The 144,179-nt window shown below is 44.5% G+C and overlaps 1 protein-coding gene and 1 long non-coding RNA gene across 2 annotated transcripts; one reads left to right on the top strand and one right to left on the bottom strand.

The window, feature by feature from the left end:
• Positions 1-44,471: 44,471 nt before the first annotated feature.
• Positions 44,472-142,542, top strand: LOC140717311 (N-fatty-acyl-amino acid synthase/hydrolase PM20D1-like). The gene is made up of 12 exons (XM_073030776.1): positions 44,472-45,010; positions 61,924-62,156; positions 71,315-71,401; positions 76,092-76,225; positions 84,545-84,664; positions 92,692-92,767; positions 104,129-104,190; positions 105,971-106,049; positions 125,571-125,642; positions 127,506-127,671; positions 131,348-131,447; positions 140,509-142,542. The coding sequence occupies exons 1-12, from the start codon at positions 44,473-44,475 to the stop codon at positions 140,597-140,599; spliced, it is 1,758 nt and encodes a 585-aa protein (XP_072886877.1). The 5' UTR covers position 44,472; the 3' UTR covers positions 140,600-142,542.
• On the bottom strand, positions 94,213-133,473 carry LOC140717314 (uncharacterized). Its single transcript, XR_012096514.1, has 4 exons — positions 133,144-133,473; positions 131,104-131,228; positions 105,093-105,269; positions 94,213-95,122 (listed from the first exon to the last, which is right to left on the bottom strand). It is a non-coding gene; the product is annotated as an uncharacterized lncRNA (long non-coding RNA).
• Positions 142,543-144,179: the final 1,637 nt, after the last annotated feature.

Here is a 144,179-nt window from a genome sequence, read left to right as displayed (position 1 = left end):
GGAATTACAGAGGCATGAGAGAGGAGCTTGCCCAGGTGGATTGTAGGGGAATACTGGCAGGGATGACGGCAGAGCAGAGGTGGCTGAAGTTTCTGGAAACAGTTCACAAGGCGCAGGATAGATATGTCCCACAGAAGTAGTTCTCAGACAGCAGGGCTAGGCAACCGTGGATGACAAGGGAAGTTAAGGACTGCATAAAGGCTAAGGAAAGGGCATATAAGGTAGCAAAAGTGAGTGAGAAGTTGGATGATTGGGAAGCTTTTAAAATCCAACAAAAGGCAACTAAAAAAAAACTTTAAGTAGGGAAAAGATTAAATATGAGCGCAAACCAGCCAATAATGTAAAGCAGGATGCAAAAAGTTTTTTCAGTTATAGAAAGAATAAAAGGGAGGTGCAAGTCGATATTGGACCACTGGAAAATGCTGCTAGTGTGGTAGTAATGGGGGAACACAGAAATGGCACATGAACTTAATAAGTACTTTGCATTAGTGTTCACGGTGGAAGACACTAGCTGTATGCTAGAGGTCTGTGAGTGTCCGGGAGCAGGAGTGAGTGCCATTGCTATTACAAAGGAAAAAGTGCTAGGCAAACTCAAACGTCCTAAGGTGGATAAGTCACCTGGACCAGATGGACTACATCCCAGAGTCCTGAGAGAGGTTGCTGAAGAGATAATGGATGCAATGGTCATGATCTTTCAAAAATAACCTGATTCTAGCATGGTCCCAGAATACTGGAAAATTGCAAATATCACTCCACTTTAAAAAGGCAGGAAATTATAGGCCAGTTAGTCTAACCTCAGTGATTGGGAAAGTGTTGGGAGTCCTTCATTAAGGACAAGGTTTCGGGGTACTTGGAGTCTAATGATAAAATAAGTCAAAGTCGGCATGGTTTTTGTAAAGAGAAATCTTGTTTGTCAAGTCTGTTAGAATTATACGAGGAAGTGACAAGCAGGGTGGACAGTGGATGTCATTTACTTGGATCTTCAGAAGGCGTTTGATAAGGTGCCTCACATGAGACTGCTGAATAAGATAACGTCCTATGGTATTACAGGAAATACACTGGCATGGATACAGGAACAGCCGACAGGCAGAAAGCAGCAAGTGGGAATAAAGGGGGCATTTTCTGGTTGGCTGCCACTGACTAGTGGTGTTCCTCAGAGGTTAGCATTGGGACCACTACTTTTCACATAGTTTGTTATTTATTTAGATGATGGAATTAAAGGCTTTGTGGCAAAGTTTGCGGACGATATGACAACAGATGGAAGTGTAGGTAATGCTGAGGAAGCAATGCAATTGCAACAGGAATTAGACAAATTGGAAAAAGTGGCAGGCGAGATACAGTGTTGGGAAATGCATGATAATACATTTTGGAAAAAGGAACAATAGTGCAGATTGTCTAAATGGGGAGAAGGTTCAAACATCAGAGGTACAAAGGGACTTGGGAGATCTCATACAAGACTCCTAGAAGGTTAATTCACAGGTTGAGTTTGTGGTAAAGAAGGAAAATGCAATGCTGGCATTTATTTCAAGGGGAATAGAATATAAAAACAAGAAGATAATGCTGAAGCTTTATAAGACACTAGACAGGCTGCACTTGGAGTATTGTCAACAGCTTTGGGCCCCATATCTCAGAAAGAATGTGTTATCGTTGGAGAGAATCCAAAGGAAGTTCATGAGGATGATTCCAGGAATGAAGGGGTTAACATATAAGGAGCGTTTGGCTGCTTTGGGCCTGTAATCACTAGAATTTAGAAGAACGCGTGGGGATTTCATTCAAACTACTGAATGTTGAAAGGATGGGATAAGGTGAATGTGGGGAGGATGTTTCCTCTGGTGAGGGTATCCAGAACTAGAGGGCACAGCCTCAAAGCTGATCTTTTAGAACAGAGGTAAGGAGGAATTTTTTTAGCCAAAGAGTGGTGAATCTGTGGAATGCTCTGCCACAGACTACGGTGGAGGCCAAGTCTGTGGGTATATTTAAGGCGGAAGATAATAGATTCCTGATTGGTCATTGCTTCAAGGAATATGGTGAGACTGCAGGTGTATGGGGTTGAACAGGATCCCAGATCAGCCATGATGAAATTGAAAAGTGAACTCAATGGGCTGAATGGCCAAATTTGTTCCTACATCTTATGGTCTGACCTACCCTCCACATGCTCCTGAAAACACAAGACCCACTCCCCCCACCACCTGCCATACACACAACAGCAGAGCCCCAAAAGAGACCATGTTGTAGAAGCCATCAAAAACAACTGTCCATTTCAACACTTCGATGTCTCAGACAGGCTTTCACCCTCTCACTAGCAAGCGAGAGAGAGATATCACTCCTGCCACAACTGACACCAACAGCTCACTGCTCCGGTGTTGCATTCAAAATTGCCTAACTTTAAAAATTAAATATTGGCTTAAAGATTAAAGATGAACTTTTTACTGGCCAAATGCACATTGAAATGTAGAGTGAAATGCATAGCTTGCATCAAACCAAATCAGCAAGAATTGTGCTGGGCCAGACCACTTCCAGCACCAACACTGCAAGCTCACAGTTTCGTATCTCTAACCCTAACTGCATGCCTTTGGAACAGGGGAGGAAACCACAGCATCTGGCGGAAAGCCACGGGGTCACAGGGAGAATATACAGGAATAAACAGTTGATGTTTTGAGGCTTGACCTTCACCAGGACTCAAAACACTGACTGCTTATTCCTCTCCAAGGATGCTGCCTGATCTGCTGAGTTCCTCCAGCATTTTGTGTTTGTTACTCTGGGGTTCCAGTGTCTGGAGAATCTCTTGTGTTTATGATGGAGGAGCCCAGCTAGTCAGGCAACATCACCGGAGGGGAATGAGCAGTCAGGAATTTATTTGCTCTAATCACAGAATTATTGAATGAAAGTGATAACAATCTGGCCCACCCACGTTCCTCAATGTTCGAAGAAATCCATTTGAGTCACGCAGTCATTATCATACTGTTGTAGTGAACAAACAAGTTTCTTATTGATTCTAGCCACAATCATAAACATAAGGAAGTCTGCAGATGCTGGGTATCCATAGCAACAGATGAGGCCACCCTCAGGGTGGAGGAGCAGCTACTTATATTCCAGAAAGGCATCCTCAAACCTGATGGCATGAATATCGATTTCTCCTTCCGCTAAACAAATATCCCCGTCCCCTGACTTCCTCTATTCCCCACTCAGACCCTTTACCTCTCCTCATCTGCCTATTACTTACCCCTGGCTCCCTCCTCCTTCTTTGTCCCCTTTGGTCCTCTCTCCTCTCCTATCAAATTCCTCCTTCTCCAATCCTTGACCTTTCCCACCCACCTGGCTTCACCAATCACCATCCAGCTTGCCTCCTTCCCCTCCCACCCCCACTCATTTTTATTCTGGCATCTTGCCCCTTCCTTCACCGTCCTGGTGAAGGATCTCACAGCGCTTTTGAAGAAGAAAATAAGAAGTGCCACGCTTTTTTTTTAAAAAACTCAAACGTCTCTTCCTCCGCTTGCAGAGAAAAAAATTACACCGTGCTTCAACAACTCGTGTTGGGTTCATCTTAAAACTGTCGTGTTCTTGTTGCCGCTGTTATGCTTTTGCAACTCAAAAACATAAAATGAATTGAAGGAAAGACAAGGATCCAGGATGTGTGTGCTGAGATTCATTTGGCTTTCGTGAAGTGCACAATCATGAAGCAGTACCGTGATGCTGAATGCCATTCAGGTACTTTGTACATGACCGCATAAATGAACAAAAGGAAACAATATACAGTGCCTATAAAAAGCATTCACCGCCCTCGGAAGTTTTCATGGTTTATTGTTTTACAACTTTGAACCACAGTGGATTTAATTTGGCTTTGTTGACACTGATCAACAGAAAAGGCTCTTTTACAGTATGTCAAAGTGAAAACAAGTTTCTACAAATTGGTCTAAGTTTATTACAATTATTAAACACAAAATAATTGATTGCATAATTACTCACTCCCTTCAAGTCAGTATTTAGCAGATGCACTTTCAGCAGCAATCACAGCCTTGACTCTGTGTGGATAGGTCTCTATCAGCTTTGCACATCTGGACACTGCAGTTTTCCCCACTCTTCTTTAAAAAACTGCTCAAGCTCTGTTAGATTGCATGGGGATCATGAGTGAACAGCCCTTTGCAAATCCAGCCACAAATTCTCAATTGGATTGAGGTCTGGACTCTGACTTGGCCACTCCAGGACATTAGCTTTGTTGTTTTTAACCCATTCCTGTGTAGCTTTGGCTTCAGGCTTAGGGTCATTGTCTTGCCAGAAAACAAACTTTTTCTAAAGTCGCAGTTCTCTTGCAGACTGCATCAGGTTTCCTCCAGGATTCCCCTGTATTTTGCTGTATTCATTTTACCCTCTACCTTCATGCCTTCCAAGGCCTGCAGTGAAGCATCCCCACAGCATGACGCAGCCACCACCATGCTTCACAGGTAGGATGATGCGTTTTTGATGGCGTATGCAAAACATAGTATTTAGTCTGACGGTCAAAAAGCTCAATTTTGGTTTCATCAGACCACAGATCCTTCTTCCAGCCGACTTCAGAGTCTCCCACATGCCTTCTGGCAAACTCTAGCCAAGACTTCATGATAGTTTTTTTCAACAGTGACTTTCTCTTTGCCACATTCCCATAAAGCTGTGACTGGTGAAGCACCCGGGCAACAGTTGCTGTATGAGCAGTCTCTCCCATCTCCACCACTGAAGCTTGTAACTCCTCCAGAGTTGTCAAAGGTCTCTTGGTGGCCTCCCTCACTAGTCCCCTTCTTGCACAGTCACTGAGGATGACCTGCTCTAGGCAGATTTACAGCGGTGCCATATTCTTTCCATTTCTTGATGATTGACCTAACTGTACTCCAAGGGATATTCATGACTTGAAAATTTTCTTGTACCAGCAGTTGGACCTTCCAGATACAGGTGTATTTTTACTACAATCAATTTAAACGCCTTGACTGCACATGGTGATCTCCACTTAACTAATTCTCTGACTTCTAAACCCAATAGTCAGTACCAGTGATGATTTGGTGTGTCATATTAAAGGAGGGGGAAGAATTATGCAATCAATTATTTTGTGTTTTATATTTGTAATTAATTTAGATCACTTTGTAGAGAGTTGTTTTCATTTTGACACAAAATAACCTTTTTCTGTTGATCAGCGTCAAAAAAAGCTAAATTAAATCCACTGTGATTCAGTGTTGTAAAACTATAAAACATGAAAACTCCCAAGGGGAGTGAATACTTTTTATAGACACTGTTCTTACAATATTACTCAAATATTACTAATAGTAAACACACAGCATTCATGAGTTCAATGTCCATTCAGAGACCTGATTGTGAAGGTGAAGAAGCTGTTTCTGAAAAGCCGAGTGTCTGTCTTCAGGCTGCTGTACCTCCTTCCTGATGGGAGAAATGAAAAGAGGCCATGTCCTGGGTAATGAGCGTCCTTAATGATAGATGCCGCCTTTTTGAAGGATCACCTTTTGAAGTTCCCCTAGATGCTCATGAGGCCAGAAGTGCCCATGATGGAAATGGCTGAGTTTAGAATATTCTGCAGCCTTTTGCGATGTTGTGCAGTGGCCCCTCCACTTCAGGCAGTGATATAGCCGGTTAGAATGCTCTCTATGGTACGTCTGTAGAAATTTACGAGTGTCTTTGGTAACATACCATTTCTCCTCAACCTCCTAATGAAATAGAGCTACCGTCGTATCATTTTGTAATTGCATCAATATGTTGGGCCGGCGTTAGAGATGTTGGCACCAAGGGACTTGAAGCTGCTCACCCTTTCCACCTGTAATCCCTCGATGAGAATGGGAGTGTGTTTCATTGACTTACCCTTCCTGAAGTCCACAATCAGTTCCTGGGTTTTACCGACACTGAGTACAAGGCAGTTGCTGCAACACCACTCGACCAGCAGATCTATTTGTTCTCGATCCCCAATTCCTGATGGAAAAGCTATCCCTATTGATTGTATACACACATGTAATATCACCCCTCAAACTCCCACACACTATTTAGTCTATTCAGCCTCTCTCAATTCCCAGTCCCTCAAGCACCAGCAACATCCTTGCAAATCTCCTCAGCCCCAGTTCTGTTCAATGATAGAATAGGCTCAGGGAGAAACAGCCTTCTCCTCCTCCTGTTTCTATCCTTCTAGAGCCGCTTCACAGAAATGGCTGATTATATCAAGTGTTGAGGTTGACAGCGTGAACAGCTACAATTCCTTGGTGTGAGCATCACCACGAGCCCGTGATGGTCCACCCACATTGATGACCCAGCCAATAGGTCTCGTTGACATCACTACTTCCTCAGGAAGCTATAGAATGTCCCCGATGACTCTTAACAACCTTTATTATTGCAGCATAGAAAGCCTTCTGCCTGGATGGATAATGGCTTGTTATGGCAATTGCTCTGCACGTGACCGTAAGGAACAGCAGAGAGCTATGGACACATCTCAGCACATCACAGGAATGAACCTTCACTCCATGGACTCTGTCTACACTTCCCACTGCGTCAGTAAAGCAGCATCATAATCAAAGACCCCACCCACCCTGGACATCGTCCCTTCCTCCCTCTCCCTTCGAGCAGAAGAATCGAAAGCCTGAAACCACCAGCCTCATGGACAGCTTCTATATTGAAAGGACCTCTCTTATGTTAAGATGAACTTTTGACCTCATCATGACCCTTGTATCTTATCTCTACGTTCCCAACAGCAGCCCCAGATTTTTACCACTCACCCACACACTAGGGGCAAATTAAATTCAAAAGCCTGAAAGCACATACAACCAGGTTCAACAACAGCATCGAGCTTACTGTTATCAGATTCTTGTACAGAACGTCTGTATGATAAGAAGGACTCTTGACCTCACTGTAATCTTGCACTTTATCAACAACACACACAAAATGCTGGTAGAACACAGCAGGCTAGGCAGCATCTATAGGGAGAAGCGCTGTCGACGTTTCGGGCTGAGACCCTTCATCAGGACTAACGGAAAGGAAAGATAGTAAGAAATTTGAAAGTAGAGGGGGGAGGGGGAAATGTGAAATGATAGGAGAAGACCGGAGGGGGTGGGATGAAGCTAAGAGCTGGAAAGGTGATTGGCGAAAGTGATACAGAGCTGGAGAAGGGAAAGGATCATGGGACGGGAGGCCTCGGGAGAAAGAAAGGAGGGGGGGGGGGGGGAAGCACCAGAGGGAGATGGAGAACAGGCAAACAACTCTCCATCTCCCTCTGGTGCTCCCCCCCTGTGGTGAACTACATATACCTGTCTGGACATGCCCCCCCCACTGACTGCTCCTGTGGCTCCTCCCACTGACAGTGGCTCCTCCCACGAACCCCGGTATAAAGGCGATTGGAGACACCGCCCCGGCCTCAGTCTCCAGGATGCAGTGTGGTGGTCAATTGCTGCTTGTTCTTTCTTCCAGCCAATAAAAGCCTATATCTCGCCTCACGTCTCAGAGAGTTATTGATGGTGCATCAATTTTATTGGCTGGAAGTTTTAAAACATGGAAAGCATTTTACGTCTGGAAAAATTAGAAGCAGCTCCCAAACTCCAGAAGCAGCTCTTGCCTTTGAATTCTGGCTTGCATGCTTCCAATCATACTTGTAAGTGATTCCAGTGACTGAGCCTGCCACAATGTACAAAATCCTCCTATCCAGAGTAAGTCCGAAAGTATTCTCCCTTATCAGGGACCTGCCGACCTACCAAGGGGCACTGGACACCCTCAAAAGACAGTACCTGCGGCCGGTGAACACCCTCTACGCAAGACATCACTTAGCGACGCCGCGGCAGCGACCCGACAAGTCGAGCGCTGAGTTTCTCCGAGCCCTACAGACACTCATGCAAACTTGCGACTGCAAGGGACTGACAGCGGAACAACATTCGGAGCTGCTGGTAAGAGACGCCTTCGTTACGGGGATCAGGTCAGTGTACGTGCGCCAGCGGCTGCTGGAAAATGCCGATCTTACCTTACGCTCAGCGATCGAGACGGCCGACATGCTGGAGGCTGCTCTGCACAACACTGACGCTGTCCAGCTGCGCGATCCCCCACCGGAATTCACCACCGCCGCTGCCAGTCGCGAGTCCACAAACTCCCCGAAACCGACCACAGCAGCTGCCAGTCGCAAGTCCGCGCATTGTTACTTCTGCAGACTCAAAAAACACCCCTGAAAACGCTGCCTGGCCCGAGAAGTGACCTGTTCCAGCTGCGGAAAGAAGGGCCATTTCGCCAAGGTCTGTAAGTCTGAACCATGAGTGGGGTCAGGCAGCGCTGTGTGTGAGGCCACCATCTTGGTCGCCGCCATCTTGCCTGCCCGCCTCGTGCGAGACATGGGGCAGCCATCTTTGTCGGCGCCACCTTGCCCCGCCCCCGCCCCACCTGTGCTTACCGGGCACCAAGACAGCAGTTCAACTCTGGCCTCTGTAACCCTCGACCAAAGCGCCCCACACCAGCTTGCAAGGTCAATGATGGACATCCTGGTGGAGGGGCACAGGACTAGCTGCCTGTTTGACACGGGCAGCACTGAGAGTTTTATTGACCCGGACACAGTGCAACACTGTGGACTCGTGACACGGCCGGTAAGCCAGAGGGTCACCTTGGCTTCTGGGTCACATTCCACAGACATCCGGGTGGGTTGTGTAGTGACATTGGTGGTGCAGGGCACAGAATATCGGGACTTTGCGCTACTGGTCATGCCTCAACTGTACACACCTGTGCTATTGGGGCTGGACTTCCAGAGCCACCTCAAAAGTGTGACTATGGCATATGACGGGCCCCTCCCACCACTCACTGTCAGGAATCCTCAGTTTTGTGGGACTTCGCCATATACCCCGCTACTGACCAAACACACACACCGACCCACACATCCCACCCAGCACCATGCCGACAGCTGCGCTACTGACACCACTTGCAGCCTCTCCACCCTCAAGATCCCTCCCCCACTGCTGTTCGCCAACCTGACCCCCGACTGTAAACCTGTGGCAACTAAAAGCAGGAGGTACAGCGCAAGGGACAGGGCCTTCATTCAGTCAGAGGTGCAGCAGCTGCTCAGGGAGGGGATCATTGAGCCAAGCACAAGTCCTTGGAGGGCCCAGGTGGTTGTTGTTCGGTCCGGGCAGAAAAATAGGATGGTTGTGGACTATAGCCAGACCATCAATAGGTTCACGCAGCTTGACGCGTACCCCCTACCCCGCATCATGGATATGGTCAACCAGATAGCTCAGTACAAGGTGTACTCGACAATAGATCTGAAATCCACTTATCACCAGCTCCCCATCCGCCCAGAGGACCACCCCTACACCGCCTTCAAGGCGGGCGGCAGGCTCTATCACTTCCTGCGTGTCCCCTTCGGTGTCACAAATGGTGTCTCTGTCATCCAGAGGGAAATGGACCGGATGGTGGACCAGTGCCAACTGAAGGCCACATTTCCCTATCTGGATAACATCACCATCTGTGGTCACGACTGGCCGGATCACAACGCCAACCTCCAACGATTTTTCCAAGTGGCCAAAGCCCTGAACCTTACTTATAACAGGGACAAGTGTGTGATCAGAACCACCCGACTCGCTATCCTTGGGTATATCGAGGAGAACGGGGTCATTGGCCCTGATCCCGACCGTATGTGCCCCCGTTAGAACTCCCTCTTCCCACCACCCTCAAAGCCCTCAGACGGTGCCTGGGCTTCTTCTCCTATTACGCCCAATGGGTCCCTCATTACGCAGACAAGGCCCGCCCCCTGGTCAAGTCTACCACATTTCCCCTCTCTGCCGAGGCCTGCGCGGCCTTCAGCTGCATTAAAGGGGACATTGCCAAAGCAACAATGCATGCGGTGGACGAGACCATTCCCTTCCAAGTAGAGAGTGACGCCTCCGATTTCACGCTTGCTGCTACCCTCAATCAGGCAGGCAGGCCAGTAGCATTCTTTTCTCGTACCCTTATCCACAGTGATAGAGGGTCCTCCTTTATGAGTGACGAGCTGCGCCAGTACCTGCTGGCTAGGGGCATTGCTACTAGTAGGACCACGAGCTATAATCCCCGGAGTAATGGACAGGTGGAGAGGGAGAATGCCACAGTGTGGAAGGCCACACTTTTAGCCCTTAAGTCAAAAGGGTTGCCGGTCTCTCGATGGCAGGAGGTCCTCCCTGAGGCACTCCACTCTATCCGCTCCCTGTTATGTACATCCACCAATGCCACCCCTCATGAGCGCCTATTTTCTTTTCCCAGGAAGTCTGCCACTGGGACCACCCTACCGGCTTGGCTGACATTCCCAGGGCCAGTGCTGCTCCGGAAACATGTGAGGAGCAATAAATACTCCCCGCTGGTCGAGAGTGTTCACCTACTACATGTGAACCCCCAGTATGCCTACATGGTCTTACCTGATGGGCGGGAGGACACGGTCTCCGTCCGCGACCTGGCGCCCGCAGGAGCAGCAGACCACTACCCTGAACACTCCACAGTAACTATGAACCCTGTACCCGAGGTGACACCGCGCACACCGAGCCCGACACAGACTCCTCACGACACTCCCATACAGGGTGTCTCACACACGCATATACCAGGCGCCTCGCACACGCATGAGGGATCACTGACGCCTAGTGGGCTGACACCTCCAGTTAGGCCGGAACCAGCACAACCACCGTCTCCAGTGCAATCACCACTGGCACCTGTGCAATCACAGCCAGTGCCATGTAGATCGCAGCAACAGATTCGACCACCTGATAGACTTAACCTGTAAATATACTTGTAAGAAACTTCGCCCCATGGGGATTCTCGTTTAAAACAAAGGGGGGCTGAATGTGGTGAACTACATATACCTATCTGGACACACCCCCCCGCTGACTGCTCCTGTGGCTCCTCCCACGGACCCCGGTATAAAGGCGATTGGAGACACCGCCCCTGTCTCAGTCTCCAGGGATGTTGTGTGGTGGTCAATTGCTGCTTGTCCTTTCTTCCAGCCAATAAAAGCCTATATCTCGCCTCGCGTCTCCGAGAGTTATTGATGGTGCATCACACCCCCTCCTTTCTTTCTCCTGAGGCCTCCCATCCCATGATCCTTTCCCTTCTCCAGCTCTGTATCACTTTCGCCAATCACCTTTCCAGCTCTTAGCTTCATCCCACCCCCTCCGGTCTTCTCCTATCATTTCGCATTTCCCCCTCCCCCCACTACTTTCAAATCTCTTACTATCTTTCCTTTCAGTTAGCCCTGACGAAGGGTCTCGGCCCAAAACGTCAACAGCGCTTCCCCCTATAGATGCTGCCTAGCCTGCTGTGTTCTACCAGCATTTTGTGTGTATTGTTGTTTGAATTTCCAGCATCTGCAGATTTCCTCGTGTTTGCTCTTGCACTTTATCACTTGCTCACACTACAATTTTTCAGTGGGTTTTAAACTTCATTCCACATCATTATTATTTTACCGATTGTTTTAGCTCAATGCACTTTGATCTCAATCAATATAGTCAATATAACTTTAGACTATATTGTGTTACATGACAATAATAAACCAATACCAATAGCATTTTCCCTGGGCCATTCCATTAACAAAATACACATGAGCCTGCAAGTTAGAAGACTTGAGTTTCTAACCTCAGTTCTAACCTTGCTCTGCTCCTCAGTAAGACATTAACATCCTAAGCAGACCTGATTATAATTTCAAATGCACATGCCCATCTTCCCTGGTCAAATATACTTGTTTAAAGTTCAAAGTCAATGTTATTATCAAAGTACATAGGTGTCACCATATACACCCCTGAGAGTTATTTTCTTGTAGGCATACTCAGCAAATCTCTAGAATAGTAACTACCTGTATAACAGGATCGATGAAATATCAACTAGAGTGCAGAAAGCAACGAACGGTGCAAATCAGAATCAGAATCAGGTTTATTATCACCGGCATGTAACGTGAAATTTGTTAACTTAGCAGCAGCAGTTCAATGCAATACATAATCTAGCAGAGAAAAATAATAATAATAATTAATTTAAAAAAATAATAAACAAACAAGTAAATCAATTACTTCTATTGAACAGATTATTAAAAATGTGCAAAAACAGAAATACTGTATATTAAAAAAAAGTGAGGTAGTGTCCAAAGGTTCAAAGTCCATTTAGGAATTGGATGGCCGAGGGGAAGAAGCTGTTCCTGAATCGCTGAGTGTGAGTGTGAATATTTCCTGAATACAAATATAGATAACGAGAATTTGAGATAATGAGATAAAGAGACCTTAAAGTGAGATCATTGGTTGTGGGAACATCTCAATGGATGGGGCAAGAGAAGTTGAGTGTAGTTACTCCTGGGAGTAAAATGGTTAACACTTCAGGAGCTTTTGATGGCTCTGGGCCTGTACTCGCTGGAGTTTAGAAGAATAAGGAGGGGTCTTTTTGAAATCTACTGAGAGTTGAAAGGCCTAGAGAGAGTGGAAAATATGTTTCCTATAGTGACTGTGTCTTGGACAAGAGGACGTAACCTCAGAAAAGAGGGATGTCCATTTAGAACAGAGATGAAGAGGAATATTGGGTGCAAGTTGAATAGGGAGTTAACATTGGCATGTGGCAAAGGTAATGTTGCAGTAGTTATGGGGGATTTCAACATGCAGGTGAACTGGGAGAATCAGGTTGGTGCTGGACCACAGGATAGGGAGTTTGTAGAGTGCCTACGGGATGCATTCTTGGAACAGCTTGTACGAGAGCCGACCAGGGACAAGACTATTCTGGATTTAGTGTTATGTAATGAACAGGATTTGATAAGCGATCTCGCAATAAAGGAGCCATTAGGAGGTAGTGATCACAATATGATAAGCTTTTATCTGCAATTTGAGAAGGATAAGGGCAGCTTGGAGGTGTCAGTGTTGCAGATGAACAGGGGAAACTATGGAGCCATGAGGGAGGAGCTGGCCAAAGTTGACTGGACGGATAGCCTAGCAGAAAAGACAGTGGAACAGCAATGGCAGGTATTCTTGGGAATAATGCACAAGGTGCAAAATCAGTTCATCCCCCAGAGGAGGAAGGATTCAAAGGGGGGAAAGGGGCCTCAGTGGTTGACAAAGGAAGTCAGAGACTGCATAGCATTAAAAAAAAGGAAATATGACAGAGCTAAGGTGAGTGGGAGGACAGATGATTGGGAAGTTTTTAAGGAACAACAGAACTTAACTAAAAAGACAATACGGGGAGAAAAAATCAGGTACGAACACAAGCTAGCCAGGAATATAAAGGAAGATAGCAAAAGCTTTTTTAGGTATGTGAAGAGAAAGAAGATAGTTAAGAACAATGTTGGGCCCTTGAAGAATGAATTGGGTGAAATTGTTATGGGAAACAGAGAAATGGCAGAAGAATTTAATGAGTACTTTAGATCTGTTTTCACTGAGGAAGACACAAGCAATCTCCCAGATGTATGGATGAGCCAAGGACATAGGGTAACAGAGGAAATGAAACAGATTGACATTCGGAAGGAAGCGGTGATGAGAAGACTGATGGGACTGAAGGCTGACAAATCCCCAGGTCCAGATGGTCTGCACCCTAGGGTACTAAAGGAGGTGGCTCTGGAAATTGCGGATGCATTGGTAATCATTTTCCAATGTTCCTTAGATTCAGGATCAGTTCCTGAGGATTGGAGAATGGCTAATGTTATCCCACTTTTTAAGAAAGGAGGGAGGGAGAAAACAGAGAACTATCGACCTGTCAGCCTGACATCGGTGGTGGGAAAGATGCTAGAGTCCATTATTAAGGATGAAATAGTGGCATATCTAGATAGCAGTTATAGGATTGGGCCGAGCCAGCATGGATTTACCAAGGGTAAATCATGCTTGACTAATCTGTTGGAGTTTTTTGAGGATGTAACCAGGAAGTTAGACGGGGGAGATCCAGTGGATGTAGTGTACCTCGATTTTCAGAAGGCATTTGATAAGGTCCCACATAGAAGATTGGTGGGTAAAATCAAAGCTCAGGGCATCGGGGGGAAGGCATTGACATGGATAGAAAACTGGTTGGCAGATAGAAAGCAAAGGGTAGCGGTGAATGGGTGTTTCTCGGAATGGCAGTTGGTGACTAGTGGGGTGCCACAGGGCTCGGTATTGGGACCACAGCTGTTTACCATTTACGTTAACGATTTGGATGAAGGCATAGAAAATAACATCAGCAAATTTGCTGATGATACTAAGCTGGGTGGCAATGTGACATGTGATGAGAATGTTAGGAGAATTCAGGGTGACTTGGATAGGCTGGGTGAGTGGGCAGATACTTGGTAGATGGCGTTTAATGTGAATAAGTGTGAGGTTATCCACTTTGGGAGTAAGAACAGGAAGGCAGATTATTATCTGAACGGTGTAGAGTTGGGTAAGGGAGTAATACAAAGAGATCTCGGAGTCCTTGTTCATCAGTCACTGAAGGTGAATGAGCAAGTGCAGCAGGCTGTGAAGAAGGCTAATGGAATGTTGGCCTTTATTACAAAGGGAATTGAGTACAAGAGCAAGGAAATCCTCTTGCATTTGTACAGAGCCCTGGTGAGACCACACCTGGAGTATTGTGTACAGTTTTGGTCTCCAGGGTTAAGGAAGGACATCCTGGCTGTAGAGGAAGTGCAGCGTAGATTCACGAGGTTAATTCCTGGGATGTCTGGACTGTCTTACGCAGAGAGGTTAGAGAGACTGGGCTTGTACATGCTGGAATTAAGGAGATTGAGAGGGGATTTGATTGAAACATATAAGATTATTAAGGGATTGGACAAGATAGAGGCAGGAAATATGTTCCAGATGCTGGGAGAGTCCAGTACCAGAGGGCATGGTTTGAGAATAAGGGGTAGGTCATTTAGGACAGAGTTAAGGAAAAACTTCTTCTCCCAGAGAGTTGTGGGGGTCTGGAATGCACTGCCTCGGAAGGCAGTGGAGGCCAATTCTCTGGATGCTTTCAAGAAGGAGCTAGATAGGTATCTTATGGATAGGGGAATCAAGGGATATGGGGACAAGGCAGGAACCGGGTATTGATAAGGAATTGATCAGGCATGATCTCAAAATGGCGGTGCAGGCTCGAAGGGCCGAATGGTCTACTTCTGCACCTATTGTCTATTGTCTATTGAATTTCTTTAGCCAGAGGATGGTGAATCTTTAGAAATCATTGCCATGAACAACTGTGGAGGCCAAGTCACTGGGTATATTTAAAGCAGAGGTTGATAGGTTATTGATTAATAAGGGTGAATAAGATTATGGGGGAAGGCAAGAGAATGGGGTTGAGAGGGATAATAGATCATCCATGATGGAATGGCGGAGCTGAGTCAATGGGCCATTTGGTCTAATTCTGTCCTATGTCCAATGCTTCTATGGTTTTGTAATCTCCCATCAGTTTAGATGCTTTTAGTGTGATGAAATAGAGAGTGCATCTGCCCTGGCTTAGGATCAAGAAAGTCAGCACATACCAGTGAAACCAGGCTTTAATGTAATTATAAAGCAGGCATGTCATGAACCTCATGAACATTTATGAATGAATGATTTTAACAGCTGGATAGTTTTTCACAAACTTTCTTCCCACTAAAAACAAGAGTGATTCTTATTTTAATTTTAAATTCAATTTTATTGATGCCCTAGTGATCCATGTCCAAATATAAAAGTCATAAAAACTAGCTTTTGCAATAACATCATGATACATTACAGACATGGCAAACATCAGATAATCTAAACTCAAATTTACATTAATTATACATCACTTGCAACAAAGTAAACAAAACAAATATAATGACGTCAGTTCAGAGAGACGGAGAGAGACTGTGCGTGTGTGTGTGTGTGTGTGTGTGTGTGTGTGTGTGTGTGTGTGTGTGTGTGTGTGTGTGTGTGTGTGTGTGTGTGTGTGTGTGTGTGTGTGTGTGAGTGAGAGTGTGTGTGTGTGTGAGAGAGAGAGAAAGAGTAAAGAAATGTAATCCAAGGTAGCTTTGGGGTTTTTCACGTCAGTTCAAGAACCTCCTCATGGGAGTGTGTAAGACACTATTGTTGAACCTTGAGACATGGGTCTTCAGGCTGCTGTGCCTCCTTCCTGATGGCAACAACAAGCAGGGAGCATGCTCTTGCCGGTAAGAGTCCCTAATGATAGATGTCGTCTTCCTGAAACATCAGCTCTTGTAGATGTCCTCAGTGGTGGGGACAGCTGTACCCATGATGGGACTGGCCGAGGCCCCCACGTTCTGTAGCCAGTCACATACCTGCCCTTTGGATTTACAATCCTAGACCATGGTGCAATGCTTTCCATGTGCATCTGTGGAATCTTGTCAGAGTTTCCAATGACATGCTGAATCTCCTTAAACTTATAAGAAAGCAGAGACTCTGGTATTCCCGGTGTGCGTCCATCACTAGCTAAAGTATTCAGACTGAACTGAGGAGAACCACCTATACAGATCGCCTAAGATTACCAACCCTTGACTTACACCCATAAACATACAAGTGAGATCCCATAATATCACTAAACTCAAAAGTCCAACATTCTGTATGTACATGTATTCATTTCTATGTTTCTCCTCTCTCTATTAGTTTCCCCTCTCTCTCCACTTTTAGTATTTTTCTTTTTTATTATGGAACAGTACAGCGGGGAACAGGCCCTTTGTCCACGATGTCTGTGCTGAACATGGTGTCAAATTAAACTCAATATCTTCTGCTTGCACATGATCCATATCCTTCCATTCCATGTCATGCACATTTGTGTGCCTAACGGCCTCTTAAACACCATCATCAGATCTGCTTCTACCATCACCACCGCTGGCAGCCCCTTCCAGGCACCTATCATTCTCTGTGTAACAAAAAACTTGACCCACACATCTCCCTTAAACTTTTGCCTTTTCACTTTAGGTGCATGACCTCTCGTGCTGAATTTGAAATTTCCATTTTGGGAGAAAGATTCTGACTGACCATTGAGCGCATCGACCTGAAACATTGCTGTCAGAAAGTAACATTGGCCACCAGGGACTCACCACCACCCAGGCCATGCTCTCATCTCACTGATACCGTCAGGAAGAAAGTACAGCAGCCTCAGGACTCACACCACTAGGTTCAGGAACAGTTATTACCCCATCAACCATCGGTCTCTCGAGCCAACCCTCACTCTGCTTTATCTGCTCTGTCATTGAATGGACTCACTTTTGAAGACTCTTCATCCCATGCTCTCAATATTTATTTCTTATTATTGTTTCTTTTCTTTGTATTTGCACAGTTTGTCTCTGTTCGAACTCCTCAGTTGGGTGGTCTCTCATTGATTCTGTTATGGTTAGTATTCTATAGATTTATTCAGTATGCCCTCAAGAAAAAGAATCTCAGGGTTGTATATGATGATATATATGTACTTTGATAATAAATTTACTTTGAACTTTGAGCTATGCCTCCCATGATTTATAAACCTCTATCAGGTCTCCACTCAGCTTCCAGAGTTCGGGAGAAAATAACTCAAGTTTGTCCCACTTCTCCGAATAGCTGAACAACAGTATCAGTTTCATGTTTTTGGTGCCTTTCATTACAATACTGTGGAGGTACAGTTACCATAATGAGAGGTTCTTGTGCAAATTCTGACTTGTCGACAAAATCGACTTAAGAACAGCTGTAAAAACTAATCCTATTCATTACCCAGGTGCAGCATCCAATTTACTTGCTCGGTCTGGAGATGCATATAGGCTAGACCAGATAAGGATGCTGGCAGCTTTCCTTCACTGTAGGACGATAATGAAAAGGTGAGATTTACTCACAAAACAGCACTCCCACAGTTGTGCATTTAATATTTCAATAATATTTAAGTAAACATATTTATATAAATATCCTGATTTAGCACTCTTGTTCTTTTAAATAATTCATTACAGGCTTTATATGTATAAATATATACACACATTAAATATGTGAATTGCATACGTCATCATAAACAAGAGAAAATCTGTAGATGCTGGAAATCCAGGCAACACACGTAAGATGCTGGAGGAACTCAGCAGGCCAGGCAGCATCTGTGGGAAAAAGTATGTTTGATGTTTCGGGCCAAGACCCTTTGGCAGGACTGGAGTAGAAAAACAGATGAGGAGTAGGTATAAAAGATGGGATGGGGAGAGAGTATTTTTATTATCATCTCCAGTTTATTATCACAAACATATGTCACGAGTTTTGTTGCTTTACAACAGTACAATACAATATGTAAGAAATTACGGTAAGAAATATATATAAATTAAGTCGTGCACGGAAAACAGGAGAGCAAAAATAGTGAGGTACTATTCATAGGTTCCTGGACCATTCAGAAATCTGTTAGTGGAGAGGAAGGAGCTGGTCCTAAAATGTTGAGTTGTGTGCCTTCAGTCTCCTGTACCTGCCCCTTCAATGAAAAGAGGGCACTTCCTGGCCGATGGGGGTCCTTAATGATGGACGTTGCCTTTCTGAGGTATCGCCTTTTGAAGATGTCCTGGACACTGGGGAGGGTGGTGCCCCTGATGGAGCTGGCTGAGCTTACAACAGTCTGCTGCATTTCTGACCTTGTGTAGTGGCCCCGCCGTACCAGGCGGTGATGCAATGTTAGAATGCCCTCCACGGGACACTTGCAGATATTTGCTAGAGCCCTGAGGGACGTACAAATCTCCTCAAACTCATCATGGAATATGTTCCTGATTTATTTTATCTGACAGAATCAGAATCAGGTTTAATATCACCAGCATATGTCATTAACTTTGTTAATTTTGCGGCAGCAGTACAATGATAACAGACAGAAAAGAAAACTGTGAATTACAGAAAGTGTGTGTGTGTGTGTGTGTGTGTGTGTGTGTGTGTGTGTGTGTGTGTGTGTGTGTGTGTGTGTGTGTGTGTGTGTGTGTGTGTGTGTGTGTGTGTATAATTAAATGGTTAAATTAAATAAGTAGTGCAAAAATAGGAAATAAAATGCGTTCAATGTTGATGCGTTCAATGTTCATTTAGAAATCGGATGGCAGAAGGAAAGAAGCTGTGCCTGAATCACTGAGTGTGTGCCTTCAGACTTCTGTACCCCCTTCCTGATGGCAGAAATGAGAAGAGGGCATGTCTTGGGTTGTGGGGCCCTTAATGATGGACGACCCGTTTCTGCGGCATTGCTCCTTGAAGACGTCATGTTGGAGCAGGCTAATTTTACAACTGTTTGCAGCTTATATCAATCTTGTGCAGTACTCCCCCCGCATCCCTCCCCCACACACAAACCAGCCAGACCAGAAATTAAACCCCATAGCTGTTTGGATGGAGTTTAGCTACTGACTGTAGATCTTCCAGTTTCCTGGACTATGATTTCTGGTAGCTAGTAGTTGCCTTGCGGGAACAATAAATCCCCACAATAAACAAATTACTAATGGGAAAGCCTTGCCCAGCTGCTTAGGAAGATAGAATATTTTTGTTCTGTTTACTCCTTTGTTGTTATAATGCTGCTGGAATGGGAGGGGAGGTAAACATACGCCAGTCAACTGTCATAACTCTGGAGGAACTCAGCAGGCCAGGCAGCATCCATGGAAAAGAATACAGTAAGTGTTTCAGGCCAAGACCCTTGGCCCAAAATGTCGGCTGTACTCCTTTCCATAGATGCCATCTGGCCAGCTGAGCTCCCCCAGCATCGTGCATGTGTTGCTTGGATTTCCAACATCTGCAAGTTTTCTCCTGCTTGTGGCCAGTCTATGTTGGTGGATCAGAAACGGAGAGGGTCAACAGCTTTAAATTCCTGGGCATTATCATATTGGATGACGCGTGATGCTTGTCCCAGTGCACAGATGCAATCACGAGGAATTCACACCAGCATCTTTACTTCCCTAGAAGGAGGTTCAACTTGTCACTGAACACTCCAACACACTTCTAAAGATATACTGTTGAAAATGTCCTGACCGGTTACAAGATGGTCTAGTACAGCATTTTGAAAGCACAGCAATGAAAGAAGCTGCAGAGAATCAGCCCAATACATTGTGGACATATCCCTGCCCATCATCAGTAATATCTCACAAAGGCACCATCTTTCATCAAAGATCCCTTCCCTTCAAGAATTCAAATATTCAAAGTATGTTTATTATCAAAGAATGCACTAATTATATACCTTGAGATTTGTCTGCTTGTAGGCAGCCATAAAGCAAGAAACTTGAATAACCCCACTGGAAACATCTGCTACTCAGAGGAAGAGAAAGAAAGTAAAACATCTGCCATACAAACAATAGAAACAAGCCAACAGGATCCTGAACCAGACGGAGTCCGAGATCCACCCCCAGAGCAACCGGAGTAGGCCCAAGCCAAGCCTCGGTCTCCAGTTTTCTCACCAGTGGGGCAGAAACGGACAGTAGCCGGATCAGTTCACAACCTCGGCGCTGCAGAGTAAGGAACGAACAGCTGCAGGAGAGCGAGCGAAATCAGCCTGACCCTTGCCTCCATACCTGACTCCTGGGCTTCCAGTCTATCTGTGTCGGCGTTTAAATTGCCCAAGCCCCGAGCAGTGCCACGTTCGAGGACCTGGATCCCGGTGCCCCGGTACATCTGGGCTGCCATGCCTGAAGCCGCTCTTGATCTCACCAAACCAGCTGGGCGCTTGGAGCAATCCAGCCTCTTACTCAGGTTAGGTGGACGGGCATCGAAACTCTTCCGCATCGACTCCTCTCCACATCACTCACTCCATCTCCAGTAGTGATACGAACTTGTCTGCGTACCCGGCTGCTCAAACACGTTGCACCTTGCAATGCTGCAACACAGTTCATCCCCCAAGCCAGCCTCAGCTCTGCCTGCCTCCTCGCTGTCTGCAGTGATAGTTCCCCACAATTTGCTTCATGAAAGATGTTATAAGTAATGATTTTAGTCAAATCTTTTGCCTGTGGAACTTGAACTTGAAGGCTGAATACAGGGTTAATAGCAGGATTGTTGGCCATGTGGATGATGCCGAAGGATCTAGGGGTTCGCGTTCATAGATCCCTCAAAGTTGCAGTTAAGAAGTCGAATGGTATGTTGACCTTCATAGATCGAGAACAAGAGCCACAAGGTAATGTTGCAGCCCTATAAATCTCCAGTTAAACCACACTTGGCGTATTGTGCTCAGTTTTGATCGCCTCATTATAGGGAGGTTATGGAAGCTTTAGAGATGGCGCAGAGGGGACTTACCAGGTTGCTGTCTCGAATGGATGAATAGTTGAGTGAGTCAGGGTCTTTCTCTTTGGAGCGACGGAGGATGAGACATGACCTGACTGAGATGTACAGATGATAAGAAGCAAAGAAAGAGTGGATAGCCAGAGAATTTTTTCCCGAGGTGGAAATGGCTAATACAAGGGGCATAATTTTAAGGTGATTGGAGTGAAACGTAGAGGGGGATGTCAGAGGTAGGCTTTCTGAGGAGCGTGAGGAGCGCTGCCCGGAGTGATAGTAGAAGAAGATACTTTTAAAGGACTCTTAGGTATTTGGTGAATGAGAAATGAAGGGAAGAGTTAGATTGATCTTAGAATAGGTTAACCGTTCAGCGCAGCCTGGTGAGCTGAAGTGTCTGTACTGTACAAGTCCATCTGGCAGGGGTCAGCACGCGATGTCCTGCAGCCACTGAAGGGAAAGAACATGATTTATCCTGAAGAACATGAAGCCATGGGAGCAGGAGTCAGACGGTCATATGAGCAGCTGATGTATATCACAAATCCTGGTTATTCAACCACTGACGCCAGGCAGACACTCCCTGAAGAGTATTGATAATGGCAGAGGTCACCCATCTTGTAAAGACACTGCACAGAAGAAGGCAATGGCTAACCATTTCTGTGGAAGAATTTGCCAAGAACAATTCTGGTCATGGGAAGACCGTGATCGCTCATGCCATACAATATAGCACGTAATGTTGTTGATGACACTCAGGACAGATAAACATGTCATTTTTTATTTATTTTTATTTATTTAGAGATACAACACAGGACAGGCCCTTCCGGCCCACCAAGCTGCGTTTCCCAGCAACCACCCGATTTAACCCCTGGCCTAACCACAGGACAATTTACAATGACCAATTGACCTTCTAACTGGTGCATCTCTGGACTGTGAAGAAACCTGTGCAGCCGGAAGAAACCCACACAGCCATGAGGAGAATGTACAATCTCCTTACAGATGGCACCAGAACTGAACTCCAATGCCCCAAGCTCTAATAGTGTTGTACTAACCATGCCCTTTTTGACTAAGAGCTTTTACTGGGGTGGATTTTCATTTGCCATCTGGGTATCTGACCAATTTCATGAGCACAGACCCAGTACAGAGACCCCCTTGATGGATAAACAAATGGGCTATTTCTCTGCTGGATGAGTGATTTGCAAAGCAAGTGTTAACACCCATTCACCAAAATAAAACTCTTAAATTCGCACTTTTAAATTGCTGTTTACAACTGGGATTCTATTGTGACTGGTGACTTTCCTAATGACCAGCATTTTTTTTACTTCAGCTTAACCATATCAGAAAATCTTCTTCTGGCATCATGTCTAGACTTCCTAACCCTTCTCTATAATTACAAGAAGTGTTCCACCCCAGAATTATACCCAGTTTTTAGGGTGTAGTTCGAGCATGTTGGTTAGAAGTACAGTAACAAGACAGTAAGCTAAACATCCTATAACAATTCTGGTCCATTCTTGGTGACTTTATATGTTTACGATGACACATCAGGAGGCCGTCTGATGCCTTATGACCACACTGGCTCCTAGGGGAGCATTCCCAATCGACATATTCAAAGTCTGAAGTGATACAGTTTGTAAGGTCAAACTTGAAAGCTGAGCTCAAGGCCAAGTTTATTCAACCCAAACGACAAAACGTTCTCAGTACCATGGTGTATCCATGTATAGCATGTATCATGCACAGCACATAAGATAAAATATTACTACAGGTAAGTTCATAAAATATAATTCAAAGTGCATGTAGTGTGCAGCGCAGATAAACAGTAAACAGTAGAGTATTGGCAGGTTTCATAACGCTGTGGATAAGCATATAGATCTCGTCCATCACTCCCTCAAAGTTGCCATGCAAGTTGGTAGGGTGGTCAAGAATACAATAGACAATAGACAACAGGTGCAGGAGTAGGCCATTCAGCCCTTCAAGCCGGCACCGCCATTCAATGTGATCATGGCTGATCATCCGCAATCAGTACCCCGTTCCTGCCTTCTCCCCATATCCCTTGACTCCGCTATCTTTAAGAGCTCTATCTAACTCTTTCTTGACAGCATCCAGAGAATTGGCTTCCACTGCCTTCTGAGGCAGAGCATTCCATAGATCCACAACTCTCTGGGTGAAAAAGATTTTCCTCAACTCTGTTCTAAATGGCCTACCCCTTATTGTTAAACTGTGGCCTCTGGTTCTGGACTCCCCCAACATCGGGAACATTTTTCCTGCCTCTAGCGTGTCCAATCCCTTAATAATCTTATATGTTTCAATCAGATCCCCTCGCATCCTTCTAAATTCCAGTGCATACAAGCCCAGTCGCTCCAATCTTTCAACATATGACAGTCCCGCTGTGCTGGGAATTAACCTCATGAACATATGCTGCACTCCCTCAATAGCAAGAATGTCCTTCCTCAAATTTGGAGACCAAAACTGAACACAGTACTCCAGGTGTGGTCTCACCAGGGCCCTGTACAGCTGCAGAAGGACCTCTTTGCTCCTATACTCAACTCCCTTTGTTATGAAGGCCAACATGCCAATTAGCAATATGCACTGGGTGTTGTCCATCATTAGTCAGGGGACTGAGTTCAAGAGCCACAAGGTAATGTTGCAGTTCTATAAAGCCCTGGTTAGATCACACTTTGACTATTGTGTTCAGTTCTGGTCGCCTCTTTATAGGAAGGAAGTAGAAGCTTTACAAAGGGTGCAGAGAAGGTTTACCAGGATGTTGCCTGGACTAGAGAGCATGTCCTAGGAGGATAGGTTGAGAAAGCTAGGGACTTTCTCTTTGGAGTGAAGGGGGATGAGAGGTGACTTGAGAGAGGTGCGCAAGGCAAAGTTGCAGTGGACAGCCAGCACCTTTTTTTGCAAAGCAGCAATAGCTAAAATGAGAGGACATACTTTTAAGATGATTGGAGGGAAGTTTTTTTACACAGAGGTAGGTTTATCTTTCACAAAAGTTTAAGTGCATGGAACTTACTGCCAGGGTGGTGGTAGCAGATACGTTAGGGCTTTTAAGAGATTGTTAGATAGAGACGTAAATGAAAGAAAAATGGTTATATGGGAGAGAGGAGTAAGACTGATTTTGAAGTAGGTTAAAACGTTGGCCTGTACTGTGCTGTTCTAAATTCTGTGGTATACTGCAATGCTGCAATGCAGGTCCATCAACTCTCCTTTGGTGCTTCTGGTACTTACATCATTAACAGGCAAGTTAGCGCAGACGACAGGTCAGTGCCGGCTGTAAAGCACCCCTTTACCCAAACCCTCTCCAGTTTGCCCCCATTCCTAACAATGTCCCCAGATACTACCATTACACAACTGCATTTTGCAACTACACCAGGAGTAACTTAGAGCAGCCAATTAACCCACCTGTGGTGATATCACGTGCAACGATGTGCCAGTTCCCGATTGGAGAGCACTGAGCCTGCACAGGGTTTGCCAGAATGTATCAGCATGTGCCAGGGCTAAGATGTGTTTGTTTATTTCTGTAAATAAAAGTGCTTTAATTCTTCCAGAATATGATTCTTTATTGTTAATCTATGGTAGGTTTAAATATAAGCAACATAACATGGTGTCAGAAGTGCTTTTGGCAGAACAATATGGAAGAATCGAGAATCAAAGATAATCGGAAAAAAAGAAGAAAGTTTGAACGGTAATCAGTGATATGGAAGGTTTACAACCCCCCACAAAAACTGCAGCTGACTGGCAATGTAGCTGTGAATTGGAGGATATTCAAGCAACAATTGAATATCCTCCAATATATTGAACAACAATATATTCATATTCCCATTCTGATATGTCTATCCATGGCCTCCTCTACTGTCAAAATGAATCCAAACTCAGGTTGGAGGAACAACACCTTATATACCGGCTGGGTAGCTTCCAACCTGACGGCATGAACATTGACTTCTCTAACTTCCGTTAATGCCCCTCCTCCCCTTCTTGCCCCATCCCTGACATATTTAGTTGTTTGCCTGTTCTCCATCTCCCTCTGGTGCCCCCCCTTTCTTTCTCCTGAGGCCCCCCGTCCCATGATCCTTTCCCTTCTCTAGCTCTGTATCACTTTCGCCAAACACCTTTCCAGCTCTTAGCTTCATCCCACCCCCTCCGGTCTACTCCTATCATTTCGCATTTCCCCCTCCCCCCACTACTTTCAAATCTCTTACTATCTTTCCTTTCGGTTAGTCCTGATGAAGGATCTCGGCCCGAAACGTCAACAACGCTTCCCCCTATAGATGCTGCCTAGCCTGCTGTGTTCTACCAGCATTTTGTGTGTGTTGTTGGTAGAACGTGTGAGTTTGGATTGCTCACGGACTCTCTCATTAAAGATAGACTGGTTTGTGGCATTCGGGATAATGCTCTGAGAGAAAGGCTTTTGCATGAGCAAGATTTAAATTTTGAAAAAGATTTCCCACTCTGCAAAGCTTCTGAGACCATAATGTCACAAGCTGGAGAGCTTCTTGTCGAAAACTGCATTGTAAATGCAGAAAGAAGAGTTAATATATCAAGAAATATAATAATACATCAACAAAACCGACGGAGAGCAGGACGACATTTGAAAAAAGTCATGTGATCGCTGTGCGCAGGAACATGGTCCAAATCAATGTTTTGCATATGCCAAACTTTGTTACAGCTGTGGTATGATTAATCATTTTTCACGCTGTTGTAGAAGTTGAAAGAAGGAAAATGAAATGAAACAAGTAAATGCAGTGATTGAAGATGAACATGAGGAATTTTATATAGATGCGCTTCATGAAAATGCTGACATGGAGAATATAAAAGCAGTAGCTGCAGTGTCTGTGACGACCAAACAGGAGGCAATTGATGTGAAAAAGCAATGGGAGGATGAGGTTGCTTCAATGCAAGTGATAATGAAAGAGACACTGAGAGAATATGAGATTCAGTTTCATCACCGTCGAGAGCAAGAACGCTCACAGTGGGCTCAGTATAAGCAAGAAGTGAATGCACAAGTAACGGAATTGAGAAGTTTTATTGAAATGATGAAGTCTCATCATAAAAAAGAGATTACACAGTTAATGAATGAATTAGATAAAGAAAAGGATATCCGTATTTCATTACAAATGGAAGTGGAAGGAATTAGGAAAGATACAGTCCAAACAGAAGCAGGGAAGCAGATTGCTGAGGAGGATAGCGTGAACTACTTACCGTAGATTCCGGATTTTAAGCCGCTACTTTTTTCCCACATTTTGAACAGCTTTGAACTTTGCGGCCAATAATCCGAAGCGGCTAATGCATGGTTTTTTTCATGCCGCCTCGTAAACATTTTGCCTCGTAACAGTAGACCAATAAAATTGATGAGTAGTTCACAGAGGTCCAATGAAATTGTACGATAAATCAAGCGCACTTTCACAATTAAATTATTGTAAATCAGTCATTTGTACTCACCCTCATCAACATGGAAAACACTCGAAGCATTGTGCTACCTACCCTACTTAGTTTAAACTATATTTGTTTTCTGTACTACATCGCGGGATGCTATGACGACACACCCGGTTTCGCGGTGTCTTGTGGGAAAATGCCGTTTGCGATGAAACGGAAAGGAGGGGGGGAGCGCATTACGCGAGCGGCTTTGGATCTGAGCGAACTCTGCTTTTAAATGCCGTTTGCGATGAAACGGGACAGAGGGGGGGAGCGCATTACGCGAGCGGCTTTGGATCCGAGCGAACTCTGCTTTTAAGTTAAAGGTATCAATAACTTTTCCTGGTAGGCTGCAGTATATATATTTTTTACCAGTCGTTAGGAGATATTGGAATGTTGTTCAGTAAAGAAGTATACGCAACGTATATTTAAAAGTAGCCGCGTACGGGCACGGTTCGAAAAAAAGCATTTGCAATATGTATTTGTTTTTGTTACCATATGGATTTAATTAAAAGTTAAAAAAATCCTCACGTGTAATATCTTTCTGTGTAAATATCTCATATTACAACGTGGGACACCTGCGGCCGAAAATCCGGTGCGGCCTAAAATCCGGTGCGGCCTTTACAATTAAAAAAATGATTTTATTTCTAAAATTAGAGCCAGCGGCTTAAAATCAGGTGCGCTCTGTAGTCCGGAATCTACAGTAACTGAAATTTCAGATTCTAACCAGGAGACATGTGAGAGTATACCAAAAAGTTTAGTTGAGATAGATGAAGAAAAGCTTAAAGCAGAAAAGAAGAAGAAAAAGAAGCACAAGAAGGGTCATGGCTCAGGTAGCGAAGAGCCAACTTTAGAGTTTTGTATAGATTTGTTTATTAGTTAATGTTGTTATTTGTTTTTCTCTTTAAGGAAAAGAAGTTGTGATTCTTCAGAGATTTTGTTAATGTAATGCAGACGAGACAAAACAAGTGAATAATAACAAGGAAACGCAAGATCAGTGTGTACCACTTAGAAGGTCTACTCGTGTTCGTAAACCCACAGAGAGACTGATAGAGACTTGTTGAATTATGTCTTTGCTTTGATTAATGTTGTTCTTTATTTTTTCTTTTTAAGGAAAGGAAGATGCGGTGATATCACGTGCAATGATGTGCCAGTTCCTGATTGGAGAGCACTGAGCCTGCGCGGGGTTTGCCAGAATGTATCAGCATGTGGCGGGGTTAAGATGTGTTTGTTTATTTCTGTAAATAAAAGTTATTTAATTCCTCCAGAATATGATTCTTTATTGTTAACCCAGGGTATGTTGAAATAGAAGTAACATAACGCCACCGACACCATGCCTTTTTGGGACGTGGGAGCAAACTGGAGAAAGTACAATTCAATGCATGAAATATAATATATAATACTTCCTACACTTAATAAAGTGACCACTGAGTGTATATTGAAATAAAAGCACATTTATTATCAAAGAATGTGTAAATTATACACCTTGAAGTTTATCTGATACAGGTAGCCCATAGCAAGAGAGGGTCTGCTGTAAGGTCTCAGCCCAAAACGTCGACTGTTTACTCTTTTCCATAGATTCTGACTGGCCCGCTAAGTTCCTCCGGCATTTTTGTGTGTGTTGCTTGGACTTCCAGCATCTGCAGATTTTCACTTGTTTAGGAGTGGCATGCAGATGCCTTGGTGCAGATCTGAAGATAAACATCTGAATCCCACTGTAGCAGCTGGTAAATTCAAGAGACCATACTAATCTGGAATGCAGTGATGGAATTGCAAATATGGGGCCCCAATTAACTCAATTCAGAGAAAGAAAGTTGCTCTCCTTTCCCAGCAAGGCCTCTCTGAGGCCTCAGAGCAAAAAAAAAATCCCACTTCCGGAAATAATTACAGATGGCTATTAAATGCCAGCCTTGCTGATAATATCACTGAATAAACAGAAAGGCAAATTAACCAGCAAAACAGAGGAATGAAAAGAAGAATTGTTTTTCCAATAGTTTTATTATCCTGAATTCTCTTCCCAAAAAATTAATCCAATTTAAACATAATGTGGAAAATTGTTTACCACAAGCCCCAGGGTAAGATGTGGGGGAAAGGCACCTAAATGTACCATTACTACAAAATACATTAAGTTGAAGGGCTGGACCTCCTCATATATTTTTTAAATATCTGGAAGAACTAAAATCACAATGCTGAAAGCATCTACTTTTATAAACAAATGCATCCAATCTAAAACTTTTTTTTAACTGCAAATTCTTTTTTTTGATCCAGATGTTTATTCAAACTTGCTCAGGCTCTGTAGATGCCAGGAAAACTGCTATAGAGGGTATTTTAGCATTTTCTATTTACTTTAGGGATGATTTGGAGGATAAAACAGGAATGGTTCTCACAAAATTCCTGCCCTTGATGTTTATCCTGGTTTTTTTTTAAACAGCATCGTAATTGTACTGAAATGGAAAGTGATTCCAAATGGTAAACACAACTCCGGCTTCTTCCAGTCCTGATGAATGGTCTCCGCCCAAAACTTCGACTCTTTATTCCTCTAGATAAATGCTGCCTGACTTGTTCAGTTCCTCCAGCATCTTGTGCCGTTATGAAGGATGATTCCAGATTTAGTGGAGCACCTTCGCACATAGAACCAGTGCTTCACAGTCTCAGTGACCACCGTCCATTCTACTGCTCTCTGTGAAGACGTACATGTCCTCCCTGTGACCGTGTGAGTTTCCACTCAGTGCGCTAGTGTCCTTCCACATCTGAAAATGTTTGAGTTGGTAAATTAATTAACCCTAGAGTGGCTGAACACGGGGAGGACAAGGATGATTGATGTTGATGAGGATTTGAGGAGAATAAAAAGCATGAAATCGATTCTTGATGGCGGATCTGGTGGGACAAAGAGCTGGTATCTGTGCTATATGAATCTATTTTCAGTTCAAATCAAATGCTAAACACCTGAACTATTAATTTCATTCTCTATGGATTATACCTAACCTCCGGTATCTTCTGATTTTAATTTAGGTTTCTGGGGGTGCAGGAGAGGTTTACCAGGATGCTGCCTAAATTGGAGAGCAGGTGATATAAGGATGCGGATTCAGATTTACTTACTTATCACGGGGGTGCTAGTGTGCTAGTGTAGTGGGGTAGTGCTTGCCGCTCTCAGTTCCAGCATCCACAGCTGGCTAGCACTCTTGCGAAAAGGAGAGCTGAATGTGTAAGTCTCTCCCAGCCAGTACGCAGCCTCTCCAACAGCAGCCTCACGCAGTGCCTCCTCACCGGTGACACACGGAAACTGAACTCCTTTCCAGCTCAGGATGAACTGCAGAGGACGGGGAGGAGATCTGGCCCCTGCACACATAGATGAAGGCTACACAGGCACACAGACGAAGGCTACGGGAGTAAACCCAGACAGCAGATCTGGAGTGGAGCCTGTAAGACGGCTGGATGTCATCGAACGTCCTTCCAGCAGCTCCTGCAGCCAAGCTGGTGCCAAACATATTGCTTCACAGGGTTTCCTTTGGACTACACTGGTGAGGCCGTGAGGGGGATCTTGGCATCTGGGCATCTCAGGATCTCCATACCTTCTGCCCAGGCTTGTGATTATCATCATCACCCATTGTCCTTCGAGACAGACAGATACTAGCCAACCAACCAACCTATTTATCATATGTACATTGAAACATACAGCGACATGTGCCATTTGCATTAACAACCTAAGGATGTGCTGAAGGAAGCCCCACAAGTGTTACCACACGGTCTGACACCAACTTACTGTTCTGACTGTGAACAAAGTCTGCAGAAAGACAATGAAGCTGGCAGATACAGAAGTCTATGTTCTGCAAAACAAGCAGGCATCATATCTGGAGACACGCTTGGAAGAAGAGGCTCATAAACCAAAAATGTATCACAGTTTTAAACCCCTAAGATGAATGGTAACTCAACACAGCTTCAGTAGGCGCAATGACATCATTTACCTCAATATTTCAGCATGACAATGCTTCCGTTGAGTTACATAGAATTTGCAAAGCCCCAGATCTTCACAGAGACACTCTAGATTGAATATTAAACCACAACTGTCTCAGAATCAGATAGATAGATAGATAGATAGATAGATAGATAGATAGATAGATACTTTATTCATCCCCATGGGGAAATTCAACTTTTTTTCCAATGTCCCATACACTTGTTGTAGCAAAACTAATTACATACAATACTTAACTCAGTAAAAAAATATGATATGCATCTAAATCACTATCTCAAAAAGCATTAATAATAGCTTTTAAAAAGTTCTTAAGTCCTGGCGGTAGAATTGTAAAGCCTAATGGCATTGGGGAGTATTGACCTCTTCATCCTGTAATCAGGTTTATTATCACCAGCGTGTGTCGTGAAGTTTGTTAACTTAGCAGTAGCAGTTCAATGCAATACATCACATAGAAGAAAATAAATAAATAAAAATATCAATTGCAGTATACGTATATCGAATAGATTAAGAATCATGCAAAAACAGAGTTGCATTCATGCTTATGCAGACATCTTAGGTCGACGGAGTGTTTCCTGGTTTACAACCAACCCCAGTCTGCAGCTCCAGGAAGACCATGCTGCATTTTAAACTCAATCCACAATCCACATTCACATCTGAGGACTGGTTGCTGTTGAAATTAATATCTGCGATACACCCTGACTCCGAAAAGTGCCCAACATTAGCCTGCCCACAGTGTTCAGCAGAATCACAAAGTTTAGCAAAAGGGATTGGACAAATTTGGGTTCTTTTCTCTGAGGTGGTGGAGGCTGATGTAATTATAAATGTATAAAGTTATGAGTCTTATAAACTTATAATTATAAAATTATAAACATATGAGAGCCATAGATGGGGTGGACAGCTGGTATCTTTATCCCTCGGGTCAAGGGTTCTAATACCACTGAGCATGCATTTTCGGTAAGAGGGGATATGTTCAAAGGAGATGCGTGGAGCAAGTTTTTTGTGGTGTGTGCCTGCAATATTCTACCTGTGTGGTGGTGGTGGAGGCAGATATGATGCAGGCTTTCAAAAAGCTCTTAGACAAGCCCCTGAATGTGCAGAGAACGGAGGGCTATGCACCATGTGCAGGCAGAAGGGATAAGCGTAACTGGGCACCATTCATCTCAGCACAACATTGCTGGCAGAGGGCCTGTTCCCGTGCCCTACTGTTCTCGGTTCTTTGTTCCATCTGCAGGTTCTTATTCTACAATCGACTGTAGAATATCAATTAGAATGCAGAAATGTGTAATGATTCTACAAATTTAGGGTGCAAATTGCAAATAGCCGAGGCATAATTTTAAGGTGATAGGAAGAGAGTATGGGGGGAAAGTCAGAGGGAAGTTTTTTACACAAAGAGTGGTGGGTGCATAGCACCACCAACACAAACTAAGGCAGCTCGCAAGTATTGCCACGCATTCCAGCGGCAACATAGCAGGGTGGTGGTAGACACAGATACATTAGGGGCATTTAAGAAGCTCTTAGATAGGTACATATCTGATAGAAAAATGGAGTGCTATTTAGAAGGGAAAGGTTAGATCGATCTTAGAATAGGTTAAAATGCTTGTACTGTGCTGCAGTGTTCTATTTCCTATGTTAATCTTTCATAGTTGTTCCAGGGTTGATATTAAACAGGATGAAGAAGGGGAATGAGTTAGAAAGAAAGGAACAGGGAGGGATTTTAACAGTTTTTGAAGTGAAGCACACCGGCAGATGGAGTTAAAGAATAACCAGTAATATCTCATCACAGCTTGAGATATGATCATACAATGAAAGGACAGAATGGATGCAAAGCTTTATTGCAGCTGCAACATGTCACGCAAAGTGGCGTTAGCAGAGAAATCCACAAGAATGAGAGATACTGCTTTGCGTTGGAGGCTGAGGCAGTTTACCTTAATAAACCTGAGATTCCAAAGCTAATTGTGTGCCAAGTCTTCACAAAATAACACCATTCTAACTCAGCAACCTCTGTCAGCTCTTCTGTCGACACTGATTAACTGGGCTCCAAAGAATCACCCTCGGTCCTCAACTGTACTTTATTTACATGTGCACAGGGAGGACAGCCCAGCCCCTGTCGCCACACCGCCCTGAAGTCTGAACAGAGGAAAAACACTTTTGTATAGAATTGACTAACGGTTACTGATATAGACCAACTGGTAACCTTGTTCATATTTCCTATTTGCAAGATTAATTGCCATTCACTACACAGATTTAAAATTCAGTTGAAACTACAAGATAACAGCTGATTAGAAAAAGAGAAGATTTGCAGCGTGAAGTTAGTAAGGTTATTTTAGTTGGTGTGTGCAACTTGAATCCTTCCATTCCATCCTCATTTTGTCTGTGTATGCTAAATGGCTCCGGTCCACTGCTGTGCAAAGGGAAGCTAAACTCCTCAAAGACCTTCTTTAAAAAGCTTTTCTTGCCTGGGTTGACCACACTCTATCTGTACACTATCCTTGCCTGGATATTGTCTGAATCCTTGCCTTGTCACAACTTCCACACTACAGCTTTCTAAGAGTCACGCTGCAAGGTCCATGCCATTGAGCCAAGTTTATTGTCACATGCACATGTGCAGTCACGATAGTGTAGCAGTTAGCATAATGTTTTACTGGTCCAGATGCGGTGCATAAGGAGTTCGTACAATCTCCCCGCGAGTGTGTGGGTTTCCTCCCAGTGCTCCAGTTTGTGCCCACATTCCAAAGATGTACGGATTAGCATCAGAGAGTTGTGGGCATGCTATGAAGCAAGGTGACGTATGCGGGCTGCCCTCAGTGCATCCTCCGACTGTGTTGGTCATTGGCGTAAATGGCGCATTTCACCGTATGCTTTGATGTTTCAGTGTACAAGTGACAAATAAAGGTAATCTACTTAGGTACAATGAAAAACTCGCAGCAGCATGCAGATTTAGAGAACACACACACTATAAATTAGAGGAGAAAAAATACTGTGCAAAACAAGACATTACTGCAAGAAAGCACACACAGACAAGTCCAGAGGTGGGGTTAGGTTTGTGCAAATCAGTTCAAGAAGCTGATGGCTACAGGAAATTACTGCTCCTGAGCCTCATGATATGGAACATCTGTAATAATAGTGGCACTGAGAAGGAGACATGACTCAGCTGGTGGGGAACCTTGATGATAGATGCTGCTTGCTTCCAGCAGTGCCCCATAAACTTATTCAAAGTTCAAAGTGCAAAGTAAATTTGTTAACAATGTTTCTGTTTGTCACCATATAACAACTTCACATTTAATTTTCTTTCAGGCATTCATAGTAGCACAAAGAAACAGAATAGAATTAATGAAAACCCTCACACAAATACAGAGACTGAGAAACAACCAACGTACGAAGGAGGGCAATAGACAATAGACAATAGGTGCAGAAGTAGACCATTCGGCCCTTCGAGCCTGCACCGCCATTCTGAGATCACGGCTGATCATCTACTATCAATACCCGGTTCCTGCCTTGTCCCCATATCCCTTGATTCCCCTATCCATAAGATACCTATCTAGCTCCTTCTTGAAAGCATCCAGAGAATTGGCCTCCACTACCTTCCGTGGCAGTGCATTCCAGACCCCCACAACTCTCTGGGAGAAGAAATTTTTCCTTAACTCTGTCCTAAATGACCTACCCCTTATTCTCAAACCATGCCCTCTGGTACTGGACTCTCCCAGCATCTGGAACATATTTCCTGCCTCTATCTTGTCCAATCCCTTAATAATCTTATATGTTTCAATCAGATCCCCTCTCAATCTCCTTAATTCCAGCATGTACAAGCCCAGTCTCTCTAACCTCTCTGCGTAAGACAGTCCAGACATCCCAGGAATTAACCTCGTGAATCTACGCTGCACTTCCCCTACAGCCAGGATGTCCTTCCTTAACCCTGGAGACCAAAACTGTACACAATACTTCAGTTGTGGTCTCACCAGGGCTCTGTACAAATGCAAGAGGATTTCCTTGCTCTTGTACTCAATTCCCTTTGTAATAAAGGCCAACATTCCATTAGCCTTCTTCACTGTCTGCTGCACTTGCTCATTCACCTTCAGTGACTGATGAACAAGGACTCCGAGATCTCTTTGTATTACTCCCTTACCCAACTCTACACCGTTCAGATAATAATCTGCCTTCCTGTTCTTACTCCCAAAGTGGATAACCTCACACTTATTCACATTAAACGCCATCTGCCAAGTATCTGCCCACTCACCCAGCCTATCCAAGTCACCCTGAATTCTCCTAACATTCTCATCACATGTCACATTGCCACCCAGCTTAGTATCATCAGCAAATTTGCCTTCATCCAAATCGTTAACATAAATGGTAAACAGCTGTGGTCCCAATACCGAGCCCTATGGCACCCCACTAGTCACCACCTGCCATTCCGAGAAACACCCATTCACCGCTACCCTTTGCTTTCTATCTGCCAACCAGTTTTCTATCCATGTCAATGCCTTCCCCCCGATGCCCTGAGCTTTGATTTTACCCACCAATCTTCTATGTGGGACCTTATCAAATGCCTTCTGAAAATTGAGATACACTACATCCACTGGATCTCCCCCGTCCAACGTCTTGGTTACATCCTCGAAAAACTCCAACAGATTAGTCAAGCATGGTTTACCCTTGGTAAATCCATGCTGGCTCGGCCCAATCCCATCACTGCTATCTAGATATGCCACTATTTCATCCTTAATAATGGACTCTAGCATCTTTCCCACCACCGATGTCAGGCTGACAGGTTGATAGTTCTCTGTTTTCTCCCTCCCTCCTTTCTTAAAAAGTGGGATAACATTAGCCATTCTCCAATCCTCAGGAACTGATCCTGAATCTAAGGAACATTGGAAAATGATTACCAATGCATCCGCAATTTCCAGAGCCACCTCCTTTAGTACCCTAGGGTGCAGACCATCTGGACCTGGGGATTTGTCAGCCTTCAGTCCCATCAGTCTTCTCATCACCGTTTCCTTCCGAATGTCAATCTGTTTCATTTCCTCTGTTACCCTATGTCCTTGGCTCATCCATGCATCTGGGAGATTGCTTGCGTCTTCCTTAGTGAAAACAGATCTAAAGTACTCATTAAATTCTTCTGCCAATTCCCTGTTTCCCATAACAATTTCACCCAATTCATTCTTCAAGGGCCCAACATTGTTCTTAACTATCTTCTTTCTCTTCACATACCTAAAAAAGCTTTTGCTATCTTCCTTTATATTCCTGGCTAGCTTGTGTTCGTACCTGATTTTTTCTCCCCGTATTGTCTTTTTAGTTAAGTTCTGTTGTTCCTTAAAAACTTCCCAATCATCTGTCCTCCCACTCACCTTAGCTCTGTCATATTTCCTTTTTTTTAATGCTATGCAGTCTCTGACTTCCTTTGTCAACCACTGTGGCCCCTTTCCCCCCTTTGAATCCTTCCTTCTCTGGGGGATGAACTGATTTTGCACCTTGTGCATTATTCCCAAGAATACCTGCCATTGCTGTTCCACCGTCTTTTCTGCTAGGCTATCCGTCCAGTCAACTTTGGCCAGCTCCTCCCTCATGGCTCCATAGTTTCCCCTGTTCAACTGCAACACTGACACCTCCAAGCTGCCCTTATCCTTCTCAAATTGCAGATAAAAGCTTATCATATTGTGATCACTACCTCCTAATGGCTCCTTTACTGCAAGATTGCTTATCAAATCCTGTTCATTACACAAGACTAAATCCAGAATAGTCTTGTCCCTGGTTGGCTCTCGTACAAGCTGTTCCAAGAATGCATCCCGTAGGCACTCTACAAACTCCCTATCCTGTGGTCCAGCACCAACCTGATTCTCCCAGTTCACCTGCATGTTGAAATCCCCCATAACTACTGCGACATTACCTTTGCCACATGCCAATGTTAACTCCCTATTCAACTTGCACCCAATATCCATGCTACTGTTTGGTGGCCTGTAGACAACACCCATCCGGGTCCTTTTGCCCTTACTGTTCCTCAGTTCTATCCACACAGACTCTACTTCTCCTGATCCTATGTCCCCCCTTGCAAAGGACTGAATCTCATTCCTCACCAACAGGGCCACCCCACCCCCTCTGCCCACATTTCTGTCCCTACGATAGTACATATACCCTTGTACATTCATTTCCCAGGTCTGATCTCCCTGCAGTCATGTCTCCGTTATCCCAACAACATCATAGTTACCCATTCGCACCTGGGCTTCAAGCTCATCCGCCTTATTCCTGACACTTCGTGCATTCAGATATAGAATTTCTAACCCATTTCTCCTCTCTCTGTTTGAATCGCTGCCTATTGTGCTTAACCCAGCTCCCTGAACTCCCATTGGGCTATACGCCCCTAGAATTTTGTTGTCCTTCCTACATTTACTTATTCTTGCAACACATTTAACCCCATGTTCCGTCAGACCATCACTCTGCACACGAGTCCTCCTTATCACTTGTTCCGCCCCACCTTCCTCTACTACACACTTAATATACCGGAACTGTGTAGTCCCCACCTGTCCTTTCTTCATCCTCTCGCTATCCTCTCTCACATTCTGGATCCCCGCCCCCTGCAAATTTAGTTTAAACCCCCCCAAGAAGCTCTAGCAAACTTCCCTGCAAGAATGTTAGTACCGCTCCAGTTCAGGTGTAAACCGTCCCTTCGGAACAGATCCCACCTTCCCTGGAACAAGGCCCAATTATCCACAAACCTGAAGCCCTCCCTCCTGCACCATCCTCTCAGCCACGTATTAATCTTTATAATCTTTCTGTTCCTTGCCTCACTCGCACGTGGCACAGGTAGCAATCCTGAGATTGTTACCCTGGAGGTCCTGCTCTTCAGCTTCGCACCTAACTCCCTGAACTCCCTACGCAGGACCCCCTCACTCATCCTACCCACGTCATTGGTCCCTACATGGACCACAACATCTGGATTCTTGCCCTCCCTCTCGAGAATAACCTGCACCCGACCTGAGATGTCTTGGACCCCGGCAAACTATGAAAACTATGAAAATACAAAAAGCAATAAATAAATAAATATATACATGCCCACATACATAAACAAATTGACAGGTAAATAAATAGATAGACAGATAATAGTGAAAATATGAGTTGCAGAGTCTTTGAAAGTGAGTCCATGGGTTGTGGAATCAGTTCACATTAATTGTACTCCGATCCCAATTTGTTAACAACAACCAAATTCTATCATTCCTGCCCCATTTCAGAACCAGAATCACGTGTAATATCATTGGCATATGTCGTGATACTTGTGAAATTTGTTGTTATGGAGCAGCAGTACATTGCAATGCATAATAAAAAACTGTAAATTACAGCAAATATGCATATATATATTAAAATGAGATAAAATTAGTAGTGAGATAGTGTTCATGGGTTCAATGTCCATTCAGAAATTGGATGACAGAGGGGAAGAAGCTGTTCCTGAATCATTGAGTGCGCACTTTCAATCTCCGGTACCTCCTTCCTGAAAGAGGATATTTACAGAGACCAATTAACCTACTAACTTGCTGGATACATTCAGGAGGGTCAGACCACATCTGCAGGAAGAGAAACAGTTTTAACTTACAGCTCGAAGCTGAGGGGCTTTTCAGCTGTTTCACTTCCCACAAACGGGACCGGGCTTCGAGGAATTTCCAGCCTTTCCTGCTGCTATTTTAGCTATACGGCGTCTTCGGTTCCGTTCTTTTTCAACTTGCAGACCCGGGTGTTTTTTTGGGAAACTGGAGCACTCAGGGGAAACTCTTGCCGTAACAGGAAGAACAGGCAGAAACCTGGCAAAGGTCATGAATGAACTCAGGGCCCTGGAGACATGAGGCAGTGACACTGCAATGTACATCTCCGCAACAGCCCAGTACAGCTGGGCCGCACCCATTCGGGACTCTCGACCGTCCCTGCGTTTCAGCACTTCTCCAAAGGCTGCGGAAACCCCACTAATCCCTGCCTCAGCTTTCCTGACACTCTCGCCTCTTCTAAGACAACATTTATAGTCCAGCCAAGTACTTCAGAAGTAAATTTTGTCCATCGACATTGCTGTTCAAGGTCTCCATTTAAATTCCAGTTGCTTCTGTACATTATCTGCAAAAGTAAAAAGTAAACACGTGAGATTCATAATTCATAATAGTTTGGATTCATAATTGGCTTGCCCACAGATGACAGATACATATATATACACACATACAAATGCATATAGGGTTTCCAAAGAGGGTTATCACCTCTGGTAAGTGGGTTTATCACGTTTATTCTGGGGTAGCTGCATGAGCGACCTCTGAGTAACCTTTGGTTCCCATCGGACACTCAGCTCTCACTTGCGTCTCCAGGTAGCTACAACACACACAAAGTGCTGGTGGAACACAGCAGGCCAGGCAGCATCTATAGGGAGAAGCGCTGTCGAGGTTTCGGGCCGAGACTCTTCGTCAGGACTAACCGAAAGGAGACAACAGCGGCCACACTCCGGTACAGAGGAGGGCTAAAACAGGTGGGGGTAGCCAGCAGCCCTCATACCCCCGGTGAGGTAGGAACACCCTTGTCCTCGCTTGCAAAAACACCTCCAGCGGGCTGGGTGGATGCGATCCTCCTCCAGGAAGCTGTATTAGTAAAAATATAATAACTGGTCATTAACATGTAGATTTTCACAAACAAGCCCAAAACATTGACTGTACTTTTTTCCATAGGTGCTTTCTGGCCTGCAGAGTTCCTCCAGCATTTTGTATGTGTTTGCACATAGATTTTAATGGTTTCTATCACCTGAAGAATACATTTATGATTGGTACTTGCAGATGAAAATAAGTAATTAGATGGTGCTCAAAGTTTTCAATCAAGCTAACTTTGGTGTAAGATAAAATTGACAATTCTGTGCTGAATGAACTTTCAGAATGGTTTGATGACAGGGATGATTCCATGATCTGGTGATTATTGAGATGACAGCAGCAATAAATATAGTCTTCATTGGATCAGCATAACATAGTCACTGCGTTAAAGCACCAATTAAATGATTCATGGAGATACCTCAGTTTGTGTAGAAGAGTGCATTGCTTAGTCTCTAGTGCAGAAGAGGTTCTCCAGGGTGCTGCCTGGATTAGAGGGTGTCTACTATAAGGAGAGATTAGACAAACTTGTTTTCACTGGAGCAGCAGATCCTGAGGAAAACCCGACAGAAGTTTATAAACTTATAGATAGAGTAGACAGCCAATATCTTTTGCCCAATACCAGACCGCATGCATTGAAAGTGAGAGGGGTGAAGTTTAAAGGAGATGTGCAACCTATCGCCTACTGCCCCACCAGCCTCCACATCCAGCACATAATTCCCCACAACTTCCGCCATCTCCAACAGGATCCCAGCACAAAGTACGTCTTTCCCTCCTCCAAACTTTCTACTTTCCGCAGGGATCGCTCCATGCGCGACTCCCTTATCCATTCATCCCTCGCCACTGATCTCCCTCCTGGCACTTATCTTAGCAAGTGGAAAAAGTGCTACACCTCCTCCCTCACTAGCGTTCAGGGCCTCAAACAGGCGACACCTGACCTGTGAGTCTGTTGGGGTCATCTACTGTATCCGGTGCTCCTGGTGTGGCTTTGTGTGTATTTGTCAGACCTCTTCACCAAACACCTACGCTCCATCTGCCACAAGAAACAGGATCTCCCAGTGGCCGCCCATTTTAATTCCACTTCCCGTCCCCATTCCCACGTCAGTCCGTGGCCTCCTCTACTGTTGCGATGAGGCCACACTCAGATTGGAGGGACGACACCTTATATTCCGTCTGGGTAGCCTCCAACCTGATGGCAAGAACACTGATTTCTCGAACACCTGGTGACCACCTCCCCTCCTCTTTCCTCCCTCTCCCATCAAATTCCCCCTTCTCCAGCCCTGTATCTCTATCACCAATCGACTTCCCAGCTCTTCACTTCACCCCTCCCTCCCCTCCCGGTTTCACATCACCTACTACCCTATACTTCTCCCTCCCCTCCTTCCACCTTCTTACTCTGACTTCTCATCTTTTTTTCCCCGGTGCTGACAAAGGGTCTCAGCCCGAAACACCAAACTGTTCACTCTTTTCCGTTGACGCCTGGCCTGCTGAGTTCCTGCAGTGTCCTGTGCGCGTTGCTCGGGTTTCCAGCATCTGCAGATTTTCTCTTGTGCGAGATGTGTGAAGCATGTGGTGTGGGCAAATATGACAGCAGCATTTAATAGAGGCTTAGCTATGCACATGAATATACAGGGAATGCAGACATATTGGCATTGTGCATGCAGAAGTCCTTAATTAAATAGGCGCGATATTGCCAGCCTCAAGGTTTATTCCTGTGCTGTACTGGTTTCTAATAGTAAATGCTTATTTGTTATTTAATTAAGTTAAATGAGTCTGTTTGTGTGTTACTCCTTTAAGGCTTTTGAAGTTGAATTATTAATAGAGAGGTTTTGTTTGTTTGTGGATTCATTAACTTTTTTCACTGGCGAGCCTGGCGTGGGTTTTGACCAGGTGGCAAAGCCAAGCTGTGAGTTCTGTGCTGTGTCAGTCTTTCCGACACTGAAATCTGCAAGCCAGTCTCCGGTGGCATTGATAATGTTACTGGTGTCGGCTTATTTTTATCACTTGTACAATGATACAGTGTAAAATTTTTCGTGCCTACCATGCATACAGATCAAGTTATTACACAGTGCATTGAAGTAGAACAAGGTAAAGCAGTAACAATGCAGAATGAAGTGTCACAGCTACAGCCAATGCCTTAATCGTCTGTAGACTATAAGGTGCAAGATCAGAATGAAGTAGCCAGTGATTGGAAGATCCGGACTTACTGCCACATTCCAAAGAAGTACAGGTTAGGGTTAATAAGTTGTGGGTATGCTATGTTGGCGTGAGAAGAAGCGTGACGACACTTGCAGGCCGCCCCCAGCACATCGCAAACAATGATGGAAATGATACAGTCCACTGTACATTTCACTCGACCCCCCCACAAGCCACCGCACAGAGCAGCCCTCTTGCTAAGCACTGCATCCACAGCCACTCACCCACTCCACCGCAACACACCGTAGCAGCAGTTTGTCCCAACTACAGGATGCCCTGCAGACTCCCCCCCCCCCAAAATTCCTCAAACTGCCCCTTCCATACCCAAACCCCTACCAGCGAGAGGGACAAATTCACGGGGAAGACCACCAAGACACACCCTACCCTGGCTTGAAAATACCGTTCTTTCATCATCACTGGGTCAAAATCCTTGAAATAGCACTGTGGGTCTAACCAGGCAAAATGCTGGAGAAGCTCAGCAGATCAGGCAGCTGAAAAAAAGAATGAATGACAGAAACATCAGAACACCAAAGCCTCCCCCCACAACAATGTTCATATGTTCCTGTTGCAATGAATAGTGGCCCTCTGTTTAGACATAAACACCGGAGATTCTGCAGATGCTGTTTTTCCCTGAATAATAATCCACATATATACATGCGCACACGCACACACACACACACACACACACACACAAACACACACACACACACACACACACACACACACACACACACACACACACACACACACACACACACACACACACACACACAATGCTGGAGGGACTCAGTAGGTCAGGTAGGATCAATAAACGCTCGAGACTCTTCATCAGGACTCTGTTAATGTTTCACTCAGCAGATGGAACCTTTAGCAGTGCACCTTCCCTCGATGTTGCATGTTTTTTTTTGGAGACAGGATTTGAACCTACAATGCTTGTGATTCCAAGGGTGTGTGTTTCCACAAAGGATGTGCTGACACTAATGCTGTTTGACGTTATAACTCAGTGATGATTGACGATACTGCAAGTTCAATTCTTCCTTAAAAGTAAACAATGGGCCAAGCAGTCTGGACCTAGTCTTCTGTCTGACTTTACTACCCTCTGGTCCCATTACCCTCCTCTTGCCTGTCTGGTCTTAATGAAGAAGTTGGATCAAGTGGTCTCTTAAGACGTACACTCAGTGACTGGGAACAAGTGAGCCCCTTTCCTCAGAATCCCCGACAGACTCTGACAGGCAAAAAGAGCGGGTGGACTGCAAAGAGAAGATGGAGTCACATGCAAACTGTCAATTAAAAGACATTTTAACCATTAGAAAGATGACAGAAAATGATGAAAAATAACAAAATAAAAATGAAAGAATGAAAGTGTTCATAAATAATTAAAAACCATAAAACAGAAGTATTAAGAAACTTATAACAACACATATGTACAAAATGCTGGAGGAACTCAGCAGGTCAGGCAGCAATTAATGAGAGGAATAAACAGTCGATGTTTCAGACCGCGACTCTTCATCAGGTGTCAGTCCAAAATAGGGACTGTTTATTCCTCTCCATAGATCAGACAAAATTGTTGGAGGATCTGTCCTGATGTAGGGTCTTGATCCTACATCAACTGTTTATTCCCCTCCATTGACGCTGCTTGACCTGCAAATGAGTGGGGAACAGTAGAGGTCAGTTCTCCAGAGTATTTGGCAGTTGAAGCCTTATGGTTTGCATGGGTTGGCTGAGATGTGAGACAGACAGCACAGAAACAGGCCCTTCGGCCCATCAAGCCTGTGCTGACCATCAAGCACCTGCACACTAATCCTATGCTGGTCCCATTTCATTCTCCCCTCGATCCTATTAACTCCCCCTAGATCAAGGGTTCCCAACATTTTATTTTAATGCCATGGAACCTTACCATTAACCGAGAGATCCGTGGACTACAGTTTGGAAACCCCTGCCCTGAATTCGACCTCCCACCTATACACTAAGGAACAATTCACAGTGGATAAGTAACCCACCAAACGTCTGAGACTGGAGGCTGGAGGCCTGTCTCCTGTTTGGGGTGGTGGGGGGGGGGGGGGGTAAAGGAGACAAGCTCAGCAACAGGTTCAAAAGGGAATTGGATTGGAATCTGAAGAGATTTGCAGGGCTATGGTGATTGGGGAAAGTGAGGCGCTAGATTGAAATTGCACTGAGCTTCGAACACCATCTGCATTCTCTTGTGGTCTCTTGCCTGGTATGGAGGCTGCCATGCACAGGATCAAAAGAAGCTGCAGTGGGTCGTAGACTGAACCACGTCCATTGTGGGCTCTAACTCCCCACCATGAGGACGTCTTCAAAAACCGGTACTTCATGAAAGCAGCATCCATTATTAAAGACCCTCTCCATCCGGGACATGCCCTCTTCTCATTACAACAATCAGGGAGGGGGTACAGGAGCCTGAAGACCCGCACTGGATGTTTTAGGAACAGCTTTTCCCCCTTCCCCATCAGATTTCTAAATGGTACATAAACCCTGGAAGACAACATCACTATTCCTCTTTCACACAATATCTGTCTATCTATTAGCCATCCATCTGTCTGCCCATCTGTTTATCTATTTGTCTGTCTCTCTGTCTGCTTGTCTGTCTGCTTCTATGTCTGTCTGTCTGTCTATCTGTCTGTCTATCTATCCATCTGTTCATCTGTCTGTCTGTCCATCTTTCTATCTCTCTGTCTGTCTATCTATCTATTTGTCTGTTTGTCTATCTGTCTGCCTGTCCATCTTTCTGTCTGTCTGTCCATCTGTCTGTCTGTCTGTCTGTCTATCTATCTGTCTGACTGCCTATCTATCTATCTGTGTTGATATCAGAATCAGGTTTAATGTCACTGACAAATGTGAATTTTGTTGTTTTGTGGCAACATTAGGGCGAAATAGGTAAAAATGCTAAAAATCACGATAAGAAATGCACAGTATAAAATTAAACTCACTGAGTAGTGCAAAAGGAGTGTAAAGCAGCGAGGCAGTGTTGTAGGGTTCATTGTGCATTCAGAAATCTCGAAAACGTTGTGTGTGAGTCTTCAGCCCCCTAGACCCCCTGTCTGATGGTAGTGATGAAGACAGCAATGACGAAGGGTCTCGGCCCGAAACGTCGATAGTGCTTCTCCCTGCTGTGTTCCACCAGCATTTTGTGTGTGTTGTTGTTGATATAACTCGTGACTCTTTTTTTAATCTATTGCATTGCGCTGCGGTCGCAGACTGACGGACTTGTCGCCGTATGTCAGCGATAACGCGAACAATTCGGACTGCGCCTCTATCGCTTGCGGTGATGGACCTACGCGAGAGCAGACAGTTCATTGGCTGGGAGGCAGCTCAGGGCGTTGTGGAGCGAGAGAGGAGTACGTTATATAAAATGCCAGACGCTCTCCGATCTCGTTTGATTGGAATAGCACCTCACAGTGACCGAGCCGGACAGTGGGGAATGTCCACCGCCGATGCACTCATGCCACGGCCGGGACAGAGAGAAATGAAGTGCGCGAAAACCAGAGTGAAAACCACGGCGCTGATCGCTCTGGTGCTGTTCTCGCTGCTGCTTATCTTCCTCGCCGCCCTATTAATCCGGACCTACACGTTTCGCGCTGAGCAGCAAGCGGCAATCGGTCAAAGTGCAGCCCTCACCGCGAACTTCAGCCTGAACGAGAGAAGGGTGATGCTGGACAACTTCAAGGGAGCTCTGAGGATTGCCACTGTGTCTCGGGGCGTCTCCGACTTCAACACGTCCGCACTGCGAGAGTTCGGCCACTATCTGTCTCAAGGTAACTTCTGTCGCCGGTGCCTCTCTCTCTCTCTCTCTCTCTCTCCCCCTCTCTCTTGGTCCATCTGTCCACTTCATCTTGCATCCGGATTTGTTGATAGGAGATGAGGGATTGTCCCGAAGGTTGTAGATTAATTGCTGACAATTTGTGTGAGTGTGTGTGTGTGTGTGTGTGTGTGTGTGTGTGTGTGTGTGTGAGAGAGAGAGAGAGAGAGAGAGAGAGAGAGAGGGGGGGGCACACATACACATACGCACGCTCAAACACACAAAAGACTGCGGATGCTGGAATCGGTAACAGCAAACAAAACTGTTGGAGGGTCAGTCCTGATGAAGGGTCTTGGCCCAAAACGTCGACCGTTTATTCCTCTCCATAGATGCTGCCTGGCCTGCTGAGTTCCTCCAGCATTTTGTGTTTTGTGTGTGTGTGTGTGTTGATCTGGGTTTCCAGTATCTGCAGAACCTCGCGCATTAAAGGACCACAGGTTCTTCCACTACCGGGCTGGGACCAAGGTGGGTGAGATCGACCCTCAATTATTGTAGTAGTGTACCGCCCCAGGGGGTCACGTGAGTGCCTATAGTGTTACTTGTTTTACTGATCTGATGGAACACCACTAAATGCCTTTACTATTAACCTCTGCCCAAAACATCGACTGCTTTTCATTTCCAATAGACGCTGCCTGGCCTGCTGAGTTCCTCCAGCATTTTGTGTGTGTCTGGATTTCCAGCTTCGGCGGAATTCCTTGTGTTCATGAAAAGGCATTGCACATTTTATTATTGTAAATGTTTTAATTATGAATGAAGTTTATTTTGGTTAAGAAAGGAATGCTCAGTCCACAATTGCCATCCCAGCTCCCTTGTTCACGGCATTTCAACTCCCCCTTCCATTTCCATACTGACCCATCCCTACTGACAGGGTGAAGCTCAACTCCAACTGCAGAGCCAACACCTCATTGTCTATCAATTTCCCTCCCGTATCTCTCTTTCCCTCCTAACTTCTGACTCTCCATTTTTATCCCCTCTCTCTCACCCCTCCCCACTCTCCCCACCTCCACCCCCCCCCCCTCTACCCACCCCCTCTCTCCCCCTTTCTGGTTTTGCCTGCCATACACATCTCTCCTCATGTTTGCCACTATCTTCTTGCTGTATGATCAGAGTCCAGTGCTTATATCCCTGTGTTCCTGCTTATCTCCCTCCAGCAGATGACTCCCCCCACCCCCCCACAACCTCACTCCATCAGCCTCTTATTGTTTGTTTCTCTTTCCTTTATCTGCCTCCATGGAGTATAGGTAGAACATAGAAACTTGGGCATACAGCATCGTACCGGCCCTTTGACGCACAATGTTGTTGACCTTTTAACCTTCTCCAAGATCGACCTAACCCTTCCCTCCTACATAGCCCTCCATTTTTTGATCATCCATGTGCTATGTAAGAGTTGCTTAAGTGTCTTTAATGTATCTGCCTCCACCATCACCCTTGGCAATGCGTTCCCTGCACCCCCCCCCCCCACTCTCTGTGTAAAAGAACTAACTCTGACTCTCTCCCTGTCATTTCCATCAGTCACCTTAAAATCATTTCCCATTGTATTAACCTTTTCTATCCTGGGGAAAAGACTCTGGCTGTCCACTTAACGTCTTATAGACCCCAATCAAGTCACCTCTCCATTCCCCATTCCCATTCTGGCATGTCGACCCATGGCCTCCCATTTTGCCACAATGTGGCCACTCTGATTGTGGAGGAGCAGCGCCTCCTTTTCCGACTAAGTAGCCTCCAACCTGATGGCATGAATGTCAATTTCTCCTTCCTGTAACTTTTTTCCCTACCCCTTCCTTCTACTTCTATTCCCCACTCTGACCCCTTGCCTCTTCTCCTCAACTACCTATCACCCCTGGTGCCCCTCTTTCTTCCTTTTTCCCCCATGTTCCACCCTCCTCTCCTATCAGGTTCCTTCCTCTCCAGCCCTTGACCTTTCCCACCCACCTGGCTTCACCGATCACCTTCCAGCGATCCTCCTTCCACTTCCCCCACCACCCTTCAGTCCTGATGAAAGGTCTATGCCTGAAATGACAACTGCGCTCATTTCCACTGATGCTGCCTGGCCTGCTGAGTTCCTCCAGCATTTTGTGTGTGATCCTTTTTACTCTGGCATTTGCCCCCCTTCTTTCCCAGTCCAGAAAAGGGGGGTCGGTATAAAATGTCCACTGTTCATTAATTTCCATAAATACTACCTGACCTGCTGCATTCCTCCAGCGTTCTGAGCCTGAAGCTCTCAACCTCCTTCACTCCAAAGAGAAAAGCCCTAGCTTGCTCAGCCTATCTTCATGAAACAAGCTCTATAATCCAGGCAGCCTCCTGGTAAATCTCCTCCGTAAATCCACCCATCATCCACCTTCTTCTCTCCCTCAACTCCCCTCCCCTACCGGGTACTTCTGGCACCCCGCCTCAGTCTACCAATCACCTCAGATTCCAGTCTCACCAACCCCCCTTTCCCTCTCCCTCTCCCCCCACAGATGCTGCTCGATCCCAGAGTTCCCACAGCAGATTTTCGCTCCGGATTCCCGCAACAACAGCCTCTTCTGTCTCTATCCTTGGAACTGTTGTGGGGGGATAGGGAGAAGTTAAATATCAAAGTTACTCGTAAGGGGGGAGGGTTAGTGGCAGTGGATGAGAGAGACACAAAGACACTGCAGAAGCTGGAATCAAACAAAGGGCTGTAGAAGTCATCGGACCAGGCAGTATCCGTGAAAGTAGACGGGATTGTCACTGTTTCATGCCGAGACTCTGCACCAGGACTGGGTGGAGTGGGGACGTGTGGTGTGGTGAGACACGGACTTGGAATTGGTAAACATCAACTGTTTGTCCCCTGCATGGAAACTGCCTGACGTGCTGAGTTCTTCCAGCATTTTATGTGTGTATTTCCCAGGATTTCCAGCATCTGCAGAACCTCTCGTGTTTGTACTTGAATCCACTTCCTCCATCAGTGACCTTTGCCCCCGTCTATCTATTTTTTCCCCCTCCGCTCCTGGTCCCATCCAATCACCACACACCTAGTTCAACACAGGGTTCCCTGCTTGCTTCTCTGCCCCTCAGCTTCCCGGTGACGCATGGAAAACCTCATTAATGTCCTTCAGGGAAGGAAATCTATCATCACTGTGCAGTCTGGCTTACACATGATTCCTGACTTGTGACCCCAGGCTTATCTGGTTTAGTTTCTATGTCACGTCAGAGGAGAGTGAAGCACAGTAGGGAAACACTATTATTACATCAGCAACCTGGCTTTAATTCACGGAAAATGCTGGAGGAACTCAGCAGGCCGGGCAGCAGCTATGGAAAAAAATACAGTCGACATTTCTGGCCGAGATGCTTCAGCAGAACTGGATGAAAAAACAACAGAAAAAAAAGATGAGGAGTAGATTTAAAAGGTGGGGAGAGGGGAGAGAGAAACACCAGGTGATAGGTGAAGCCAGGAGGGGGAGGGATGAAGTAAAGAGCTGGGAAGTTTGTTGGTGAAAGAGATACGCAGAAGGGGAATCTGATAGATGAGCATAGAAGGCCATGGAAGAAAGAAAATGGGGAGGAGCACTAGAGAGAGGCGATGGGCAGGCAAGGAGATAAGGTGAGAGAGGGAAAAGGGGATAGGAAAGGTGAAGGAGAGGGCGAGAGGAATCAATGTCCATGCTATTGGAACATCAATTTCTCAAACTTCCAGTAATGGTCCCTCCCATGGACCCCAGGTTGGGAAACCCTGCTCTAAATAAAATTAACTTAAACACATCTCAGATCACTGAGCAATAACGTGCTTGTGATTTACCCTTTCTGTACCCTTTTTCCAGCTTAATGACATGCTCCCTGTTGCTTGGTAACCAGCAATGCACCCGGTACACATTGCTGGGGGTGGGGGGGGGGGGCGTAGTGTCACACTTTACAGTGCCAGCAGTCAGGGTTCAATTCTCACCACGGCCTGTTTAATATCAGAGAATGTATATGGGATACAACCTGAAATTCTTACTCTTCACAGACATCCATGAAGCAGAAGAAAATCTCCAAAAATGAATGATAGAAAAATGGTAGAATCCCAAAGCGCCCCCCCCACCTCCACACACAAGCAGCAGCAAAAGCATCAGATCTCCCCCCTCCCCTTCCCCCACCCGCCCCAGCAGAAAGCATCAGCCTCTGCGCCACCCGCCATTGCAAGGAATGGCAAAGCCCCCAAAGAGACCATGACCTAAAGTTCATCGAAGACCAGTGTTCACCCCAGCAGTTCAACATGCTTCAGGCTCTCTCTGCCACAAACAAGGGAGAGAGAGGAATTGAGGGAAAGCGAGGTATCACTCCAGCCACAGTGAGAGGGAGGCTAACAGCTCACTGTTTTGATGTTCCAGTCTAGAGTGTCGCTTATTTCAACAGCAGCGTTTACTGCTGTCTCGATGTTCCGATCTCCTGCAGTTCTTCCTGCAGTTTCCCCCTGATGTTCCGGTTTCCTCCCATGTTCCAAAGATGTACAGATTTGGTTCGAGAGTTGTGAACATGCTACGTTGGCACCTGAAGCATGCCAACTCCTGCAGGCTGCCCCCAGCGTATCCCTGAACTGTGTTGGTCATTGATGCAAACAGTGTGATCCATTTTGTGGTTCGATGTGACAGTAAGCTAATCTTGAGGCTTCCTGTCAAATAGTTTTGATAGTCTAATCAAGGAATTGTCACATGTCCTTCTCCCGTGATGCAAACAAAATGTCCTGTGCTTACACGAGGAAATCTGCAGATGCTGGAAATTCAAACAACACACACAACATGCTGGTGGAACATAGCAGGCCAGGCAGCATCTATAAGGAGAAGCACTGTCGACGTTTCGGGCCGAGACCCTTCGTCAGGAATAACTGAAAGGAAAGATAGTAAGAGATTTGAAAGTAGTGGGGGGAGGGGGAAATGCAAAATGATAGGAGAAGACCGGAGGGGGTGGGATGAAGCTAAGAGGTGGAAAGGTGATTGGTGAAAGTCCTTGGTCTGAACAAGACTTGGTGCAGTGGGCTGAATGCCACAGTGGGTTGGGAAGTCCCACCCTGTGAGTCAAATATTGGAAATACTTCAGGAAAGAATTGCATGTTGCAGAGGAGGATGGTTGGATCAGTTTCCATGGAATATTAGCACCCTGCGCAAAATAGCTTCTCCTCTATTTATCTTCTGCTCTTAAAAAGTTTGTGACTTTATGCTAGCCAACTGATAGTTAAAGTTTTAATCAACATTTACTAGTGGTATATAAGATTGTGGTCTCGCTTAGAATAAAATAATCAAATGCTTGAACATAAATGTCAGATCTCAGCCAATGAATATCTGTTTGGTTAATTAAATGCATGTGGAATTCGGAATTGGTTTATAATTGTTACAAGCAACATTCCCTCTAATTTGTTATGTCCAGTGGGCACAAAAATCTTGTGCTGTGCAATTTTTTTGCCCAGTGACAACAACATGTGCGCATGAATTTTTAAGTGGAAGTAAACCAAAGCTGTCCTAAGGATAATAAACTACCGAGTCCAGTTTGTTGTTCGTTGTTTAAAAGAAGTAAAATAATGCTTATCAGTGAGTCTTATTTCTCACATAGTATATGACAGCATGTAAAAATATCAGTCTTTTCACGTGTTATTAAAATTGTTTGAAATGGTCAAACAAAACTTATAAAATTACAAAGCTAGTTGACAAAATATCCAGATATGTATGTAACACCCGGGCAAGCCTCAGGCTCGCTCCGCTTGCTTCCGTCTAGGGGGAGCAGCCTTCGGCCCCGCCAAACTGGGTAATCAGCTTGTGTGGATGCCGTGTGATGTCCCCACCTCACCCAAAAACAGACAGGACACCATGTGCAATTAAATGATTACACTTTATAGAGCTTACTAGAACTAAGTGACTAATAACAATACAGTATAGATGAAGGAAAAGAAAATAAAGAAAAGGCGCCAAAACGTAACAAGGTCCAAACCACTTCGTGCACAATCATTGGAGCTCAATTAACAAAGTCTTCTGGCCACCATTTGATTCCCTCAGACCTCCTCGACTCGTAGCTCAGGACCACCCGAAGCAATCGACCGAGCACCCCGGCAAATCTGTCTTAGTCTCCTCTCCTCGCTGAAAATCCTAGCCTCAGACCCCCGCTCGGGGTCTGTTCCGTCGCTCAGCTTACAGAATCGCGTCCTCTCTCTCTCTCACCCCCTCACGCCCACTCCCCAAAAGCCCACCAACACTAGTTTACAGACCCAGAAGAGAGAGAATAACATTAATCCCAATTGGTTAACAAATGAATACAATTCTCGTTATCAGTAATTCTAAACCCAAACAAACTGCGAGAGAAAGCACTTATCACAAAAAAGAAGCATTCCTACTTTTAACAAAACAAAGAAGCCATTTCCCCCACTGGGCCTCCTCTAAGTTTCCCGGACAGAGCACCCCAAATCTCCAGTGCCCTCAATGTCGTCAAGGGTAAATGCTTCCAATACCGGTTGTAAAACAAACTATACAGCAACTTGACCTACGCCCCGGTGTCAAGGATGGCTTTAGCGTGGCTTCCATCCATCCGAAATGACACCCAAGTGTGTGCCAGGGGATTACATTGTGGGGGCTCGTCCGGGATTGAAATTCTGTGGAATTGTGTGTGATCGCCCTCTTTAAATTATGCATGCTGCGGGGATGGAATGCTGGGGTGCCTCTGCTGGTGTGTGATTGCTGGTTATCACTGCATGCATGTTGGGTGGGGTGGCTGTTGGTAGCCCGGAGGTAACTTTTGACAACTTTTTTTGCACAGCTTGAATTCCCTTGTGCGCTAGTAGCAAAAGATGGGTGCATGCGCACACCTCAGAGGGAGCATTGGTCATGCGTAACAATGTACAGTGAAATGCTTATTTTGCGTACCATCCAGAGAGATCACTTCATTGTAACTGCACAGAGGCAGTACAAAGAAAACAATAATGCAGAATAAAAATGTTACATTTACAGAGAAAATGCAGGAATAAGGTGCAAGGCCAGAATGAGGTAGATTATGAGGTCGAGTGCCCATCTTATTTATATATTGAGATACAGCATGGTATCACATCAGCTAGCAATCCCTCGATATAATCCTACCCTAACTATGGAACAATTTACAATTGAGCAATTAACCAACCAACAGGTCTTTAGACTGTGGGAGCAAACTGGAGTACCCGGAGGAAACCCACACAGTCACGGAAGAATGTACAAACTCCTTACAGGCAGTGGTAGGAATTGAACCCAGGTCGCCTGCACTGTAAAGCTGTGTGCTAACCACTACGCTACCATGCCGCCCTAGTCTTATCATACGAGGGAACTGCACAGATGGGTAGAAGCTGGTCTTAAACCCGAAGGTACATTAGGCTCGTACTTCTTCTACCTGATGCAATAGGGAGAAAAGAGAATGTGTGGGATGGGTGAGGTCTTCGATTATATTGTCTGCTGTACGAGGCAGCAGAAAGTGTAGGCCAGGGTTTCCCAACCTGGGTCCATGGATCCCTAGCTTGGTATTGGTTGGGAACCACTGTTGTAGACTGTGCAGATTGTGAGGTCAAGAGTGCATCTTTAACGTATAAGAGGTCAATTCACAAGTCTTATAAAAGTGGGATAGAAGCTCTCCTTGGTTTCAGTCTTTTGCATCTTCTGCTTGTAGGGAGGTTGAGAAGAGGTAATTCCACAGTGGTGGGGCCTTTGATTGTCGTCGTCATCATTCTTTTTCGCAGGGGGCACCTTTTTTGCCATTTCCTTAGCATTTGTCTGTTTCTGCGAAGCCATGTTGCTAGCTCAACAGATGGAAAGCATGCTCGGAGCTGGCCGGATTCGAACCCGGGACCATTCACCTCGAAGTCCGGTGCTGATGCCATTACACCACGGGCCGAGGGGCCTTTGATTATGTTGACTGGTTCACTGAGGCAGTGAGAAGTGTAGACAGAGGCTGGTTTTTGTGATGTACACGTCACTGCAGTTTCTTGTGGGCATGACCAAAGCTGTCGCTATACTAAGTTGTGATACAATCAGAATGAAACATTGTGGTAAGAGTGAGCACCATTGATCAATGAATGACAGGAGTGTCACTAAAGAACAATTTGGTTCAATAATGTCCATCAGACAAGGAGATATTCCACCCTTATCTATCGAGACCCATCAACTGTCAACTGTCAATTGCTATTTCCTTTTCTCTGTTCCTCTGCCTCCTTCTCAACCATTCTCAGTATGAGGCTTTCCTTTCCAGAACATATGAATCAAAATCAGAATCAAGTCTGATATCACCAGTATATGTCATGAAATTCCTTACCTTTACAGCAGCTGTACAATGAAATACATGAAAAATAAATATAGAGAAAAAAATACTGAATTAGAGTAAGTATATATATATATATATTAAATAGTTAAAGATAAATAGTGCAAAAAAATACATAAATAAAAAAAGTAGTGAGATGGTGTTCATGGGTTCGATGTCCATTTAGGAATCCGATGGCAGAGGGGAAGAAGCTGTTCCTGAATCGCTTCAGTGTGTACCTTCAGGCTTCTGTACCTCCTTCCTGATGGTAACAATAAGAAGAGGGCATGTCCTGGGTGATGGGGGTCCTTAATGATAGAGGCCACCTTTCTAAGGCACCACTCCTTGAAGATGTCTTGGATACTGCAGAGGCTAGTACTCAAGATGGAGCTGACTAAGTTTACAACCTTCTCCTTCTACTTCTTCTTTAACATTCTCCTTCTTCAAAGAACAAGGTTTCCCTTCCCTGCTGCCCTGCCCCGCATCTCCTCCATTTCCTGGACATCCGCCCTCGTCCAATCATCCCGCAACCATAACAGGAATAGAGTTCCTTACCTACCACCCCACAAACGTCCGCATCCAGCACATCATTCTTTATAACGTCAGCCTTCTTCAGTGCAATCTGACCACAAAACACATCTTTACCTCCCCCACTGTCTGCTTTCTGGTGGGATCATTCTCTCTGTGACTCCCTTGCCCATTCATCTCTCCCCACTGATCTCCTTTCTGGCAATTATCCCTGCAAGCGGAACAAGTGCTCCACCTGTCCGTTCACCTCCATTAAGGGTCCCAAACAGTGCCTTCAGGTGAGGCAACACTTCATCTGCAAGTTTGTCGGGGTCATCTACTGTATCCAGTGTTCCTGGTGGAGCCTGTGGTGAGATCCACTGTGGATTGGGGTGGAGTGCTTTGTCAGGCACATTCACTCCACCCGCAACAGCCAGGATTTCGCAGAAGCCACCCATTTTAATTCTACTTCCTATTCTCATTTCGACATGTCAGTCCATGACTTCCTCTACTGGAATGATGAGGCCACTCTCAGGTTGGAGGAGTAACGCCTTATATTCTGTCTGGGTAGCCTTCAGGCTGGTGGTATGAACATCAACTTTTCCAACTTACAGTACTAGCTCCCCCTACCCCTTTTTCCCTATTTCCTATCCCCATTCTGGCTCCCCTCGTACACCTTCTCCTCACCTGCCCATCACCTTTCCCTTGTGTCCTTCCTTCCCTTTCTTCCATGATCCATTCTCCTCTCCTATCAGATTGCTTCTTCTTCAGCCCTTTGCCTTTTCCACCTATCACCTTCCAGCTTCTCACTTTATCCCAGCTCCCCCTCACCTGGCTTCACCTATCACCTGCCGGCTTGTACTGCTGCCCTTCCTTCCCCCTTCCTTTCCAGTCCTGATGAAGGATTTCGACCTCAAACGCCAACTGATTATGCTGTCTGACCTGCTGAGTTCTTCCAGCGTTTGGTGTGTGTGTGTGTGTTGCTCTGTTAATCATCAGTGTTAACTCTCAACTGAGTTCTGAATTAGGCCAAGAAGTCATACATTTCAAAGGGAACCGATGATTGTCCTCTCAGCAATGTCTGCCTTCCGCAACTGCTGTAATTAATAATCTACTTCACCCTTATGTTTAGCACCTTAACTCTCTCTGTAAATTAAGGGAATGGAACATGTTGGATACTGGAACGTTTTATTTCTGAATAGAACTCACATTTGCAGAGCCAGCTATGTTAACTGAATCTGCATCCCTCCAGCCAGTTTCAAAATGTTGAAGATTTACTCATTGTGTTTTGTAAAGAACTCAGTTCACACAATGAGAAACGTGTGGACGAATGCACACAAGCACACGTGCACATGCCCGGAGTAACACATACGTAAACCCGTCCAAAACATACATGTACATTCAAACACAACCAGGAATTAACACACACATAAACCCAAACCAACACTATACACACACACACACACACACACACACACACACACACACACACACACACACACACACACACACACACACACACACACACACACACACACACACACACACACACACACACACACACAAAACAGAGTGACACATACATACACCTACTCAAACACAAACGTACATGCACATTCAAACTCATCCGTGTACAAACACACACATACACACAAACACAAGCCAACACATATACATAACCCACACACACAGATCCACACAAGTTCACATATGCATACATACAAGTACAAACCAACAAGAATACACACATCTACATACAGTATATGGGCCCTCAAACATGGTAACACACCACCCATACACCACAATGCACACACGCGCACGCACGCTCACAAATTCATTGGCAAAGTTCAATAAGAATTTAAGTAACTATGATGCTCTCTAAGTGCTCTTTTCTGTTTATGTGGCTGGTGTTGTGCTGAAATTGAGCTGGGGGTGAAGGAGAGGAAGTTCCTTTAGAGGAAATTTCCCCGAATCTGACACTTTTAATAATAACTTTACCATTGTACCAGAACTTCGAACCCTAGAGAATTGCCTGCCTGCTGAAATTTCTTGAAATTTGCAAATTCACTTTGTCACCTGGTCAAGTGACTTCCTGTAAGATAACTCCAACAGAATGTTTATCAGAAAAAAGGATGTTTCAAATTTAAAGCAACACACACACAAGCACTGGCGGAACTCAGAAAGTCAGGCCGCATCTATGGAAATGAATAGACGATCGACACTTTGGGCCAAGACCCTTTTTTGAAGACTGGAAAGGAACAGAACAATGCTAGATTAAAACCATAGAGGGGTGGGGGGGGGGGGGAAAGGAGGATAGATGGAAGGTGGATAGGTGAAGCCAGGAGGAATGGGAAAGGTAAAGGGATTGAGAAGAAGAAATCTAGTAGGAGACAAGAGTGGACTGTAGGAGAAAGAGAGGGAGGAGGGGACCCAGGGGGAGGTGATTGGCAGATGAGAAGAGGCAAGAGGCCAGCGTGGCAACAGAAGAGGGGATTATTTTTACCAAAAGGAGAAATTGATATTCATGCCACCAGGTTGGAGGCTGCCTAAGTGGAATATAAAGTCTTGCTCCACCATCCTGAGGGTTGCCTTATCGTGGTTTCAAATTTAACACCTGTTCAACATAAGGCAAGTTACAGTTCCCTATTCCTGGTAGTCACTTTTCTCCCTCTCAATGGTGAACAGCCTCACAATGAACTTTTAGCACTGCTCTTAGCTGGCTGAGACAATGGATCGCTGTGTTCCGCCTGTGATTGAGACGGAACTTGGGAAAATACGCTCGGTGGTCAGTGTATTAGCTGCCTCCTCTGCCCAACAAAGTGTCCACTGAGCAGCCCAAAGACTTCTAGCTTCAATGTTGTGTGTGTTCAGAGATGCTTTATTCGACACCACTGTCGTAATGCGTGGTTATTTGATTTACTATCGCCTTCCTGTCAGTTTGAACCAGTCTGGCCATTCTCCTCTGACCTCTCTCATTAACAAAGCATTTTTTGTTTACAAAATTGCTGCTCACTGGATACTTCTTCATTTTTCTCACAATTCTCTGTAAACCCTAGAGACTGTTGTGCAGGGAAATCCCAGGAGATCAGCAGTCCCTGTGATGCTCAAATCAGTCTGCTGGCCTTGAAAACCATTCTACAGTCAAAGCCACTTACAGCACATTTCTTTCCCACTCTGGTGTTCGGTTTGAATAAGAGCTGAATTCTCTTCACCATGCCGAAGAGTCTCGCCCCGAAACATCAACTGTGCTTTTTCCCCACAGATGCTGCCTGGTCTGCTGAGTTGTTCTAGCATTTTGTGTGTGTCGCTCTTCACCACGACTGCATGTTTTGCTGCACTGAGTTGCTGCCACGTGATCAGCTGATCGGATATTTGCATGAACGAGCAGGTGTACAGGTGTCCCTGATAAAGTAGTCACTGGGTGTATAGTCAACATTGTTAAGCAATACCTTGAGGTGCTTCATGATACAGCACAAAAGACAAATAAAGAAATATTTGAAGAGATGATGAAAAAGCGTGTACAAAGAAACTAATTTCAAGGAGACGCAAGAGACGGCAGATGGAGGAATATAAATCAAACTGCTGGAGGAACTCAGTAGACCGGGAAGCGTCTGTGGAGGCAGAGAGATGGTCGACGTTTCGGCTGAAACCCTGCCTCAGAACTGTTTTAGATTTAAGGACAGGCTGGGAAAGGGGATGTTGAGAATAACGGGGGAGGAGATAAGAGAATAGGGGGGTTCAAGTGTCAGAAATCACAGGCCACAACAGTGAACGTAGTGCAATGTTTTTCTTCCCTTCATATGAAATGAATATTCAGCTTTGCCCCAAAATTCATCCACAGTACAAGATGAACATTCCCATCCTCCTCAGAAAACTTTTTCCGTTGATTTTCATTAACAGTAATCTCTTCTTCGGGTCAGGTATTGTACAGTTGCATTTTAGAGCCTTTGACCTGAAACGCAATTTTCAAAGATGCAGCCGCATCTGTTTGGTGTTTCCACCATTTTACAGAACATAAAATGGGTCCTTCAGCCCATCAGTCTGTGCTGATCTTGATGCCAGTTTGAGGGCAGAACGGTAGCTTTGTAGTGCTAGGGTTCAAATCACCCCGCTGACTATGGGGAGTTGGTACGTTCTTCCTGTGACCTCTTGGTGCTCCAATTTGCTCCCATATTCTAAAGATGTACGAGTTAGGGTCAGTAAGCTGTGAGCATGCTATGTTGGTGCCCAAAGCATGGCAACATTGCGGGCTGCCCCCAGCTCACACTCGGACCATGTTGGTCGTAAGAGAAGCAATACATTACGCTGTATCTTACGATATGCATAAGGCAAATTAAGCTAATCTAATCTTATGTGAAACTAATCTCATCTGCCTGCACATTCTCCGCCTTTGATCTGCCCAATGGAAGTCATCAGATTATGAGAGACATAGACAGACAGCCGGTCTCTTTCTCCCATGACCGACATGTCTAATGTGAGAGCGCACGTATTTAAGGTGAGGAGGGTAAATTCAATGAAGATGGTTTTGGAGCAAGATTTATACTGAGTGGTAGGTGCCTGGAATGTGCTGCTGAGGTGAGTGGTGATGGAAGCAGATATGATAGAGGCTTTCAGGCTTTCAAGAGGCTCTTAGATAGGCCCATGGATGTGCAATGAATGGTGGGATATGGACATTGAGTAGGCAAAAGAGGCAAGTTTAGTTAGACATTTTAGTTGCGTTCAATGCAGTGGGCAGGTAGTGGATGAGTCTAGGTGAGAGGGATGGAGGAGGAGAGAAGCAGCGGATGGCAGGTATTAGGTGAGTCCAGGTAAGAAGGGTGAAGGAGGGGTACAAGTAGTGGTTGTACACCAAAGTTGGGTGGTCTTTCATTGATTCTGTAATGGTTATTAATTTATTGAGTATGCCCACAAGGAAATGACTCTCAGGGTTGTATATGGTGACATATATGTACTTTGATCAATTTACTTTGGTTTTTGAACTTTGAACATTTAATTGTGAGTTCAATTAGTCTGGCACAACCTCAGGGGCTGAAAGACCTGTTCCTGTCTGTAATGTGCTGTGAACCTGATTGTGGTGTTCGAGGTTCCCCAACAGTCAGAATTCAGAGAACAAACTCTCTGTTGGTTATTTTTAGCAGGCTAGGGGTTGTTCCTCTGGGGCAGCCAATAAAACTTCACAATTAGACAGATAAATAATTCTAAAGAAACAAATGGTATCTGTTTCTAATGGAATTGGAATGACTCACTGAATAAAACTGTCGAGCAACATACACAAAATGTTGAAGGAAGTCAAGGCAGCATCTATAGAGGGAAATAGGCAGTCAACATTTCAGGCTGAGACCCTTCATCAGGACTGGAAAGGAAAGGCAGAGGGAGAGGGAGAAGTAGCGGTTAGCAGGTAGTAGGGGAGTCCGGGTGAGGGAGGGGAGGAGCAGCAGTTGGATGGTAATAAATAGGTGAGGAGGGTGAGGAAGAGGAAGAAGAAGAAGAATAAAGCCCTTAACTCCGAATGGAGTCATCAGGACGCCGTCGTGATGGCGTTTTTTTAGCAGGCTTTCTGTTTTTACGAGGCCCGGTTGCTAGCTCGACGTTCAACCCAGCACGGATGGAAAGCGTGCACGGGAGCCGGCTGGATTCGAACTCGGGAGCCCTCGCTCCGAAGTCCAGCGCTGATGCCACTACGTCACCAGCCGGCGAGGAAGGGGAAAGAGAGCTGGAAATACTCAGTGGACCAGACAGCACTGTGGAGAAAGAAGCAGAAATATCGTGGCTCCATCACAAGTTAGCAAATGAAGCTGCAGAGCAGGGGGAGGGGTGGAACAGGAACAGCTATCACCCTACAACTATCAGGCTCCCGGACCAGTGCGATTAACTTCATTCTCCTCAACACTGAACTGATTCCACAATCTACGGACTCACTTACATGGATTCTGCAACTCATGTTTGCAATATTATTTTTTTTTGTATTTGCACAGTTTATATTCTTTCATTCTTTGGTTGTTTGTCAGTCTTTGTATTTTTCTATTGATTCGACTGTACTTCCCTGTCCTACTGTGGATGCCTGCAGGAAAGTGAATCTCAGCATGGTATATGGTGACACCCTCGTACTTTGTTAATAAACTTTGAGAGAATGATAGGGCGGAGGGCAGAAAAGACTGAAAGGCATAGGTGGTGGTGCTGTCAGTTTGTGACGCCTCCTTACATTGCATGCTCTCAAGCCCATCACCCCTACTGAGGACAGGCAGGTCACCAGAGACCTCTGTCCTGGGCTAGTTGTCCCAGGTGTAGACCATCTGCATTTGATATCTGAAAATCTTCATCATCCAAGGATGAGGTCTTAGGAACTTCTGTTGGTGATCCGGTAGCTCTGGGCTTTAATGGGATGGGGTTTGCTAGCCCCGTGCCCAGCCCTGTTCCTCTCATAGCTCCATGGTGGAGTTTTACATCGCAGTAGTAATGTTAAATTTCTTTTTGTTAATCGGGGTTAATGAGGTCAAGGAGGGAACAGAGATTTGGCCATTCGCAGTCGCAGGAAATCTGAAATAAAGAACGTTGTGTGGCAGAATTAGTTTATCCTTCATTGCTCAGATTCAAATTCATTTATTTGTCACAAGTACGTTGAAACATCCGGTAAAGTCTGTCGCTGGCACTACGGTAGAGTAGCGGTTAGCGCGACACTACTACAGAGTGGGACATCGGAGTTCAGAGTTCAATCCCTTGCACTGTCTGCAAGGAGTTTGTGCGTTCTCCCCGTGACCGCGTGGGTTTCCTCCCACAGTCAAAAGATGTACCGGTGAGTAGGTTAATTGGTCATTGTAAATTGTCCTGTGATTAGGTTAGGGTTAAATAGGAGGGTTGCTGGGCAATGCGGAACCACTGTATCTCAAAATAAAAACAAACTTTGCCTTTAGCTAAACCTGAAGCCAAAGACAGATGTGCATCAAAATAAATTACTTTCACTTGAAGAGCTTCAGGGGAAGTTCCCCATCAGAATACTATTGAAATCTGGAAGCGGACTTACCTTGTTAGAGTGGAGCCTTCTGTGTGTTACCTGATCATTTCCATGTGCAAGCATTTCCATTGATTATGTTACTGTCTTGCATTATGTCTGTATTTTCAGCCAGTAATTTAGCTAACAGAGTCTAATGGTAGGAAGTGGACTTCCCGGTCTTAGAATCATCAGCTCCAACTACTGCAATCGGCTATCTGGTTGAATTAAGCTCTCAAGTTCAGCTCAGAAACATTGGAAACTGTTCACATAACCTGTCCTTAAGTTGCAAATGGTCCATCAAGTCTATGAATGAAATGTAATGTTATTTATCTGGGCTTGGGTCACTCTAATTCTTTGCCATAGTCTCACTCCAGGTCCCTCACCGACCCTCTCTTCTTCCCTCCTTCAATCCCCTCCACCTTCTCATCCCTCCCTGTACCTCAATTCCCTTCTCTCCCTCACTCTTTCACTCTTTCTTCCTGACCCTCAGCAGGTCAGGCAGCATTTATGGAGATATCCATAGATAGTGGAGAGATATCTGTAGATTATGTTAATTTCAGCAACTAACTTCAGCCACCAATCTTCAAATCTGACTGTAGACTGTAGGTTAAATTTAAAATGCAGCTCTGAGCAACGGGTTCCTAAGAGCTGTGAACCACAGTTAATCAGAAGACCAGTTAATGCTGATTTAAATTCATTTGGGTGGCTGTAGTGTGGGTGTGAGGAGGGAGGTGTAAAGGTGGTGGTTAGTTCAAAGAAAGCATTGTGGATGCATTGTAAATATGGAATTGTCCTTTGATCTTTAGCACATAAAGTGCCGTGTAGCGTTGGGTGAAGCGGGCCTCTTCCTCTGAAAGGGGTCGCAATATAATGCCTGCTGTGTCTCATTTTGTCGAATAAAATGACTGCTTCATATCTACCAGCGCTTCTCTGCAATGATTTTGTTCACACGACAACAGATGCTGCCTGACCTACTGAATTCCTCGAGCATTTTGGCCAGTATTTGCTGACTCTCTTGCATTTATGACCTCTAGTTCTACTCTCGCCCGACCGGAGGAGAAAAAGCCTGCATGTATCCAACTGCCTATGCCCCTCATAATTGTGTGTTCCTTTCTGTTTCCTTGCAGTGTTTCCAAACGTGTTTTCCTCACCCTTTGTGCACCATGAGACCGTTGCCAACTATAGTCACCTGTTCACCGTCATTGGCTCCAATGACTCTCTCCAGCCGTACATCCTGATCGCCCACTTGGATGTGGTCCCTGCAGTAGAAGAAGAATGGGAGGTCCCGCCATTCTCTGCGGAGGAGCGCAGTGGCTACTTGTACGCACGGGGCACTTTGGACGACAAGTTATCTGTCATGGTACTGGTTCTCTCAGTTAGTTTTAAACATAGGGCATAGAATAGTGTGTTTTTTTATTATGATATTCTTTATCTTATTGTGTTTCTTTTTGTGCTGGATAGAATCCAGAGTACCAATTATTTTGTTTTCCTTTACACTTGTGTACTGGAAATGACATCAAACAATCTTGAATAGCAATTCCTGCACTGTCACAGTTCAACTCCAACTGTCATCAAGGTGACGATTGTCAGTGGATGGAAAATTCAACCTTCGGTCCCAAGTACAGCAAGTATTAGTTGGACAAAGTTCCCTCTCAACAGCCTTGACACTCCCAGGATAGGGAAGGGAACACAGAGTACCACAGCACAGCACAGGCCCTTTGGCTCATGGTGTGCCAACCTTTTAACCTCTAACATTAACCTAATCCTTCTCTTCCACATGGCCCTCCATTTATCAATCATCCATGTTCCTATCTAAGAGTCTCTTAAATGTCCTAATGTATCTGCCTCTAGCACTACCCTTTGCAGAGCATTCCACGCATCCACCACTCCCGGTGTAAAAAAAAACTTACCTTTGATATCCCTCCTATACTTCTCTCCATTCAACTTAAAGCGATACCCTCTCGTATTAACCATTTCCACACTGGGAAAAAGTCTCTCCGGCTGCCCACTTCGTCTATGCCTCTGTTGGATCTCTGTTTAATTTATGATTCTTGGGATTCTACCAGGAGTCAAAAATGGCCAGCAGTCTTAATTCCTAGATTTTTGTTTATTTTAAAGTACAAACAAACATACAAGCACTAAGCAAACTAAATAAAAAGCTGAGAAATGATGCTAAGAAGGGAATTACTGTTAAGGGGTTTAACCTAAAGGAATAAAAGACGGCGCTTCTAAAAAATCACTTTTATTGATAAGATTTTTTTTAAATCCTTAGATAGAGCATAAACTAGCTAATAGACTACATAATTACAACAATTATATCATGTGGATAATGTGCTAATACTTAGCCATGAAAAATGAGAAGGTGATAAACTGTTAGTTTAGCTGCTATACCACTTTCTGCCAGTGAGTGTGAAAAATACATGAGCTTGTTAAAAAATACAAATCTTATTAAAAGTATTATTAAAAAGTAAACAGTAGTTTCCGATACCTCTTATCATCTTGTACATCTCTCTCAAGTTACTTCTTGTCCCTCTTCGCTCCAAAGAGAAAAGCCCCAGTTCGCTCAGCCTACCCTCTTAATCCAAGTAACATCCTATTAAATCTTCTCTGCACATCCTTCCACATCTTTCCTGTAATGAGGCGATCAGAACTGCTTAAATCATGTTGTGAGAAGTATCTATTGCTTTGACAGAACTATTGCATGGGAATTATGATATAAGCACTTAAGCCATTGACCCCACAAACTATTTTGCTACAGACTTTGGAACATATTGGGCAAAAGATTTTCAAAATGATATTTCAATGTCAAAGTCGAGTTTATTGTCTCATGGACAAGTACATGTGTGTACATGTATAATGAAAAACTTACTTGTAGCAGCATCGCAGGCATTGATCATCAGATAAGCACTTTCACAAGAAAACATAGATGAATCATAAATACTTACTTTTCAAGAAATAACACAATTAGAACACAAAAAAAGAGACCAGTCCACTACAGTACAAATGCAGGCTCACGTTGCATGTATTTCTGGGTTCTGGTTACTCTTTAAAGAATGCTTTACCCAGCAACCTGCAGTGGGCTGGCAAAGCGACACTGAGCTGAACAAAACTGAATGCTACTGGACTCCTGGTTTGATGTTTGGTCTCCTGTGCGTTGTCCGCTTGCTTTCTGCCGTTGGCGCAGTTCGTTCTTTGATCTCACTTTGTGTGTTTGATCTCGTCTTTAACGGGTTCCATGGTCTTTGTTTCATGGCTGCCTGTGGGAAAACCAATCTCAGAGTTGTAATCTGTATACATACTTTGATAATAAATATACTTTGAATCTTTGAGATGCAAAAGGCTGGGCCGGCAGACTTTACAGAATATTTCCATTAATCTTCCACAACACTCTTTTACTGTCTACAAATGTCACACGGGATTATGACAAATTTCCCAGTGAGTTTACTGAGATCGTAGGAAGCGGGGTCACTGTGAGTTTAAAGTGAGCACAGGAAGCAGGGTTTAGGTGTGTTGAAAGGAAGTGTAGGAAGTGGGGCTCTCATGAGGTTACAATGTGCACTGGCCCTTCGCCAGGCCTCACCAACAGGCACCAAGACCTTGCCTGGCTGGTGGTGAGAGGGCTCCTCCTTGTCAGATCCTGCTTGCATGCCCAGAAGCATCACTCCCACTACAGGATGACGTAGTAGGGAAGAGACAAAAGGTCACCTTTTTGCCAGTTCTGGGTTTGAGAAGAGGATGTGGAGAAAGATGCAAGGGTCTGTATCATGGTTCATCCTGAACAGGGAACTCTCTGTTTTACAGGCTGTTCCCAGTGGGAGACACACACACACACACACACACACACACACACACACACACACACACACACACACACACACACACACACACACACACACACACACACACACACACACACACACACACACACACACACACACACACACACACACACACACACTCCGGAGCCTGTAGGTCTCTCAGCATAGTGAGATGTCGATAACTGGTTCAGTCCAGGCAGCAGGTTGATGTCCTGAGGGAAACTTGACGAAGCCAATACTAAGGGTCTCAGGGGGACATTGTAACCTCATGAGAGCCCCACTTCCTACACTTCCTTTCAACACACCTAAACCCTGCTTCCTGTGCTCACTTTAAACTCACAGTGACCCCGCTTCCTACGATCTCAGTAAACTCACTGGGAAATTTGTCATAATCCCGTGTGACATTTGTAGACAGTAAAAGAGTGTTGTGGAAGATTAATGGAAATATTCTGTAAAGTCTGCCGGCCCAGCCTTTTGCATCTCAAAGATTCAAAGTATATTTATTATCAAAGTATGTATACAGATTACAACTCTGAGATTGGTTTTCCCACAGGCAGCCATGAAACAAAGACCATGGAACCCGTTAAAGACGAGATCAAACACACAAAGTGAGATCAAAGAACGAACTGCGCCAACGGCAGAAAGCAAGCGGACAACGCACAGAAGACCAAACATCAAACCAGGAGTCCAGTAGCATTCAGTTTTGTTCAGCTCAGTGTCGCTTTGCCAGCCCACTGCAGGTTGCTGGGTAAAGCATTCTTTAAAGAGTAACCAGAACCCAGAAATACATGCAACGTGAGCCTGCATTTGTACTGTAGTGGACTGGTCTCTTTTTTTGTGTTCTAATTGTGTTATTTCTTGAAAAGTAAGTATTTATGATTCATCTATGTTTTCTTGTGAAAGTGCTTAGCTGATGATCAATGACTACAATAAACACCCACTAATCCAATGTCCTCCCCGTGACCGTGTGGGTTTCCTCCGGGTGCTCCGGTTTTCTCCCAGGTTCCAGAGGCATACAGGTTAGGGTTAGTCAGTTGTGGGCATGCAGTGTTGGTACCAAAAGAGTGCGATACCTGCAGGCTGCAACCCGTAGCACTCGTGGACTGTGTTGGTCGTTGATGCAAAGGAGGGATTTCATTGTATGCTTCAATATTTCAGTCTACACGTGACAAATAAATCTGATCTATAATCCTTAATCTGATGTAATATCCCTTTCATTATTTCAGGAGCTTCCCTACCCAACACCTGCCCCTCCATGTGTGGCCGCACAAGGGGCCTACAATTGTATGCCTCCAACATAAAGACATATTATGCTGGGCTCTAAGTGCAAGAGGTCTGGCATATAATGGAAATCCAGAGCATCACACACAAATTGCTGGAGGAGCTCGGCCGGTTCTATGGATGGGAGAATGGTCTGTGCAGAAAACACCGGCTTTTATTTCCCCCCATTGGTGCTGCCTGACCAGCTGAGTTCCTCCAGCATTTTGTAAGTTATGCTAAGTTTTTACCAGAAGACTCTTTCAACCAGGAGCTTTGTTTATACTGTGAAGATGTTGAAAATGATTAAACATTGGTGCGGGAACACTGCAGTTCCAGGCCAAGTCTGAAGTGGAAAAAGTTAGCAAACTGGTGATCAGGCAAAATGTCTCAGACTTCATGCTTGGCGTGAGGAAGGAGAAATATCAGTTGTTTGTAGAGAGATTATTCTGTACAGTAAACCAAACAAATGGAGCTTCATAAATACCAGCCTAAGGCCAGTTGGGTCAGGCTCTTATTGAGCTTGCAGGACATGCTGTCAGCAATTTATCTGCGTGACAGAATCTGCCATCAGTAGTCAGTGGCTTTGCATATAATTGTGCATTGTTCAGTGAATCCAGGAGAGGGAGGAGAATCACCTCCAACTGGATCTTACCAAATATTGAACGGCCTAGATCAGAGCTTCGAGACGAAGAAACTCCAAGCCAATGTGCAACTCCATTTTGCCGATTAAAACTTCCATTTTTCACCGATTAAAGTGACGAGGAAGATTGAAACATCGCGGCGACTGTGGAAGGTGTGAGTGCAAACTGCCCGCCTTCTGTTCCCTGAACCGGAGAAGGAGCCTGTGTAGCCATTCATGGTGCCCGGGCGATAGGCCTTGGCGTGTCTCTCTCTTCCAATGATCTTGGAGGATGTTGCCGAGGTTCTGCTTTTATGGATTTGAACTATGGACTATGGAGTTTTTCAGTCCTATGGTTTTTACATTCTGTAATTTCTCCCATTGCTTTTTGTGTGGGGGTTGGGGATTTGGGGCCGATGTTCCTGTTGCGTTTCATGCCGATGTTTGGGAGGGGAGGGGTCAATGGTCGTGTGGACCTTCTTTTTTTTCTGCAGGGGGGGGTGGGTCTGCTGTTTCTCTCTGAACTGACTTCCGTGGTTTCTCTTTGTTTTGTGGCTGTCTGGAGAAGACGAATCTCAGAGTTGTATACTGCATACACACTTTGATAATAAATGAACCTTTGAATCTGTGAAATTCATTACCGTAGATGGTGGAGGCCGAATCATTGGGTGTACTTAATGCGGAGGTTGATAGGTTGTTGTTTAGTAATGGCATGCATCAGAGGTTATGGATTGAAGGCTGGATGGAATGGTGGAGTAGTCTCAATGGGCTGACAGTCCTAATTCTGCTCCTAAGCCTTATGATCTAATTACACTCCTGTGGCAGAGCATAGTAATACCTGATGAACAACCATTGTGGAGTAGGGCAAAGAAGAGAGGCCGTGTTAGACGAAGTTGAGGTTCAAAGAGCTTTAAACAGAGTAAATGAGCCACAACTTTTTCCAGTAGCCGATTTGTTGGTGGCCAAAATCCAGAGGTAGAAAACAGTTGGCCAAAAATTTAGACACACCAACTTGTTACAATCAGCGGTGCAAAAGCGGTGAAGACGAGTTCAGTAATAAGTTTTAGTTGTCCATGTCATCGGTGGGGCCGCACTTGGAGAACTGTGTCCGCTTCTGGTCACCCTGGTATAGAAAAGACGTGGTCAAACTGGAAAGGGAACATAAGAACATAAGAGATAGGAGCAGGAGTAGGCCAATCGGCCCCTCAAGCCTGCTCCGCCATTCAACAAGATCATGGCTGATCCAATCTTAACTCTAGTTTTCACCGAATCCCACAAGGCAACAGTGCCAACCAGCAGGGCACCATGCCGCCCATTTTATTATATTATTCATCCCGCCCAAACCCATGTGATCACCCGGGGAAAAAAACCGAGTTGCCAATTGAGGAGAAAAAATCTGGAAAATTCCTCTCTGACCCATCCAGGCTATCGAAAACTGGTCCAGGAGATCACATGGCTGATCTAAACCTAGCCTCATGTCCACTTACCTGCTCGCTCACCGTATCCCCTAATGCCATTTTTATCCAGGAAAATCTCTATCTCCGTTTTGAATTTATTGAGTGTAGTAGCTTCCACAGCTCTCTGGGGCAGTAAATTCCACAGCCCCACTACCCTCTGAGTGAAGAAATTTCTCCGCATCTCAGTCCTGGAACGGCATCCCCTTATTTTAAGATTATGCCCCCTAGTCCTAGTTTCACCCATTATTGGGAACATTCTCCCCGCATCCACCCGATCAAGCCCTTTCACAATCTTATATGTTTCAATAAGATCGCCTCTCATTCTTCGGAACTCCAATGAGTAGAGTCCCAATCTACTCAACCTCTCATCATACATCAACCCACCCATCCCCGGAATTAACCTAGTGAACCTTCTCTGCACTGCCTCGAGAGCCAGTATGTCCTTTCTTAAATATGGACACCAGAACTACACGCAGTACTCCAGGTGGGGTCTCACCAATACCCGGTACAACTGCAGTAAGACCTCCCTGTTCTTATACTCCATCCCCCTAGCAATAAAAGCCAGCATTCCATTGGCCTTCTTGACCACCTGCTGCACTTGCATACTAACTTTTTGTGTTTCCTGCACCAGGACCCCCAGATCCCTTTGCACAGAAGCACTTTCCAGTTTCTCTCAATTTAGATAATAACTTGCTCTATTATTTTTCCTGCCAAAGTGCAAGACCTCACACTTGTCAGTATTATATTTCATCTGCCAAATGTCTGCCCAATCACTCAGCCTATCTATGTCCCCCTGCAGGGTTTCAATGTCCTCCGCACTCATTACACTCCCTCCCATCTTTGTGTCATCAGCAAACTTCGATACGTTGCACTTAGTCCCTTTCTCCAAATCATTAATATAGATTGTAAAGAGTTGGGGTCCCAACACCGACCCCTGCGGAACACCACTAGTCACCAACTGCCAGTCTGAGAATAAACCATTTATCCCAACTCTCTGTTTTCTGTTAGAAAGCCAATCCTCCACCCCTGCCAGAATATTATCCCCAATCCCATGATTTTTTACTTTAAGTAATAATCTTTGGTGTGGCACCTTGTCAAATGCCTTTTGGAAGTCCAAATACACCACATCCACTGGTTCCCCTTTATCTACCCTATATGTTATGTCCTCAAAGAACTCCAACAAATTTGTCAAACATGACTTCCCTTTTGTAAAGCCATGCTGACTTTGTCCTATTAAGCTATGTTTATCCAAATGCCCTGTTACTGTTTCCTTAATTATCCATTCCAACATTTTGCCAACCACAGATGTTAGGCTAACTGGCCTATAATTCCCAGCCTTCTGTCTATTGCCCTTTTTAAATAAAGGAGTTACATTAGCATTTTTCCAATCTGCCGGGACCATTGCCGAGTCCAGCGAGTTTTGAAAAATTATCACTAATGCATCCACAATCCCGACCGCCACTTACTTCCCTTAAGACCCTAGGATGCAAGTTATCCGGTCCAGGGGATTTATCCACCTTCAGTCCCATTAATTTATCAAGTACCATTTCCTTGGTGATTTGAATCGTAGTTAGCTTCTCTCCCCCTAGAGCCCCCTGTTTATCCAGTGTTGGGATATTTTGAGTGTCCTCTACTGTAAAAACTGATACAAAATATTTGTTCAGCGTTTCCGCCATCTCCATGTCCCCTACCATTAATTTCCCGAAATTGCAGAAGATGCTTACGAGGATATTGCCGGGAATAGAGGAGCTGAGTTAGAGAGAGAGGCTGGCCAGGCTCGGTCTTCATTTCATGGAGAATGAGGGGTGACCTTATAGAAAGGTTTAAAATGATGAGGCATAGATAATGTGGCTGGTAACTGACTTTTCCCCAGGGTAGAGGAATATAAAACATGGGGGCAGACAGTAAGGGTGAGAGGGGAAAGGCTTAGAAGAGATCAGAGGGGCAACCTTTTTCACACAGGTTATATAGAACGAGCTGATGTAGGAACTGGTTGAGGCAGGTACAATAGTATCATTTAAGAAGCACATGGAGGGAGGGGGGCTTAGAGGGATATAGGCTGAATGCAGGAAATCAGAGTCAGAATAAGGAAAGGGAGGTTTTTTCCCTTCTGAGAACAAGCTCCCCCACCCCTTCCTGTATTCCCCACTCTGATCTTTCACTTCTTCTCACCAGCCTATTACTTTCCCCTGGGTCCAGTCCTCCTTCCCTTTCTCCCATTGTCCACTCTCCTCTCCTATCAGATTGCTTCTTCTGCAGCCCTTGACCTTTCCCACACACCTGGCTTCACCTATCACCTTCCAGCTAGCCTCCATCCCCTACCCCCCCCCCCCCACCACCTTTTTATTCTGGTACCTTCCCCCTTCCTCCTCATTCTTGAAGAAGGGTCTCAGCCCAAAACATCGACTGTTCACTCTTTTCCATACATGCTGCCTGACCTGCTGAGCTCCTCCAGCATTTTGTGTGCGCCAAATGAATGAGTTCAGCACAATATTGTTGGCCAAAGGGCCTATTCCTGTGCTGTCCTGTTCTATGTTCTAAAAGACTTGTATTGTTTCTGCAGGCCCGCCTGATTCACTTGCTCTGTGAGTTCCAGTACTCTGACAATATTAATAGTAGCTCATTGTTCTTGTGGGAAAGCAGTTGACTTTTCCCACAGCGGAGCAATAAAGACCAAAGACAATGTAATACATGACAGTATGGCACCACAATCTCCAATAGTATTAGGGCCCAAGAGGTTTCAGGAAGCTAAGAAACTTTGTTTTTCAAAGGTGAGAAAACTAATTGTGCAATATTTTAAAGAAAAAGCACGATTTGCCCAAGTTGCTGAGAGAGCCATTCAAGGGCAGGAACTTAGATAAGAGATAACAGAGAAACCTTCCCTTACAGAGCAAAAACGATTCAAGAGCAACCATAAAATGCTGGAAGAACTCAGCATGTGTGCGTGGAATAAACAGGCTACATTTTGGGCTGAGACCCCTGTCTTGGCACAAAAAGACCAGAATTCTGCACCTGCAGAATCTCTTGCAGTTATTCAGTATAACCGTGCCCTCCAGCACCCAAAACCCATACTCACAGTGCAGGACCCAGAAGAAATCCACGTGATTCACGGGGAGTAATTTATTATCAAAGTATGTACATGTCACAATATACTACCTTGAGAATCATTTTCTTGCAGGTTTTCACATGTAAAAAAAGAAATACAATGGAATGACACAAAGAAAAACTACACATGAGCATACACAGACCGATACTGTGCAAATGAAAAAATAATATTGAGAATAATAAAGAGTTGTGAAACCTTGTTGAAAGCACTTTACCATAACCTGCCTTCTTGAACTTGCTTGGTCTTTTTTCACCCCAGGGAATTCTCCAAAGCTTGGAATTGCTTTTGGAACGAGGCTACAAACCACATCGATCTTTTTATATTGGATTAGGACATGATGAAGAGGTGAGTCAGTTTTTGTCGCCCTGTGTGCTTAAACTCCAAAGAGTGCAGAAAACATTTGAGACATTGCTAGCTCTAGAGGGCCTGAGTTATAGGGAAAAATGGCCAGATTGTCCAGGCTTTTATTCTGTCAGTGAGTGTATTATTCTAGGGTTAGTGTTTAGTAAAGATGTTCTCATGATTTTATTTCTAATTGTCTGGATATTGCACATGGTGCCAAAGTGATATTGCTTGCCAATGGCCTAAGATTCTCTGTTGGAAGAATTACTGTGGAAGTTCAAGATATCTCTGGCAGCCTGCTGAAAGGGCTCATCATGTGATCTGAGCCACCAATGACAACGCAGGTTTCTTACACAGTGAACAAAGAAGAGAAAGGAGGAAGCCTTGAAGCAGTGGAGTTGTTGACGCAGCTCCAATCAAAATCGAGTTTATTGTCACGTGCACAAGTACATGTACGCACAGATGCAGTGAAAAACTTACTTGCAACAGCACACACAGGCACAGCAAATCATATCAGCAGCATTTGCAAGAAAAGCATGAATTAAACATAAATAATACACAATTTTTAATTAAAGCATAAAAAGACCATTTTAGTGCAAAAGGATTAAAGTGGTCCCAGTGTTGCCAAGCTGTAATAATTAGGAGCAACACCTCCTCACGCAAAATGCTGGAGGTACTTAGCAGGTCAGGCAGCATCTATGGAAAAGAGTAAACTGTTGACATTTCGGGCCAAGACTCGTCTTTAGGACTGAGGAGGAAGGGGGAAGATGCCAGAATAAAAGGGTGCGGGGAGGTGAAGGACAATAGCTGGATGGTGATAGGTGAAGCCAGGTGGATGGAAATGGTCAGGGGCTGGAGAAGAAGGAATCTGATAGGAGAGGAGAGTGGGTCACAGGAGAAAGGGAAGGAGGAGGGGAGGGGGATTCGGGGGAAGTAATAGGAAGGTGTGAAGAAGTGACAGGTCAGAGTGTGGAATGGGGGGGTGGAGGGGTGGAATTTGGTCACCAGAAGGAGAAATTTATATTGCTGCCATCAGATTGGAGGGTATCCAGATGGAATATAAGATGTTGCTCCTCCACCCTGAGGGTGACCTCAGCTTGGTACAAGAGGAGGCCACAGAGCGACACATGGGAATGGGAATGGGAATGGGAATTAAAATGCTTGGCCACTGGGAAATCCCATTTGTGGCAGATGGAGCAGAGGTGCTCGACGAAGCAGTCCCCCAATTTACAATGGGTCTCATCAATGTGAAGGAGGCGACATCGGGAGCACCGGATAAAATAGACAACCCCGGCAGATTCACAGGTAAAGTGCTGCCGAACCTGGAAGGACCGTTTGGCTCAATAACCGACTGGTTGGAGGGAAGTAGCTAATCATAAACACAGGAGGTTCTGCAGGTGCTGGAAGCCCAGAGCAACATACTTACACAACACAAAATGCTGGAGGAACTCAGCAGGTCAGGCAGCATCTATGGAGAGGGATAAACAGCTGACATTTAAGGCTGAGACCCCTCATCAGGACTGGAAACAAAGGGGATGTAGCTAGAATAAGAAAGTGGGAAGAGGGGAAGGAGTGCAAGCTGTCAGAAGACTTGGAACTCACACTACCTGGTTCATGAACAGTTAACACACTTCAGCCATCAGGCTCCTGAACTAGTGTGAACACTGAACTGATTCCACAACCTATGGATTCACTTTCAAGGACTCTACAACTCATGCCCTCAATATTATTTATTTATCTATCTATGTATAGTACTGTGCAAAAGTCTTCAGCATATATACGTATATAGTTAGGGTGCCTAAGACTTTTGTACAGTACTGTAGTAATTTCATGTATTGCACTGTACTGTGGCCAAATTTCATGACGTATGTGGGTGATGATGAACTTGATTCTGCTATGGGTTTCTAGTGTGGACTGAGAGTGGGAAGGGGGCAGGGAGAGGGGAGTTTTGGTTGGGACAAGGGGAAGGGAGAGGGCAGGGACTGGGAAGCACCAGAGAGACTTTCTGTGATGTTCAATAAACCAATTGTTTGGAATCAAGTGACTGTGCCTGGTGTCTCAGGGCTGGGTGTGTCTGCACCCTGTGCAATCCCCTGCCCCTGGCAACCCCCTCTCTGCCACTTGTCCCACACCCCTCCTTGTGACACTCAACACTCCCATTCCCGCCAGATTTTAAAAAATCACTCTCCCCTCCACATTGACAAATACAGTACTGTGCAAAAGCCTTAGGCAACTTAGCTGTAGATGTGAGGGTCAACTTTTACATGCAGAGGGTGGTGAGAGTTGGGGACGAGCTGCCAGAGGGAGTGGTTGAGGCAGGTACAATAGTATCATTGGAATGGGTGCGTGGATGCCCAAGGTCATGCTGGAGCAGCCCGCAAGCAGCGCAACGCATTCCGGTGCCAACATAAGCAGCAGCACCAACAAAACTAGGCCACAGGCCCCCTTTACCACCCCTCCCACCCCTCCACACACACAGACAGGCCTCCAACTCGGGAAGCTGGGCAGACAACCTGGTCAGGATGGGCTGCACCTGTTTTATTCTGTGGCCCCAGAAGGAATGGCCACAGACGGTGGAGAAATTGAAGACTCATTGATGCTGAGAGGCTGGAATTTGAAGAGTGAACATATCTAAGGCATATAGGATTAGAGAGGAACTGCAAGACCATGAAGGCATTTGAAAGACAGGAACATAGTTTAAATTCTAACAGTGCTTACCAAGGCACCAGTGTAAGGTCAGCAGGTACAGGTGAGAGTGGGAAAGGGGGTAATGTTTGTTTGGATGCCCTCAGTTTGTTGGATGAATGTCAGCCAAGAGAGCGATGGAATAATCACTGTTTCCTGAGTGAAGAGATTCTGTGGGACTTTTACAAAAGGGGGATTTCTTCCAGTGTCCTGGCCATCTGCACTTCCCAAAACTCCGTCAGGGAACCACAGATCATTCTTTAAATGATTATGTTTATTTGTTCACACAGTAACAGTGATTAAACTGGTAACATTGTTCATTAGGAACCAGGCACTTTGACACCACATTTGCTATAACTGCATTTGACCATGAGACAATTAGACTCAGGAGAAGAATTAGTCCATTTGGATCATCATGCCTGCATGCCATTTCATCATGGCTGATTTATTTTCCCTCGTCCCTATTCCCCTGCCTTCTTCCCATAACCTAATCAACAAACTGTCAACCTCTGCTTTAAATATACCCAATGACTTGGCCTCTACAGCTATCTGTGGCAATGAATTCCACAGATTCACCAGTCTCTGGCTAAAGAAATTTCTCCTCATCCCTGTTCCAGGGGGATATCCTTGTATTCTGAAGCTGTGCCTTTTGGTCCTACACTGCCCCACTATTAAAAACATCCCCTGCACATGCACTCTATCTGGGCCTTTCAATGAGATTCCCCCCCCCCCACCCCCCAATTCTGCTGAACTCCAACCACTACAACCCAGGGCCATCAAACGCTTCTCAAACATTAACCCCTTTATTCCTGGGATGATTTTCATGAACCTGTGCTGGATCCTCTCCAATGCCAGCACATCTCCTCTTAGGCGTGGGGCCCCATGGCTGCTCATCATACAGTAAGCACAGCGCTCACAATACAGAGGCAGCCCAGTGGTTAGCGTAATGCCAGTACGACACCAGCCTGTAAGATTGGGGTTCGATTCCCACTGCTGTCTGTAGGCAGTTTGTGCATTCTTCCCATGACTGTGTGTGCTTCCTCCAGGTGCTCCAGTTCCCTCCCACATTCCAAGGTGTTGTAGACTACGGGGAGAATGGGGTTGAGAGGGATAATAAGTTTGCCATGATGGGATGGCAGATTAGACTCAACAGGCCGATTGGCCTAATTCTGCTCCTATGTCTTATGGTCTTATTCCAAATACCTACGTTTAGGATTAATGAGTTGCGAGCATGCCATGTTAGCACTAGAAGCACGATGACACCTTTGGGTTGCCCAGCACAGCCCTCACTGATTTGATTTGACCCCTTTCATATATGTTCTGGGTGTACATGTGAGAAATCAATCTAATTTTATATATCTTTATAAGTGGAGTATGTCTGATTAAAAGGCTTAGAAAACTGCTCCTCAGACAATTCCCCCTGCCTCCCCTTCCTTACTGTGCAGCACATGCAGAGCTCCGTACAGCAAAGGGTAATTGACCAAATCCACTACGTCACCATCCCAGGCTAAGAGAAATTGTATCTCATGTGATACCATCAAATAACAGTCCGGTCCTATGGAATTAGTGGTGTTCAGATCAATTCGCTGCAAACTCTTCAATTGAATGAGGCAGATTATGTCAACATTAATGAAGATTTAAGCGTGGGAAGTCCCAAAGACTGTCAAAATAGCGACAGATCTTATTGTCTTACCCCACCCTCTCAGCAGGGAAAATATTTGAGTCCGTTTTGTTGCTGTCAAATGGAATTAGTGTGTATTTTTGGTTTCTCTAAGTAAATAGTTCTCTGCAGCAACTCCAGCATTAAACTTGAGAGGAATAAATGCCACCGTTGCTATGGTAACACCACAAACTCCAGTGCAAGGAATTGTGGGCAAGATAAACAGGCATTGAAACCTCAGGGAATTAACTCACGATGGGACCTCAGGAAAAGAGTTGAAAGACATAAGTTAGGGACAGAATCTGTTAAGGACATAAATGCATTGCCTTTCTTCTCCCCGGCGTGCAGGTCGGAGGGTACAATGGCGCCAGGAACATTGCCGCAGTTCTACAGTCCAGAGGAGTGAAGCTCGCCTACCTCCTTGACGAGGGTTCAGCCATCTTCGATGAAATAATACCTGGACTGGAGAAGCAGGTTGCAATGTAGGTACCGCAGACCCTTGTGTGAGCAGAGACTTCAGCTGCCCATGCGGAATCGTAGAGTTTATTCAGCGATAAAAAACGGGCTGGAGACAGAGAAAGAATCCAGACACAGGAATCCAGAGCAACAAATAAAATTTTCAATGGGTCAAGCAGCATCTCTGGAGCGAATTGGGCAGTCAGCATTTCAGGTTGATAGAGGGGAGTTACCTCATGTGCGTGCGAGTGGGTGGGAGTCTTGTTCTGTTATTATTCTATTTTATTCTATGTTGTTTTGTTGATGCTTGTTCTGTTCTGCAGAATATTGCGGACAAGTTGGTGCCAAAATGAGCGGCAACATTTGTGGGCTGCCCCCGGCAATCCTTGGACTGTGTTGGTTGTGAATGCAAACGGTGCATTTCACTGTACATGTCGATGTACATGTGATAATTAAATTAATCTGACTCTAAAAGGTGCAATCCATACCCGCTGAAAGAGGCAACGCAAGTTGCTCGTCTGATAAAAAAGGGCCTATGGTGTGCTTGTCTTATGTGCCTTGTGAAACCTATCGGATATTGAAAGGCCTTGATAAAGTGGATGTGGGGAGGGTATTTTCTATGGTGGGGGAAGTCTAGGACCAGAGGACACAGTCTCAGAATAGAGGGACATCCTTTAGAATAGAGATGAGGAGGGACTTCTTTAGCCAGAGGGTGGTGAATCTGTGGGATTCATTACCACAGGCAGCTGTGGAGGGCGAGTCATTAGGTACATTTAAAGTTGGTAGGTGCTTGATTAGCCAGGGTGTCAAAGGTTACAGGGAGAAGGCAGGAAAATGGTCTTGAAGGGAATAATAAATCAGCCATGATGGAATGGCAGGTATAATCGATGGGCTGAATGGCCTAATTCTGCACCTATGTCTGATGGTCTTACAGTCTTCTACATGGAGTGTGAGTGTAAGGAGTTATTTATGGTTGTCTAAAATTGTGGTTAGCCCACACTTGGAATATCGTTTTCAATATATCGAGATACAGCTTAGTAACAGGCCTGTCAGGCCCAATGAGCCTGCACTGCCCAGTTACACCCATTAATCTACTAACTTACATGTCTCCGGAATGTGGGAAGAAACTGAAACACTCGGAGAAAACCCGCATGGTCAAGGGGGTGAACATACAAACTCCTTCCAGACAGCGGTGGAATTGAACCGGCCGCTGGCGCTGTGGAAGCATCAATCCTCAGACTCCGTTTGCTGTTGAGACAAAATTACATGTTTCCCTGCATGCTTTAACATTTCTATTTACCTGTGACAAAGAGAGCTAATCTAATCTCTTTAAAATGGAGATAGAGGCATGAATATGTAGAGAATGTAGAGAAAGACAGATTCTGATAAGAGAGGGAGGTGGAGTATGGAACCAAACAGAAAGGTGGGGAGTGTAGATGGGAGCAGTTGGGGGAGGGGACCCAGTGGGAGGAGTGTGTGAGAAGAGAGCATGTCCTTGGTGGTAGGGGTCCCTGATGACAGATACTGCTCTCCTGCGATGATATTTTGTGGAGAGGGCTTTGCCCGTGATGGACTGGGCTGCGTTCACTACTTTTTTGAAGGATTTTCCATTCAAGGACATTGGAATTTCCATATCAGGCTGTGATGCAGTCAATTTATCCTCCGCCACACATCTATGTAAGTTTGTCAAAGTTTCAGATATCGTGCCGAACCTTTGCAAACTCCTAGGGAAGTAGAGGTGCTGTCGTGTTCTTTTCATAAATGCATTTGTACTGGGCCCAGGATAGGTCCTCTGAAATGTTAACACCAAAAAATTTTAAGTTGCTGACCCTCTCCACCTCTGATCCTCAAATGACGAGTGGCTCTTAAACCTTTGGTTTCCTCCTCCTGAAGTGAATAATCAGCTCCTTGGTCTTGCTAACATTGAGTGAGATGTTATTGCTATGGCACCACTCAGCCAGATTTTCAATCTCCCTTCTATATGCTGACTCATCACCACCTTTGATTCAGCCGATGATAGTGTTGCTGTTAGCAAACTTGAATATGGCAATGGTGCTGTGCTTAGCCACATGGTCATAAATGTAAAGTGAGTAGAGCGGGGGCTAAGCACACAGCCTTGTGGTCTACCTGGGCTGATGGAGATCGTGGAGGAATGTTGTTGCCAATAGAAACTGACTGGGGTCTACAAATGAGGAAATCAAGGATCCAATTGCACAAGGAGGTGCTGAGGCCAAGGTCTTGGAGATTATTGATTGGTTTTGAGTAGATGATAGTATTGAAAACTGAGCTTTAGTCAATAAATAGCTTTCTGGTGTAAGTACCTTTGCTGTCCAGGGTTGAATAAAGAACCAATGAGCTGGCATCTGTTGCTCTTGTAGGCAAATTGGAGTGTTTCTAAGATGCTTCTCAGGCAGGAGTTGATATGTTTCATCACCAACCTCTGAAAACTGTGGATGTAAGTGCTACTGGATGATAGTCATTGAGGCAGGTTACCGCGTTGTTCTGACACACTGATATAATTGAAGTGTGTGCAATGCAAACTGCTGAAGCGAGAAGTTAAAGATCTCAGTGAACACTCCAGCCAGTTGATCAGCAACATTTAGCCAGGTACCCCATCTTGGCCAAATGCTTTTTGTGTGTTCACCCTCTTGAAGGCTACGCGTATATCAGCCTCAGAGACTGAAATCACAGGATCGTCAGGGGTTGTGGGGGTTTGTCATTGTTCCTCCATATCTTGATGGTCAAAGTGAGCATAGAAAGCATTGATCTCATCTGTAAACGAAGCTTTGTTGTCACCTATCGCTTGATTAAACTTGGCAATAGTATTCACCCCTTCCCTTCAGCTTTTTTACACAGAAACAGACACATTAGCCACCACGTCCATGCCATCAAGTGCCCGTCCACCTTCATCCCTCTTACAAACCAGTGGTGTAACATTGTGATTGTTTGCAGAGTGGGTGCCCCACCGGTGGGGGGGGGGGGGGGGGAGGTCTTTGATGAATGCCCATCCTCATTCACCCCTTCTCTTCACTTTTTTTATACGGAAACAAGCACATTAGCCCACCCCACTTCCTTGTCAAGAAGAACCCGTCTACCCTCACCATTTTACATTGTCTGCCCTGACAATTTCAATGCTGTTTAAATGTTGTGAGTCTCAGTTTCCAACACACACTCAAGATGTGCATTCTCCACTGAAAAAACATTCCTGAGTAATTGGCAGTTAGTTTATTATTCTCACATCTAACAAGATACAGAGTGGAAGAACTTTGTTTTGCATGCCATCCAGACAGATCACTCCAAAACATAAGCAGATGAAGAGAGTGCAACGGGAAACACAATAACAGAGTGCAGAATAAAGTTACTGAAAAGTACAGTGAGGTAGACAAGAAGGAGAAAGGGCTGTTGAGAGGTAGATGGCGATGTAAAGAATTCAACTTTATTGTACAATATGTCCATTCAAGTAGTCTTATAATGGTGGGATAGAAGTTGCCTTGAGCCTGGTGTTGCAGGTTTTTAAGCTTCTGTATCTTATGTCATAAGACACAGGAGCAGAATTTGGCCACTTGATGCATCAAGTCTGCTCCACCGTTCGCTCGTGGTTATTTTCCCTCAACTCCATTCCCCTGCCTTCTCCCCGTAACCCTTGACACTCCATGATCTTTTCCCTGAGGGGAAAGGTGGATGGGGGGTAGAAGATGAAGAAGCCTGGAATGTGAAGGATATGGGATTATGGTGATTGGCAGCAGCATGTGCAGCCAGAGAGTATGGAGAGGAGGTTTCGTGTTAGATAGGGCTGTGCCCACATCTCTCTGCAATTTCTTCTGCTCTTTGGCTGAAAAGTTGTCATTACAACTCTGGACAGGATATTTCCTATGGTGCATCTGTAAACATTGAGAGTATTTGGCAACATGCGAAATTTCCTAGGACTTCTGAGAGCATAGAGGCACTGGTGAACTTTCTTTGCCTTGACGTCTACGACTGGACCACCACACGCTATTGACGTTATTGTTTACTCATGCTTACTGATTGCCAAGAAAGTTCACACCTTTAAAGATGGAATGCTGAACCTAGGAATCTGTTACATCTTAGATTCATTCTTTCCCAGAGATCAAGATGAACTTCTGATCTTTCAATCTACTTCATTATGGCCCTTGCACGCTATCGCCTTCCGGCATTGCACATTTTCTGTAACTCAAAATTTAATGTCATTTGTTTCATGTCATTTCTCGGACACAAGTGTAAAGGACAAAATAATTGTTTCTCTGGATCTGACGCAGCACAAACAAACACACAGTAAGATAAAGGACTCAATGATTTTTAAAAAACTGGATAAATATAAATACTGAAGATAGCTTATATACATAGATTGATTGTCTTCCCATAAAGTGATACTAGGCACAGGAATGCCGGTACATAAGATGACACTGAAAGGAAATGTTAATGTAGCGGGGGAGAGTGGAGGGGTAGGTTAGTGGGTGGAGGTGTGGATCAGCCTTACTGCTTGGGGAAAGTAACACAATATTCTGCATTCTGGTGCTCTTTTTCCTTTTGGACTTCCTCGATGTACTTTGTATGGCATGCTACATCCAGATGACAAAGATTTTCACTTTATCTTGGTACATGTGACAACAGTAAACAAACTCCATTCAAAAGTTCCTAAAGTGGTGTGCCACACCATCTGTTCCTAGACCACCACCAGGACTATTTCCAGTTCGGATAACAGCTCTCCAAAAATTTGACCGAGACACACTCTGGACTTTTCTTAAACAGTTTCTCCCCACTCCAACCTTGCTGGCTACTCCTTTTGAGTTTATCTCAGTTGTGTCCCAATCTTCAGCCTCTCCATCAACTAACCCAGCTCCACCACCTCACCAAACCCTAGAATGGGGAACGTGGAATGGTACATCACAGAACAGGCCCTTCAGCCCACAATGTTGTGCTAACCCTTGAGCCTACTCCAAGATTGTCTGGAAATGTAGTTGAGGCTTGACCCAACAGCAGAGCAGCAGAGACAATTTAACAGTAACTGATATTTTACTAATACACTGCAATATAACAAGCCACAACAGGCCGCAGAACAAGAGAGTACAGATACTTAACAAGGTAACTGAAAGCTAGGAATAACAGATTGATTCTGGCTGGTTTGATGGGTGTTCAAAGAACTGTGGATTAAAGCTGGGTTTAAATCGCCTGCAGGTGATGAGTTGGAAACAAGTGGCAAGGGACTCCTGTTGGCTGGGTGAAGACCGAGAGGTGCCTGCCTGTGCAGGCCTGACAAAGATTAATCTAACCCTTCCCTCCCACACAGCCCTTAATCTTTATTTTATCCATTTGCTCATCGAAGAGTCTCTTAAATGTCTCTATTTTATCTGCCTTTATCACCACCATTGGCAACTCATTCCATGCACCCACCATTCTCTGTGTAATAAAACCTCTGACATCCCCTCTATATTTTCATCCAATCACATTAAAATTATGCCCTCTCAAATTAACCATTTCTGCCCTAGGAAAAAGTCTCTGGCTGCCCACTCTTATCTATCTACCCTCTCCTCTTCTTCTATTGCCCACTCTGGCCTCCTGTTTCTTCTCACTTGTCTATTGCCTTCCCCTGGGTCCCCTCCTCCTTACTTTTCTCCTATGGTCCACTCCCCTCTCCAATCAGATTCCTTCCTCTCCAGTCTATACCTTTCCCACCCACTTGGCTTCACCTATCATCTTCTAGCTATCTTCCTTCCCCTCCTTCCACCTTTTTATTCTGGTGTCTTCCCACTTCATTTCCAGTCCTGAAAAGGGTCTCAGCCCGGAACTATTCGTTCATTTTAATAGATGCTGCCTGACCTCCTGAGTTCCTTCAGCATTTTGTGTGTGTTGCTTTGGATTTCCAGCGTCTGCAGAATTTCTTGTGTTTATGATTTTCCACTCCCTGAATGCCTGTTAACATCCTGTACACCTCTATCAAGTCACGCCTCTCCGCCCTTCGCCCTAAAGAGAAAACCCCTAGCTCACTCAGTCTTTCCTCATAAGGCATGTTGTCCACCTACCCCCATCTCTCAGCTGCAGTTTCCGTCCAGATGTCACCTTCCCCACACTCTCCGCGCTTCCAGCAACTGGTTAGGATTTAAATACTCTGAACCTCTCAATCATAGTTGGAAGTGTAGTGGAAAGGTTTACAAAACTATTTTAATTGAATAAGATGCTATCTGGAGGACAAATGACCAGCGTTTTCCAGTGCTTTGAAGAGTGCACTGTTCTCTGAACTATAGCGTGATTCATGCAAACTGAAAAACTGAAATATGTAACTGGAAGACTTTTGTTGCTTGAAATGATTAGAGACACATTCCAGCACTTCCATCCAGAAGAGGACCCTAGAAACTTACACTAAAGAGTCTACAATGCAAGCAGGCTTCTTTCACTGAGGTTGAATGAAACGGCAACACCAGGTCATGGGTTAAGGTTGAAAGGTGCTGAGGGGTAACTTCTTCACTGAGGGTGGTGAGAGTGTGGAACGAGGTGCCAGTGCAAGTGGTGGATGCAGGTGTGATTTCAACACTCAAGAGAAGTTTGCATAGGTACATGGATGGGAGGGGTATGGTCCAGGCGCAAATTGATGGGACTAGGCAGATCAATAGCTTGACACGGAGTAGATGAACCGAATGGCAGTCCTATAGTATTCTATGGCTCTCTGACTCTGGAAAGAGGCCAATCGGCCCAACAGATCTATGCGAGCACTCCGAGGATTTCCCTGAGCCACATAGAAACACTGATTTCCCTTTCATGTACACATCAACTCACCCTGATTCTCCTCCCTCCCACCTACATGAAGGGCTATTACAGCAGCCAACTAACCAAGAAAATCTTTGGGATGTGGCAGGAAGCCAGAATATCTGGAGGAAACTCCAGATAGGCCACATCTGGAGTATTGCATTAAATTCCCTTTGCCCTGTTATAAAATCGAAAGTCCATGTCAGTATATAGTCATATACACAAATATGTATATGCATACATGGAATGAAAACTCTGCTTACAGTACATGGCGACATTCACAAAAAGCATAAATTAAACATAAATGATACATAAATTTATACGAACAAATAAAGTCTGTTTTAGTGGAAAGTGATCAACACTGTGACAGTATTGATAAACTAGTGATTAGTGTTGTGCAAGTTGGTTCAAGAGTCAAATGGTTGCAGGCAAGTAGCTATTCCTGAACCTGGTGGCGTGGGACTTCAGGCTTCTGTACCTCCTGTCTAATATAGTAAAAGCAAGAAGATAGCATGGCCAAGGTGGTGTGGGGCTCTTCAAAGTTCAAAGTCAAATTTTATTATCAGAGTACATATATGTAACCACATACACCCCTCAAATTCATTTTTCTGCGGGCATACTCAGTAAATCTATAGAATAGTAACTATAACAGGATCAATGAAAGATCAACCAGAGTGCAGAAGACAACAAACTGTGCAAATGCAAATATAAATAAATAGCAGTAAATAACGAGAACATGAAGTAACAAGATAAAGAGTCCTTAAAGTGAGATAATTGGTTGTGGGAACATCTCAATGGATGGGTAAGTGAGTGTGGTTATCCCCTGTTGTTCAAGAGCCTGATGACTGAGGGGTAGTAACAGTTCTTGAACCTGGTGGTGTGAGTCCTGAGGCTCCTGTACCTTCTACCTGATGGCAGCAGTGAGAAGAGAGCATGGCCTGGATGGTGAGGATCTTTGATGATGGAAGCTGCTTTTCTGCAGCAGTGTTTATTATGGAGTGATGTTGCAACATTATGATCGCTTCGATTACCTTGCATGCCATTTTTTATATTATACGTACTGTATGTTCTTTCTTGTATAAATCTGTGTATGTTCTTCTTGTGAGTTCTGTTTGCCTGACGCTATGTGCCTGTGATGCTACTGCAAGTTTTTCATTGACTTGTCCATTTGACAATAAATTTAACTTTGATTTTCACTCTGAGTCATTTTGCCAGGCAGTATATCAATGGAAGTTTATTGCAGCAACACACACAAAATGCTGGTGGAACACAGAAGGCCAGACAGCATCTATAGGAAGAAACACTGTCGACGTTTCGGGCCGAGACCCTTCATCAGTATAACGAGGTACATCGTCAGATGTCCTGACGAAGGGTCTCAGCCCGAAACGTTGACAGTGTTTCTTCCTATAGATGCTGCCTGGCCTGTGTTCCACCAGCATTTTGTGTGTGTTGCTTGAATTTCCAGCATCTGCAGATTTCCTCGTGTTTGTGAAGTTCATTACAGTTAGCAAGGGATGTGAGTTTTGTTTAACACGGTGACAATGATTTGAAATCTAATTTTTAAAATGTTTGACTCTGTCCAGGATTGCCACGTCTGAGAAGAGCTCTGCAACTATTGGTCTGAGTGTGACCGCAACTTCTGGCCACTCCTCGATTCCTCCGAAGGAGACAAGCATTGGAATTTTGGCAGCGGCAGTGTCCAGGTGGGTGAGAGGCTGAGCACGGTGATGAATCACCCCGGCACGTTCAAAACTTTCAGATGCTTTGTGTGTGTGCGCATGTGGTGTATGTTTGTGTGTTAAGTTTCACCAGATTCTAATGTGGTTTATGACCAGTTCTCAAGGTTGTTAAGGACAACCTTAGCCGGGGGTGGTAGTGAGGATAAGCTCCCAAATGTCATGCATCTCAAATAGCCTCTGACACCTAAGCCCAACACCTGGCCGTCGTGTGTGGCTTAGGTAATAGGCCTAGCAAAACTGACACCTTCAAACCCGTCACTGCGGGCAGATGGGGCCCATCAGCCGTGGTTGGCAGCTCATCCAGGAGAAGGAAAGCTCTGATCTCTAACCTCCACAGTGCAGCTATACCCACTCATGGGGAAAGGCTTTGGGAGTAAACTCTGGGGAGAAATCCAGAGCTGGAGTCCCTAAGGCAAGGACTGTGTTGAGTTCAATGCTGACTAGCAACTCCTGTGATTCCACTCGTGCCAATCTGTATCGGTCTCTGCCATTCCTTTGGATTCACCATCTGCGCGGGGAGGGGAAGCCTGCTACGTGGGCAACAGCGTGCTCTCCATATCGTACTGCCCATGCTTGCATATCACATCGACAGCTGGGATGCAACATCCATGATTGACCCCGACTGTTGGAGAGCCTCATCTCATTATGTGCTGTGAGAGGGAGTGTCCTATTGGTATCGCCTTCATCTTTGATGCAGAAAGCTGTGCCAGCCATCTGGGGAGTCTCTGGGTAATCCTGAGCAAAGTCTCTCCTCCCCTCCCCAGAACTTGTCTATCTCTGTTTCTGTCTTTGTCTCATTCCCTGTCCCTATTTCTATTTTCTTCTCTGTTTTTCTCGCTCTCCATCTTTTTTAACCCTCTCTTTCCACTGTTTTTCCCCACTATCTTATCGGTTTACACTAGGACCAGAGCAGCCCATTCCACTTTGTGTTTTAAAAAATAGACTTCCCCATTAACTTAGCCCTCTCACCTTTGACGTACATCTTCCAATATTTAACATTTCTAAGTTAAGGTAAAGGTAAGATCTGAATGTATCAATGCATAAAGATTTAAGATTAGCTTCATTTGCCACAGGTATATAGTGAAATGTATCGCTTGCATCAACGATCAACACAGCACGAGGAAGTGATGAGTGTTGCTGTGCTTCCGGCACCAGTGTAGCACGCCCACAACTTACTAGCCCGTACATCTTTGGAACGTGGGACGAAACTGGAGTACCCAGAGGAAACCTTTGTTAGTCTTTTGTGTGAGAGAGGGGTTTGATGCTCTAGCTGCTGTTTTCCGTGTGGCGCATTCTGTTAGTTTCTCTGCACAGGGGAGGCGGCTGGGGTTAGCAATTTGTTTCCTTTTTGTGCGGGAGGGGTTGATGTTTTTCTTTGAATGACTTCCATGGTGTTCTTTGTTTCGTGGCTATTTGAGAAGACAAGTCTGAAAAATTGTATGCTGCATCCATACTTTGATAATAAGTGAACCTTTGAAACCCTTGCAGTCACAGGGAGAACATAAGGAAAACTCCTTACTGACAGTGGTGGGGATTGAACCCTGATCGCTGACACTGTAAAGTGTTGTGCTAGCCGCTACGCTACTGTGCCGTCCTCATTTCTGTCCCCAGTTAAAAAGATTCTCGCTGTTTACCTTATACGTGTCTCTGTTAATTTTACGAAGTTCTATCTTATCTCCTCCGAGTTACATCGCACGGTTAGCACGTCTCTACTCTTGGCTTGAGTGAGGTTCATGCTGAGTGCATTTGAGATGGATGATGTCCAAGGACGGAGAAGGGATGTAGGAACTGATATTAGAACGTTATCAAATGTCTGATCTGGCAGCCAAGTCAGATGGAAATAAACGATCGTCTGCATAGCACTGCCTCCCCCAGCTAAGTATTTCCATCTTCCCTTTGAATACACAGCAAGTGTTTCCTGTCCAACAGCTAAATTTTCCAGACAGCCAGCTGAGAATCATTGTGATCTCAGTAATTTTATCAGGCATGTGATGGTGTACACAGGAATGATTGGGAATAAACAGGGGCCCGTAACACAAGAAGAAAATCCGTCAAGGATGGATCAAAGGATCCAAAAGAAATGGCAAATAAACTGTGGAATGTCTGGTTGATGGTTCAGAGCTTTGCTCTGGCGGATCATTAAAACAGTTCTGTTTTAAATTATGACGTTTCTTTTTGATGTTGACAGCTATCTTTTTGATGTTGAAGCAAGGCAGCTTCGGAAGGAGATTGGAGAGGAATCTAAATTTAAAGGTCAGGCTGCGTAGGAGGCAGATATGGCAGAGGAATCAGGAATCCAACCACCACACTCCCTCAAGGAAATCCCTCCTAATTCCTACATCATTGCAGTGTAATTCACCATGGGACGGGCTCTTCAGTCCAGAGTCAGAATCGGATTTAATATCGCTCTCATTTGGTGTGAAATTTCTTGTTTTGCACCACCAGAGATAAAAAAGATTATTATAATTTTTAAAATAAATAAACAGAGGAAAATAAAGGAATAATGAGGAAGTGTACAGAGGTTTGTGGACTGTTCAGAAATCTGATGGAACAACTCGAATATGCTACAGCCAGTATACTTATCTCAGCTGGTTCCATTTGCCTGTGATGGTCCATATCCCTCTAATCTCTCCAGAGAGGCTGGAAGAGCTGAGGAAGCAGGGAGTCTACAGAAGTTCTTAGACATATTGGGAGAATGCCCAAAGAGGTGCCAGATGGAATACAGTGTACATTCATGCAGTTTGGCAGAAGGAATAAAGATGTGGACTACTTTCTAAATGGGGAGCAAATTCAGAAGACAGGGGTGCAAAGGGAACTGGGAGGCCTCGTGTAGGTTTCCCTAGAAGTTAACTTGCAGGTTAAGTTGGTGGTGAGGAAGGCAAATGCAATGTTGGTATTCATTTCGAGAGGACTAAAATACAGTAGCAAGTGTGTAATGTTGGGGCTTTATAAGGCATTGGTCAGACTGCACTTGGGAGCAGTGTGAACAGATTTGGATCCCTTATCTAGGAAAGGATGGAGAGGGTCCAGAGGAGGTTTACAAGAATGATCCCAGGAATGAAAGGGTTAACACATGAGCGTAAGATGGCCCTGGGCCAGTACTCAGTAAGTTTAGAAGAATGAGGAATAATCTCATTAATACCTACTGAATATTGACAGGCCTAGATAGAGCAGACATGGAGGTATGTTTCCTATGTTTCCACAGAGTACTGTGTCCAGTTCTGGTCGCCTCACTATCGGAAGGATGTGGAAGCATTGGAAAGGGTACAGAGGAGATGTACCAGGATGCTACCTGGTTTAGAGTGTATGAATTATGATCAGAGATTAAGAGAGCTAGGGCTTTACTCTTTGGAGAGAAGGAGGATGAGAGGAGACATGATAGAGGTGTACAAGATATTAAGAGGAATAGACAGAGTGCCTCTTCCCTCTTCCCCAGGGCACCACTGCTCAGTACAAGAGGACATGGCTTTAAGGTAAGGGAAGGGAAGTTCAAGGGGGATATTAGAGGAAGGTTTTTCACTCAGAGAGTGGTTGGTGCGTGGAATGCACTGCCTGAGTCAGTGGTGGTGGCAGATACACTAGTGAAGTTTAAGAGACTACTAGACAGGTATATGGAGGAATTTAAGGTGGGAGGTTATATGGGAGGCAGGGTTTGAGGGTCAGCACAACATTGTGGGCTGAAGGGCCTGTAATATGCTGTACTATTCTATGTTCTATAAGAGATGAGTCTGGGACCAAAGGGCACAACCACAGAATAGAAGAGCATCTGCTTAGAAGTACCATCCTGCACCCCCATATGCCACAAGTGAATTCACTTAATCCCAGCTGCCTGTACCTGACTCATCCTTTCTTCTTTTCCCCAGCCAGGACCTCAACATCCCTGATCATCCGGAGTTCCCTACTCCTGCCAAACTTGCCCTTCACCTTAATGAGAACATGTAGACATTGATCCATCACTATCTCACCTTTAAAAGTCTCCCACTTGCCTGTGGTCCCTCTGCCCGCAAACAACCTGCTCCAATTGACTTTTACAAGCTCCTGTCGCATGCCCTCAAAATTTACCTTGCCCCCGTTTAGAACTTGAACCTGCGAATTAGTCCCATCCCTTTCTGTCTTGAGATAAAATCAGGCCCTCTAGCTGCACCAAATAAGGAGCCTAAATTTAGTTGGCTTCTGGTCAGAATAGGAGGACTTTAGAACAGAGCTGAGGAGGAATTTCTGGAGCCAGAGACAATGTTCCCTCTAAGGTGTGCATGTGTGCGTGCCCACGCATCTTTTGCTGCTAACGCACAAAAGGTCGTCACTCTGTCCCTCGTTGGCATGTTAAGTTTCTTTCATGATCGTACACAATCACATTTCCTTTTCCGGTTTCTGATGTGGACGGTGTTGACAATGTGGAGTTTGCGATGATTTGTCTGCAGATTTTGGAACTGGCTTATTTACACCGATTTTATTGAAAAAACTATTCAGTGCACACATGTAGTTGTCACAGGGCAAAAATTGCACAGCACAATATTTTTGCGCACACTGGTCATTAGAAATTAGAAGGAACATTGGCCTGAGGTTGTTAAATCAGTGGAATTCATTGCCATAAACAGTCATGCAGGCCAAGTCATTGGGTATATTTAATGCAGAAGCTGATTGTTTCTTGATTTGTAAAAAGACATCAAAGGTTACTGAATCAGTGTAATTCATTGCCAGAGAACCCTATAGAGGCCAAGTTATTTGGTATATTTAAAGCGGGGTTTGATAGATTCTTGATTAGTGAGGGATCAATTGTTACTGGGTGGAGGGAGAAGAATGGGGTTGAGAATGAAAGTAAATCAGCCGTGATCATGTTGCAGAGTAGACTCGGTGGGCTGAATGGCTTCCTATGTCTCATGGTAGGCAGTCACGTGTTTCTGGCCTGAAATACCGGAAGTTCTTCCCACACCGTCTTGATTTAGCTACATATGATTTCCATTGATTTGCATCCATTGGTTAGTGCTTCCCTTTTTTTTTGTCCATTCCTCATTCAAGCTCCCCTTTCACCCGTTCTCTTCACCTGTCCATCACTGTCCTCTGGTGGCCCCTCCTTTTCTCCTTTCTCCCATGATCCACTGACCTCTCCAGTCAGATCCCTCCCTCAGCCCCTTTACCTCTTCCACCTCTCAGCACCATGCTTTTCACACCCCCCCTCACCCATCACCTTCCAGCTTCTACTCCTCCCCCTGCCGCATCTTCGTATTCTGGTTTCTTCCCACTTCCCTTCCAGTCCTGATGAAGACTCTTCGTATTGCTTTGGTATATTTACCTGCCCAATAATGAATTATTGTTCTGCTGTGGGCGGTGAAAAGAAGTGATGATTAAACACCTTTTCGATAACCAGACTCACTTACAGAAGAAATCCAAACAGTCAGAAATTGATGGTGCAAACCACCCACCTACCATTTGAAAATAAATTCTAGGAGGTTCAAACAGTGCGTATGGTTGTAAACTTTGCATTAATCTGCACTCCATGGGCTAAACTAAACAAGGCCAAGAAAAGTTTGGATATCACAAAGAAATCCACAAATGCTGGTAACCAGAAATAAAAATAGACAATGCAGGAATAGCACAACAGCTCAGGGGACATTATGATGCTTAGTGTTTCCAGCATTTGCTGCATTTATTTTATCAAGAATACACTTAGGGAAATGGAACAATCGTATTGGCAGCAAGGTAACATTGCGGCTAATAGAACACTATAACAGCACCAAGGACCCAGCTTCAATACCACTGCTGTCTGTCTACAAGGATGTTCTCCCGGTACTTACTTACTACCCGTTATGCCACTGGCGTTTAGGGCAGCAATGAAGGTCCTCTGTCTGTCCTTGGCCATGAAACCAATTTCGGCCTTGGTCTTGGCAACATTCAGGGCTTCCTTCACCAGGCCAGTAGCTTCCACTTGGTTTTCATTATCATCAGCCTTGCATGTTCCGGGGGGAGTCTCAGGAATACCGTCGCACTCAGATGTAGAAGGATTCTTCATTGCTGTTTCCGTCACAGCTTTGTTTTACCATTCAGGGTTGTTGGCCCTGAACTTGGCCCCCCCCCCAACCTGGAGGACTGGTGGACCACTCTTAGTCTGGCCTCTGTTTGTCATGGGTGACCCTTTCGAGAGTCAAAGCATAAAGCCCTGATTCAACCAGTATAGCTCTCCGGGTCATTGAGGCATGCAAGCCTCCAAATCATGACAAGGTTATGGTCCTCTTAGACTTTGCTCTTCCATTGACCAAGTGGATTGCCCCTGGGTGCTCCAGATCACTCCCACGTTTCATAAGATACAGGAGCCATTTTGCCCATTGAGTCTGCTTTGCCATTCGATCGTGTTTAATTTATTATCCTCTCAGCCCCATTCCAAAGATGTAGAGATTGGTCCTGACGAAGGGTCTCGGCCCGAAACGTCGACAGTGCTTCTCCTTATTAATGCTGCCTGGCCTGCCGTGTTCCACCAGCATTTTGTGTGTGGCGATTGGTATGCTAATTGGTCACATGGTTTTTTGGGCTGGAAGGGCCTGTCAATCTAAGCACAGAACAGAAATGGGCCCATTTGGCCCAACTTATCCATATTGATCAGGATGCCTTTATATGTTAATTCCATTTGCCCACATTAGCTCCATACCTCTCAATTCCCTTCCTATCTCAACACCTGCCCAAATGGCATTTTAAGTAAAACACAAGAGATTCTGAAGATGCTGGGAATCCAGAGTAACATGCACAAAATGATGGATGAATTCAGCAGGTCAGACAGCATCTATGGAGACGGATAAACATTTCATGTTTCAGGCTGAGATCCTTCATCAGTTTTGGGCTCCTTATCTCAGAAGGGATATATTGTCATTAGAGAGAGTCCCGAGGAAGTCCATGAGGATGATAATGGGAACGAAGGGGTTAATATATGAGGTGTGTCTGGCAGCTTTGGGCCTGTACTCACAGGAATTTAGAAGAATGCAGGGGGATCTCAGTGAAACCTACTGAATGTTGAAAGGACAAGATAAGGTGGGTGAAGAGAGGATGTTCCCTCTAGTGGGGGTATCCAGAACTAGAGGGCACAGCTCAAATTTGAGGGGGGGGTGACATTTTAGAACAGAAGTAAGGAGGAAATTTTTTTTTAGCCAAGGAGCAGTGAATCTGTGGAATGCTTTGCCAAAGAAAGTGGTGGAGGCCAAGTCCGTGGGTACATTCAAAGCAGAAGATGATAGAATCATGATTGGTCGGGGCATCAAGGGATATTGTGAAAGAGCACATGTATGGAATCCGGGATCAGGACTTGATGGGCTGAGTGGCCTAATTCTGCCCCTATGTCTTATGGACATTCAAGAGCTGTAATTGTACCTGCCTCCAGTGCGTTCTCTGGCAGCTCATTCCAACCACAACCCTCTGTGCAGCAAAGTCTGTCCCTCAGATTACCTTAAAGTTTCTTTCCTCTAACTAAAACTTTTCCCTCCAGTTTCGGACTTCTCAACTTGGATACCTCACTGAGTAGTTAGAGTTAGGGATTTCCAGTTCAAAAGTACAATGATATTGCAGGGACTTGAGGACCTGAGTTATAATGAAAGGCTGAATGGGTTGGGACTTTATGACCTGGAGCACAGACAGAGGTATACAAAATTATGAGAGATATAGATAGGGCCAATGCATGTAAGCTTTTTTCACTGAGGCTGGGTAAGACTAGAACTACGTCATGGGTTAAGGGTGAAAGGGGAACCTGAGGGAGAACTCTTTCACTCAGAGGTTGGTAAGAGTGTGGAACGAGCAGAAGTGGAGGTTACAGGTTCAATTGACCCATTTAAGAAAAGTGTGGATAAGTACATGCATGGAAGGGGTACGGAGCGCTACGGTTTGGGTGCAGGTTAATGGGGCTAGGCAGAATTGACTAAATGGGCTGAAGGGCTTGCTTCTTGCCTGTAACAACCTTTGATTCTAAAACTGCAATAATAACCAGAACCAATTATTTCCACTTTCTCTAGGCTGGAGCGTAACCCGATGCCCAGAATGTTTGGACAGGGTCCAGAGCGTGGATTGTTTGAACACTTGACTCCCCAGGTATAGTTTGCGTCTGTAGCGAGAGGTTTGATTATTTGCACTCATCGTTTATTCTGTAGTTTATATTAATTGTGGGTTGGCAGGGTGGAGATATGACCCTATTAAATCTGCCAAGACCATAATCACAGACATTTTTGACACAATACACAATGAATGAATGAGTGTTAATGCTGCCACAAAACAAGAAATTCAATGTTAGCAAACCCAATTCAGATTCTGATGCTTTTGCTCCAGGGAAAGCCATAAGACCATAAGAAATAGGAGCAGAATTAGGCCATTCAGCCCATCGAGTCTGCTCCGCCATTCCATCATGGCTGATCCTGGATCCCACTCAAACCCATACACACCTTCTCGCCATATCCTTTGATGCCCTGATCAATCAGGAAATGGCCAGCTTCCACCTTAAATACACAAATGGACTTGTTCTCCACTGCAGTCTGTGGTAGAGCATTCCACAGATTTACTACTCTCTGGCTAAAAAAATTCCTCCTTACCTCTGTTCCAAAGGGTCGCCCCTCAATTTTGAGGCTGCGCCCTCTAGTTCGGGATAACCCCACCATAGGAAACATCCTCTCCACGTCCACCCTATCTTGTCCTTTCAACATTCAGTAAGGTTCAATGAGATCCTCTCCCACTCTCCCCACCCCCGCATTCTTCTAAATTCCAGTGAGTACAGGCCCAAAGCTGCCAAGTGGTCCTTATATGTTAACCTCTTCATTCCCGGAATCATCCTCATAAACCTCTTCTGAGAGATGGGGCCAAAAATTGTTGACAATACTCCAACTGCAGCCTGACTAGTGTTATATAAAAGCTCAGCATTACCTCCTTGCTTTTACATTCTATTCCCCTATAAAACAAGTCCATCCCATCCAATCTCCACAGTACCACAGTCTTCCAATTCAGGCAATGTCATGTTCTTTGGGTTGAGCCGGATTGCGTTAGAACCAACAAATGCCCCATGGTTGCTTCCTCCTCTACACTGGCCCTCCATTCCACTGCTGCAACTACAGTATGCTGCCCAACGCACTGCTGGTCAACCCTGCTTTCAGCTGTCCCCACGGTCTCTCCCCTCCCAAAGTAAATGAGTTTCTTCAGTTCTGCAACACTCTGAACGCCGTGCACTGCTCCAACTCTGGCCTCTTCTCCTTCCCCAAGTTTAATCTCATTACCATTGGTCAACATGTCTTTTGACTCTGGGATGCCAATCCTTTGATTGAGCTTTGGTCGTCCGCTCCAACAGTGTCCCAGCTGGCAGAGACACTGCCTTGCAAGGAAGGGTACAAAGCTTGCAGTGGGATCTGCACCAGCTGGAAAATGTGCTGAAAAATGGCAGATGGAATTTAATGCGGAGGTCTGTGAAATGTTGCATCTTGGGAGGGCAAACCAGGGTAGAACTTACACAGTGAACAGCAGGGCACTGAAGAGTGTGGTAGAGCAGAGCAGAAGGATCTGGGAATATGGACCCATAATTTCTTGCAAGTGGGGTTACAGGTAGACAAGGTTGTAAAGAGAGTTCTTGGTGCATTATCCTTCATAAATCAAAGTATTAAATATAGGAGTTGGGCTGTTATGTTAAAGTTGTATAAGACATTGGTGAGGCCTAATTTGGAGTCATGTGTGCAGTTTTGAACACCTACCCACAGAAAAGATATAAATAAGATAAAAAGAGTACAGGGAATATCTACAAGGATGTTGCCGGGACTTGTTATGCCGGCAACAAGAGTAAGTTATAGGGGCAGATTGAATAGGTTAGGACTTTAGGACTTCACCTGGAGCATAGGGGAATGAGGGGACATTTGATGGAGGTGTACAGAAGTATGAGGGGTATAGATGAGTAAACACAAGTAGGTTTTCTCCACTGAGTTAGGCAAGACTAGAACCATAGATTAAGGGCGAAAGGTGAAATATTTAAAAGGAGGAACTTCTTCACTCAGAGGGTGGTGAGAGCGTGAAACAAGCTGGCAGCAGAAGTGATGGATGTGGGTTTGATTTCAATGTTTAAGAGGAATGTGGATCCGTACATGAATGGGAAGAGTATGGAGGGATAACGGTCATGGTAAGGGTTGATGGGACTAGGCAGAATAACAGTTTGGCACAGACTAGATGGGCCAAAGGGACTGTTTCTATGCTGTAGTGCTCCATAACTCTACAACTCACAGTGCCAGAGACCCCAAGTTCGACCCCGACCTCCAGTGCTGCTTTTGTGGAGTTTGCATGTTCTCCCTGTGGGTGCATGTATTTCCTCCGGGTGCTCTGCTTTCTTCCCTCACCACTCAGGTACGCTGGTCAGTGGGCCAACCGGCCGTTGTAAATTGCTGGTAGTGTCTCAGTGAGCGGCAGTGGGGAGCAAGGGATCTATCGAGAATGAAAGGAGAATTAAAATCAGATTAACGTCAGATTCATGTGAAAGGGTGGATGCTGGTTAGTGCAGTTTCAATTGGTGAAGGGCCAGTTTTTGTGCAACACCTCATTGTCCTGTTCAGACCGTGCTACAGGATAAGGTGCATGAATAGTTTTCACTGAAATTAGAATTGAACACTGCAGCCTGATAGGATCATACTGACAAATATTTAATCTATTCTGATAAACTGAGACATAAGTAATGGGTTTAACAATGCAGGGCTGACTTGTAAATCAGATAGTGAGTCAACACAGAGTCAACAAAGTTCTGGATAAGCTTCAACATTAATATCAAGCTCATTATCTATTTTTGAACTGCATCATCACAAAAGAAACTGTGTTTCTACAAGTCAAGACATCTGATCGCCAAAATAACTCCAGATGCATTTGAGAAATATTCAAAACTCTTTCAACTGATCTTCTTCAAAATGTGAGCAACACACACAAAATGTTGGAGGAACTTAGTAGGTCAGCCAGCAACTATGGAGGACAACAAATAAATAATGTTTCAGGCTGAGAATATCAGGTGTTGCTCCTCCACCCTGAGTGGGGCCTCACCATGACAGTAGAGGAGGCCGTAGACTGCCATGTCAGAATGGGAATGAGAAGTAGAATTAAAATGGGTGGCCCCTGGGAGATCCCGCTGGCTGTGGTGGATAGAGTAAAGGTGCGCGATGAAGCAGGCCCCCAATCTACGTCGGGTCTCACTGATGTAGAGGAGGCCTCACCGAGAGCACCGGATACTGTAGGTGACCCCGACAGACTCACAGGTGAAGTGTCGCCTCACCTGGAAGGACTATTTGGGGCCCTAACTGACGGTGAGGGCAAAGTTGAAGGAGCAGATCTAGCACTTGTTCCGCTTGCAGGGATAAGGGCCAGGATGGAAATCTGAAATGTGACGTGCAGTAAGCCAGGAAGTTCCTTTTGCAGTTTCAGTACACAAGGGGGAAACGGCAGTCACTAAATGCCTGGCACATTGCCCAAACTGTATACTATCACGTCATGTCTGAGATGGCAAGACTAACTTTGTAATTGGGTGTCCGCTTATAGAAATGCTCTCATTAAGTAAATTGAGAGTGTCAGGATTCCAATAATATGCTGATGTTTGTGATGCTGAAACTGCTCAGAAGTAGATTCTCTCTTTGTAACTTCCTCACCAGGGAACTGACTTCCTGATTTCAGCTCAGAGCCACAAAAGCAAATGTTTCATGGACCAGCCAGCATCAGCAGCTGTTTAGCCCTTGGCACATGCTCCGCTGTACTTTCATCACCTTGCCTACTTCTGAATTGACAACTTTTGGGAGCCATAAGAGGGAAATAGAAAATAAAATAATTTCGGGTTTTGCTTAAATTACTAAGGGGTAGTTTCCCCAGTCATTGGCTGCCAACATAGATACACAGCTGACGATGGCATTTTTTTCTAATTTTCTGCTACTTTCATTCATGTTCTTGTTTATTTGCTCCCAATGTACGGGACATTGCAGGCAAAGACAGTGTTAGCGACTGGAATTGGTTTATTATTGTCACATGTACCAAGATCCAGTGAAAAGCTTCTCTAGCATAGTCTTCATACAGATCAGATCACTGCACTGTTCATTGAGGTAGAACAAGGTAAAACAATAACAGAATAAAGTGCAACCAGCTACAGGTAGACAAGAAGGGGCAAGATCAGAAGGAGGTGGATTGTGAAGCCAATCATACAAGAGGTCCATCAGGAGTCTGAAAACAGTGGGGGGAAAGCTGCCCTTCTGCCTAGTTAAATGTCCTTTCAGGCTCTTGTATCTTCTGTCCAATGGAAGGGGGGAGAAAAGAGAATGTCCAGGGGCAGGATGGGGGTTGTTGCCCTTAGTATGAGTGGCTTGTTGTTCCATTCATGGGTCAACCACGTTTTATTGGGCCTAGAGTTATGTGTGGTGTTGGTCTGCTAACTAAAGGTAGATTTTATTCCCTGGGACCATTAGATTTTACAATAGTTTCTTAATAATTGTTACAGATTCCATCTGTTTACTACCAATTTGAAAGCAACTACAAAAAATCCCAGATTTTTCATGAGATAAATCCAGGAGCTGCTTTACTCCAGGCCTTATTTCCTCTCCTACGCTAGTTCAATGATGCTCTCCATTCCCTTTAATAACCTCCTATGATCCATCCTCCATAACTCTGCAGGGTAGAGAAATCCAGGCATGCACTTTGAACTGAAGTGACCGTTCTCGTGACTGATTTTGTTTTTTTACTTTCTTCCTAATTCATTTTTTACTTTGGCTTATTACATCACCCACCGACAGATTTGTAAGCTCACAAGTATTATGTCAATTAGGAGCTATGGTGGCAGAGTAGAGCATTGGTTAATGTGTCATATTGGACCTCCAGATGTAAGATCGGGGGTCTATTCCTGTCGTCTGTAAGGAGTTTGTATGTTCTCTCTGTGACCACATGGGTTTCCTCCGGGTGCTCTGGTTTCCACCCGCATAGGTTCTTGATTAGTAATCTTAAATCTTTATCAAATCTGAAGTGGCCTTGATAGATTAGTGAGGCTCAGAACCATGGTTTGATGTAATTGGCAGACTGTGTAGAGAACCGGCAGGCTGAATTGGAATCATTATCCCTCAGAATCCCAGCAACAAGATTTCTTCGTATTCAATCTGGGCAGCCTCAATGGTACTGATTTCTCTAAATTCCCATAATTCTCCCCCTCACCCTCTTCCCTCTTTCTCCATCCCTCATTATGGCTCCCCTCAGACCCCTTCCCTTAGAGGGCACGTGCTATTACGAGAGGCTGGACAAACGTGGGTTGTTTTCTCTGGAGCGCAGGAGGCTGAAGGGAGATCTGATAGAGCTTTATAAGATTATGAGAGGCATGGATAGAGTAGACAGGGAGTATCTGTTTCCCAGGGGTGAAATGTCTAGTACTAGAGGGCATGCATTTAAATTGAAAGGGAGTAGGTTCAAGGGGGATGTGAGGGGTAAGTTTTTGAACTCAGAGAGTGATGGATGCCTGGAATGTGCTGCCTGGTATGGTGGTAGAGGAAAATACACTACAGACTTATAGGAGATATTTGGATAGGCACATGGATATAAGGAAGACAGAGGGATATGGACATGGTGCAGGTCGAAGGGATTAGTGTTTGGGTGTTTTTGAATAAGAATCAGAATCAGGTTTATTATCACCGGCATGTGTTGTGAAATTTGTTAACTTAGCAAATTTCGCGACACATGCCAGTGATAATAAACCTGATTTGTTTTTTAGCAGGTTTGGCAGAACATTGTGGGTTAAATGGCCTGTTCCTGTGCTGTACTGTTCTATGTTCTCCTCACCTGCCCATCACCTCCCTCTGATGCCCCTCCTCCCTCCCATTCTCCCATGGCCCACTCTCCTTTCCTATTAGATTCCTTCTTCTTCAGCCCTTCAGCTTTTCCTACTCCTTTCCACTTCACCACCCTCCCCCCCCCCCCACTAATCTTCCCCTCACCTGGCTTCACCTATAATCTTCCAGTTTGAACTTCTCCCCGAACCCCACCTCCTTATTGTGGCTTCTTCCCCCTTCATTTCCAGTCCTGATAAATGGCCTCAGAATGAAGCCTTGCCTGTTTATTTCCCTTCATAGATGCTGCCTGACTTGCTGATTTCCTCCAGAAATTTTTGTGTGTTACCCTGGACCTCCAGCATCTGCAGAATCTCTTGTGTTTTTGATAGGTTAGTGATGCACTGAACCAGTCTGCGGTAAAATGTGGTTGCATGCAATTGGAAAACTATGTAGAGAACCGATAAATTGAATCAGAATAAACACGAGATTGTGCAGATGCTGGAAATCAGGAGCAACACACACAAAATGCTGGAGGAACTCAGCAGGTCAGGCAGCATCAATGGAAATGAATATGCAGTCAATTTTCAGACCGAGACCCTTCTTCATGACAGATTACCGGTATTCTGAATCAGAATAACTAACATTCAGAAACCCAACAACAAGATTTCTTCAATGAAATATTTCAGTCTCCTGTTGTCAAATATTCTTGGCAGTGCTTCAAGGGTTTTTAGTCATCACATGCATTATTGATTTCCGCTCTTTTATTTGAGAAGACCAAATGTTCTTGAATTGTTGCTCTACTTTAAGATCACATTTCTTGAGCCAGAGCTAAAATTTACAATCAGATTATAATAATGTTAATCGTATTTTAATATCATGAGTCTGGGCGGCATAAAAATTTAATGTCGCTTAGTGTATTAGTTTGCCAAAGAGTTCCAGAACTAAAATGGGTTTTTTTTGGATCTATAAAAAAAATTACAGTAACCGTAACGACCTCAGTACAATAACATCCCACAGATCAGTGGATAGGTGGGATTTCATCCATTCACAACACGCTGTCGGTTAGGCACTGGATGTGGTGTTTCCCAGCCTGGCACGGTAACATAGCAGTTACGCATTGTTTCACTGCGCCAGCAACCCCCAAGTTCAATTCCTGCCGCTGTCTGTAAAGAGCTTGCATGATGTCCCCATGACTGTGTTGGTTTCCTCTGGCTGCCCCTGTTTCCTCCCACATCAGAGTCAGGCTTAATATCATCGGCATACTGCAGGTCATGAAATTTGTGAGCCTAGCACCGGCAGTACCCGACAAGTAGAGAGAAAAAAATAAATGAATTTCAGTAAGTGGATTGATAGTAAATAGTTAAATTAAAAAGTAGCAGTGTAAAAACAAAACCAATTTTAAAAAAGTGAGGTGGTGCTCACGGGTTCAATGTCCGTTTAGAAATAGGATGGCAGAGGGGAAGAAGCTGAATCGCTGAGTGTGTGCCTTCAGGCTTCAGTACCTCCTCTATGGTGGTAGCAATGAGAAGAGGGCATGGGCCGGGTGATGGGGATCCTTAATAATGGACGCCGCCTTTCTGAGGCACCGCTCCTTGAAGATGTCTTGGATACTCCGGAGGCTGGAACCTGGAGCTGACTAATTTTGCAAGTTTCTTAGCTTCTTTCAGTCCTCTCACATTCCGAAGATGAGCGGGTTAGTAGGTTAATTGGTCACATGGGTATAATTGGGCAGTGCGGGCTCGTTGGGCAGGAGGGGCTTGTTGCTGTTCTGTATCTCTAAATCTAAGTCTGATGTGATTCAGATCTGGAGCAATAAGAGAAACTGTAGCTGCTTCTGTCTTCAAACTGCGGCATGATCCACTCACTTCAAGCAGAGTCTTTCTTTTCCCTGAGTACATCATTTAAAATGTGTCGCGACTGAATCTTGTTGATTGTGTTCTTAAGCCAAAGCAAGCATAAGGGACCCATCCCAAAGATTTCTGAGTCAACTGCGCAATCATAACACAAGAATATCTGGAGATGCTAGGAATCCAGCCAACACACACAAAATTGCTGGAGGAACTCAGCAGGCCAGGCAGCAACTATGGAAAGAGTAAACGGTCGACATTTCGGGCCAAGACCCTTCATCTGATGAGGGTTCTCAGCCTGAAACATTGACTGTTTACTCTTTTCCATAGATGCTGCCTGGCCTACTGAGTTCCTCCAGCATTTTGTGTGTGTTACGCAATTTTAATCTTGGTGCATGAACCTACGTACACAGCTTGAAAGGTTAGCGATACACCAAACCATTAGGGGCAAAACCTGGCAGACTCGATGGGCCGAATGGTGTAATCCTGCCCCCCCCCCCCCTGTCTTAGGGAGTTGTTACAAAGAGGTGGGGATAGCCTATAAGCACTGCCACACTTCCAGTGCCAAGGTAGCATGCCCATAACGTACTAACCCTAATCCGTATGTCCTTGTAATGTGGGAGGAAATAGAATCACCCAGTGGAAACCCTGTGCAGTCATGGGAAGAACGTACAAGCTCCTTCCAGACAGTGGGAGAATTGAACCCAGACCGACACCTCCGTAAAGCGTTGTGCCAACCACTGTGCTAACTTGCCACCCCTGACTGCATTGTGGTGTGTCGAAACCCTCCCTTGGGTGAACTGCAAGACGAAGTGTCCAGTTCCCTTTTGTGATATCCAGGCCCATGACAGGAGTGGGTGCAAGTACATCAAAACAGGCATATCCAGGCAAGAATTTGATTACAAAGACTGTGTCCCAGGCTTATATTGGAGTTTAGTTCATGTAAGTATGAGGTATTGCATTCCAGGAAGATAAATAAGGAAAAGATTTTCACAGTGAGAATGTTATAGAACAGAGAGACCTTGGAGTACAAGTCACTCTTTGTCAGTCTTTGTGTTAATGTATAATTTTCCATAAATTAATCATATTTATCATATTTCTTTAGTTTCCTGTAATTGCCTGGAGGAAAATGAATCTCAAAAATACCATGTGGTCACATATATTATATTTACTTTGATTTTTTTAATGTGGACATGAAAGAGCTGTCACAAGTAGACAAGGCGGCATAGGAGGTTTCTGGTACACTGGCCTTCATTCATCACTGAGTATAGAAGCTGGGATGCACAGAAAATGCTGGAGGAGCTCAGCAGGCCAGGCAGCATCTATGGAAAAGAGTAAACAGTCGACATTGTGGTCTTGGCCCGAAACACCAACTACTTGCTCATCTCCATCGATGTTGCCTCGCCTTCTAAGCTCCTCCAGCATTGTGTGTGTGTGTGTGTGAGTGTGTGTGTGTGTGTATGTGAGTGTGTGTGTGTGTGTGTGTGTGTGTGTGTGTGTTGCTTTGGATTTCCAGCACCTGCAGATTTTCTTTTGTTTATAGAAGTTGGGATGTTATGCTGTAGTTGTACAAGACGTTGGTGAAGTGGCATTTGGAATATTGTGTTCAGTTTTGGTCACCCTGCTAGAGGAAAGATGCTTTTAAAATGGAAAGGAGATTTAGACCATAAGACATAGGAGCAGAATTAGGCCATTCAGCCATTTCATCATGGCTGATCCATTTCCCTCTCAATCCCATTCTCCTGCCTTTTTCCCATGTCTTTTAATGCCCCAACTAGTCAAGAATCCATCAGCCTTAAATACATCTAGTTACCTAGCCTCCACAGCCGTCTGTGGCAACAGATTTGGCTGAAGAAATTCCTCCTCATCTCTGATATAAATCAACATCCCTCTGGTCCTAGACTCCCTGACCAAAGAAAACATCCTCTTCACATCCACCCTATCTAGGCTTTCATTGTCTATGAGACCCCCCCCTCCCCTCATTCTTCTAAATTTCATTGAGTATAGGCCCAGATGATGTTGCAGGGACTTGAGGGACTGAGTGGACTTGTGTTAATAGTATTTTATGACTGAATGTGCTGTGTGTGTGACTATATGTACTGTGTTTGAACCTTGGCCCCAGAGGAACGATGCTTTATCCCTCTGTATATATTGTGCATTGTGGAATGACAATAAACTTGAACTTGAATTTGAAATTATGGAGAGAGTTTTAGCAGACTGAGACTTTTTTCACTGGAGCGTGGGAGAATGAGAGGTGATCTCATAAAGGTGTATAAAGTTATGAGAGGCATAGACGGTGAATGCACACTAAGATCTTCCCAGGACTGGAGAATCAAAAATTAGAGGGCATAGGTTGAACACTTGGCACAGAAACAAAAATTTTACACTCTATCTTGGTGCGTGCGACAATAATAAACCAATTATCAATTAAATCCCCTTCAACATTCAGCCATTGAAAGAAAAAATTTCTCTTCAGTTTTGTCCCGTAAACCGAGACTTTGGTCCCTCACTAAGAAACCTTTCCTATGGGAAGTGTCCACCGGCAGCATATTCAAGGCCTTTTAGAGAGATTTAATTGGAACTTTGAGGGGCAACTTTTTTACCCAGGATGTGGTCAATATATGCAATGAGCTGCCAGAGGAAGTGGTTGAGGCAGGTACATTAACAACAATTAAGAAGTACTTGCACAGGTATATAAATCGGAAAACGAGAGATTCTGCAAAGCAACACACACAAAATGCTGGAGGAACTCAGCAGGTTAGGCAGAGTCTATAGAAATGAATAAACAGTTGTTGTTTTAGGCTGAGACCCTCTCAGCCTGAAATGTCGACTCTTTCCATAGATGCTGCCTGACCTGCTGAATTACTCCAGTGTTTTGTGTATATTACTCTGGATTTCCAACATCTGCAGAATCTCTTGCGTTGGTGTACATAGATAGGAAAAGTCGAGAGGTATTTAAAAATGTTTAGAGGCTTAGGTGAAGATTTTAGTTGGCATCAACCAGATATCCAAAGGGCCTGATTCCGTGCTGTTTTGCCCTATGATTCTAAAACATGTTTTCTTTAAATGATGGACAGAAAGATCGGCAAAATAGTCAAATGGTCTGCTAAGACCAATTGTTGTGTTAAGGCAATGAAACTGCATGTATTAATTGACAAACAAGGAAGACAGCTAAGGTATACTGTACACTCAGTGGCCACTTTGTTAGATAGCTCCTGCACCTAATAAAATGGCCACTGAGTGTATGTTCATGGTCTTCTGATGCTTTAGCCTGTCCATTTCAAGGTTCGACGTGTTGTGCATTTAAAGGTATTCTTCTGCACACCACTGTTGTAACACGTGGTTATTTGAGTTACTGTCGCCTTCCTGTCAGCTTGAACCAGTCTGGCCATTCTCCTCGGACCTCTCTCATTAACAAGACATTTTCACCCACAGAACTGCCACTCTGAATGTTGTTTTTTTTTCGATTTGCACACCATTCTCTGTAAGCTCTAGAGACTATTGTGTGTGAAACTGCCAGGAGATCAGCAGTTTCTGAGCTACTCAAACCTCCCCATCTGGCACCAACAAACGTTCCATGGTCAAAGTCACTAAGATCACATTTATTCCCCATCCTGATGTTTGGTCTGAACAACAACTGATTCTCTTGACCACGTTTACATGCTCTTATGCATTGAGATGCTGCCACATGATTGGCTGTTTTGATATTTGCATTAATGAGCAGATGTACATGTATACCTAATAAAGTGGCTACTGAGTGTAGAACTTTAGAATGTTTATTAGTAAAATAAACATTTTTGTTTTTACAGCTTCCTTTCCCCCTGAACATGGTCATGGCCAACCTGTGGCTGTTTGCGCCACTAGTCAGCAGGTAAGTTATAACAACAGAACCGACCTTCTACTCAATCAGCTTGTTATGTACAATCACCTAAAGATCCAGGGAAGCAAAAGAGGTTATCCTGGAATACACACAAAATGCTGGAGGAACTCAGCAGGTCAGGCAGCATATATGGCGAGAAACAAACAGTTAACACTTCAGGCTGAGACGCTTTATCAGGATCTGTTAATCTGGATTTCCAGCATTTCGAGATTCAAATTATTTAATGTCATTTCCTGTACTCAAGCATGAAGGAGAATGAAATAATTATTCGAATCTGATGAAGTACAAAATAAAACACAATAAGATATAAAAACGCAATAATACTAATTTAAAAACTCAATAACTATAAATACATAAGATACGTTTTTGACTTCTCCCCTTCTACTCCAGTCCTGATGAAAGGTTTCAGCCCAGAAAGTCGACTGTACTCTTTTCCATAGATGCTGCCTGACTTGCTGAGTTCCTCCAGCATTTTGTGTGTGTTGCTTTGGATTTCCAGTCCTGCAGATTTTCTCGTATTTGTGACATAAGTTACCTTAAATCCATACAGTAGATTGATTGTATGTCCATAAAATTATGCTATCTATCTATCTATCTATCTAAACACATGAGTGAAAATAGGGTGACCAACAGGAAATGATAAAGTAGTGGTGGTTGGGGCATGTAGGGGTGAATTTATGGGTGGAGGTGTTGATCAGCATCACTGCCTGGGGAAAATAACTGCTTCTAAGTCTGGTGGTCCTGGCTTGCTACGAAGCCTCCTTTCTGATGGAAGCAGGATAAACAATCCACGATCAGTGGGGTGGGATCCTTCATGATGTTACTGGTCTTTATCCACTGATGTAACTGTGCAACCATTGATGGATGTAGTTGATCGCAGGAATTTCTCTTACCTCAGTTATAAAGTGGTGTATTTTTCAGAGGCACAATCTTTTATCTTCGACTTCTGGTTGCTTTTCATTCATCGTAGCTTCAGTTCTCTGCACTCTGTTTAATTTGTTTGGTATTTGTATGCTTGTTTGTACTTTAAAATAAATGCTCGTTACGAATCCTTGACTCCTGGAAGAAACCTAAAGATCAGAAAGTAAACACAGATCTAACAACAGATTGTGCACAGTTCTGGTCACCAGACTGCAGAATAAGTAAGATCACACTAAGACTGTAGAGAGGAAAGTTGTAAGGGTGTTGTCAGAACCAGAACGATGTAGCTAACAGGGAAGATTTGGGATTATTTTATTTAGGCCTGAGGAGGTGGAGGGAGAGTAAATTGAGATGTTTAAAATTGTAGGGGTTTTGGACAGATTAGGGGGGTCCAGAAGTGGGGGTCATCAATTCAGGATGACAAAGGAAAGATCAAAATTTTTTTCATGCAGAGAATGGTAAGTATATGGATCGAGCGGCCAGAGGAAGTGGTTGAAGAGTTACAAACGTATCTTTGAAGAAGCACTTGGATAGGTACATGGCCAGACAGGGCTTAGAGGGATGTGGACTGAAGATGGGAAATTGGGACTAGCTTTGTTTGGCATGAATGGGTTGGGCCAAAGGGCCTGTATTTGTGCTGTAATGCTCTCTGACTCTAAGAGGTAATTGGGTGTGTTAAAGACAGAGATTGATAGGTCTTTGACTGGTAAACAAGTTAAAGGTACAGGGACAAAGTTGGAGAATGGGGTCAGGGAACAAAAATAAACCAGGATTGAATGGCAGAGCAAACTCAATGGGCTGAATGGCCGAATTCTGCTCCTATATGTTATAGTCTTCTGTTTCCTCATAGGATTATGGAGAAGAAACCATCAACCAACAGTCTTGTGAGGACAACTACTGCAGTGACAGAGTTTCACGCTGGAATTAAGGTAAAAGGTTAATAACTTTGCCTCAGGGTTAGACATTGTTTTTGGAGCCTGCACTGAATGGGGAGGTGATAGGCATGGAGACGAGGCAAGAGGCCAGAGTGGAGAATAGAAGAGAGGAGGGGGAAGGGATTTTATTTTTACCAGAAGGAGAAATCGATATTCATGCCATCGGGTTGGAGGCTACCCAGATTAAACGTAAGATGTTGCTCCCCCATCCTGAGGGTGGCCTCATCTTGGCACAAGAGGAGGCCATGGACCGGCATGTTGGAACAGGAATGGGAATTGGAATTAAAATGTTTGGCCACCACAAAGTTACGCTTTTGGCAGATGTAATGGAGGTGATCGATGCAGCGGTCCCCCAGTTTTTCTACCAGGTGAGTGAACACTTCACCTGCGAATCGGCTGAGGTTGTCTGTCATCTCCAGTGATCCCGATGCGGCCTCCTCCTGATGAGACCTATCGTAAATCAGGGGATCGCTTCATCGAGCAGTGCCAGCTGTACGGTCAGTGTTTGCTTCCTTTCACTGTCTAAAAGGAGTCTGTACATTCTCCCCGTGTTTGCATGGGTTTTTTCCAGGTTTTCTCCCACATCCTAAAGACGTACAGGTTAGTAGGTTAATTAGAAATATGGGAGTAATTGGACAGCGAGAGCCTATTACCGTGCTGTATCTCTAAATAAAGTTGCAGAGAGACATGGGGTAGGTCGCTTGAGTGTACCAAGTGAGCGCTCAGTTCCAGCCCCTCTCTCCAAGTGAACAGCTGTGTTAATTTTACATTTCCACATCAGTTCTGTTTCATTGAAAGATATTTTGCAGTATGATTATACTTGTTGAGTTCACTTGGACTGAACCCAAGCCAAGTCAATCCAAAAGTCAGTCATAAACTTTGTGGGTTTGAAAGGAATTCAGATTAGCTGCGTCAAGAATAAAATCGTGTTCCTTATTCAGTATAGTCTCGCTGATTCAACTGCTGCCACGTGGCGTGAGCTTGGATAAATGTATATTCTCAAGAGAATGGGATTTTTCTGGCAAGGACATCCTCTCGAGAAAGACCGATAATGCCTGGAAGTTCAACTCGGTCAAACTGAAACTGAGATGTAGCCATGAGGAGAGCCCAATTTCAGACCAGGGCAAAGTGTGCTGAAAGGGTCACACACTATGTTCAGTTCATCTCACTTTGGGATGGATTTTCAGGCAATGGCTGACAGAGCTTTGGCCCAAGCAATCCTCGACAGAGTGGATGTGGAGAGGATGTTTCCCATTGTGGGAGAGTCTCATGTAGGAAAGAGGTTGATTATTCAGGGCATGAAGGAGGGATACAGGGAGAAGGCAGGAGATTGGGGCTGAGAGGGAAAATGGATCAGCCTCGATGAAATGGCGGAGCAGACTCGATGGGCCAAATGGCCTAATTCTGTTCCTATATCTTATGGTCTGATGATCAATCTATGCCATCCGAGATGCTCATCTAAGCTAGTCCCTCACATCTTTTGAAACCTATCCTATCCGTGTATCTGTCCAGATGTCTTTTAAATGTTGCTGTTATACCTACCTCAATCACTTCCTCTAGCAGCTTGCTCCATATACAGACCACCCTCTGTATGAAGAAGTTTCCTCTCACATCCCTTCTAAATCTTCTCTCAATCTTAAAGAAAACTAGTTTTCTCCGTGGGGAAAAGGACTGTGCATCCATGCCCCCCTTGATTTTATGTACCTCTATAAGGTCACACTTCAGTCTCGAGACATTTCCAAGGAATAAGGATTGAATCTGGCCAGCCTCTCCCTATAACTTGGGTCCTCGCATCCTGCAAACATTTCTGTAAATCTTATTTGTACTCTTTTCAGTTTAGTAACATCTTTCCTACAACAGGATGGCTGAAACTACACAGTACTTCAGGTGCAGCTTCACCAATATTACGAAACAATTGCAACTGCAAAATGTTCCTATTTTTACAGGAGGCAGGGGGATGGGGATGGCAAGGATTATCTTGACTTTATTTTATTGAAATATGAGTATTGAAATATTTTATTAAAACAGAGTAGGTCCTTCGAGTTGCACCGCCCACTCCTGATTTAACCCTACCCTAATCACGGAACAATTTACAATACTAATTAATCTGCCAACTGGCACATCTTTGGGCTGTGGGAGCACCTGGAGGAAACCCACGTCGTCACAGGGAGAATGTACAAATTCCTGACAGGCAGTGATGGGAATTGAACCCCGAGTCGCTGGTACTATAAAGGGTTTGTGCTAGCCACTATGCGACTGTGCCGTCCACTTTCTGGGGCTTTGCACAGGTACGAAGAAAGCTAATGAACCGGCCAGTTAATAAATTAGCTTTTCTGGTTTCAGATTTGGATCAGTTTATTGTCAAACACACCACAGAGCAATGGAATGCCTTACTCACTTAAAGCTTACAGAATAAACAGTCTACAACATGTATTCATAAATACATCTATAAATACAGTGAGAACAAAACAATGGTATTGGTGTAATAATAGTGTAATCTGAAGTGGTGCCAACAGAAATGTTAAAGAGTCAATCGTGGAATAACTAAGAGAGGTACAGTAGAATTAAGAGCCCGAGAACATGATAGCACCACCAGGAAGTGATTCAATGATTCAAGATTCAAAATGCATTTATTATTGAAGTACTGTGCCTATAAAAACTTTACATCCTCCCCCCCCCCCCCCCCGGAAGATTTCACGTTTTTTTGTTTTACAACATTGATTCACAGTGGATTTAATTTGGCTTTTTTGACACTGATCCACGGAAAAAGACTCCTTCGTGTCAAAGTGAAAACAGATCTCTACAAAGTAATCTAAATTAATTAAAAATATAAAACACTGATTGCATCAGTATTTACCCCCTTTAATACGACACACCAAACCATCACTGGTGCAGCCGATTGGTTTTAGAAGTCACATAATTAGTTAAATAGAGATCACCATGTGCGGTCAAGGTGTTTCGATTGATTGTAGTAAAAATACACCTGCATCTGGAAGGTCCAACTGCTGGTGAGTCAGTATCCTGGCAAAAACTACACCGTGAAGTCAAAAGAACACTCCTAGCAGCTCCGTGAAAAGGTCATTAAAAAGCACAAATCAGGAGATGGATACAAGAAAATTTCCAAGTCACTGACTATCTCTTGGAGTACAGTTAAGTCAATCATCAAGAAATGGAAAGAATATGGCAGAGCTGTAAATCTGCCTAGAGCAGGCCACCCTCAAAAACTGAGTGACTGTGCAGGAAGCTTGTACAGGTATGTTAAGAGCAAAAGGATAGTAAGGGATAAAATTGGTCCTCTTGAAGATCAGAGTGGTCGGCTATGTATGGAGCCAAAAGAAATGGGAGAGATATTAAATGGGTTTTTTGCATCTGTATTTACTAAGGAAACTGGAATGGAGTCTATGGAAACAAGGCAAACAAGTAGGGAGGTCATGGAAATTATACAGATTAAAGAGGAGGAGGTGCTTGCTGTCTTGAGGCAAATCAGAGTAGATAAATCCCCAGGACCTGACAGGGTATTCCCTCGGACCTTGAAGGAGACTAGTGTCGAAATTGCAGGGGCCCTGGCAGAAATATTTAAAATGTCGATATCCACGGGTCAGGTGCCAGAGGATTGGAGGATAGCTCATGTAATTCCGTTGTTTAAAAAAGGCTAAAAAAATAAGCTGGGAAATTACAGGCCGGTAAGTTTGACATCAGTAGTAGGTAAATTATTGGAAGGAATACTAAGAGATAGGATCTACAAGTATTTGGATAGACAGGGACTTATTAAAAAAAAGTCAGCATGGCTTTGTGCGTGGTAGGTCATGTTTAACCAATCTATTAGAGTTACCAGGAAAGTGGATGAAGGGAAAGCAGTGGATGTTGTATACATGGACTTCAGTAAGGCCTTTGACAAGGTCCCGCATGGGAGGTTAGTTAGGAAGATTCAGTTGCTAGGAATACATGGTGAGGTAGTAAATTGGATTAGACATTGGCTCAATGGGAGAAGCCAGAGAGTGGTAGTGGAGGATTGCTACTCTGAGTGGAGGCCTGTGACTAGTGGTGTGCCACAAGGATCAGTGCTGGGTCCATTGTTATTTGTCATCTATATCAATGATCTGAATGATAATGTGGCAAATTGGATCAGCAAATTTGCTGATGTTACAAAGATTGGAGGTGTAGTGGACAGTGAGGAAGGCTTTCAAAGCTTGCAGAGGGATTTGGACCAGTTGGAGAAATGGGATGAAAAATGGCAGATGGAGTTTAATGCGGACAAGTGTGAGGTATTGCACTTCGGAAGGTCAAACCAAGATAGAACATACAAGGTAAATGGTAGGACACTGAGGAGTGCAGTAGAACAAAGGGATCTGGGAGTACAGATACATAATTCCCTAAAAGTGGCATCACAGGTAGATAGGATTGTAAAGAGAGCTTTTGGTACATTGGCCTTTATAAATCAAAGTATTGAGTATAAGAGTTGGAATGTAATGGTGAGGTTGAATAAGACATTGGTGAGACCAAATTTGGAGTATTGTGTGCAGTTTTGGTCACCTAATTACAGGAAGGATATAAATAAGGTTGAAAGAATGCAGAGAAGGTTTACAAGGATGTTACCGGGACTTGAGAAACTGAGTTACAGAGAAAGGTTGAATAGGTTAGGACTTTATTCCCTGGAGTGTAGGAGAATGAGGGTTGATTTGATAGAGGTGTATAAAATTATGATGGGTATAGATAGGGTGAATGCAAGCAGGCTTTTTCCACTGAGGCTAGGGGAGAAAAAAACCAGAGGTCATGGGTTAAGGGTGAAGGGGGAAAAGTTTAAAGGGAACATTAGGGGGGGCTTCTTCACGCAGAGAGTGGTGGGAGTGTGGAATGAGCTGCCAGATCAAGTGGTGAATGCGGGCTCACTTTTGACATTTAAGAAAAACTTGGACAGGTATATGGATGAGAGGGGTTTGGAGGGATATGGCCCGGGTGCAGGTCAGTGGGACTAGGCAGAAAATGGTTGGGCACAGTCAAGAAGGGCCGAAAGGCCTGTTTCTGTGCTGTAATGTTCTATGGTTCTAAGGGGATAAGTGAGGGAGGCCACCAAGAGACCTATGACAACTCTGGAGGAGTTACAAGCTTCAGTGGCTGAGATGGGAGAGACTGCTCACATGACCACTGTTGCCTGGGTGCTTCACCAGTCACAACTTTATGGGAAAGTGGCAAAAAAAGCCATTGTTGAAAAATATTCACATGCAATCTCAGCTAGAATTTGCCAGAAGGCATGTGGGAGACTCTGAAGTCAGCTGGAAGAAGGTTTTATGGTCTCATGAAACCAAACTTGAGCTTTTCGGCCATCAGACTAAACACTTTGGCGTAAGGTGAAGACCACATGTCATCAAAAACACACTGTCCTTAACATGAAGCTTGGTAGTGCCTGCATAATGCTTCACTCCAGCAGGCCCTGGAAAGCTTGTAAGGTAGAGGGTAAAATGAATGCTGCAAAGTACAGGGCTTATTTAACTCAACAGCCATATTATTGCGACAAACACAAAAATAGACAGGGTGCTAAGTCCTGGGGCGAGAACCTACTCAATCACATACAGGCAGGAGGGAAGTGATTATTACAACATCAGTTACAGTCAGGGTGACCCACAAACACACAAGTGAATAACTGTATAATCCAAGCTAAAATGTAACATCAGATGAACTTGAACATCTCACTATAATCCCACGGACGGATTTTAAAAGAAGAACCATAGGTAGCGCTGGCCACTAGCAATGCAGTCAGTCATGCCCACCCCCACCCCCCACCGCCAGAGCGCCACACTGCCCCCACCTGGAGGGTCAGCCATCCCCAGCAACCCCAGAGTCCACAACAAGGTCCAAAAGTCTTGGCGGTGGTTGACGCCACCTTCTGTGGGGCTGGAAGGTTTCTGTAGCCCCACCCCTCCCATGGGATGCAAAGTTTTATGAGGCAAGAGGCAGGGCACCCGGAGGGTCTTTTCTTTCCGTCAGCCTCGCTGGGTCGGTGGTCTCTGGGGGTGGTCCCAGTGCAGCACAATTACCTTCCACTGCTCAGGCAACTGTACCTGATATACCGCGTTTTGATGTGGTTGAGCACACCTCCCAGTCCCTTCCAGTGGCTTCCAAGTGTGAGAGATTGTCCCTTCTTCCGGGTGGGGTAGTAGTCCCCTCCATGTGCTGCCACATTGGCGTCCTAGGCTAGCGCCCCAGCCCCTTTGCAGTGGTGCCTGAACAGCTCCACTTCCTGCCTGTACCCAGGCTAACGGAAGCATTTGCACCGCTTGCCCAATGTCTTTATAACCTCAAAATGGCCGTCCCCCACTAACCCACCCCCACTGCAGCACCGTGGCATGAAGCCCCCCCCCCCCCCCCCGGGGGACCACCAGCTGCAAGAGGTGTCTGTCACCATTGAGAAACTGCCACGGCGAGAACAACAATCCATTGCGCACCTCCATCGTCACCCAATGAAAGTACAGGGCCTTGGTCTCCGGATCCAGGACATTGATGGACTCACAGAGCAGACTCGATGGGCCAAATGGCCTAATTCTACTCCTATATCTTATGGTCTTGTGGTCTTAATCAAATCAAAGAGGTATTAAGTTGCAAGAAAGGAGGATCAAGGATGAAAGGTAAACTTTATTCACCATATACATCTTCATGTATTCAGAATTTGCTGTGGTGGGGTTGGGTTGAGTTGTTCTCCAAACTTGGCAATCTCTTTGCAAATGTTTCACAAGGACATCATCACTTGAGGTGTGTCCTCCAAATTCTTGGCTTTAATATGCTCTTAAACCAGTTGATTGGTTATCATTACGGAAACTCAATTGTGACATAGGGAAGGGATCTCTTTGCTGATTGGTTGTATGGTGAACAATATGTGCTGTCTGGATTTTTGCCCACATCGGCTTATAAATGGGATTGAGGTCTACATATCTGTTTCTAAAATTGTTTGCGGAAAGCCATGCTTCTAGGAATTCTCTTGCATGTCGTGTGTTTGCTTGCACCATCACTGATGCCCAGCTGAATTAGTGTCCCTCTCGATCTTCATGGGTAGAGACCAGGGAAGAGTCATCCCTAGTTACTGCCGTGTGTTGCTTAGGGTGTGACATGCAACAAAAAACAACAACATTCAACAATTATAAAGAATAAAGAATCATATAAAAATAAAGTTAGAGGCAAAAGTGGAGATATGGAATAAGATGTGCATAGATACATAAATGCCAGCATGTATTTACAGTGTAAACAACATTATAAGAAGAGGTTTAACGTTTACAGTGCAGTGACTGGGTAATAGGTAGAAGGTGGTGAGGGGCTAATTAGAATGGTTGATCAGATTAACTGCCTGGGGGGGGAAGAAACTTTTACAAAGGAGTTAAAAGTTTTAATAACTGTGCAATATAGAGAGCTTTTGGTACAGGCAGTTTGCAGGTTGGGTCGTGTCCACAGGGTATTTCCCTGTCTGCTTCGTGGTTTTGGACGCAAGTCTTGCAGTGATGGTAGAAGGCAGCCAAAGAACAGGGGAAGCCAGCACAGACTAAATAAGTGGAGCTGCTGCTGGCTGAGAGAGGATGGTGAAGCATGATTAATCACTCTGGAGGAGGTATAAATTGAGGGAGATGAATCAGGACGGAGGAGACAGAGAAATCAATGCAGGAACAGTAAGATAAAACACACTACAAATACTGAAAATAAAACTGAATGCTTTGAATTTATTGTCGATTCCTGGGGCCTGTAACGTTCCTATTGCGGTTCTTCAAACATAGCAACACACACAAAATGCTGGTGGAACACAGCAGGCCAGGCAGCATCTATAAGGAGAAGAACTGTCGACGTTTCGGGCTGAGACCCTTCGTCAGGACTAACTGAAAGGAAAGATAGTAAGAAATTTGAAAGTAGGAGGGGGAGGGGAAAATGCGAAATGATAGAAGACCAGAGGGGGTGGGGTGAAGCTGAGAGCCGGAAAGTTGATATATTTAGTTTTTCCCCCCTCCTTTTTTTCCCCTCTCTTTCTGTCCATCACTCTACCTGTTCTCTATCTCCCTCTGGTGCTCCCCTCCCCCCTTTCTTTCTCCCTAGGCCTCCTGTCCCATGATCCTTTCCCTTCTCCAGCTCTGAATCCCTTTTGCCAATCACCTTTCTGGCTCTCAGCTTCACCCCACCCCCTCTGGTCTTCTCCTATCATTTCGCATCTTCCCCTCCCCCTCCTACTTTCAAATCTCTTACTATCTTTCCTTTCAGGTAGTCCTGACAAAGGGTCTCGGCCCGAAACATCAACAGTGCTTCTCCTTATAGATGCTGCCTGGCCTGCTGTGTTCCACCAGCATTTTGTGTGTGTTGCTCGAATTTCCAGCATCTGCAGATTTCCTCGTGTTTGCTCTTCAAACATAGGCTGGGCTTCTCTGAAACAATGTTAGCAGCCACAGAGGGAGTGGCAGACAGCTGGAGTCTCATGTGGAGATGCTCTAGTAAAGGATATCCCCCAGTATTTAAAGAGGAGTTGATAGTTTCTTAATTAGCAAGCATGTATTGGGGAGATGGTAAGAGTATGGAGTTGACTTACTTACTGCCTCTGGCGTTTAGGGCAGCAATCCTTCATTGCCATTTCGATAACAATTTGTTTTACCAGTCCGGGTTGTTAGCCCTGAGCTGAACCCCTGAACCTGGAGGACCGGTGGACCACTCTTAGTCAGTCCTCTACCCTTTGACCTGTTTGGCATGGGTGGTCCTACCAAGAGTCAAAGCATAAAGCCCTGACTCCAGCCAGTATAGCTCTCTGGGTCATCGAGGCATGCAAGTCCCTAAACAATGACAAGGTTGTGGTCCTCTTGGAGGAGACTGGAGTTGAGGGGTAAGTCAGCCATGATGGAATGGGCAGAGCAGACTCGATGGGCCAAATGGCCTAAGTCTGCTCCTGCTGTATGTCTTGTGGTTTCTCCAGTACAAAGCTTTGCAAAAACATAATTAGCATTTTGAAAAGGAGGAGGTATAAACCAAATACTGCTTGGGAGTTGTGAATGGTCTGATGGAAAGCTGAAATGGGAGGCAAAGGGAAACTGTCCATGGTACGATCAGGGCTCAGGAGGGATATAGATCCCTATATAGAACAGAATAAGCAGTTGAGGCCAGTTCATTGGCTATATTTAAGAGGGAGTTAGATATGGCCCTTGTGGCTAAAGGGATCAGGGGGTTATGGAGGGAAAGCAGGTACAGGGTTCTGAGTTGGATGATCAGCCATGATCATACTGAATGGCGGTGCAGGCTCGAAAGGCCGAATGGCCTGCTCCTGCACCTATTTTCTATGTTTCTATGTAGATCAAACATGGGCAACTGGGACAGGCTTGGACAGACATCTTAGTTGGCATGAACAAGTTGGGCCAAGAGTCCTGTTTCTCTGCCGTATTACTCTATGACTCTATGGTTGAAGGGACACCAGTTAAGGAAGAAGACATCTCAAAATCTTTGGAGCAAAGGAGGATGAAAGGTAACTCGATGGATGCGTACAAGATGATATTGCTAGAGACTTTTTCCCAGGGTGGAAAAATGAGGGGGCATAATTGAAAGGTGATGGGAGAAAAGTATAGGGAGGCATGTCAGAGGTAGCTTATTTACAGAGAGTGGTGAGTGCATGGGATGCCCTGCCAGGGCCATTAGGAACACTCAAAGAGACTCTGAGATAGCACATGGATGATCGAAAAATGGTGAGAGGTCGAGGTGGGAGGGAAGCATTAGATTGATCGTAGAATAGGTCAAAGGTCAGCACAACATTGGAGAGTCTGTACCGTGTTGCATTCTTCTAGGTTCTGTGAAAGCTGTGGTCTCAAATTTGTCTCCTTAAAAATAGAAAAGTTTGGAGAATGGAATGAAGTCCGTCCTGATTCTGACTCTGAGGTCCTTATCAGAATTGGAGTTATGCCAGGGAAAAGCAGAATCTCTTGACTTCATCTACATGCCTCTGTTGTTTTGCCTGTAATATTCCCAAAGAGGTCTTGCAAAATCATTAGCACACACCCAACATTTATTAACGTGACAAAACCACAATATTGACTTTGTATCCTGAGCAATCCGTGACTTTTCATCCTGTTTCCTTTCAGAATTGAGTTACTTCTCAGTTAGTGGGCTGGGGTTCTAGAGACAGACTTCGATCATCCCTGGACAGTCCATGAGCTGTCCAATACTGTAACTCTATGAATACGTCATGCTCCAGTGTCAGACACAGCTGCAGAAAGTGATTAATGATGGAGTATCACATGCCTGGTTGTCGACAGTGGCCAGGAGAAATCATGAAATCATAGGGGTTTCTGTGATCTGCAGAATTAATCAGGATGGGCAGAAAAGGGTATCGAGTCATTTAAAAAAAATTTGGATAGGTACATGGACAGGAAAGGAATGGAGGGTTATGGGATGAGTGCAGGTAGGTGGGACTAGGTGAGAGTAAGCGTTCGGCACGGACTAGAAGGGCCGAGATGGCCTGTTTCCGTGCTGTAATTGTTATATGGTTATATGGAGTCACAGTTTCAGCTTGTGCTGGTGCACTGTGTGCAGTTCTGGACACCAAAGATGTGAAGGTTTCAAAAAGACTGCAGAAGAGATTTACCACATGATTCCAGGGATGAGGGACTTTGATTATATGCGTAGGCTGGGGAAGCTGGAAATTGAAGCCTTCCATTGATCAGGTTGACCAACGATATTGCAACCTAGCTGCTTACGTGATACGCAAGCCAGGGCAGTACAATTTGGAGCCCCTGCGCCAGACTCCCCTCTCCACATTGCTGGTGAATCCAAAGGATTAGCAGAGAATGATACAGTTTGGCACCAGCTGCATTTCAGCAGCTGCCAGTCAGTGTTGAGCTCAACATAGGACTAACTTAGGGACCCCAGCTCTGGATTTTTCCCTCGGGGTTTACTCCCGAAGCCTTCCGCATGAGTGGGTTTAGCCGCAAGGCTGCAGAGGTTTGAGATCAGAGTTTGTCTTCTCCTTGAAGAGTCGCCAACTACAGCTGACAAGTCCCTTCTTTCTGAAGCAACTGGGTTAAAGATGCCTGTAACCCGCCTTTGCCCCTTTAGCTATCAGTAGAAATGGTTCTATCGGGCTTAGTAGCTAAACCATACATGAAGGCCAGGAGCTGGACTTGGTTGTTAGTAGCTATTTGGGAAACGGCATTGGGAGCATTTAATAGGTAGTGGAAGCTTATCTGCACTAACACTGCCCCCACCAACTATATCAACCTTAAGGAACCAACCTGGGAATATCCTCCTTGGAATATAGCAAGTTGCAAAAGAGTAGCATCCATCTTCAAAGACCCCACCATCCAGGCCAGGTACTCTTCACCCTTCTGCCATCAGGCAGGAGGTACAAAAGTTGTAGATAGCACGCCACCAGGTTGAGGAAGAGTTATAACCTTACAACCACCAGGCTCCTGACCTGGCAAGGATGATTTCATTCACTACTGCTCTGAACTGATTCGGTAACATACAGACTAACCTCCAAGGACTCCTTTCAACTCATTCTCAGTGTTATTTTAATTGTACAGTTTGTCTTTTGCACATTGGTAGCTTGTCACTCTTTGTTTATGCATAGTTTTTCACAAATTCTGTTGCATTTTTTTTTATTTTCTTGTAAATGTCTGCCAGAAAATAAATCTAAGGAAAATGTGGTAACATACATAGCTGGATAATAAAGTAACTTTGAAATTTGCAGCAGGTAAGTAGAGAGAAACTCTTCCCGTTGGCAGAATGACTTAGAATGAAGATGATTGATGAAAGAACCGAGGGTGATCTGAGAGGAAACATTTTTACACCACTTTTAGGGTCCGGAATGTTGGAGTGGCAAACGCGGATCCAACTGAAGCATTCCAGAGGGAGGCAGAGAAGGATCTGAATTTTTCAGACGGCAGAACTAACTGCATTACTCTCATATAATCAGCATAGAACCGAAGGGACAAATGGCCCACTTCTGTTCGCTATGAGAGTCATAGAGTAATACTGCATGGAAACAAGCCCTTTAGTCTGGCTCAAACATGCTGAAAATGGCGCCCCTCCTAAGCCTGTCCCGTTTGCCTGTGTCTGACCCCTATCCCTGGGGCACCAACCCGGGGTCCACAGACCCCTCGGTTAATGGTAAAGGTCAATGACTTAAAAAGATCGGGAACCCTGCTCTAAACCCCTTCCAACATGCACTTATCCAAGTGTCCTTGTAATGTTGTTATTGTACCTGCCTTAACCACTTACTCTGTCAGCTCATTCTCTGCTCTATGTAAAGAAGTTGCCCCTTAGGTTCCTATTTAAACTTTCACTTCTCGTGAATAAGCTCTTCTCGGGCTTCCAGCCAGGTACAGGTGTCAATTATAACCAACGTTTCAATGACAAACTCCGCCATCTTTTTTTTTAAGATATCTTTTAACACAAACGGTCTAAAAGCTTCTGGAGACAGAGAGCCTTGGTACCCCACAAGGAGCTGACTCTGAGTAGACAAACCTCCTAACTATTAACAGATGAGCTAGTGATGTGCTAAGTGATAATATCAATCTGATCTACAAGCTTTCTTGAACTAAATAACTTAGCCAGAGTTATCTACCCTGAAACAAGCCAAATTAACATACACTGTCTTGGACTGCACCGCAAGCATTAAGCGCACGTGCTGGGGTCTGTGCTATAGAAAGTGCTTGTTTTCAAAGCTGTCCCTTTAACTTCAAAGTGATTACTGCTTGTCATTTACATTAAGAACCAAAGACCGGCTCCTATTTATGACAAGAAGCTAAACAAAGAGTATTAGTTGGAAGTTTAACTTGCTCAAATGCATCACTTTGATCTCTAGTGTCAGTTGCTAGTGTTTAGAAAGCTGAGCTTGGCAAAAAAATAAGTAAGGGCCCCCAGCCCTGGACAATGAAAATCCATCACATACCGGAAAGAAGACTACGTGTCCACATCCCCAATGATTTGATAAAACACTATAAAATCACACTTTCATCTGCTACATTCCAAGGAATGAAGTCCTTGACTGATCAACCGTTCCCTATAACATCATGTATGAACCTTAGCAGCATTCTTGTATATTTTCTCTGCACTCTTTCTAGTTTAAAGATGTCTTTCCTTTAATAGGACAGTTAAAACTGTGCACTGTTGAGTCATAGAGTCAGGGCACAGAAACAGGTCCTTCGGCCCATCCAATTTATGCTGAACTCTTATTCTGCCTAGTCCTATCAACCCACACATGGATCATATCCCTCCCATCCATGTACTTATCCAAGTTCCTCTTAATTGTTGAAACTGAATCGACATCCAGCACTTCCACTCACAGCTTGTTGCACAGTCACACCACCCTCTGAAGAAGTTCATCCCTTAAATATTTCACCTTTCACTCTTAACCTATAACCTTTAGTTCTAGTCTCTAACCTTTAATAACCTTTAGTTCAACCTCAGTGGGAAAAGCCTGCTTTCCTATACCCCTCATAATTTTGTGTACCTCTGTCAAATCTTCCCTCAATCTCCAACACTCTGGGGATTGAAGTGTTAAACTATTCAATCCTTCCCTATAACTCATGTCCTCAAGTTTTGGCAACAGCCTTGTAAATTTTCTCATCACTCCTAGTGTAGCCTTACCAATGTCTTGTGCATCTGTAATATAATGTCGCAACTCCTGAACTTAGTGCCCTGACTGATAAAGATGATCTTCTGCACTAACCTATTGAATATTGAAAGGACTTGATGGAGAGGATATTTCCTGTAGTGGGAAGTCTAAGACCAGATGGCACAGTCTCAGAAGAGAAGAACATCCCTTTAGAACAGAGATATGGAGAAATTTCTTTAGCCAGATGATGGTGGAATTCATTTCTACGGACAGTTGTGGAGACCAAGTCATTGGGTATCTCTAAAGTGGAGGTTGATAAGTTCTTGATGACTAAGGATGTCTGAGATTACAGTGAGCAGGCAGGAGAATGGGGTTGAAAGTGATAGCAAATCAGCTGTGATGGAATGGTGGAGCAGACACAATGGGAGTCTCCTTCTCCTATATCTTATGGTCTAACCTGTCTACCAGCAATGACCCTTTCAGAAAACTATTTACTTGCTGGGCCTTGTAGGGAACTATTCTGTGATTTTTGAGTCAGCGTCAGGAAGAAAAACAGTGGGAATGAGATGTGCTGAAGACTGACTGGAAAGTTGAATACAAGTAACTGACTGTTAGTGCTGCTGCCCCCCTGTCCCACTAACCCAGGTTCAATCCTGGTCCTAGGCGTTGCGAACTTTGATCCTATTCTCCAAGGGATTGTGTGGAATTTCCTGGCTTCTCCAGTTTCCTCCCAAGTCACAATAATGTGCTGGCATGTTAATTGGAATCACATTTAATATCACCAGCATATGTTGTGAAATCTGCTGTTATGCGCCAGCAGTGCATTGCAATACACAATAATAAAACATTATTAATGTCAATTACAGTAAGAGTATGCAGTACAATGATATCTATGCAGTATATATATATACACACACACACAAACTAAATAAAAGTTACATTAAATTAGTGCAAAAGAGAAAACAAAAGTAGTGAGGTAGTGTTCATAGGTTCAACAAGGTTCAACATCCATTCAGAAATTAGATGGCCAGAAGGGAAGAAGCTGTTCCTGAATCATTGAGTGTGTGCCTTCAGGCTCTCATACTTCCACAAAGATGGTAGCATTAAGAAGAGGTCATATCCTGGGCGATAGAGATCCTTAATGACGGATGCTGCCTTTTTAAGAAATTGAAGATGTCCAGGATACTGGATAAGCTGCTGTAAAGAACTGAGTGGAAAAATAATGAAAGGGGAGTTGAGGAGCAGGTGAGAGAAGGAGTAATTTGGAGGGCTATAAGAAAAAGAGGGTAGGAAACCTCACTTGCTTGAATAGCCTCTTTTCTTGTAATAAGTAAGGAAATGCTGCTGTTTGGTAACTTCCTTCCCTTTTCAGACTCAATTTATTCTCAAAGTCCAAGAATAGGAAACAAAGAATAAATTGTCAACTTTTCTTATTGCTGTTCACTGGAGTTCTGTTTTCTCTTAAGTGTGCTGTTAGAGGCTGGTGGTTTCTTGGAATGCAGCCACAGAACAGGGGCACATTGAAAGAACAATAAGCTCATAAATCGCAAAGAGCTGCTAAAGCAGCCCTTCACGAGACTCTTCACGGGTAAACATAACAATTTTTTGCAGATTTTTTTCCAAAGAATATTCAGAAATATTTTGGTACATTTTAACCAATCTGCTTTCAAGATTAAGCGTTGTTTCCTGTCATTCTTCAGTACACTAGCGTAAAGGAGAACAAAATGATGGTACTCTGGATCCAATACAGCATAAAATAAACAAACATGGGAGATTCTGAAATGCTGGAAATTCAAAGCACAAATTGCTGGAGGAGGTCAGTGGGTCAGGCAACATCTGTGGAAAAGTGTAAACAGTTGATATTTCAGGCCGACACTGTTCTTCAGGACTTAGAAGGAAGGGGTAAGATGCCAGAATAAAATGGTGGGGAGTGGGAGGGATAGGAGGCTAGATGCAAGGTGATAGGTGAAGCCAGGTAGGCGGTGAAGATCAAGGACTAGAGAAGATGGAATCTGACAGGAGAGGAGAGTGGACAATAGGAGAAAGGGAAGGAGGAGAGGGTCCAGGGAGAAGTTTATAGGCACGTAAGAATAAGCATAAAGAACAATAAAAAAATAAATACAAGTTTAAAGCAATCCTATAAAACACAATGTACAAATAACTTGTATTCAGCGAGTGATTGTACGTAAAGTGAAACTTGGTGATGTGTATATTGTGGTGGAGTGGGTTAATGGGTGGAGGTGTTGATCAAACTATCAACTTTTTGAGTCTGGTAGTCCCAGTACAGATGTTGTGTAGCCTCCTCCCTGATGGGAGTGGGGCAATCCAAGAGCAGGGTGGGTGGGATCCTTCATATTTCTGGCTTTTCCCCCCATCATGACATAAGAACATAATGATGCAATTTCACTAATTCTGTCAATTGGGCCAAGATAAAAAAAACAGAAGTCTAGTCCGTGGGCTTCGCTGGCATCTGGAATTTCATGTATCGAAACCTGTAAGGGGGTTGGTATGGTATCTTGATGTAAGAGCTCAGTTTTGTATGTTAAAGGGGTCTATAGTCTGAACAGGCAGTTATTTCAGTCACCTACTGGACCCATTGAGAGCAGGTTGGCAGGGGGGAGAGGGGTCTAGCTTATTCTTCAGAACCAAGCAGACAGTAAAGTAGATTCCAATGCAGATATAACAGGAAATCCAGAGATATACAGCCAGGAAATAAATTACAGATATGCACATGATGTTGAGAGGTGAATTGTGAGTATCTACATTGAGGAAGGAAATCACAGGCAGACAATGCTGAGAAGGAGGGGCAAAAAGGGGAAGGGGCAAGAAGGGGAAGAGGAAATGAGTAGAAGAGACAAAAGAGAGTGCAATAGATGGAAAATCAGAGAGAGAAATGGGAAAGAAGGGAGAAAAAGAAATGGAGTGAGAGAGTTGGGGAAGTGAGGGAGAGACAAAAAGAGGAACAGTTAGTCAGAAAACCAGAGGAGGAGTTGAGGTAGATGTGGGTAAGAGAGAACTAGAGAGAGAGAGAGAGAGAGAGAGAGAGAGAAGATGAAAACTCAATATGAGAGAGGGGGGGAACGAGAGAGCGAAAAGGGTGAGGGGTTGGGTTTGCAATGTACCTAGCAACCTCTCTTCTGAGCGTCTTGGCTGAAACCTACAATGGAGCTGACGTCATTTCAATATTAAGCTAGCAGCTCCTGCGCTGAATTCCAAGTCACTCTGTGCTGTTGGCTGGGAGTGGATCAATTTGCATTACCACAGGCTTGCACAGACTGTGGAAAGCACTTAAGCAGGCTGTTAAAAAAAGAACTAATGTCTCCAGGCCCGTCTACGATGGTCAGGAGGGCTTGCGTGACCTTTGCAATCAGTTTCCCAACCAGAGCTCCCTCAACACTGTACTAATGACATCCCCAGACCAGACCAAACCCCTCCATCTCCAAGTTCACTCAATTAGAATCTGGAACAGCTAAGCTTAGAGGATGTTAGGTCAGTGTTGTGTAGGCCCGATAGAGTGGGAGAAGAAAACAAATGAATCGGATGCACTGTATGGTAGCATGGTGGTTAGAGTAAACACTTTATTGTGCCAGCGGCCAGGGTTCGGTTCCTGCCACTGTCTGTAAGGAGTTTGTACGTTCTCCTTTGCTGGTTACTTTCAGGTGCTCCAATATCTCCTACATTCCAAATGCACAGGTTAGGGCTACGTTGGCACCACAGACACAGCTGTGCTTGCGGGCTGCTCCCAGCACATCCTCAGACTGCGTGGTCTTTGTGGAAGCGATACATTCCACTGTATGTTTCAATGTCCATGTGACAAATAAAGCTAATTTTTAATTGTAACGCCTGGTAGTTCAGGTGAACAAAGACCCTCCTGGGCCCATCACTCCACCCACTGGGGGTTAGTGGTACTGCAGCTGGCTTCACTCAGCTTCCAAACTTTTTCCAGGACAGAATGGAATTGGAAAAACTTTGAGCAGAGAACCATTCACCTTGTTGTAAATTTGTCACATGCTGCATCCTTATGATTACCTCTGTTCTCAGATGTCAAGCACACATAAATCAACTCCAACCAGCTTTTCAAGGAGAGTATCAAGATCCCTGAGTGAGAAGCTATGTCCTCATCTTGTCTCTAGAAGTGATGATGGCACTTCATCTATTAACCTATTAGACTAGAGACAGGAATTCAACTCTCTAGCGTAATGCTGTTACAACGCCAGTTGTGTGATCGGGGTTTGATTCCCACGGCAACCTGTAAAGGAGTTTGTACATTCTCCCTGTGACATCGTGAGTTTCTTCCAGGTGCTCCGGTTTGGGCCTGCATTCCAAAAATATAGGGTTATGGCTGGTAAGTTGTGGGGCTGCTATGTTGGTACCTGAAGCAAAGCAACACTAGCAGGCTGCCCTCCAGCACAGTCCTTGCTGATATGCTTATTTATTTACTTGTTTGTTGTTGAGGTACTACGCAGAATAGGAGTTCTCTCCTTCCAAGCCACGCCACCCAGCATCTCATCCCAATTTAATCATGGGACAATTTACAATGACCAATTAACCCACCAACCCGTACGTCTTTGGACTTTACAATGACCAATTAACCTACCAGCCAGTGCGTCTTTGGGCTGTGGGAGGGAAACAGGGCACTTGGAGGAAGTCCACATGTTCCACGAGGACATACAGAGACTCCTCACAGATGGCATCAGAACTGAACTACAGACTCCGATGCCCTGAGCTGAAATTGCGTCGCGCTGACCACTGCGCCACCGTGGTGCTTTCTCCACCCATACCAATCTGACGGAGAGGACGCAAACTATTAGTGTGTGTCTTCAGGCTCCTGTACCTCCTCCCTGATGGTAGCAATGAGAAGAGGGCATGTTCATGGTGATGGGAGTCACTGCTTTCTTGAGGCACCGCCTTTTGAAGATGTCCTTGATGCTGGAAATGGCTGAATTTTGCCCGTTTCTGCAGCTTACCCGTGAAACAGCAGCAAATTCCTGTGGGTCACTGATGTCAAATGAATCAGAATGACTTTATTGTCAATATGTGGAACATACCAGAATTGATTGTGGTTCAATGCTAATCATAATACACAGGACAACACCATAACAGACAACACAATAGCAACCAACTATTTACAAGACAGTAGCACAAACAGCCATGAACAATCAACAATTACCAGAATGGTCACATGTGCAAACGTCAATAATCAGACTTAAACTGTGAACATAAGAACAGACCCAATAATTATCAACAGATCAAGGAGAGCAGTAAAGGCCATGTAACGATGTTGTGCAGGAACAATTAGGGTATTACGAGGGAGGGAATTGGCTCTCCACACCCAGTTTGACCCCAGAAGCAACAATGCAGTTGACTCTGAAATAGCCCACAAAGCCACTCAATTCAAAGTTGATAAGGAATTGGCAATATTTCATGATAAAACAGCAGGAAACAAGCCGTTCAGTCCAACTCAATGCCCACTTTATCTATTCCCATTTGATCAGATTTGACTCCAATCCCCCATACTCTTCCAATCCATTTACTTACCCAAGTTCAAGATCAAGTTTATTGTCATCTGACAGCATATATACAACCAAACGAAACAATGTTCCTCCAGACCACGGTACGCCCACAATGCATAGTGGCCATGGTTATGTTGGGCTAGGATTGGCTGTGGTCAGATTGGGTTCAGAGCAGCCATGATCAGTTTTGGCTTGGATTGGCCATGATCAGGTTGAGCTCAGATCAGGTAATGCTAACAGGGTCAGGCCAGATATGAATGAGACAGCATCAAGCTGATACAGGACGTTGGTTTTTACTATCACCTAGGATGTTCTAGATTCATTAATGTGGAACATCCTTTCTTGCACGTCTCTGCATTGTCCTGGGCAAATGCTTAGTGCAGAGCTGATGAGGGAATTTGTTTACTTGACTTCATTAATTCTCTTTTTCTTCCTATTCAGGCAAACGTGATTGCTTCTTCTGCAAGAGCAACAGTGAATTTCCGCCTTCACCCAGCTCACAGGCTAGAAGAGGTATTCTACATATCAATTACAGAGCAGATGGAAATGCTGTTGGATGAGGCTTGGTAGCTGACACTCTGATCTCTGTGCACCATGTCCAGAGGAGGGTCGTGAGAATAATCCCAGGAATGAAAGGGTTAACGTATGATGGATCTGGACCTTTGCTCATTGGAGTTCAGAAGAATGAGGGGGTACCTCATTGAAACCTGTTGAATATTGAAAGCCTAGATACAGTGCATGTGCAGAGGATGCTTCCAATCTTGGGGGTGTCTAAGACCAGAGGGCACAGCCTCAGAATAGAGGGACGTCCCTTTAGAACAGAGCTGAGGAAGAATCTCTCAAGCCAGAGGATGGTGAAACTGGAATTCATTGCCACAGACAGCAGTGGAGGCCAAGTATATATATATTCAAATTAGAGGTTGATAGGTTCTTGGTTAGTAAGGGTGTCGAGAATTACAGGGAGAAGGCAAGCAAATGGGGTTGAGAGGGATAGTAAATCAGCCAGAGAGTACTCGATGGGCTGAATGTCCTGTTCATCTCCCATGTCTTATGGTCTTATGTCCTAAGTCCCATCTCTCAACTGGAGTGCAAGGATTTAGGTGTCTATCAGAGGGTGTGACACTGTCTGAGGTTCCGTCATTCCAATGTCCAGACAGAAGAGATCCTCATAGCTGTTATTTCAAAAGTTAACCAGCCAGTATACGTGTGTCAAACACAACTGAAACAGATTCTCTGTGTTCAAGTAGGGCATGGCTGGGTTGGGTCTGGTTTGGAATGGCTATTTTCAGATTAGACTAACATTGGCTTGAGACACAGAAACAGAACACTTGGCCCGTCATCTTCATGACAACTATTTTGCCTAACCTCATTTGCCTCTAGTAGGCCAGCCTACACCTTGCTTTATCTACTCATCTGTGTGGTAAAAACACTTTTCAATTTATTGCTTGTACACTTAGTGGCCAGTTTATGAGGTACACCTGTATATCTGCTTGTTAATGCAAATGTCTAATCAGCCAATCATGTGGCAGCAATTCAATAAATAAAAGTATACAGACATTGTCAAGAGGTTCAGTTGTTCAGATCAAACATCAGGATGGGGGAAAATGCAATCCAAGTGACTTTGACTGTGGAATGATTGCAGGTGCCAGATGGGGAGATTTGAGTAGCTCAGAAACTGATGGGGTTTTCACACACAAGTCTCTGGTGTTTACAGAGAATGGTGCAAAGATTTAAAAAAAAAACATCCAGTGAGTGGCAGTTCTGTGGGCGAAAGCACGTTAATGAGAAAGGAATACCCTGAAACCCAGTCTGGTCTTTGCTGTTGTAGCCCATCCACTTCACCGTTTGAAGTGTTGTGCACTCAAATGTTCTTCCGCACACCACTGTTGCAACGCATGGTTATTTGAATTACTGTCACCTTCCCGTCAGCTCAAACCAGCCTGGCCATTCTCCTCTACCTCTCTTATTAACACATTTTTAACCACAGGACTGCTGCTCACTGCATGTTTCTTTTTGTTTTCTGCACTATTCTCTGTAAACTCTAGAGACTGTTGTTTGTGAAAATCCCAGGACATCAGCAGTTTCTGAGATACTCAAACCACCCCATCTGGCACCAAAAATCATTCCACCAAAGTCACCTAAATCACATTTCTTCCCCATTCTGATGCTTGATCGGAACATCTGAACCCCTTGACCACGTACGTCTGCATGCTTTTATGCACTGAGTTGCTGCCACAGGACTGGCTGATTAGGTATTTGCATTAACAAGTGTACAGGTATACCAAATAAAGTGGTCACCTCATGTATTTTCTATGAGATCTCTGCCTGTCCGTTGTCCATCTCTCTGAACTGTGTCCTATTTAACTCTTCTTTCAGCTGCTCCAGCAGATCCGGCATATTATTTCAGACGAACGAGTTAAGATTGAAGTTCTAGAATCGAGTCCTCCAATTCCAATGAGTTCCTATGATGACGACGCCTTTGGGTACCAAGTTATCAAAGCAACAATTGGCAATATTTTCCCTGATGTGACAGTCACTCCAGGTAAGAGGGACAAGCCCAAACTAAAAAGTTTCCATCCCATTTTGTTTCAGATGTTGCAGTAACTGGAGTCACTCTGGGCTGTGTCCGCTTGTGACTCACTGGATTCCCTGCGATGGCGGGAACTTCAGCCAATCCCACATGTAGATATGCTTATGAATAATGCATTCATGAATAATGTGTTCTTGAAAGTTAACTTTGCATATTAATGTAGTTTGGTCAGTATTCGATCCGGAGTAACAAGTATTTTGTTCTTCGTAACACTCGTGCTCTGAACAATGGCAGTAATCAATCGTGAAACTTGATATTATCAGAGACTGTGGATTACATAGAGTAAGGAGCTTTTGAATATTCACAAAATTCAAGAGAGACTTGCAGAAAATCTGCGTAGGTTTCTCTGTATCCACACCTTGTGATTTTGCAGACCTGTAACACTGTGGTGGACACCCCTTCCTCCGGGCTTTATAAGGCATTGGTCAGACCACATTTGGAGTATTGTGAGCAGTTTTGGGCCCCTCATCTAAGAAAGGATGTGCTGGCAGCAGAGAGGGTCCAGAGGAGGTTCAAGAGTATGATCCCGGGAATGAAGAGGATAACGTGTGAGGAGCATTTGATGGCTCTGAGCCTGTACTTGCAGCAATTCAGAAGAACGAGGAGGAATTTCATTGAAACATATCAGATATTGAAAGTCCTGGATAGAGGGGATGTGGAGAAGATCTTTCCTATGATGGGGAGTTTGAGACCAGAGGGCAGGCCTCAGAATAGAAGGATATCCTTTTGGAACAGATATGAGAAGGAATTTCTTCAGCCAGAATCTGGTGAACCGGAGGGAGTCATTGCCAAGGACAGCTATGGACGCCAAGTCATTGGGCATATTAAAAGCAAAAGTTGGTAGGTTCTTGATTAGTCAAGGTGTCAAAGGTTATGGGAAGAAGGCACAAGAATGAGTGTGAGAGTGATAATAAATTAACCATGATGAGATTCGAAAGGCCGAAAACCTTAATTTTGCTGCTTGGTCTGATGATCTCTGCTTTCCCATCTAACACCAGTTTCTTACACATTCACCTCACTGTTGTGGCCTGTGATTTCTGCCACTGAACCCCCTATTCTCACATCTCCCTCAGCATTCTCAGCACTCCTTTTCCCAGCCTGTCCTTAAACCTAAAACAGTTCTGAGACAGGGTCTCGGCCTGAAGCATGGACCATCTCTCTGCCTCCACAGACGCTGCCCGATCTACTGACTTCCTCCAGCAGTTTGATTTATATTCCTCTATATGCCATCTCCTTTGTCTCCTTGAAGCTACGTTTGTAGTTTCTTTGTACATTTTTTTCATCATCCCTTCGAATATTTCTTCATTTGTCTTTTGTATCATGAAGCACCTTAAGGTATTACTTAACTATGCTGACTATACACTCAGTGACCACTTTATCAGGTACACCTGCTCGTTCATGCAAATATCTAATCAGCCAGTCACGTGGCAGCAACTCAGTGCAGAAAAACATGCAGACATGGTGGAAGAGGTTCAGTTACTGTTCAGACCAAACAGCAGAATGGGGAAGAAATGTGATCCAAGCGACTTTGACTGGAATGATCACTGGTGTTTGAGTATCTCAGATACTGTTGGTTTCCTGGGATTTTCATACAGACAATAGTATCTAGAGTTTACAGAGAATGTGTAAAAATACAAAAATTCTCCAGTGAGCAGCAGTTCTGTGGGTGAAATGAGAGAGGTCAGAGGAGAATGGCCAGACTGGTTCAAGCTGACTGTAATTGGAATAACCCAAACGTTACAACAGTAGTGTGCAGAAGAGCCTGTCTGAAGCAAGTGGCTTAGAGCAGCAGAAAACCACACCAGCTTCCACTCTTGCACCTAATAAAGTGACCACCAAGTGAATATTTGCAAGTCTGCCGCCCTTGTTCGGCCTTCTGAAATAAACTACATGCATTTACTGATTCCGGCATCTACTCAACCATTGTGCAAACATTATTGTTCAAGCATACAGAGTTTTGCAGCTGTTCCCACTGTATGTCATCACTGACTGCTAGGGATTGCTGTCATTAGATCATTTACGTGCATAGCAGCAGCAGACTTTAACCATTAACAAACCTTGGGGAGCACCTTATCCCTTCAGAGTCAGAAACGTTTACCCCACATCTTTGCTTTCCACCTGTAGATATTTTCTATCTATGCTGCCAAATCTCCTCGCTAACATGTTCCTGAAATCTCCAATAAGTCACTTAGAAGACCCTTAATTTAGTGCCTCCGGAGAACAGGAGAGGCATGGAATTTTAAACCATTAGACTATAAAAGATAGAAGCAGAATTATGCCTGTTGGCTCCACCATTCCATCATGGCTGATTTATTAACCTCCTCAACCCCCATCCTTCTGCCTTCTCCCTGAAATCTTTGACACCTTTACAAATCAAGAAACTATCAACCTCTGCTTTAAATATACCCAATAACTTGGCCTCCAAAGCCCTCTGAGGCAATGAATTCCACAGATTCACCATGCTCGGGCTTAAGAAATTCCTCCACATCTCTGTTCTAAAGGGACGTCCTTGTATTCTGAGGCTGTGTCCTCTGGACCTAGACGCCCCAACTATAGGAAATATCCTCTCCACATCCACTGTACTGAGGCCTTTCAAAATTAAATAACTTTCAATGAGACCCCCTCCCCATTCTTCTAAACTCCAGTGAGTACAGGCCCAGAGACATCAAACACTTTGCACGGTTCACTAATACATGACTGCAACCTGGTTAAAAATAATCTTACAGAAATTCCAAACATAGCATCCTTTAACTACTCATGCTTTTCCAGAGACCCATTGATCTAGAATTAATACATAATTGGCAGCCATTCAGTCCTTTGAGGTTATGCCTTCTTTCTCCATAGCCCAGGTTCTCACGTGCTTTCCCAACAACACTCCAATTATGAAGAACTACATTTAACAACCAGATTTAAATTGGTTTATTATTGTCACTTGTACTGAAGGACAGTATACCATTCGTACTGATCAACTCATTACAACAGTGCATTGAGGTAGCACAAGGTAAAAACCATAACAGACTGCAGAATAAAGTGCTACCATTACAGAAAATGTGAGGGTAGACAATAAAGTGCGAGGCCATAATGAGGAAGAGTTCATTTTATCATACTAGGGGATGATTCAATAGCCTTATAACAGTGGCATTGAAGCTGTCCATGAGCCTGATGGTCGTTCTTTCAGGCTTTTGTATCTTCTGCATGAGGAAAAGGAGAGGAGGGTGAAAAGAAGGGTGTTTTAATTAACACAGTAGAAGTTGTTGAAGATCTCTGTGCTTCTGCACACTCTCCAAAATTACAACAAAGACAGAACCTCAAAAGTTTACAACCTGTGCCCTCTACTTAGTTCATTACTTCTTAAATAAAAACCATGGAATTATTAAACATTACCTGTCCACCTCCAGAGCTTCTTTCACAGTTGCCCCTTCATTTAGAGATGGTCCATTAAAAATACACATTTCTTTCAAAAATTAAGAACAGAAATTGTTGGAAATGTCCTTCAGCCCTGATGTATTCTGTAAAAAGTGAAAAACAAAGCTAATGTTTCAAGTCAAAGATCATAACGTTCTGTGGAAAGTGTTTTATGTTTTTGCTGTGTTAATAATTTATATAATTTCCTCCCCTTTGCATCCAGGCCTCTGCATTGCAAGTACTGACACCAAGCACTACCAGAACCTGACCACAGAACTTTATAGATTCACCCCAATTACGTTGAAGGAAGAGGACATTTCTCGGTAAGATGCTGGTACCAGGCTACTGTTCATGACTTAAGAATTCTCTTTATGAGTTCCACCTCAGCAGTTTATTGGTAATAGTATTGATTTATAATTGCCATGAAAGCACGGGATGGGAAAAAGCAGCCAAGGGCCATAAACTCAGCCAGCTCCATCATCAAGGTCATATACAAAAGGCAATGCCTCAAGAAGGTGTCACTCATGAACAAGGAACCCAACAACCAGGCTATGCCTTCCTCTCATTGCTACCATCAGGGATGAAGTACAGGAGCCTAAAGACACACACTACATTTTAGGAACAGCTTCTTCCCCTCTGCCATCAGATCTCTGAACAGTCCACGAACCAGTGAACACTGCCTGGGCATTTTTGCTCTTTGTTGGCTCTGTGTTTTATACAGAAGTTTCTTATTGTAATGTATCTTTTTTTATGTATTGCACTATGCTGCCACTGCAGAACAACAAATCTCACGATGTATGTCAGTAATAATAAACTTGCTTCTGATTCTGAGATACAGTGAAGCCTAAAAGCACAAACCACCAGGCTCAAGGACAACTTCCATCCTGCTGATACAGGACTGTTGAGTGGTCCGCTAGTACAATAAGGTGGACACTTGACACAATCTCTCTCCTTGCACCACACAGTCTGCCTGCATTGCACTTTTCCAGTAACTGTAACACTTTATTCTGCATTCTGTTACTGTTTTCCCTTGCATTAAGTGCATGGTTTTCATGAAGCATTAGAGTTGCCAGGAAATGTAGAGGAGGCTTGACTCAAACACAAAGTAGCAGAGATGATTTAGCAGTAAACTAGAACTTTAAAAATAAACTGCAAAGTAACAAGGCACAAGAGGCCACAAACCACATGAAAACAGATAGTAAACACAACCAGGCAACAAGGCCACAAAATACGAGAGAACAGATAGTAAACACAACCAGGCAACAAGGCCACAAAATACGAGAGAACAGATAGTAAACACAACCAGGCAACAAGGCGAGGAGCAATTGGTTGGGGCTGGCTGGTTCGATGGGTGAACAAGGACTGCAGATGAGAGCTGGATTTAAATAGGCTGCAGGTGATGAGTTGGAAATGAGTGGCAGGTGACTCTTAGCCAGGTGGAGACTGGGAGGCGCCTGCCTGTGCAGGTCTGACAAAATTTGAGTTCATTGTCATAGGCACAAGCACAATGAAAAAAACTATTTGTAGCAGTATCACGGGCACATTACATCATATAAACAGCATTCACAAGAAAAGAAAAAAAAATAAACACAATTTTACAACAAGGACACAATTAGAACAAAGTCTCTGTTTGAATGCAAAGTGATCAAAATAGTCACAGTGCCAAACTGTAGTGATTAAGCTTTTGCTGGGGTGTGCTGGTTCAAGAAATGAATGGTTGAAAGGAAGTAGCTGTTCTTGAACCTGGTGGTGTGGGACTTCAGGCTTCTGAACCTCCTGCCCAGTGGTGGGCCCATGATATATTGGGTTGAGTCCACTACTCTCAGGTTCCTGCACATTCAACTTGCCATACCAGATCATGATGCAATAGCCAGGGCACTTTCAACAGGACGTCTATAGATGTTCGTTAGTGGCCAATGACAGGCCGAACCTCCTTAACCTCCCAAGAAAGTGAAGACATTGGCACTGTTTTCCTTATGCTTTGTGCAGACAGCATGCAGAACTAAGACTGTGCCTTACCTTAGTACACAGAGGTAGATTTGGAGATAAAGAGTTCATCCTTTTAGTGTATGAGAGACCTGCTCAAGAGTTTGATGGAAGGGACAGGAGCTGTCCTTGAGCCTGGTGGTACGCATCCTCGTTCTTCAGCCTGACGGGGGAGGGGAGGAGAAAGAATGACTTTATCCTGAAACATTAACTCCATCTCTTCCCGCAGATGCGGTCTGACTTGCTGCGTGTTTGCAGCATTTTCTGGTTTTGTTTTATAATACTTTAATACTGCAGTTTCTTGAAAAGGAATTGCCAAGTCAGTGAGGTTTAGTTATGAGGCCATTAGGTGGTGCCACTGGAGCTTAGTAGTTGGCACAGCGCTTTACAGTACAGGCGACCCGGGCACATTCCCCAACACAGCTTGTAAGGGGTTTGTATCTTCTCCCCACCGCTCCGTGCATTTCCTCTGGGTGCACCGGTTTCTCCCACGGTCCAAAGACTTACTGGTTGCTAGGTTAATTGGTCGTTGTAAATTGGTGGGTTGCTGCGCGGTGTGGCTTGAAGGGTTGGGACAGCCTACACCATGCTGTATCTCAATAAATAAAAAAAATAAACAAAAAGATGAACAGTTGAGGTAAAACATAAACATTTTGCTAATATCCATCAAATTAGGATACATATTTGAAGAGAAAATCAAAACCAATAGCTCTGATTATCAATTCATATTTATTTCAGATCCAAATTCGGGTTTATTTATCACATGTACATCGAAATATACAGTGAAATGCACTGTTTGTGTGAACAACCCACAAACCCAAAGGTGTGCTGGCAGTAACCCACAGGAGTCACCACACATCCTGCCACCAACATACAGCACATATAAAAAGTATTCACCCCCTCCCCTTTGAAGATTTCATGTTTTATTGTTTTACAACATTGAATCACAGTGTATTTAATTTGGCTTTTTTTTACACTGATCAGCAGAAAAAGATTCTTCTGTGTCAAAGTGAAAACAGATCTCTACAAAGTGATCTACCAATATAAAACACAAAGTAATTGATTGCATCAGTATTCACCCCCTTTAATATGACACACCAAATCATTGGTGCAGCCAATTGGTTTTTGACGTCACATAATTAGGTAATGGAGATACCTGTGTGCAGTCAAGATGTTTCAATTGAATTTATTAAAAGTTCACCTGCATCTGGAAGGTCCAACTGCCAGTAAGTCAGCATCCTGGCAAAAACTACACCACGAAGACCAAAGAAAACTCGAAGCAACTCCATGAGAAGGTTATTGAAAAGCACGAATCAGGAGATGGATACAAGAAAATTTCCATGTCACTGAATATCCCTTGGAGTAGAGTTAAGTCATCATCAAGAAATGGAAAGAAGATGGCACAGCTGTGAATCTGACTAGAGCATTCCCTCCTCAAAAACTGAGTGACTGTGCAAGAAGGGGACTAGTGAGGGAGGGAACCAAGTAACCCATAACAACTCCAGAGGATTTACAAAGCTTCAGTGGCTGAGATGGGAGAGACTGTGCATACAACAACTGCTGCCCGGGTGCTTCCAGTTACAGTGTTATGGGAGAGTGGCAAAGTGAAAGCCTCTGTTGAAAAGAAATCACATGAAATCTCGGTTAGAATTTGCCAAAAGGCATGTGGGAGACTCTGGCGTCAGTTAGAAGAAGGTTCAATGGTCTGATGAAATCAAAATTGAACTTTTTGGATATCAGATTAAATGCTATGTTTGCCAAAAGTCAAACACCGTCCATCATCAAAAACACATCATCTCTACCGTGAAGTGTGGTGGTGGTTGCATCATTGTGTGGGGATGCTTCACTGCAGCAGGCCCTGGAAGACTTGTGAAAGTAGAGGGAGAATCAGAAAAGTAGATTCTACAATGCAGAAAAGTAGAGAGAAATCCTGATGCATTCTGCAAGAGATCTGCAACTTGGGAGAAGATTTGTTTTCCAGCAAGACAATGACCTCAAGCATAAAGCCAAAGCTACACAGGAATGGCTTAAAAACAACAAAGTTAATGTCCTGGAGTGGCCAAGACAGAGTCCAGACTTCAATCCAATTGAGAATTTATGGCTGGACTTGAAAAGGGCTGTTCACTCATGATCCCCATGCAATCTGACAGAACTTGAGCAGTTTTGTAAAGAAGAATGGGGAAAAATTGCAGTGTCCAGATGTGCAAAGCTGATAGAGACCAATCCACACAGACTCAAGGCTGTAATTGCTCCCAAAGGTGCTTCTACTAAATATGGACTTGAAGGAGGTAAACTTATGCAATCAATTATTTTGTGTTTTATATTTGTAATTAACTTAGACCACTTTGTAGAGATGTTTTTTATTTTGACATGAAAACATCTTTTTCTGTTGATCAGAGTCAAAAAAGCCAAATTAAATCCATTGTTCATTGTCTTACAACTTTGGATCACATGAAAACTTCCAACGGGGGGGGGGGAAATACTTTTTATAGATACTGTATGCCTAATATGTTCAGCGGAACAACACAAGCAACTACAACCAAACAAGACAAGACGACAATAGCAAACCCCTTTCCCACCCATCCATTCACCACACACACACACACACACACACACACACACACACACACACACACACACACACACACACACACACACACACACACACACACACACACACACACACACACACACACACACACACACACACACACACAATCCTCCACTCACTGTATCTCCTGGCAAAATCACCCTCCTTGTACTGAGGGAAGTTGCTTGCTGTAGTTAACAGCTTAACGGAACAGTTAGCACAATGCTGTTACAGCTCGGGGCGTTCCGGAGGTCAGAGCTCAATTCAGGCACCATCTGTAAGGAGTTTGAAAGTTCCCATCATGAACCGCATGGGTTTCCTCCAGGCGCTCTGGTTTCCTCGCACGGTCCAAAGACGTGCCAGTTAGTAAGCTAATTGGTCATTGTGAATTGTCCTGTATTTAGCCCGGTGTTAAATAGGTGGGTTGCAGGCTCATTGGGCTAGAAGGACCTGTTCAGCTCTGTATCTCTAAATAAATAAAGTAACATAGAATACTTCAGCCCACCGTTTTGTTCCAACCTTGCCTCCCACTCAGCTCTCCATCTTTCTTTCATCCAAGAGCTGCTTAAATGCCCTTAATGTTCCTGCCTCTCTCACCACCCCGGCAACACACTCCACACACCCACCACTCCCTGTGTAAAAAACCTACCTCTGACATCCCTCCCCCAATACTTTCCTCCATTCACCTTAAAATTATGCCATTTCCGCCCTTGGAAAATGTCGCTGGCTGCCAACTCTAAGCCTCTTCAAAGTTCAAAGTAAATTTATTATCGAAGTACGTATAGGTTACCATATACAACCCTGAGATTCATTTTCTTGCAGACATACACAGTAAATCTAAGAAACACAGTAGAATCCATGAGAGATCACACCCAACAGGACAAGCAACCGATCTGCAAAAGACAATAAACTCTGCAAGTACAAAAGGAACAAAAATAATAGGTAATAAATATCGAGAACATGAGATGAAGAGTCCTTGAAAGTGAGTCAATAGGTTGCAGAATCAGCTCAGAGATGAGGTGAGTGAAGTTATCCATGCTGGTTCAGAACCCTGATAGTTGTAGGGTAATAACTGTTCCTGAATCTGGAGGTGTGGGATGTAAAGCTTGATTTATACTTATGCGTTGCATGTACGCCATAGGTACCGCGTACCCTATGCCATAGGGTGATGTGCACCTCCCCAAAAAAGTAACTCACGCGTCACGGCTTCGCAGACCGCAACAACTGTGATTGGTCCGCTTGGTAGCTTCGCATTTCCTCCGACGCATTTCCAGTTGCTTCTTCTCCGCCATGTCTGTACACCGATGTGAAATAGATGAACCAAATCGTCAAATCTACCTGTTTGAAATGCATTTCCTCATCCATGTCTCTCATGAAGAAACTCAACACAGTGGCATAGAAACTCCACCGCCAACTTGCGTTTTGACGCACACCAGCACATGCTCACTACGGCGTAGAGCGACGCAGAAGTGAAAATCAGCCTTAAGACTCCAGTCAGGAGCAGGTTTAGTCAATATTTGACACTTCTTGCCTAAGTGGAATGATTTGAATAAGTCATTCATATTCAGTGAGTGTTTTAAGTTCCAGAAGGCACACCCGACATAAACAGAGCGGGATGGGAAGAATCTCAAATAGCTGGAAAAACTGATTGATGTGTCGTCAGGGCAACAGAAATCAACAGTATTTGATTTCCACGCTGAGCCTATGTACATTGGCTGACATGCGAGACACAGATTAACCAGAGTAATTGAGTCACAGCATGGAAACAGCCCATCACATCCATGCCGTCCCATTTGGTTTATCTGCAGCCAGAGTCACTTCCCCGGGACGATACAAGGAAGCATAATTATAAGGTGTTGGTAATATAGTGGGGACATCAGAGGCACGTTTTGTTTTTACACAGCCTGTTGGGTGCGTGGACCACACTGCCAGGGTGGTGTTAGAGGCAGATACATTAGGGACATTTAAGAGACTTTTAGGTAGGCACATGTATGATGGAAAATGGAGGAGTGAAGGGTAAGATTGATATTGGAGTAGGTTAAAGGGTCCGCACAACATTGTGGGCCGAAGGGCCTGTACTACGCTGCAGTGTATGTAATTTAATCTCATTTTCCCACATTAGGTTCATAGCCTTCCATGCCCTGCCTTTTTCTGTGATTGTCTCACTGTATTTGACCATTATCTCCTCGACCTAAACACAGAAGATTCTGCAGATGCTACAAATCCAGAGTAACACACACAAAATGCTGAAGGAACTCAACAGTTCAGGCAACATCTATGGAAAGGAATAAAGAGTCGGTGTTTTGGGCTAATACTCTTCAGCAGGGCTTTTAGTGTGTGTTCTAGATACCAACTGCACTCCGTATCAAAAAATTTACCCCTACGGTCCCCTTCAACTCTCCTTACTTTCCTCTTAAATTTACGTCCTCTTCCTTATACCCTTACCATGGGAGAAAGATAATGTCTGCTCTGTCTGTGCCTCTCATAATTTTATATACAATTATCATCTCATTCCTCTGCCTTCTTCATTCCTGGGTGAACAAGTCCAACCTGTCCAATCTCTCCACATGACTGAACTTGTCTGATCCAGGCAACATTCCAGTGAATCTCCTCTGTCCTCTCCCCAGTGCAGTCATATCCCTCCAAAAGTATGGTGATCGGAACAACTCAAAATGCCTCAAATACGGCCACAACAATGCTTTGTAAAGTAGCAAAATAAACTCTCAACTTTAGATATTCTGTGAAGGCTTCTCAACATTCAATATTCTGTGTCCCGGACTATGAAGGCAAGCACTCCATATGCCTTCATCACAACACTCTTGACATATGTTATCGCCTTCATGGAACTGTGGACTTGAACTTTCTGTCCAACAATGTTTTTAAATGTTTAAATTTTTATCTAGAGAGAACAGCACAGCAACAGGTCCTTCTGGTCCAACGAGCCCGCGCCACCCAATTACACCATTGTGACCAACTAACCTACTAACCCCCACGTCTTCAGAGTGTGGGAGGAAAGCCACGTAGTCAGGGAGAGAACGTATAAACTCTTTACGAACAACGGTGGGAATTGAACCCAGATTGCTGATGCTGTAATAATGTTACAAAAACTGCCACACTACTGTCCTATTTAACACCCTATCATTTACGGTACCTGCCTGACCGCTATTGACTTCGCAAAATGTGTCACCTCACACTTCTCAGAATTAAGTTCCATCTGCCACTGCTCTGCACAATTTTCTATCTGATCTTCATTCTGCTGTGGACTTAGAAAAGGCCTTTTAAATACTCAATGCAAAACCAATGCTGACATACGTTCCTAAGCCTTTCAAAACTATCCTGTGGTCTGTTGCAATGCCCTGCAGAATGAGAATCAGGTTCATTATCACTGACGTACACCAGAAACTACATTGCAAAGAAATAAGTAAGTAGATACACAGATACCTCACTTTTTTGCTCTCGCTTTGCACTACCTATGTAATATATATGTATTGTTGTTTCTTACCATACCCTCTGGCACATTAGCTGGCGACCTTGCTGCTTCTTCAGCGTTTTTCACTGTATTTTATGAGGTCAAGTTGGTAGCTTGACGCTCAATCCAGCACGGATGGAAAGCGTGCAAGGAATCAGCCAGGTTCAAACCTGGGAGCACTCGCCTTGAATTCCAGTGCAGATGCCACAATACCACCAGCTGGCTGGCTATATATATAGATAGATAGATATAGATATATATACATGTGTGTGTGTGTAGGCCTCCGTAAGTCTCGATAGACCATGGATTAGCGCCTTGGAAAGTTTCCAGGGCGCAAGCCTGGGCAAGGGTTTTTTTTAATGGAAGACTGGCAGTTGCCCAAGCTGCAAGTCTCCCCTCTTCACCTCACCGATGTTGTCCGAGGGAAGGGCATTAGTTTTATATATATATATATATATATATATAGAGAGAGAGAGAGAGAGAGATAATGTTATATTTCTTATTGTAATTTATAGCTTTTTTTATATTTGCAATGTACAGCTGCCACAAAACAACGAATTTCATGACATAAGTCATTGATAGGGTGGCAGGATGGAGATACCTCTCTAACAAGGGAGGTGTAAGGTGCTCCTTCCCTCAACTAGCCTGCAGGTCACCCTTGGGCAAGGTGTAGCACCTGCTTAGCCCCCCTGATCAGGGTCACGTGAAGCCCAGGGAGAAGATGATGGATAGTTGTATCAGCATATCATGTCCTGGTTATGTGACCACTGATGCCAGTGCAGACAATCTCTGAAGAATATTGACAATGGCTGGGGTCACCCGTATTGTAAAGACACTGCGCAGACGAAGACAATGGCAAACCGTTTCTACAGAAAAATTTGGCTAGAACAATCATGGTCATGGAGAGACAATGATTGCCCACGTCACACAAAATGGCAGAAAGTGATATTAAACCTGATTCTGATTCTAGATAGATAGTGCAAAAGAGAAAGTGAAGTTGCTTTCATGGCTTCATGGACCACTCACAATCTGATGGTGGAGGGGAAGATGCTTTTGCTAAAATGCTGAGTGTGTCTCTTCAGGCTCCTGTGTCTCCTCCACGATGGTAGTAATGAGAAGAGGGCTTCTCCCTCTACATTCAGTTTTAACAAAGGACTCCAGCCGGTGCATTAATGTGAAACTATCATAATTAGTTGGGGGGTTAAAGTAGGAGAAAGAAAAGATCAGCCATGATTGAATGGCAGAGCAGATGGGCTGAATGGCCTCATTTTTCTCGTATATAGTCTTATCATTGATAAGAAATGAATTTTTGTTGACATAACTTTTCTCGCTTTTTCAGGGTGCATGGTGTGAATGAAAGAATATCTGTGAAGAACTATGAAGAGGTGGTTCAATTTTACTTTACCTTGATACAGAACTCAGACTCCTAGTGCCTCCCACGTTCCCACAGTTCCTCCTACGATCTGCAGAGAAAGAGCCAACAGAAGACCCCAAATCAATGCAATCTTGAAACGTATGAAGTTCTCACAAATCTCGCCAGCAGTTAATTCCTTCCACAGCTCTTGAAGTGGATTCAGAAAAAAAAAACACGCAACCTCATTTCTGCGTATCAAAGGATAAACTTTTGACGGCACATGCTTCTGGAATGTCGAGGCACGTGGGTGTTTGGAACAGGGTATCCATAGAACTGGTTTACTAAGTCTTCCTGAAAGGATGAGGAAGTTGTTCTCCAGAGCAGTCCGGGACATGTTGGGGGTGTGGGTACCAGTGGGGGAAATTGCTCCTTTAAACTGCTGTCCCTTACTAGTGGAATCACTTGATAATGGACAATTCAGAGAAGCTGAGGAACATCTGAACCCAGATGAACTTTTCTTGTAGCAGAACGCGCCGTTGCTGTTCAACGGACTCGTGAAGAAACACGAGGAGATAAATGAATGGGACCTTCACATTGGTTGTAAAAGCAGGACCTCGTCTAATTCTAATCAATGTGACTATCAGTTAACTATAATACGATTTATCACCACAGTCACAGGCTGGAAATACTCCGCAGGTCAGATTCAAAAGGCATCTATGGATGTGGAAGGAAACGGTGGATAATGGATCAAGCATGGTTGTATTTGAATGGCAGGACAGGCTCGAAGGGCCAAATGGCCTACTGGTCCTACTTTGGATTTTCTAAGACAGGTTGCCTCCTTGTGGAGGGAATCGGAGTTAACATCTGATCATTGATCCGAAGCATTAACCCTGATTCCCTCTCGACAGAAGCTGGCTGACATTGTATCTTGTGTCTTATAATGACATAAGGTGAAACTGTGCAGTCCTGAAGATCCATACCATCATCCAGGGGTGCAATTCCTATTCATCTCTCCCTCCTCTCCCCTGCAATTACCACACGGCCACCAGTTCCCCTTCACGTGTTTTTGCCATCGACCTATATACACAGTAACAGACACAAAATGATGGAGGAACTCAGCAGGCCAGGCAGCATCTGTCAAAAAGAGTAAGCAGTCGATGTTTTGGGCCGAGACCCTTCACCAGGACTGGAAAAGAAGATGAAAGGTGTCAGGATAAAAAGGTGGGGGGGGGGGGGCCCATCTTCAGGATTCGGCCCGAAACCTCGACTGTGTACTCTTTTCCATAGATACTGCCTGGCCTGCTGAGTTCCCCCAGCATTTTGTGTATTTTTATATACACAGTCTCCAATTTACCTACCAGCACGTCGTTGTAATGTTGGAAACCAGGGAGCTGACAGAAAGCCGACCGGTCACAGAGAGACCTGCTGAGTATTTCCGGCATTTTTGCCATTTACTGCATCTGGAGTACTTTACTTTTAAACTGCACAAATCCACGTGATTACTCTGCAGTGATTACTTTGCTAGATATGCAGACCATTGCACAACCTCGAATCCAGTCACAGCACAGGGAAATTTAAATTAATCTAAATAATTAGCAACTCACATCAGCAGCGACCATGAAACTTTGATCTGAGAACTCTACCCTCCTTTCTGTGTGACTCCGTACTCATCAGTATGGATTGACTGTTAACTGTTGACTGTTAAAGACAATTAAGGAGGGACATTAATTGCTGGTGTTACCGATAAATGCCTTCTCTACATATCATTCAATGTCTTTTGAGTGATGTAGATTTTATGGAATTATATTTAACATATAATATTTTCAACATAATATTTATTGACCAAAGTTAATGTATATTAATTTCATTCTTATATAAGTTATAATGCTGAAGTTTACACTATTCTGTCAAGGGAATTTTTTCCAGCTAGTCTCCTGAATTCTCTTGTCAGATCAGTATATTAGTTATTGCCATAATAAATATTTTTGACTGGTTGAATTAAAGTCTTTCAGGATCATATACTCTTGTGTTGTCCGTTCATAACTCAATTCAATTCAAGTTTAATTGTCATTCAACCATACATGAAGACTCAGGAATACAGCCAAACCAGACAGTGTTACTCCGTGGTCAAGGTGCTAAACCCCAAGTGAAGCAGATCGGTTCATCGTCAGATACACGAGGGAAGTAACGGAATTCCTCTCTCCTGAAAAGCTCACCAGTGTGCGCGATCATAGTCCTGGCGTTAGGGAATGGAAGGCTCAGCCAAATGTTGGCGCCAGACCGTGTGGCAGCACATCCGGGGCAGAACGGTAGCATAGTGGTTAGCGCAAAGCTCAAAGATCGGGGTTTGAATCCCACCGTCTGTAAGGAGTGTGTACGTTCCTCCCTTTACAGCACCCGCTGTAAGATCGGGGTTTGAATCCCACCATTTGTAAGGAGTGTGTACGTTCTCCCCATGACTACATGGGTTTCCTCTGGGTGCTCCGGTTTCCTCCCACATTTCAAAGACACACGGGTTAGGGTTAGGAAGCTGTGGGCATGCTATGTTGCCATCAGGAGCATAGTGACTCGTACGGGCTGCCCAGCACAATCCTCACTGATTTGATTTGACACAAACGAATGCACTTCACTGCATGTTTCAAAGTACATGTGACAAATAAAGCTGGTCTTTATCTTATCCTTGGGTACGTTTGTTGTTAGCGCAAGTGACAGAGTTCACTGCAGGTTTTGCTGTACGTGTAGTAAGTGAACCTGAATTTGAATGTTCCTTCCAGCAGCTTACTGAATGCAAGCAATGCCTATCATCTTGCTTCCTGACAGTTTCTTGCATAACTACTGTGATGCAGTTAGCAAAGCCACCATCTCACATCTCTAGGGACGAGGGTTCAGTCCCGACCTTTGGTACTGCCTGCGAAGAGTTTGCACGTTTATTTGCTGCTGGGCCTTTGTTGGACCTTGGTTATTTATAGTTAAATATGTAAATGTACACAGCATGATAAGTTTGCAGATGATACTAAAACCGCCAGTGTGGAAGGTTATGAAGATTAACGGGGATCTCGATCAGTGAGTATGTAGGCTGAGGACTGGCAATGGCTTTCAATTCAGATAAATGTGAATTGTTTCAATCTGGGAGATCTAAGGGCAGGACTTGTACTGTGCAGTGAATGGTAGGGCTCTTGGGGAGCGTTATACATCGGGGCACCTGGGAGAGTAAGTGCACAGTTTACTGGAAGCGTCTAGTCGGGTAGATAGGGTGGTAAAGAAGATGTTTGGCAAGCTTCATCAATCAGGTATTGAGAGTCATAGAAAATACAACACAGAAACAGGCCCTTCTGCCCATCTAGTTCAGCCCAAAATGTTTAAACTGTCTACTATCGACTCGCCCGTAGCCCTCCATATCCCTACTATCCATGTACCTATCTAAACTTCTCTTAAACGTTGAAATCGAACTTGCATGCACCACCTATGCCAGCAGCTGATTCCACACTCTCACGGCCCTCTGAGTGAAGACGTTTTCCCTCATGTTCCCCTTAAACTTTTCACCTTTCACCCTTACCCCATGACCTCTGGTTGTAGTCCCAACCAACCTCATTGAAAAAAACCTGGTTGCATTTACCCAATCTATACCCCTCGTAATTTTGGATACCCCTATCAAA

Source organism: Hemitrygon akajei, chromosome 27 (genome assembly GCF_048418815.1).
Source record: "Hemitrygon akajei chromosome 27, sHemAka1.3, whole genome shotgun sequence".
In the NCBI taxonomy this organism is placed as follows: domain Eukaryota; kingdom Metazoa; phylum Chordata; class Chondrichthyes; order Myliobatiformes; family Dasyatidae; genus Hemitrygon; species Hemitrygon akajei.
This window is presented reverse-complemented; position numbering and strand designations above follow the sequence as displayed.

What these genes read in the sequence shown, in the direction of transcription:
- LOC140717311 (XM_073030776.1), top strand. Translation starts at nt 44,473, where the DNA reads ATGTCAGCGATAACGCGAACAATTCGGACTGCGCCTCTATCGCTTGCG. An exon ending in ACGACAAGTTATCTGTCATG is followed by an intron (nt 62,157 to 71,314) that starts GTACTGGTTCTC and finishes TTTTCACCCCAG; the next exon opens with GGAATTCTCCAAAGCTTGGA. An exon ending in TTGAACACTTGACTCCCCAG is followed by an intron (nt 92,768 to 104,128) that starts GTATAGTTTGCG and finishes TTGTTTTTACAG; the next exon opens with CTTCCTTTCCCCCTGAACAT.